The sequence below is a fragment of the Netta rufina genome, assembly GCF_964035555.1.
Source record: "Netta rufina genome assembly, chromosome: 17".
NCBI classification, from domain to species: Eukaryota; Metazoa; Chordata; class Aves; order Anseriformes; family Anatidae; genus Netta; species Netta rufina.
Window position 1 is genome coordinate 7,698,628 of NC_140141.1, and position 122,653 is coordinate 7,821,280.

The window sequence follows — 122,653 nt, forward strand, 5'->3', positions numbered from 1 at the left end:
CTCCCCTTGGGGAACATCCTTATCATCCCCACATTTCCCTTCAGGGACCACCCTTGTCCCCAAGCCCCCTTCCCCTGAGGGACCAGCCTTGTACCCGCCCCCGCCGTCCCCTCAGGGCAGAGCCCGCTCCCCTCACGCTCCCGCCTCAGCCCCGCCCCGCCCCTCCCGCCTCCCTCTCTCCCTCCCTCCCTCCCGCCCGAGACGCCGCAGAGGACGCGGCGGCGGCGCGAGAAGATGGCGGCGGCCTTGGCACGGCGCGGCGCGGCCGCGCTGCAGCGGAGCAGGTACAGGCACGGCACGGCACAGAGGGGCCGGGGATGAAGCTGAAGCAGCTGCTGACAGCCGGGACGCTGGAGGCGTGAACGGGAGGGGGCTGCCCGTTCGCTGCCGTTGCGAGGGGGCTCCGGGCTGCCGAGGAGGAGGAGGCAGAGGCAGGCTTGGCAGGAGCAGAGCGGAGCTGCGCGCCCGTGCCTCCCGGTTTCGGAGCTCTCGGCTTGCAGGCTCCTTGGCCGGCCTTACCCCCGACAGCCTCCGTTCCTCTGCCTCCATGCTCTGGCCTCCTGCTGGGCACCGAAACCGGCCCCGGGGAGAGAGCGGGGCCCGGCGGCTGCCCCTGCCCTGAGCCCGGGGTGCCCGGCCCCGAGCCGTCAGCACGTCTCGGGACACGCCGGTGTTGCAGGCTGGGGCTGGTTTTCATATTTTTACCCCCCGTTTTTTAGTGCTCTGCAAGCTTTCTGCTAGATTTAAGTCCGGTGCCACCTGGATTAGCTTTGTGTAGTTTTGTGACTCCATTATTTGCAGCCCGCAGGCTCCTAGCTTGCTGTCAGGCAGCTGCTCCTTCTCTCCCAGATGTTGGAATATGCTGGAGAGCAGGCCCTGTATTACAGCAAATTAGCGTAGCCTGGGTCAGGCGACTTGGTTATTCACGTTCAAGTTGCATCATGCTGCTGTGTAAAACATACAGGTTCTGCAGCAGCATGGGACGCCTCTGGGTTTGTAAGGAAATAATGTCCTGGGAGATGATGCAGCCGTGTGGCATGTTTGGCACCTGGTTACAGGAATCTGTATTTTGGGAAGGACTGTGCTGTTGTATTTGGGTTAAAGTAATGGTTTTAAGAAGCTGCAGCATAGGGTGAAATACTACTAACGTTGCGTTATGGGGAAAATTTAAAATTATAGATAGTTATCCTTGAGGAGTACACTAAAACATTGCTAGCAAGTACCCTCTGCCATCCTTATGTGACTTCTGGACAACAAATATACTATTTATAACTCTTTTCATAACTAAAGAGAGAAAGTCTGTATGTGACTCAGTAGCCATCTGAAATTCATTCTTAAAAATCTGGGAGAATCATAATCACTTCCTGAAACTGAATCATCTTAATGATGCAGTAGCTTTTAAGCTAATGAAGTGATTTTGTACTCAGCATGTATCTGATCAAGAGCAGATGAAAGGTCTGAGTGCCAAATGAAGACATCCCAATTGTCACATTTACATCTCCAGAATGAGTGCCTGGCAGTCACTTACTTTTCCAGCTATACCAGTTGGTCTAATAATCTAAATTACTTCTCGGAATCCATGACTCTTCTGTGTTCTCCCCCTTTTCACCATTGTGGTGAGGAAGGAGATGCATGAACCCAATTTATGATTGTCTCTTAAAATAGTTGCTGTTCATTTGGAAGTTCCTAAATGACACCTGTGTAGCATACCAGTGGAGGTAGAGTGAGATCGTTTAGCATTTGGGATTATTCCAAAATTTCACCACTACTACAAAGGGAGTGTGGTTTGATCAGCGTGACTGAACTCACCTTTGTCCATTATAAGTATTACCTTTGGATGGCGTTAAATACTTGTCAGCCTTATTGTTGCAGAAGACAATGTTGATGCTTGTGCTGTGTACCTTCCCTGCAAGTAGAGAAATGTTTTAAACATTCTTGTTTTCTTCAGCAAAACACAAGTCACTTATTGAGCTTAAAGTAGTTGTTTGCATGCTGTTGGATAAAATTGGTTTTTATTAGACTGGAAGCATATCTAGAGAGCAGTAGCTCTCACCAATTTTAGTCTTTTTTTTTTTTTTTTAATAACAAATAGATTGTTGATCATGTAGGCTAGGACAGTACATAAAACAGAAGATGACATTAGATAATATTAGCTTGCTCTTTTAAAGACCCAAGTTGTAGTCACTAACAAATATATTAGAACTCCAAGCAGCCCAAGATATGGTACATGACATCATAACCAGTTGCCCAAAAAGCGCTATTGCTAAGATCAGCAAACACAGTACTCAGAAGAGCCATCACCATTATGATAGGATTAAGTTAAAAAAACACATATCAGTGTTCTGGTAGAAAAATGGAAATACAGGAATACGAAGCATCAAGTAGATGCAGCACTAAACAATGAGGTATCTGCAGAAACGGTTGGATTTCTCATGGAGGTGAGGATGTACTTCTGAAGGAGGGAATAGGGTTTGGTAGCAACTTTATAATACTTGAGAGCTTTTCCCTCTTTGTTGTTCAGCTTCTGAATACTCTGTTTACGTTTGCATTGTAAAACGTCTGTACTTGACCAACTGTTCCTTGTGTGTTATTTCACAGTTTGCTGACTAGCTGTAACTTCCTCATACATGAGAACCTGTGCATTAGAACTCGAGTCCTGTGGAAGCAGCCACCTTCTAGGACATTTTTCAGTGGTAAGTGCATCCTTCATCTAACCCAGTGTTAAAAATGGGGTTACTCAGAATTGGGCAAATTCTGCTCACGTAATAGTGAGTATGAAGTTCTTGAGGTTAAAACAGATGGAATGCAAGTCCAGAGTCAGAGAATTACTTGATTCACCAAATTTCCATGGACACATGCTTGCAAATGGTGCTTTATGTCTTTTGGTAGTTTGTTTTACAGACAGTAAAGAAAGGATGTTTATCTATTCCATAGGATTCCTTTATGAGGTATTATTCATTATTTCTCAACTATTTTGGAATACTTGGGTAGCAAATGTTGTGACAATATAATAAATTTAAAAAAATACAGAAATCATTTGCTTTAACAAAGAGGAATATTTTTGACAAATATTCCTTAGCTATGGTTGAAAGCTTCTCCCTTCTTTAGAAGTGCCATCTGTTCCACATTGATTTTATAGATATGAAGAACCTTGCAGAGAAGCAAATTTAGGCAGCAGTTTAGATGTTGTCATAATCCAGAGCAGTACTTGGCTAAAACTGGAATTTGGAGGACTGTCAGCCCCCAAATTAGTAATACCAATGTTGGAGCTTAATAGCCATGGAGTTGTGTATTTTCCATTTGTGGTATATCCCCTCCCCTCCCTCCCATTATCTTTGATCATTCTTATACTGCGTAATTCCTGTGTGTGTTTTTTATCAAGAAATTGCTTTGTCATTGTGACACCAGCTGCCCTAACGGTCTCTTTTAGTGTATCCCCTTTTTTAGTGTATTTGCTTTTTTTTAAGCTTCTTTGATACTTTAGCACTCATCCTTTTCATTGCAATGATCACTTCTGAAGAAACCTGTCTAACAGGGCTAGCAGAAGAGAAGCAAAGATGTTAAAGGGAATGGCAGCTTCCCCCCCTCTTTTTTTTCCCTAAGGGAAATGTATATGTTTATATTGGGATCTGTTTCTGTTGTCTTGGTAATGTTTTTTGCAAAGTTTGCTATTTAATTAACACGTGCAAGCATTGCAATAGTCAGGCAGCTCTGCATCCTGTGTTATGTGCCTCCTTGTGTGTAAATAAAATTTGAATTTCATAAAATTCATCTTGTATTATTTTCATGCTGGCTCACTAATGAAACAACTTTTCCCTCTTAGGCATTTTTGTACAGCTCTTAACATAAAATAAACTAGAGCTTAATCATGTAACATTAGTGTCAATTTCTTTGCTTCATCATGCCAGCTGTATGGAAAATGAGTGACTTCATGCTTTCCTATAGTCACTAGTTTCAACACCTGGAGGGAAGTAGAGTATTTTGTAACCCAAATATAATCAGCCCATGATCTGAGTGCTTAAAGCAATGCTGATAATGTGCTAGAGGAAGGAGGTCTTGAGGAAGAGCGTATGTGATGGAACCTCATTACCTGCAGGTTTAAAACTTTTCTGAATGTTTAAAATTTTCCTAGTGAAGATGATCATAGCAAATTAAAACCAATTGACCACAGGTTTATTTTTCTTAATTACCTTCTGCAGATTACTTAGTTTTGTGAGGAGTCCACAGCTGAAAAATGTGTTTTTAAGAGACACAATACAGTTTAGTGGAGAGATTAATGTTAGTACAGTGTTTTTACATATATTAAAAAAAAAAAAAAAAAAAAAGCTTTAATAGTTGGACTGAGCCAGTATTTTCTGTACTTCACATACCTATGTTCTATCAATCACCCTCATTTAGAAACTTTTTAACATCAATTTAATTGCTTACCGTGTCCTGCAACATTTCCATGAGCTCTGTTGTTTTAGAGTTTTTCTAGCAGGATTGCACAGCCGAGTGCCAAGCCGGGCACCGTGTCTATCTCTTGCAGGGCGGTGTCAGTAGGGGATGCGAAGGCATCTGCATGGGTGCTGGCTGAGGGATCTTTGCAACAGCATAGTCATGAAATGAGCTTGACAGCTAAAATGGCATCTGTTATCAACATGAAATGCAGAGAAATAATGTTAGACCATGAAATGACTGACTCTGAAGGGAGGCATCAAACTTAATCTGTAATGGTTAATAAGAAAGCAACAGCATGTACAAGGTGGGAATTTGCTGAAAGCTGTTCAGCTGTGTTACCCTCTTGTGGTGTAATGCACCTTGAGATGTCTATGGAAATCAGGCTCCAGCAGTTTAATGGGCATGGAAGAAAGAAAATGCCTAAATATCCTTTAACATTTCTATCTGTACTTGTAATTTTAATAAATCAGGAAATTGAAGTAGGATTATATTAAATGTTTAAAGCCTGATTAAAATTAGGTGCTTATGCTTGGAATTACTCTAGCTGGACAGGGCTGTGTAGAGCAAATACTGATTTATTTATTTTTTTTACCAACAATTTGTTTGTAAACTGTAGCCTGTGTGTTGTCATGGTAATGTAACAACTGCATATTACCTTCAGGTTTTCTTTCCTTGCCAGCTCAGGTATTGATCTTGTTTTCTATAGCCACTTCTGTGAGTTAACATGCCTGTCCAAACCCTTTGTCTGTTTTATCATTTATGGATACTTCATTATTGAAAAATGTGCTTACACAGCTTAATGGAAATGGCAGGTTTTTTTTGATCTAGATATCCAAGTTAGATCTTGCAGGAAAAAAAAAAAGAGCTGAAATGCATAATGCAAAATCGTTGCTCACATGAAAGAAAGGGTCTTTTAAAGGTAATTTATTTAAAAAAAAAAAAAATAATCAAAATTAACTTTCTAGCCAACCATTTTCTAACTCGTACATATTTCCAGATTCTGATTTGGATTTAAAACTAGGTGCCTTGCAGATGATGTCATTAGGAAAAGATAACTCTTCTTTATTTCTACCCCTTATAATGGCCTCATTGAAGGAGTTTAATCTTTTCCTAGAAGGAATTCTTAGTTGTAACAAAACAGTATTTATATCATTGAATCTGGTAGTGTAGACTAGAACATGCCTCTGACTATGTGGTTTGCTTTATCATCCTGTGTTTTTTAATGTTTCTGAGGAAATGAGTCTTTATTCATTCCATAGAAGGAACCTTATACTTTATTTTATTCTGGTTTGCTGAATATACTCAATGGTAAAAAGAAATCTAAAACAGGTTACCCTTATCTGAAAGGAGTTCAGACTTAGGGATGGTTTGAAGCATAGAAAGGTAAGTTAATGGTATGTTAAGTCCTAAACTTTTTCCTCCTGTCCTGAACTCGTTTCTGTTGGCTGATTTGCCAAGATGTGAGCTTTCCTCGCATTCTCTTGCTGCTTGTCAGATAGCTGCTGAGATGCTAGTACTGTTAGAGAACATGATGTTCAGCTGAAACTTCTAAACAGCAACTGCCTGAATATGGTATTGTTGCCAGAGTTGGCAAATAATTTTTTTTGTCTTGGAATTTGTAAACTTGTGTGAATTTCATTTATACGTGAAAGGTAGGGGATTTTACTTTATTGGGGGGGGGAATAATAAAAATAATAAGTTTAACAATGACATGTTGAACGTCTTTGCCAATTCTGATTTGGATAGCGATCATGGAAGCACTTTTTGTTAATGCTGGAGATGGGAACAAACAGCTCTTCAAATCTTTCATCAGCAAAGTAGATTGTTTGCTGCGGCTTGTGAAACACCAAATGGTCTCTAGCAGAGGAAGAGAAATGTTCACATAGGTCTATCAGCAGAGACTCCTGAAGTGGAAACAGCATCTGGATACAAACCAGAAAAAGCTGCTCCTGCCAAGGGGTTTTTCTGTTTGCTAGCTGTGGTGAAATTGCTGAGCAGCTTTGCCTACTTAGAACCCAAGGTGTGGTGGGAAGGCAATTAAAGGCTTTAGGGCTAAAGAGCATCATTGGTCTTTGTACAGATATTTCTGTTGAAATGGTGATGCAGCTGTCTAGGCAGACCAAAGTTGAAAGGTTGTAGTCTTTGCAAACTTAAATGTCTACGAAGAAAGACTTTTGCTTAGGTGCTCTACCCAATCCATGTCCTTTTATTGAGTGTTTTCTTCAGGACAGTGTTTTCTAGAATCTAATTAACTGTAGTTGCTGCCTTGTTTTGTTTTGTTTTTCAAATTCGTTTTTTTCTTAGTAAGAATAAAACTGTTTTCATATTATGATGTATTTTCAGACCTATAATTCAAACAATGTTTTAAATCATGTATGTAGGAAAGAAGTGAGCAAAAATATTTTGGTATAACAAAACGTGATTAAGAATTGGGCATGTTCTTGCAGCATCATAGATCCAAAACAGATGAATGCACCTGATCTGTGCTTTGTGTCTATGCATGCCTAGAAATAGAGCTGGTGTTACTGATTATATTTTTTTAGTTGTTAATTTGTTCTTTCAGAGTCAAGCCCTAAGCCTGACTTTGATGGAACAAGATATAGGCCATTGTTTTTGCTTCCTGCTCATCCACGTTAAGGATTGTTGTGGAAATGACACCAAGCAGTGTCTGAGAATGAATTCCTTTGGGCAGCTGTTTCACTGTCTGGCAGTGACTTGTGCTCATTGCTGGGAACCTTCAGACTAACGTGGACAGGAGAATTTGCTTAGCCCATTATGCCTGGAGAACTGTGAGGATTTGGGAAGGGAAATGCTTTCCCCCTCCTGTGATGGCTGTTGCTTAGTGACTGTCCAGCCTACATGTCTCACACAACGGCGTAAGGCTTGGATTATGCAAGAGGAGCTTTGTAGTTCTCGGTAATAACCTCGGAATAGATGTAATACTAGATGTCACTTTTTCCATGTATTATAGCAGAATGTGCCTATTATCCTGTTTACCAAACCTACACTAAAGCAGGTGGTCATTTCCTTCCCTCTTCCAGTTGGGGAATTCCCAAATCGTGTGGCTATCTATAATGAAAGCTCTAATGACTGAGAAACAAGAGGCTCTACAGTGCTGTGTTCCCTGGTCACTGAGTTTTCCATATGGTAACAACACAGAAAATCTCATAGCTGGGAAGTTTGATAGAAATACTGAAGTGAAGTCATGAGAACTGAATCCTAGCTCCTGGCGCTTTCAGGCAGCTCATTTGATACACTTTTTGGGAAGAATGTTGGAGAGATGCAGGGAGAGAGGGCAAGAAGTTAAAAACACTGACCAGTTCGTGCTAATCAGCTGAACTTCAGTAACTTGGTAAGCTGCAGTAACTGGAGCACTTAGGACTGTTTATAAATACCTTCTGTGTCATAGATTTCTGATGACATTTACATCATCTAAGCTGACGTCCCTTGCTGCACATGTTAGTTTTGTTTGCTTTCTAAACAGTGTAATTGTTCTCTTTCCTTAAAGTCTGCTTTTCTTTGTTACAGACAGGAAGAAGTTTCATACTGCTCCGGTAGGACAAGCCTTCCGCCTGCGCCCCTTCCATGTTCTGGTGGCTACAGGTGGGGGATATGCAGGGTACAGAAAATACGAGGATTACAAGGTGGAACAGCTAGAAAAGAAGGGCATAGAGCTGCCTGTGAAGCTTGCGAGCGAGTGGGAGGTAAGAGACTTGTGACAAGTGTTTCTTATGTTTGATGCAAAGCTCTTTCTCCCTTTCCAGCAAGGAAATGTGTAGTTTGTTCTCTGTAGCTGATGCATTTCATGGAATTAAAGTCTCTGTCTATTACATATATATCATTTCTGCTACAGTCGATATAATAATAAATTGGGAACTACTGCCATCTCCTCCATCCTTAAGTATGGCCAGTGCTCTTTTTTTTTTTTTTAAAAAAAAAAAAAAAAAAAAAAACTCAAATCAGAATTACAGGAGGTAGTTAATCAGGTGAATGTATTTTGGAAAGAAAAAAGGAGCTTGGTAAGTACTGAATCGTTCAGAATGGAAGTCAAGTAGTCTAATGTCCTGCTTAAAGTAGGGCTGATCCTGAATTCAAAGCAAGTTACTCATGGCTTTGTCCACTTGGGTATTGAAAATTTCCAGGGACAGAGATTCCCCAGCCTCTCTGGGCAGCCTGTTCCAATGCTTAAGTATCCTCATAATGAAAAATACTTTCCTTTTATCCAGTTGGAACCTTCCAATAAGCTCTTGTCTCTCCATCTCCCTTAGTAAAGAGCTGGTTCCATCTTCTCAAACTTCTCTTAGATGCTGAAAGGCTGCTGCTAGGTCCCTCCTAAGCCTTCTCCAGGCTGAACAAGTCCATAGGCTGTCCTCACAAGCCATGCACTGCAACCCTCTGACCGTCCTGGTGGCCTTTACTGGACATGCTCAAGTCTATCAGCATCGTTCTCAATTCTAAAAAAAAAAACTGGATCCAGTATTCAAAATGTGGTTTAACATGTACAAAGTAAAAGGGAATGACCTTCCTGTGGCTTCTGCTGCTATATGCTGTTGGCCTTTCTCACTGCCAAGGCATGCTGCAGACTGGTCTTCAACCTACTGCCCACCTGTGCTCCTGAGAGAGCATCAGGTGTGCGTCTGCAGCAACTCTGCAGGAGCTGTTGGCTCTGTTTAGTGCAGTGCATTGTCTTACTTTCTCACCTTGAATTGCAAGGTAGCGAATTAAGCACATTTTATAATTTACAGAATGAAACGCAGAAATCAAAATCGACAAGACTGAAACTACATATAATAGGATTCAAAAAACATTTAGTGCTGAGTATGTCCTAGTAGTTTTAGCTAAGGGTACAGCGTGTGCTGTATTTGTGGGGTTTTTAATCTTCTCACTGACTGCTCAATCTGTGCTACTTTTGGCACTTTGCTTACTTCCTATGTGCCTTCATGCCGTATTTACTTTACAAGAAAGCTGAGACCAAATTAATACTTAATTAAAAATTTAACTGTTTTCTTTGTGACTATGTAGCAAGACCTTTTTTTCATTAGTTAACACCTAGACCTTTAATGACACTTGCTGATCCTGAGAAATTTTTGCCTTTTTCTGGATTCCAAGAAGTTTCGAATTTCTTTTTGTGGAATTTCAGTGTTTATATCAGATTCATACGTCAAATAGCCACTGCAGCAGTGAAGAAAGAAATATTTCATAACTTGATGTAACTGCTATATCTCCATCAAACTATTAAGGAGATATTGTACAACACTCTGTTAGGCAGAGTTTAAAGTACATCTGATATTCCAAACGGTGAGGTGAGTGTGTCAGTGCCATTTCTGAAGGCAAAGAGTTAAAAATTCTAGGACTGTAGGATTGTGTAGGAGATGCTTCAGTATGACCTTTAGCATCCCCTTTCTTTGCATTCCTAAGCACACTGCAAGTTTCTGAGTGGTTTTGGCCACGTGCCTTTAGGGGACAAGGCTAGAATTCTTGAATTCATTTTCACTAGTGACCCAAATCAGATATGATCCAGACAGGCCAGATGCTAACAGCTTAGGCTCATAGTTCCTGAGGAATTTGTCTGTAAATCTGTCTTCTGTATATTCTTGTCCTGCTGAAGTGTCTCAAACAGGTTTTATGTTTTGATTAAAGAAGAAATTGCTAAGTGGCCATGGAGTACTTATTTTAAAAGGCACTGTCAATTCAGTTGTGATACTTGAAAACAAATTCAATTTTATACCTAAAAGAAAGAATGATAATTAAAAAAAAAAAAATCCTTTATTAAATTTGCTTTCTCTCGTTATGCTGCTGTGCTGGTTTGTTATTACTGGTGGTTATTTGGTGAAGCTGCAAGTATTGCTTTTGATGAAGAGGCTCCAAAGAAATCACACAAAGCATTTCAAATCAATAAGGACTCCAAATGCAGCAGATACTAGTGGGAGACACTAACAAATTTTCCTGGTCATTCCTGATATGCTTAGGTTTTGCTGACTGCTTCTGTGGGAGGGAAAGGAAGCTTGACAGTTAAGAGGAAAAAGAAACTGTTCAGACATTGAAAGAAGTATTCTAAACAATGAAGAATTCAAGAAAAATAAGACCTACATTGTTCTTCTTTGGAAAGTGGAGGGGTTTTTTTTGCTGAGCTATCACTTTCCATTATTCTTTTTTTTCCATTATTGCATCTGCAGAAGCACACTTAAGAGTGGGGAGAAGAGAGGCGTTGTCTTGTTTTTAGAGCAGAGGTATGAGACTTTGCATAGGTAAAAAGACACCAAGTGTGATTGACAGGGCTTTGAAAGTGGTACAGAACAAGAAATTGCTGCAGGTGATCTTGCTGCTGTGAACATTCAGCTCCCCCGTCCCAACCTTGTGTTGATGGGAGAATACACCACCTTCCACCTGACACGCTGCGTGGAAGGCAGATTTCCTTGCTTCTGAGCAAAAGACAGATGTGAAATAGGTAATCATCATTGTTACACAGGCAGGGAATGTCTTCCTGTTGCAGACGTACACAGCAGGTATCGCTACAGAAGTGTGAATAGTTTCTGATTGAATTAAAGAGTATATTCCTATATGGTTTTGTTTCTTCTAACTTAATAAAAGAGTACAAAAAATAAATTTGTTTTAAACCAAGCATCTCTTCAGTTTTTCCACAGGGAAAAATAGAACGGTTGTTTCTTTAGCACAGATCTTTTCTTCCCATAATTTTCTTAGAGACATTATGTTGCTAATAGCTTGAGCTGATTAACGCCTTAGTGTGTCTCTTACTGTGAATACCAGTGAGGATCAGCTTTCATTTAATTAGATGAGGTAAAGCAGAGGGCTTGGAGGGAGACAGGTATCCATTTATCAGATGGAAGCTTATTGCTTCAAATCCTTGCTCTCACAGAACATTTCCTGTCCGGGATCTCCATGCATAGCATGCCATACATATGCTAACTAAGGCCTCTTGCATATTTTCCCTTAGGCAGGGGGCAGTGTTGCTATAGGGTGGCTGAATTATTCAGGGAAACCTTGGCCAAAGAGTGAGTTAGGATGAACAGAGTGACCAGAGCTTCTTTCTGGAAAGATGAATTTCCTGTAGCTGTCCCTTGCTTTCATAGTTTGTTCTGGTCTGATAAAGTGACGTAAAATACTGGGTTTGTGGAAGGGTCTCTCTTGTTGGAATGACAGCATGAGCAAAAACACTGTCAACCTTTTACAGTTCGGTTCCCTTAGTGGCATCCGGTAAGTCAGATGACAGATAACACACACATTAAAAATGGCTTGATACAGTGAGGAAGTGCTTGAGTATAGATTTAAGATCTTGATTCTCAAAGGTAAGAAGAACCCAATTTTTCCTATTGATGTTAGAAACTCCTGGTAGTTGTGTAATGGGATATAGGATATTTTGGCAGTACAATACAGAAAGCGCTTTTCTTGGCCCAGAGGAGACATTCAGTGCAAAGTTGAAAGGTGTGTATCCAGATCAGGAAAGAACTAATAATGGAAAAAGCCTTTTTCTTTTTTGTATCCAACTTGTTCTGTTTTGGAAGAGTGAAAGGCAATGGGTGGTGAGTTGTTTTCTTATTCTTCATTCTTTGCGTGTTCTGATGTTTTAAATTGTATTTGAGAAAACATGTGATTACCAAGTATTTGTTGTAGAGCTGCCAGATGGCCATGATGAAGATGGGCAGAAACGTGAAAGGGGGGCGATATTTCAACATCAGGAGGAGGGTGTGGTGTGTGTGTGTGTGTTTTTTCTCTGCTCTCCGGAAAACTTAGCTGAGTAAAATTATGTTTTTCTATCCGACCGGTGGGATGGATTTTTGAATCCATGCCTGCCCTGTCTCACACGGCTTCCTGAGCATCCTGCTGGGATTACGGGACAAGTTCTGAGTGTTTCGGGAGCGCTCTGAGAGCAGTGCACCTCCTTGAAACCGCGTGTCGCCTTCAGGGGCGGCCCCAAGGAGGAAAGTGTTGGGGGGCCGGGTGCCGTGCCTTGCTCCCTGACACCGTGCCTTGTCCCGGGGCGGCCAGGCGACGTCGTGGCCGCGTTCGGGGCCCCTCGGCTTTCTCTTCCTCTTCGTTTCTCCTGCTCTGGCTCCTCCTCCTCCTCCCGGGGCTGCGGGAAGGCGGCCGCTTCGGCGCGCCGCTGCCTGGGGGCGAGGCGGGGCCGTGCCGCTTCCTTAAGGCGGGGAGCGCCCAGCCCAGCCGAGCCGTGCTGAGCCGAGCCGAGCCGAGCCGGGAGGTAGGTGGGAGCCGGCCGGGAGAGCCGCCAGCCCGGGGCCGGCTTTGTTCGCGTGTCCGGAGCTGCCTCGGGAGGGCGGAGGGGCCGGGAGGAGGGCAGGCGGCTCGGCCCCGAGGTGCTGCTGCTGCCGGGCAGGGCTGCGGGGGGCACGGGGCAGCCGCTCGGCGGTACGGAAGTTTGGGGGGCGGCGTTGCCAAGTCTGGAGCCCTTCGTGAGTAAGCCCGGAGGCGAGGAGGGACAAAGGCGCCCGGCTCGAGCCGGCTGCGAGGGCAGAGGCTCGGCGGCAGGTGGGGCCGGGGCCGGGGTTGGGGCTGGGGGCGGCTCCGGGGGGCTTCGGGATGCGGGGTGCGAGATGTCCCCGCGGAAAGGGGCGGCAGGGGGCCCGGCTGTGGCAGGCTTTGTGCTGCTGTGGTTTTTCATCTCGCTACAAAAGTAAATACCGCTTTTTTCCTGTTTCAGAGAAGAGCGCTTTGAGGCTATTTAACAGATTTCTTTTTTTTTTTGCACGGCTTTAAGTTCAGAATAACAACAACAAAAAACAAGCCTGCCTTATAGCTTAGTATATCGCTCTTTTCCCCTTCCATTTATAGGATTTAACTAGAACTGCAGTGTAAAAAAAAAAAGTAGGAACAATCAAAAGTTTTTTCTTAATAAATTAAGAAATACTGAAAAGCCATTGGAAAGACATTTTTTAAAGCAGAGAATTTCAGAAGCGAAAGATGGGCAAAGCAGAGCAGGGTGCATCCCGTTACCCAGCACCTCCACGGAGCGCGGTACCCTCGGCCAACTCATCCCCAGGCAAACTGGAAGAAGTGAGCGCACTACTCAAAAATCACGTGGCTGGGGCGAGCTCGAAGCCTGCTCCTGGGCTCCCCCGGCAGCAGGAAAGCAGGCGGCTGTGTCACAGGCACAGAGTTCAGCGGCTCCCGGCTGGGTGTGCAGCACCTTGCGCTCCTCTCACTGGGCTGAGTCCAGAGGAGCGGCTGGGAGCTGTGTCTGAAACTAAACAGAGAGCTGGGGAAGGAGTGGAACCGTTAACAAACCCTGCTGTGTCACTGCGTACCTCTCCCTTGACAGCAAGACCTTGCTTTTGCTGGCAGTTAGGCAGAGTGCAGCGCTGGGAGTGGCTTTGCAGTGAACTTGCTGGGATGTCCACGGTGCATTTTTTTAAACGGCAGTTCTGTTACCAAATGTAGAAAGTGTGACCAGAGGGCTCGAGCCCTCCGACGGGTGCATTCCAAGCCTAATGATTCATGCTTAGGATTCAAAACTGAGACCGCAGGTTTGAAGTACAGTTGCATGTTAATGTTCCTTGCAACTGCCTTTGCTTGCTGTTTATAAAAACTTGAGGGTAAGGCTTGAGGCAGTAATGAGAAGACAAGTAATTAAACAGGGTCACTAGATTTGATGCTTATTTGAGCTGACAGAGCACAATGGTGTTGCATAGCTGGCAGATTAGCAGTTCACTACTAGATAATAATTCTCCAGGGATTTGTACCTCATGGTCACCGCTTCTTTTATTTACTTAAGATGCATTCTGGATGAGTTCAGGCAGGTGAGAGAGCGTGGCACAGGTGTCCAAGCTCCTAGAAACCAGCAATCCTAAGATTCTTTTCCAAGCTAGTAACACAGGTTTTGTGGCATTGCCTGGATCCCATGAAGTCCAGCCGTTTTGAAGCTACTGTGTGAGCTCCTCTGCCAGTTCTTGTTCCTTTCCCCGTGGAAAGCAGGTAAACTCAGGGTGTGTTTTTCATTTCAGCCTCCTCACACTGGAGGAATTGTAAATTGCTGCTGAGACAGCTGCAGTAAGAATGGCAACTTGCCATGTAAGTCAGCACTTAAGCAGGACTCTCAGATTTGCATCTCGGTGCATGTAATGAGGTCAGTAGAACAGAACGTAAGAGAAACATAGGTTGTCATACTCCTCTGAACTGAGTTTTTTGAATAAGTGGATGAAAAACCTTATAATGCCAATATTTGCCCCATCCTGGAGAGGAATCTCTTTTGAACCACACTGTGCTTGTTTTGATTTGAACTGAAGGGTGGTAGTCCCCATTGCACTGGGCAGGAGAACACTTCAGTGTCCGTTCATTTTTAGGGAGCAGATGAGATGTAGAACTTGTTCCACGCTTTCACAGAATCAGGCTTGCTCAATCTAGAATATAATTCCTTGAAAGCATTTGGGAGGATGAAACTGAACTTCTACTGAAAGAGCTCATGGATTTACCTCCCTAGTCCTTGAGAGAAAGCTATACAATGTAGGTAAGGTGGTTTTTGTGCTGTTGGCCTTCTGCAAAGCCATGCACAGCTAAAAGAGGCAGTTACGGGGGAGGTGGAAGGGGGAGCAGGGCACAGCCAGGACGCATGAGCTGCTCAGACAAGGGGCTGTCTGCCTGCTCCTGCCTGGCCTCACCAGTGCCAAACAAAATATCTCGCTTCACGGTTTTGTGAAGATTCATGCTCCGCATGAAAATGATTTTAGTCAGATCTTATGAAATGCCTTTTGAAAAAGCATTGTTGATTTTTCCTCTTCTTCTATTAATATTTTTTTATTGGTGGTTATTCCCAACATTCCTGTGCTCCTTGTTGCCTTTCTTTGAATTTTGATGGGGGATTTTGGGTAACTGCTCGCATCATTTTACTGTACGTATGGCTTTTTTTTGAGTGTAGGTGTTTTTCTGGTGCCAACCAGAGAAAGATTGAATAGTATTTTCAAAATGAAAACAAAAAAGCTGATGCAGGGCTTGGGGAGGAAGGAGTATGTTTTTGAGTACATTCAACTGATCTTAAATTTGCCATCTTCCAATTAACTGTTTTTGTTGTTGTTGTTGTTTATAAATGCAGTTGTTAAAATTCAGCTTGAACAACAGAATAAACACAGGCTTTGGAACTTCCTGTGATTTAGGATATGATGTAACTGTTTTCTTTTTGAAAACAAATACTTTCATACAGGCATTCCAGAGGTGTTTCTTGGGAATATCTGTAATATTTAGAGTTGAAGGCCAATCATAATACGTGATTTGTGTTGGAATATTTTCCTTTCAAGGCCTGGGTGGGAAGCCTTTAGCTAGTTATTTCTAGATTTTCATGCTGTCCCTCCCATTTCTCCTGCCTTATCCCTAATAAAATATATCCCTTTCCCTTACATCAGAGCACCAGTGTTCTTTTTGATCTACTCTCTAAGGCATAGAGCTTTCACTGTGTTTAGAGAACTTTGGAAAGAAGGATATAACAATATATATATGTTTCTTTTTTTAACCCAGTCTTTAACAGGAAGAAAAAAAAAAGAGAGAGAAATTGATAGCCACTACAAAGTTAGCCTCTAAACTATTCTAGGTATTTGGTTTAATCTTGAGGTGAGACGTAGCTAGCTCACTTCCCCTTTCTAAACCAGGGGTCCTGTTTCAATCTGCTTTACCAGTCCAAATCCAGACAAGAGGAGGTGCAGATAGGTTTGAGATGCAGTCTGCAGGGTCAAAGAGGGACATTTTTCTGCTTGTTCAGATTGCTGAGGTAGAAATAGTGTAGCCCTTTGTCTTTATCAAACAAAACAAACGACGACAGCAACAAAATAACTTCCTTTCCACATGTTTTGCATTCTAGTTCTACCGGATGTAAAAACTGTGATGGTAAGACAGGCACATAAAAAACATGTTAACATTTCTTTCATAACTCATTCACAAGCTGGCCCTAGAGCTGGCTTATTTCATTCACTAAGTATCTGTCTGTTAGTAGAAGAATGTCCTTTACCTGTTCCCTAAGTGAGTCTTTTGAGATGGGAAGAGGTTCCAGGAGATGGATGTTGGTGTCTGGCACGAGTTCGTGAAATGGGAAGATGTTCCTTTCCTCTCTGTTTGCTTCCCAAGCTGGACATTAAGAGCAGGAAAGGATTTTTGGTGCCCAGTAGTCTGGAACTGCCTAAGCTGCAGCTGCTGCACTGCAGAATTGAAGCTGGGAATTATCTCCTCCTCTTCTCCGCCCCACTCCTCCTCCCAGCCTCAGATTCAGACTGGCTCTGGGGTTAGCTGTGTGAGGCCGGCTGGCTGCTCGTCTGACTGGTGCATCGGTGCTCAGCAGCCTGAGACTGCAGGGAGTTCTTCGGAGAACTGAGTTTCGATGGCGACCAGGACTAGGGAGAAACAAGGACTGCTTATATGGAGAGCTTGTTTTTGTCTTGTGCAGAGTCGTCTTTGTAGCGGGATGTTGAAATATGACACAATGCCTGTTTGTTTGCAATAGCTGCAAGCCTCGTAGCAGAGATTCAAGTGGGAAACAGAGGGAGACCAGCGGGGGAATTAGAAACTGTGACGTCGTGTCCTCCCTCCTGTGCCGGAGCAAGCAAAGAAAGGAGAGGTAGAGGAAAAAAGACTGAGCCTTGCAACCAACCATCACCTTGGCGATGTGTCAGTCAAACACCCTGCAGGGACCAGATCTGCATACAGGGAAATGGTGAGATGCTATAAAGCTTTATCTAACCCTCCGCCCTCGTGCTACAACCTCCACAAAGTTAAAATTCATGTCCGGAGGCTGCGTTCAGGGAACGGCGGCAGCAGCAGCTGTGCCGGGGACCAGCACTCACAACTGGACAGTCCAGGCCCGGCTGGCTCTGCCGGGGGTACACCAAATAGGAGAACTCGTTTCAGGTACTGTTCGGTGTTTTCTGCTTTGCGAGAATGGTGACTGAACGGAGAAACAAGGGGAGGGAGGACGGGAAGGTTTCTGGGCAGAAGGAGCGACAGCCATCTGCAAAGCTTTTGTTTGGCCTAATTACTATAAAGCTCCTTATGCATTGCATTGGCAGAGAAGGGCATGCTGTTATATGACAAGGGGAACGAGGAGAGGTTTTTTCTTTTCCTTTACCCTGTTCTCCATCAGTAGGAGAACAGAAAAAATAGCGAAGGGACTGCTCTGAAACCAGGCCAGGGCAGTGCGAAGCCTGAGGGCTCTGGAGCGAGCTGCCAGGATGCAGCTCTGCCGGGATTGGTCCAGGAGCGACTGCAGTGAAGGGGGGGAGAGCAGCGGCAGGGGGAGCGGCACCTCGGCGTGGTGCTGCCAACACGGGTCTGGCCCTGCCAGCCCTCGAGCAGACCGCGGGCTCATGGGTGGCGAGGACGGGAGGAAGAACATGAAGTGCCCCTTCCTATTCCCATGTTGAGTCAGCCCCACCTCCTGCTGAGAAAGCCGGCTTTACCTCTGCTGAGACAGCACTTCATCTCCTTAGGTGTTCATTGTTTTGTTTTTTTTTCCTTCTTGCATTGCGATGCGTAGGTAATTCTTTGTTTTTTACATATTAATTTTTGGGGGAGAAAAAAGTTGTGTTTGCTGCAGGGAGAATCCCTGAGCCAAAAGCACTATCTTGTATCCCAAAGTGGTGACAGTTGTACCTGGCTGTGTGTTTTTTTTAATTCTGATTCAAGTTTTGAAAAGAATGTGTTGGCAAGAAAATTTCCCTTTTAGTTTCTCAGAAGACTTGAATATTTTGCCCTCAGGTAGGCAGTGGGGTCCTGGAGAGCCTCTCATGCTTATTAGATTACCTCTGCTAATAAGAGGAACAGTTTTTTTTTTTTCCCCTTGGAGAGTTACAAGTTCAAATACTGCCTACAGCCATTTGTACAAAATGAGTTTGCTTTCAGTCAGGACATCCACATAAACAACTGCACTGATGTTTTTTTGTAATGAGGCAAAGGAATGATTGGGCTACAGAGACTAGATAATCTTGCAGCACTAGCAATATCAGCTTTGTTCCACATGTTCTGTGTTCAGCGCCAAGGGTACCCAGTAAAAGATTTAAGACCTGGAAAGATGTCTTTTGGAATCAGTTACTTAAGCATTGTATTAATTAACACAGGAGTGCCACTTCTGTTGTTTCCCAAGTAAGTGCTTGTTTCTTGAAGTCAGTTAATGGCCAACAGGTCCGTGTAAATTTGACTCCAGTATTTTTTGTGTTACAAAATACAACCTAAGATACAGTCCAGTCAAGATGTCTTCAACACAACAAACCCTCCGAGGGAAGTCGATTGCTTAGATTTCAAGGACTTCTTTAATCAGAGTATCTGCTCATTCCTTAATGTTGCTCATCCATAAAGTTCTGGGATTTAATGTCCCAGCATCAGAAGAGTCCTGGCTTTCAGGGTACTGTTTGCTGTCCGCTTCGACTATCTAAGATCCAGAACAGTCAGAAGCAACATTTTCTGCGGATGTAATCTGACATTTTGGAAGAAAAACCTTTGCTCTCTGTTATTTGCATTGTAAACTATCGTGTTGTGTTGTTAGTTGGATGAAGGATATTGTTGGTTGAGTTTGTTTTTGAGGTAAGCCGGTTTTCTATTTTGGGAAGGGGAAGAACTTGCCAAAATAAAGGAGTAAGGACTTGCAGAATTGATCTTCACTAAAGGATGAGCAGGATTAAATCATCCCCAGCTATCAGAAGCTGGCAGTTCTGAGGCTGAGATGGCTGACCCTCTTATGTTGTGTATGTAATCTTTCAGGTTGCAATTTCCCCAGCTGGCCCTGAGGCGAAGGTTGGGCCAGCTAAGCTGTATGTCTAGGCCTGCTCTGAAACTCCGTTCTTGGCCTCTGACTATTCTCTATTACCTTCTGCCTTTCGGTGCTCTTAAGCCCTTGACCAGAGTGGGATGGAGGCCTGTGAGCAGGGTAAGTGTGAGCAGATCTCTTCTGCTTCATGTATGTTAGCTGTATGATACTGAAAGGCACTGGCAGCAGCTGGGTGGAAAGATATTTAATATAGAACAGGCTGATGATCACTAGCATGAAAGCAGAGAGGTGCAATTCACGTTTCCCTTTATTTTTTACTGTTTATAATTGTTATGTCTAATTGCTTCACGGATAAGTAATTTTTTGGTAGTGGAGAATTTTTATTCTCTAATGGCCAAGGTTTACCCTGAAAAAATTACAGAAATATTTTAGTTTATTCAGTCACCTCAAACTGTCAGGGCTAAGATAAGACAGACCAAACCGCTTGTCCAGTTCCCTTTCCTGGCCACACTGAAATGGTCTCTTGCCTCTTTTGTAAAGAGAGGGTTTGTTCCTCAAGTTCTTCAAGCATTCAGTCCAGCCTGTCCAAATGATAGATTAATACAAATCTCCGCTCTGACACTATTGCGTAGTGTGTAGGAAATCGTGTGAGTGGATATTCTCTTTAACTATCATATGATTGCAGAATGCAACAACCACATTAACGTTTTGATTGAAAACTGTAACAGAATCACAGTTCTCAAGATTATTTCCTTTAAGTAGCTGTTCTGTTTGATCCCGCCAACTTGAAAACCAGATGCTTTTCAAGAGGAGGGCTACTAGGAAATATTGACAGTTTTTGTGACATTACAATTGTACCTGTATATTCTCAGTGTTTTTGTGGAAAACTGTGCAAAACTGATTTTAGAAATTAACACTGTATGTGGCACGTCAAATAAAATGGCAAAGCATTTTTTCTTCAGTACTTCCGATTATAACCAAAGGCACTGTTGATTTAGAAGTTTTTATCTGAATTAAGATTAGGTTGATCATTTCTTCCTGAAATATCACTGTATTTTAATGCAGGATGGTGATTTCTGAGTAAAATCTTAATTCACTGTGTTTGATAGGATGGACGAGCTTTCAGGCAGCATGCGCTTGTTTGTGTTTATGGCTATATTCTGCAAGACCTAACAATGAAGGATATGATTAACACTGAAAATAAACGATGAGCCTTGCTAAGGAAAAAAGAGAAACATATATAAAGAGCTTGGAAGTTAAATGTAGCTGAATTGTACTAGATTCAGCAGATTACTACTTATTCAGAACTGATCGCCGAAGGTTCAGTTCCACTGCTGCCTCCCACATGATCATGCAAGCTTTTGGGCTGATGCTAAGTACCACAGACCTCAGAAATGCTACCTGCTGGAATTACCAACAGGAAAAAGCTGTCCTCTGTCCAATTACATCAGTATTATATATAACTCTTACCAACATTGTTTCATTTGTTTATTCTCGTTACTAAAACATATGCTTTGATTTAAGTCCAAAGGGAAGCATATTTTTGCTGGAATAAACTTTATTCTTGCAATTAGCAACTCCCATTGTTGCAAAAGAATGAGTAAGGCTGGCAAAAGTTTATATCAGGTTAGGAGCATACACATGGGTTGGGTATTTTTCTTCAATTATACAAGTATCATTAGAGATACTGGGTTGCAGAAAATACCTTCATTAGTAGATATATCTGAGAATTGTGTTATCAAATACTGAAAAATTATTTTTCTCTCAGTTTTCATTTTGTGGTTCACAGAGGAATATTGGTAATGTTATGCTCTTCTGATAAGTATTCTACTAGCACATGTATTTTTCTGTAAGCCTCACATTGGGCAGTCTCCAGTAATTTGAATCACAAGCTTCTGCCTGCTAGGGAATAAAATTTCTGGCTTCAACATAAGGTTATAGTAAATTTTATCCTATCCCTTATTTGCTCTCATCACAGTGCAGGGAGTGAGGATGTAAGTGCGATGTTGATTTTTTGCTGACTTAAAAGCTACTTCACGTGTGCTAAGGAAGTGTTTAGCAGAACAGCTTGATCCTTTTTGTTTTATGTGAAGAAGTGAGAGAAAACCATCAATGGGAAGAACTGAAGGACATCCTGTTAATTCTTCCTTCAGGTTGCTCTGTACAAATCGGTACCAACTCGACTGCTCTCACGAGCATGGGGTCGCCTGAACCAGGTGGAGCTGCCTACATGGCTTCGGAAGCCTGTTTACAGCCTGTACATTTGGACATTCGGAGTGAACATGAAGGAGGCAGCTGTTGAAGATCTGCATCACTATAGAAACCTCAGTGAATTCTTTCGCAGGAAGCTGAAACCACAAGCACGGCCAGTCTGCTGTTTGCACAGTGTGGTGAGTGAAGGGAAATGAAGGCTTAACACTACGCTACCAGCTTCCCTGTTTCCACCAGAGAAATATGTCTGCCTGCTCTGATGGATGGAAAGATGAGGAATGCATGAATTCCTAATGCATTTCATTTTTTTTTCTTCTTTTCTGTAGATCAGTCCCTCTGATGGAAAGATCCTTAACTTTGGACAAGTAAAGAACTGTGAAGTGGAGCAAGTAAAAGGGGTTACTTATTCACTGGAATCTTTCTTGGGACCTCGCATCAGCACAGAGGACTTGCATTTTAGGGAGGGTAAGTTTTGATCAGTTGCACCTGTTCTGCTCAGTCTATTACAGTGTTCTCAGAGATGAAGAAAAAATACTTTTCCCCCCCCCCCTCACATTTCCTGGAACAAAAGCAGTTCTCATTTTTGTTCTATTTGGGGATAAACATGACACTGTTACAGTTCTGTTTGTGCATGGGTAGCATTATACTGTCTGTTTTGTTCTGATTCATCCAGTTAGACTGCTTAGTTACTTTGTATCTGGTTATATTAACAATTACAACTGATTCCAAGGTCTGCCGCTGCAGCTTTCCTGCTAACAGACTGAAATGTGCCTGAGCACCTGGTTAGCAAAGATCGTACAAGCTGTTCTGTAACACGTTTTGTGCACGAGCACTATACTCCATTGACTTGTGTTGTCACCACTTCTGCTGCGTCTTGAGCAAGGCTCAAGGCTTTGAGCTTTGATGAGAGAAACATATTTTGCTAAACTGGAGGGGGGAATAGAAAGACCAGGTTCTGCAAACAGTTATTTTCAACATGAGCACAGATGCAACTACTTTGTTTAATAAACCTATGACCTTTACACAAATTCTGTTCTCAAAAGGGTAGCTTTAAGAAAAATTTGGTGTTAAGTGGATTTCAGTTTCTGCTGCTCTATTTAGGGAAAAGTAAACTCCAAACCAAATGAATATCCAAAATGATTGAAAGAGTACAGGCTTCCTTTGTTTTAAAGAGAAAAGAATACTTTGAAATAATGGATTCCTGGGCTTAAGGGTATCTTTTTCTAGTCTTACTGAACTATGTAGACTGCTTTTAGTCGTGTTATTAGCACAGTTTCTAATGTAGAGTGCTCAGCTATGGTAAATAATGGCCATAGAGTATCTTTAACCCCATTTTTTCCATGGTTTCTTTGCAGCCTCACCTGGTAACTCCTTTCAGCAACAGCTAGTCACAAAGGAGGGGAATGAGCTCTATCATTGTGTAATCTACCTTGCACCAGGGGACTACCACTGCTTCCACTCGCCCACTGACTGGAAGGTGTCACACCGACGTCATTTTCCAGGTTGGTTTCTGTTCCTAGAAAATAAAGGGATGGAAGTAATGCTGTAGGCCACTGCTGAATGAGACCTGCTAGCAGAACACTTGTACCTAATGGATAATGGGAGCATAGTGATTTGTCATATGTGTTTATGAATAGGTAATATAGTTTAACAGAACAAATCATATGTGAATGGTGAAAGAAGTAATATTCTATTCAGGCTGTCCTACTTCCTTCAAATAATTGTCGATGGAGGCTGACCTGACTTGTTCCCAGAAAAAAGAAAAAAAAAGTTCAGTTTGCATCTGAAATATAGTTCTGCAAGTTAGAGTAAACAGTAGCCTTAAATATGACCTCTATTCCTGAGCTTTGAAAATCTTTCTGTAATAACTTTTATTTTTCAACTGATTGATGTTAATAGTATTTCCTGGTCAGTTCTAGGTAGCTAAAAGGCTTTCTTCTGCAGTTTTAGTAACTACTTTTGTGCAGTTACCAAAGAGAACTGGAAGGGCCTGCTCTCAGGCACTGGATAGTTAACCAGTGAAAACACATTCCTAAGCTGTAAGAAGTCATTTGGCTTCATTTTAGTAGCCTGTAACCTTTAATGTGACATGTTAGATGTATCTTAAGTGGTTACTTGAAGGCTTCTTTCAGTTCTGCCTGTTAGGGCTGAGACTACGGACTAGTTCTTAAGGTCCTGACTCTGATCTCTCTTTATCAGATGACAATTAGCAGTAGTCATCATTTGTGAATAGATGAAACTGAGATGAAGTTGGCTAGATCTTTGGTAGAGGAATAACATCAGATACTGAGTCCCTTCACCTCCTTTTGGTAACAGAGAAGTAGGTATGCCTGATGCGGGAATAAGCCTCAACAATGGCAGGTATTTTGAAAGGGACTCTTAAGTGCAGCTTTTGCTCCTTACTTTAAAGGCAGGCCTTCACTGTTTGGAAACAGTCAAAGTGAAAGCTGTAGAAGGGAATAAGTGAAAGCCAGGGAGCAGAGGGAACAGGTCAGCCTGAAAAGAACAGTTTCTGGTTATGAAAATTTAAACCCTTTTTTCTCTAATAGGGAAAACTGTCAGTAGTGCTCCAGATTGTATTCGAGCCCTGTAGCAAAGGATAAGAATGGTCTTTGGTTTCCTAGTGACTTTGCTAGGAGAAATATAAAATCATATGAGCCATTCCTGAGCAATGTTGATCTTTCTGCAACCCTTTTATTTTCACTATAGCCTTGTTTTTTAATTGCTGTACCTGAATTTCTCTCTTCCCACAAATACGTGACAGAATTGCTTACTGGATCGTCTACAGTTATGCTGAAAATACCATTCAGATAACATTACAATACTGCTACAAGACAGACAATTGAGTTTGAATGTTTTCTTGCTATTGTAGGCTCTCTGATGTCTGTGAATCCTGGAGTTGCTCGCTGGATCAAGGAACTGTTCTGCCACAATGAACGGGTTGTCCTTACGGGTGACTGGAAACATGGCTTCTTCTCTTTAACGGCTGTAGGGGCAACAAATGTGGGCTCTATCCGCATCTACTTTGACCAGGTGAGTAAAACAATAGTAGACAGCTTTCTGGTTTTGATGTTTGAGGTTTGTGAAGCAGAATGGAAAAATAATAATCTTGTGAGCCTGAAATTAAGATGTTTCACAGCCGTTGATGTTCCATGCTGATGATATGTTTTAAGATTGATTCTCAGGGAATCACGTGCAGTATCAACTTTTTTTTTTTAAATATTACTATTGCACTTTTTGAATGGTAAGGTCCTGCACTGAAAATGCCTGGATAACCAGAATCTGCAGTTGTGCTGATGAATATAGAGTACTGAAATCCTCAACTAACACTTTCTTCCTTGTCTGTACAGGATCTGCATACCAACAGTCCCTTTTATTCAAAAGGTTCCTACAATGACTTCAGCTTCGTATCCAACAACAACAAGGAGGGAATACCCATGAGGAAAGGAGAACATTTAGGGGAATTTAATCTAGGTTCTACTATTGTACTCATCTTTGAGGCACCTAAGGACTTCAAATTCCACCTCAAAGCTGGACAGAAAATCCGCTTTGGAGAAGCCCTCGGCTCTCTATAGAAACTCTCGCAGCAAGAAGGTTTTATATACAAAGGGACTTTTATCACATCACAGAGTTTCACTTAACAAGTGTATATCACTCAGCAGGACCTGGGTGAGGAAAATGGAAGATGTCATTGCTATGTTCAACTTTGAGAGTATTTGGCCTATATTTACCTATCGCTGCTGAATGCAGAAAGAGAATTGAATGAACATGTATGTATCAGGTACAGCTGCCTTTAAAGATCTTGACTATGGAGGTTTCTGTCCTACCCTGTGCCTGTAGTCTGATGTTCTCCCCCTCAATGTGCCACAGGATATCTATGTTCACAGAGCTTAAAACTCCCTTTTTAGCCTTCCTAGACCATGCAGGTGCAATGGGGAAGGGTAGAAGTAGAGATTAGGTTTATTTAAAGGGACATTAAGAAGTTGAGTCAGACCTTAGATCTGCTGTATTTCTTTTTCAGACCTTGAGTAACAAATATATTCTCATCTTTATTCTAAAACACTTCTCTGAAGTCCTTGTATAAAACACATAGAGAGCCATTAACTAGTCCAGTTAAATGGACTATTATGGCTTCACAGTCCAAACTAAGCAAAATGCACAGACTGCATCAGAAAAGTAAGTTATACATCCAATTTATTTCCTAACATTAAACAACTTTAATTCTTTTATTTAACAACATCCCTTGAAAAATGGACTTTGCACTGCATTTTAAACCTGGAACCACTGTGTCTACATTCCATACAATGAAACTGGTGATAGTGGATTTTTTTTAATATTAGCAGACAGGTCCATATGTCCTGTTCCTAATCCATGCTTTTATTTTGCTATTCCAGGCCTTAAAGATCTTGTTTTTATTTAAGAGAGAGTTCACCTCTTGAATTAAGGGTTGGAAGACACAGAGGATGTTTCTCATGTGATGCTGTGTATCTTCAGTGTTGCTTTGTCATTAAATTATTGAAGAATAGTTCCTCTATTTCTAGGGCAGTTTCAGATACTTCAGGACCAATTTTAACGCATGGAGTGCAATACCATACGTACTGACAGTACATTAAAAAGAGCAGCTCTTGGAAGCAATCTCAGGTTGCCTCCCAGGTGCCAACTTGGCCATCCTATAATGCACTGGCACCTATTTTGTCTTATGTAAAATATAAAAAGCCACACCTGCTCTGACTTCTGCCCTCAGACTAATTTTGCTAGGACTGTGCAGGGGCCTGAAAGCTTTATGCTGGAGCTTCATCCTACAGCAGAACTTCAGAGACTCATGGTAACTTAACATCAAGAAGAGTTAACAAAACACCTTGGATCTCCTGAGCATGGCACCAAAAGCCCTGACCCTGGTGCCAAAGTAAAGAAGAACTCTGTTTTAAAGCAATGTATCAATTATTTTTAGAAAATAAACTGTTTCAAGTCCAGCCGCTCAAACATTTTGAGTTGACATTGCTGTCCAGCGCTTGTGGGAGTGGACATGCTTATAAAACTTGCCTTTTTGATCTCTGAAAGATTTCTCATACTACTTTCTTGCTTGAGCCTTGGGTGTTTTTTCTGCTACTTCAAGGAGATAGTAGGCTTTGATCAGCTGTGACTTCTTTAAGAAAAAACTTACCTTCTTTGTATGCACTGCAGAAAATAGAATATAATTTTATTGTACAAATGTCCAGTTTGCCAAGTCCTGTATGCTTAGCTTGTCATCAGGAATGAAAGGATGATGAACTGTATGTAGCAATGTAGTCCAGCCATGACTCTAAGATGATGGTGGCTGTTCAGGTGACAAGCAGGAGAAAATTCATTTGGCTCTGAGAGTCAATGTTTCCTCACTTAACATGGGGAGGAGTTTGAAAGCTTGAAGTGGCTGTTTGCCACCTATCTTATTAAAATTCTTGGCAGTAGCAAGTTTACTCCTGCAGCAGTATATTAACAGATATAGGTTTCTAGGATCGTGCACTTTTAAACCACCGAGAGTAAGAAATACTAAGGCAAACATCAGCCACAGAGGATTCAACTGTGACTAGCCTCAACTTCAAAGACATGTTTATAGCTGACAACAACTTAGTTCCAGTGGATGAGAGAAGAGATAATCTCTTCTCCCTTCTCCACTGGGGCCTATGGCATCCAGATGTAGCCAAAGCAACTTTAAGCTTTAATTTCTTGCTACTCAGCATCATCTGCAGGATCTGAAGGTTACTGTTACTCAGTAATGGAGGATGTATTAAAACAAACATCTGGTAACCTAAGTCTAAGAAGTGGGAGAGGATTCAGCAATGCAAGTAGCTGGTTTTGTGAAGGTCTTAATACTGTGCAGAGCTAGCTGATTAACAAACGTTACTTGTGCAGTGGTCAGCAATTGCTCTGGAGCTGGAAGCAAAGTTCATAGAGGGTACTGATAATGCTGTGAATTTCTCCTGCATGGAGAATCCATTGAATTCTTCAACTGTATCAGTAGCACGGTATTTTTGTATGTCAAAGTGTATGACTTAATGACATTAACTCATTTAATTGCAAACATTTTGAAATAAAGAGTCTTATCTGTGTTGCTTATCTTTCTGAAATGTCAGGGTAACCTAAACTAGGTATTGTGAGTGCAGCATGAGGTATGTTTAGCTTCTGATTTGTTTGTTTTGTTTTTTTTTAAACCAGCTATGGTCAAAATAAAACAAGCAAGAGTATTTAAATGAATTTATAAAATAAAAATACCATAAGTGGACTAAGAGAATGTATACATCTCTTCCATACCCCCCTGCTATGAAAGGGGCAAGAACTGAAGACATTCCTACCCATCAGCTGGAAGATTGGTTCACGTGAATTACATATCCAGGGCAATCTGAATGTCATGCAGGCGGGCAACCAGGTTCTGCACATGACGTCTCTCTTCTTGTTGTGCTTTGGTTAGAGTGTTGATCCTCAACTCCAACTGAATGTAAAGAAAACTGCATAAGGTGTTTGTACAAGATACTGTTTAGTCTCTTTGACTGAGGAAGCCTTTGTTATCCTTATTAAAAACCACCAAGTAACAGGATTGCATCACTCATAACCAGTTAAGTACAGTCACTTTAGAGGTCTAAGTACAGTACACACACAGACAGCTGTATGAACTTGGGACCTGACAGCAGTATGGATGCAGTGTACTTTTGTTACATTGATATGAGAGTCCACAGAAAGGTTTAAGACTAATTAGTTAAGCTGTTTATGTAGCTTGAAGCAAATCTTACATCTACTGGAGCTGCAGCTACATATCTGAACAACTAGGAAGATACATCTACACAGCAGCCTTTGTTCCACTTGACAGCCCACTTCTGATTACAAGTTTCTCTTCTCTTGATTTTGCTAATACCTTACTGCTGATTTCCCACAACTACCACCACAGTTGAGGCTAAGCACATAGCATAGTCATAGTCACTTAAGTAACTTGAATTTGTTTGCTGTTTACCCACCTGATCCAATTCTTCCCGAACTTTTTTTACACTGTCTTGGTCCTCTAGTTGTGTACTCATTTCTAGCCACTTATATAGAATCCGTGCCTGCTGCTGACAGGACCTGATAAGAGGGATTAGAAGGATTCGTATCCCAATTAGGAGCTCAAGTGTAAGTGTAAGCCAACTTAGACATGCTACTGATGCTTGCAATAAGACACTTTTTTTTGTTTGTTTCAAACCAGTGAGTCAAGTCTAAAAAGGGAAAAGGATGCTGAAAGGTGTAAAAATCTGTATGAAAGCCCTTGTCTTCACATCCTACTCTTGAGAGTTAAAACCCTTCAAGCCCCATTCTCTTCCAACCATTTTTGTAAATTTTTTGTTCTACTGGAGAAGTAATCTGTTATCAAACCCTAGCCACATTTTTTTTATTATTATTTTTTTGGAACTGACAGTTTAAAAAGCTAAGTCTTCACACCTCATGGTAAGAGAGCTGAAAGGTAAATTTCAGCTGCTCTGCCAAATTCATTTGCATTGCCTTCAGACTATGCCCAGTGACACTCCTGTCAAGGTTTCTCCAGTAGCTGCCAAAGGTATGATTAAACCAGTTGCTGCTTACACAAGTTCTGCATGTACCCTCTCTCTCACCTGGAGTGAACTATTAAAAGGACAGAATTCTTCTCCATTTAATTCACAGTTCTGCTGTGAAAAAGAACGGTTTTCAAAGTACAAAGAATTCACACAAAAGTGCAATATAGTGTGGACAGCATGAAGAAAGGCTGGCTATAGGGACTTTGTAACATACTTGAGTTCTTGCTTCCTGCTGAAGTAGTACTGCATTTGCTGTTGAATGTGTCGGAGCTCTGCTTCCAGCTTTCTCTGGAATGTTTCTTCTTTGGTACTGTGCTCCCTCCTTTCTTCCCATTCAGCTGAACAGAAGATGAAAAGCACAAGCAAGGAAAGTAAACTTACTCTGTTTCTTCTTATCAGGGAGTCAGATTAGTAGGCAGGAAACATGGAACCCTCTTGATTTTTTTCCCATTCTGTCACCACGTGGTACCTACCTGTTCACACAATAGATCAGGTATAGTGAGAGAGCAGGTGTCCTGACAGCATTGCAGGTTTTCAAGACCAGTTTAAACACACCCAAGATGAGAAATGCACTAGTCAATGGTTTAGACTGCAAATGCTGTTTACAATTTAGTGTTTCACATCTGCTCTATAAGTCTGGCCTCATGAAAAACTTTAATGCCCTTTGCATCCTGAAAGATGCTGCATAAAGGGATGCTTAGACATCATCCACCCCCTGTAAGTTTTCCCAGCAATTACAGCACTGAGTTAATTTTTCCCTCCCCAAGAGAGTTCAGCTCCATATTCTTGCCATGTGTACATGAATGCCCCAGCACTAGAGCATACCATTGTTAAAATCCTGACCCCTACTAGTTCCCATCCCTCAATCCCCAAAACAGGGCTTTAGTCCCCTGCATCAATAGGGTCCACACAACCGTATTGCCAATCCAAATCCAAAATAAATGACTGATTCTTCACCTCCTGATGTAAGCATACAAGAATCCCTTGTCTCCCCTGTGCTTTGGGGAGGTGACTTGCAGCCCTGCGTATACTGGAGGAGGACACATAACTGCTGCAGCTTACAGCTGAGGACCTACCTGCATTTTGGTGACTCTCTTTTCCAACTAAGTCTTCAGGTGACAGCAACTGTGACTTTAAGTTTGATCGCAACTTCTCCAACTCTTCTCTGTGTTGATAGCCTTGGGAATGGGCTCCTGTGTGACCATACGCAGGCTGACCTCTCTGCAAAATCAGAATGATATTTTGTTCCTCAAAGGAGCACCTGACCCAAGCTACTAAGCCCTGCTCACACCAAGACATCACCTGTAGTTGCTGAGCCTCTCTCACAAGCACTGCTGCTTCTGTGATATTTCAAGAAATGAGCTTTCTTTTCTAGCAGGAAGATATTTCATCTAGAATAACACCTCCTTTTCTGCATGGAACAGAGGAGTTCAAAATGCAAGCACCTACGTGCAGGTAAAGTAATTTTCAGTTTTTGAGACTCTCAGATATTGTCAATGCTCCTAAACTGTGTTACTCTTAAATCCCTATAATCTGGTTGATAAACTGTAACTGCTCTGAACTTGTAGAAGGAGCTGCACTCAAGTCATTTTCTAGGAGGAACATCCTACTGGCAAGGACACAAAACCATTAAAAAGGCATGAATTACAGTACAAAACATATGGGTTGGCCAGCAAGTGAAATATTGCTTTAGACTTGGAAAAAAAATTCTTGAGCATGAGGAGACAGTTCATTTAATCAACTTCTAACTGGTACAAGAAAAAAATAGCTCAACAGCTGGGTAAGCAGTTCTGAGGAGTCGTAGGAAGAAATAGCAATAAGCAGCATGTGGGCTGACAGGAGCACAGTAAACACACTAGTTTTTCCTTCACCAATACACTCACCATTTCTGACCCAGCTTTCTCGTGGGGCATAAAAAATGAAGGAGACCGTAGCTTTGGCTTCTGAACAGCACAGTGCACATCACGTGTCCACAACGGTACAGATGGGAGAGCAGTGTGTGTCAGAGATGAGTTGGAATGAGTGGTACTGCCCATCTGAGAAAGCCATTTACAGGTGCTTTCTTCCGTTTCAGTTACTGGCATTAAGTTCCCACTCTGAGAAGAACATTTGTTCCCATCTGTTTGCTGAAAAGGTGTCCCTGATCTGTTAAGGGAAAAGGAATGCACCTGTACATTTCAACTTACTTTTATACTTCACAGTCGGTGAGGGGAAAACAATTAAAAAGGAAGAATCTTGCTGTTCTCTTGCACACTGAAATAAGGTCCTGTCTTGTGGGGGAGCTAGCTGGTTTCCTAAAACCACCAGTACTATTACAAGCAGATTCTCTACCTCAAAAAAGGAGTTCCCAGCAGCTCCTTGTTTTCTAGAGATTCCAGAAGGAAGTTAGGTCTTTGTGGTGGTAATCTTGCCTGTTGTACAGCCTTCCTGAAAAGAACAAACAAAACCAGTGATGACAGATTCATAATTATTTTAAATTGGTATAAGCTGGCACTGCAGCTAAAGAAGCACTTTTATTCTGTCATTCTACCCCACCCTGTAACATTGCCCTTGCATGCAATAACTTTTAAAGATTAGATTTCAACCTGTATCAATGCTGCCAGCTGGTTCACTGTATGCATGACCGTGCATACACAAGGACTGGTGGAAGGGGTAGAACTACTTTTGGCAGCATATGCTGGCTTAAAGAAATGTGAAATTTCTACCTTATAGCCCACAAGTCTCCTGTCCTAGGTTCTGAAGGTTCATGGAAGACTCTTCTTTGCATTTGCCCCATGATCAAGGAGAATTTTGGTGAAAAAATAAGAGTTTCACTGACAGCTCTAAGTCGCTTGGGCAAGACAAGCTCTCATAATGGTATAAAATCCCCCCACCACACATCTTTCAAATGCTTCTCTGTGTAACAGATCCCATGATAAACGACCAATACTCTACAAATTCATAGTTGCATATTGAGAAACTCCTAGAGGAAAGTATAGCTGAGCTGATTCTACTCATCACCAGCATGGAAGTCAAAGTCACAAATTCTTTCATAATTTGATGGCCAATATATACATTATGTGGCAGCTCTTGCATAACTCAGCAAAGCCAGTCATTTGATGAAGCATCAGAGAAAGGCAATATGCATGGAACTAACAATCATCACTGTGAAAACTTGGAAATAAAAAATGAGCCTGAGGTCTATATCTACCTATATATAGTCTCAGCTGAACTAAAGGACAGAGTGATTGGCTCTGAACCATAAACAAAAGCATATGTCAGATCCAAACAGGAGCCGAGACACAGGGCTCCAAGATATGGATATGGACACATAAATGCACAGATCGATGGATACAAAGTGTATGCTATGGACTACATATACATACACCAGAGGAATTCAGGAGAGACTGAAATTTTACACTTACAGCTCACTGAGAATTGAATCACCACCAGCAAAGTGAAATGGTAGATCGTTGCATTTTGAAGGCCACAGCTTTTCCTCTGCTGAACGTCCTTTTGTCTCAAGGCTAACATCAGGTATTTTAAATGTCACTTGCTTTTTCAGAGGTGACCCAAAAGAACAAGGCTTATTTAATTTCTTGTAGAGAGCTTTCTGTCTCCAGAGCATTGCACAACGGTAGACTGTCTGGTGAAGATTGTAGGCTGCCTGTCAACACAAAGAATAGCAGAGCATCTGATGGTTGAGAGCAGACAGTAACACCACACTACCTAGGGTAAACACCACCACAGAAAGGAACTGCAGTTTCTGATGACCTGAGAGCCATACCAGCTCTTCACACTAAATTAGCAGGTCCGTGTTAACATTCAGATAAAGAGAATTAACTGGGTACTTCTGCAACAACTCAGGATGCACACAAACAAACAGAACAAGCAGTGTCTTGTAAATCTGGAAAAGAGCTGGAAAAGCTGACCAGGAACAGGAAGTAATCAATACATGCATCCCTATCCTCCTTTCCACACACAGGGCTGGACAGACATTCAAAAGCACAAGTGACACTACAGTCCACTCTTGCAGGTCAAAGCAGTACTAAAGCTAGGACAGGATGAGATGCAGCTTCTAATGTTTTATGTTAACACAGTCCCAAGTTTAAGAACCCTAGTTAATGGCAAAAGTCTTATCCAGCTACATTGTCTATTGGAGGATTTGACCAGTTTTGAAATAGCTTCATTAAGAAAGGCTCCCAGTTACCAACACAAGTCTCAAGCGCCCTACATTCAGTTCGGAAAAAAAAGGACAAGGTATTTTGCTTTGAACCACAGGTAAAAGCATATGCCAGATCCAAACAACAGCTGAGACACAGGGCTCCAAAGTCTATACATACTCACACACACACACTTCAAATACAGATCAGAGTTTGGTGCCCTGGATGTACCTGAGTGTTCACTTGTCTCTCACCTTTATCTGGTGCTGGGCTTGGAGCTGTCCCCGCAACTGTTTCATGCCAGCAGTGTACCTCAAGATCCAACTTACACCTTCTCTCATGAGAGCAGTACGATAAACTTCGGTGGCTTCTTCAATGCGATCTTTCCTCTCCTGTTGCACTTGGACAAATCTCAGCCAAGCACTGAATACCTACAACACCAAGAGCAGATACCTGGCACTATTACAAAGACAAGTTCTGGGTTAGGGACTCCACTCCCCCTGCAGACAAGAACACTCTCAGTTCCACTGGACAGTAATAAGCAGAGCTACTGCAGGACAAACACCACAAGGACAAAAGAATAGGGGTTTGAGTCAGCTGAGTCAGGATAGGAAAAACAAGCCTTTTTTTTATTATTTGGATTACAAGACATGGGGACAGTTTTCCAGCATCTCAAATCAAAATACAGGACCCCAAAGAGGAAAGGAAAGAGATGAGCACATGCACTCTGCTGATTGCAGTCAGACCTGTGTGTCAAGCCAAATACATTTGTCTGCCCCCAAGCCTTCCACACACTTACCTTCCTCTGCAACGAAAGAGACCAGTACCACAATGCTTGCACTGTCTTCTGCTTTTCCCATTGCTGTTGCAACAGCTATTAGAAAAAATAAATAAATAAATAAATAAAAATATAAATATACATATATATGTATATATACACATATATATATATAGTACAGCAATCAGGTTGGGAGTTTACATATGCCACACCAGAAACACTAGCCAAATCAACCAAAGAAGAAGTGCTGGTGGAGCCTTAGCAGAATAACCTACCCCATCTACCCAGGATATGTAAGGTGTCTCTTGTGCTAGTGGAACAAAAACTTAAATAGTTTTGTTTGGTCCTCATGTGAATGGAATATGAAGGAGAAGAAAGGCTAAGCATCAGCAAGCAGCTATATACTTAACCCAGAGGACAATTCCTTACCCGTGTCTTCCAGCAGGAGAAGGAAGTAGAGCAAAGTCTGTCAGTCATTAGCTGATCTGCCTTTCTCTGTAGCAGCTGTGAAACAAACAAAACAGAGAGGTGCTTACAGTCAAACCCCAATTATGTGAGCCAAATGCTACTAGAGCAGAACAGATACTAAACAGCCTTTACCATCCTTTGTTCTGTTGAGGCCAGCCACTCTCAATATCCAAGTGCTCTATGGTGTAACCCCATCTGCAAATACCCGTGAGCCCACAAGGATTTCATTAACAGTAAATGATCGCACACATGGCAAGCCTGACTTGTCATCTCCTGTTAAGTCTGATAGTTCTAATTGAAACTTCTTCAGGCAAGGCACAAGCATGTTCCTTCTTCCTCAGTTCACAACGCTCTCATGCTCCTCCTCAGCCAAGACTACTATTCCCATCACTAGGAAACATGGCTGGCTCCTCTACACCAGCAACTTCCCACCCTGGGTGACTGGCTGGGGAGGAGGTTGATCCTTCTCACCATTTTCCCAACACACCGCTGATGGTATTTCTTCCATTTTTCCAGGTACTTCTGCAGCAGGTGCTGCTGGTGGTGCTGCACTGCCTTGTGCTGCTGAGCCCTCAGTATCAGAGACTCCCTAGTAGATTCTTTCCAGTGAAGAAACAGGGTCTGTAAACGCACTATCAGGAGAAGAGAAATTAAATACCATACTACCATGAAAAAGACACTATTAGTTTCAGACAGTATCTAGTGATCAGCTGCTCTTCCAGATTGTTTCGGCAAAACCTCACACTGACTGTACTCAGCACTAGGAAGAAGGAAAGTGGAGCATTTCAGGTATCAGACAGTGAGCCTTGACTTGCAAGACTTCCCTGATATCACTGACATTCTTTATAATCTTTCAGAAATCATTTGCCACCTTTGTGCTTCAGAGCCATCAGCCACATCGTTTACATGAACTCATGAAAATGTTGGCAGACTTTGAGGGCCTTTCTATATTAATTACTAGAGAAAGATCGAGGCAATAATTGATAAGATTACTTTCATGACCCTCAGATCATAGATGTCTCAGCTTTTCAATGTTAGTAATGGGAAATTCCCTTGAAAAAAGAAGTGTTATCATCTATTATATAGACAGGGAACCAAAAGAGAGGCAAAAGTCACAGAAGAAGCCTTCAATAGAACACTGTAGTCCCAGGTCATTCGCCGTTCAATGGGACTTGTCCACGTAGGCTTAATATCCAGTCATCTGCACAGACGATACAAAAGACTGCCCTGCTAAGCCACATCTTTCTAAGGTTCTTATGCAGATAGCTAAGTCTTTTGAGAGTTTAATATTCCCATCAGCTCACCCATATCCAAATGTTTTCTGGCCTCCATCACAGCTGTCACCTTCTGCTGACGGTAATGCATTTGTAGTAAGGCAGCGTACCTCCACTGTAGAAACACCTAAAGGTATGATGCAAACAAGAGACAGGATACAAACTGACATTACAACATCCTTTAGAAGTACCACATTCTTGACACCACAATCATTTTCCACATTAGGCTCAGAAAAATGGTGCAAATCTCCTAAATAAAATGAAATACAGCAGTATTTTAGAGGGTCCCCCTGGCATTTTTCAGGCAAAATTCTCTGTCCCACCCATAGATAATACTACTATGCTGTATCAGACTGTTTTCCCCTTTCAAGGGAATACGAAGAAGGAAAATAAGAAGAAAAACCACGAGCTCACTCAGAGACAACTGTTGCAGAGATGTCTGTAGAAATAACCTGTGACTGGGAGTTTGGATCTCCCAATTTTCAGGGCTTTTCTTGATTGTTGCTCTTAAATTAAGTTTTTGATACTTCTAATTGCATTACCTGACCCCTGCCTAAGCTAGCAATCATACAGACCTTGGTATCTGCAATACAGAACATACCTTTGACAGGATTACTCTCCTGTAGTGTACTTCTGCTCGAGCAGTTGCCTTAGCTTCACAGATAAGGGAAAGGGCATTTTCTCTCCATTTACACAGAATCTGTCTGTAGGCAAAATGAAAACAAAACAAAACAAAAAACATTAAGAATTACTCTCACTTGTTCGTCTGGTACCTTCCCACTCACAGGGGAACCAAAACCAGCTGTCTCTATAAACTCAGTCTTGCAAATCAGTTATGGTTTCTGCTGAGAGAAAACAGAAGGCAGTGCAAAAGCAGAATACAACCCTTAAATCTAGCATATTAAGGTAAGTCAGACTCTGCAAGTGGCTCAAGCTGTATAACACACACACAAAAAAAGACATAGTTAAAATTAAAGCAACTACAACCAATATACAGTGACTTAACCTTAATCATCCTCCTTACTGTAATGGAAGAAAGCCTCTACATGTTCCAGGCTGCTTTAATATTACAGCAGTCAGAATCTATGCACTGCAGAAAATGATATAGTTTGCTGTCTTGACTCTCTCATGGGGCTAAACACAGATAAAGTCTGGCATGTGCAATAGTAAAGTCAATGAGACAGTTAAAAAAGAAAAAAAAGTTAAACCAAAACAGATGGTGATCCACTAAGAGGTTGAATTTAGTTAGTTGACCAGCACAGAAATAGCAATGCAGAGTAGACAATTCCCACCACCAAATGCTCAAAATTTTACACAGGTGGCAGCAAAAGCAATAGAGTAATTTGGCTGCAATGTAGTCAATTCTCTCTCATGCTGCTTAAGGAAATACGGCCTTACCGCAGCAGTAGTCTAGTGTGCTGTTTCTCCTTTTCAGCTACTTGGTATAGGATGCACTGAACGTTATGTTGATAACTCTGTAAGAAAAGCAACGAGAGGTGAGATTTCCTAAACTGCCGGGACCTTTGAGGAGAGAAGATATCTGGAAACTCTTAACAGCAGCTTTAGAATTAAGAGAACAACAACGACAAAAAAAAGCTCTAACTACTGGAATCAAATGCAGTTTTTCTGAGATGGGTAGTCATTATATACTCATTAATGCTATTATTTATCATTCACCGACACCACAAGATGACATTGCTTCTTTTGCTTCAAAGAATAATGCTAGCACTCACACTAGTCAGCTACAATAGCTTCCATTCTACTTGCACACTTGGTGCATAAGCACCTGGAGTGAAACAACATAGCAGCTTGTTATTTGCCATTTCAGCACACACAGACAAGTTCCACAAAGTGTCATTCTCTCTTACCTTCCAGGCTGCCAATGTCTTGCTCAGTAGTGTGTGCTGATAGTGCATATCTGCTTGCACCAGCTTTGTCCATTTCTCACACCGATGTCCCACATACTACACAGAGAAAAAAAAGGCAGAGATTGAACAGATATATGATGGAGGGAAATCTAGCAATGGCAAAGAGCAGAGGGAAAAGGATCATTTCTAATCTCTGGTGAAACAGCACTTCTTTTTCTTGCTATGAAAGGTTTTCAAACTAGTCCTGCACTCTGCTATTCCTCTCAAAAAGGCTAGTTGATGCCTTTTTTCCCATCCTTTTTGAGGAACCCTCTCAAAGACGCATTTGCTACACTATGTCATGGCAAGAGATGGCATAAAAATGAAATGCTATCTGATATTGCGTGCTATGACCTGTGCATAACTATAAGCCATACACCACAGACTTACTGCAAATTTCTAACTTAAATAAAGCTTTGCAAAGGACATAATTGGCATTGACTAGGAACAATCTGATCACACTAATGCTGGTTACATTCTCAGATAAATCTCAAAAGCTCTAGTTCCATTCTCACTATCCCTGAACAAGTGAACAGGAAGAACTCCCTTTATTCGCTACACAATTCCTGTTCCAGCCACACTGAACTGATTTTATCCACCTGGCAAGAGAGGAAAACTTAGGAATGACTAGTATTTAAAATCAACCATTTCCTTTAATGGTTACAAGCAATCCAATTTCAAGCATTTAGCCATATGTTAACTCTCTCACCTTTCTCCACTTGTTCCAAGACTGCTGCAGACACTTTGAATGGTGAAATCTTAGGGCTTGGCTCTCCTTGAGCCTCCTATGGGAAAAATGATTGAATTATTTCTCCTCCAGTACAATCCATGTTACTAGACGCCTCTAGCACAGACATGTCCACACTCGCTATTTTCAGTCTACTAAATAAAAGACAAACCAATAGAATCTAAAGCACAAATACGAAGTCAATGACTAAGAATTAAATACTGCTTTGTCAGAAGTGGGCCACCACAAGGCTAATCCAAATAATTCTCTCTTCTAAAAAACTTCTTACTCCATTTTTCTCTCTTGAGTTTTTTGTTTCCACAGACAAAAAGCCTTTAGCAGCAGCAGGTCCCTGTAGTGATCTCTTGCACAAGCCAACCCCTTTTTCTCTTCCAGACGTGCAGCTGTTCTTCTACACCAGAGGCACCAGAAGCAAACCAGCAGTTGCCTTTCAAAATGAAATATAGCCTATAATGGAGAGAAGGTGGCAATAAATTTGTGACACATGCCAGCTGCAAACAACAGAAGACAATTTTTCAAAAGTTGACAGGCATAGAACTGTCCCCCATGTGTTTTCATCTTTTTTATTTTGACCAACAATGGACACATCAAAGTCCCTTTGCTGTGAGCTTGTGTGAACAGTGTTCTACACATTTCTATGTACGTGGACAGAGAAACTGTTACCAGAAAACAGAAGACCAAAAAGGAAACACAGAAGCTGATAACCAGCATGTGAAAGACTCCCAAGAACCGATAAGCTCAAGAAACAAGTCCTGTTGAATATGTATGAGCAGATAAACGCAGAACACCAAGAGCCAGCCCTATCTCCACAAGGCCACCAGCACACACTACCTTTGACAAGGAGTTGTGCAGCTCACCACATAAAATAAGGCAGTGGCTGATATATAAAAAACTGCAGGATTATATTTACACCTTAGGAAACGAAAGACCCCTTGAGGGACTTCCTGGACACCAACCTAGAAGCCACTACTGTGTTTGCACAACCCCGTACTTATAGCTAGGGTGGGGAACTAGCTGGGGTGACTCCTCTTTATTGTTATTGTTTCAACCAGGTAACTACAAAACAGAATGAGAGCATATATATACACTATGTGAGGGAATAAGAGAATGAATAGCATGAATAGTTATCTGTTAACAATAACAGTTTGATTATATTTATTAATAAGCAGCTTAAATTAAAATGGTGATTAGCAAATACTTGTTGCAATGCGTTCCCTGATTTGATTCAATACCACCACCAGAGAGAAAGGTGTTTACAACACAAAGCCCATCTCACATTAACTGATGTTCAAAATAGTGAACAAGAAATCATTCCCTCTATTTCCTGAGCAAGACCAGGCAAAAGAATTACTTTTACCTTTTTCTCTTCCATTCTGTATTCTTGCTCCTTGCACGCCTTCAACAACCACGTGTCAAATATCCGTCTCATCAACATCTTCCTGAAAGCAAAGAGGGAGAATATCAGCACAGAAGATAATTCAGACAACTTATTTTATCAATTTCAAAAGACCAACACATCTACAGCTTAAATAGTTAATTCATTTTTTAATTCATGCTAGCCTTCCCTAGAAATCAGGCAGCTCTGTCTCTCTATAAGTCTCTGGGTTTAAAAAAAAACACCATTTGTCACCTGAAATCCTATGCAAAACACACGGGACAAGACTAAAGCATTTACTGAAGCTATTACAACTCCCTGCTTTCATTCAGATCATTCAAAAGATCATTCCAACTACTGATCAATTAATTTATTTTACTTACAAAAACACAAAAATATATAACAACTTTATACTTCTTCTCCATTACAAATATAGTCTGCTCCCTCCTCCCTTGGAAATATTTTGAAGATATTACTCTTTTTATTATTCTTTTATTATTATTTATTCTTTTTCTTTTATTTATTATTCTATATTCTTTTATTTTTATTATTCTATATTCTATTTTCTTTTATTTATTATTACATCTTTTATTTATTATTTATTATTTTTGTTTTATTTCTTATTATTTATTTCTTATTATTTATTCTTCTTATTTATTCTTTTATTATTTATTTTTTTTTATTACTCTTTTTTATTTTCTTTTTTTTATTATTTTAAATAAAGAAAAACAAACATTGTAATAGGACTTGAAAAATGTTATGACAACAAATAATAAAAGCAGAGTGGTCTAGTGTCAACACTGAATGAATTCTACCAAAGCCTCTTTATAAACAAGGCAAAGTTAGTTGCCATCATTATCAAAGCTTTTTTCTTTGTAGGTGGAGATAAACCTTCCTTTCTAGCCTGCCTCCTCCCAGGGATGCACAAGACTTATTATCAAATAGTATCCCAAAGTTGCAACAAATACATATTTGTGATTAACAACTATATGCTCTCACACAGAACACACATGGTAGAAGTGTCGCAGTCCAGAAGTTTGAGTTAGTCTAGTAGAACTAACACCCACTCAAAACTACATCTGTTATTTCTAAAACTTAATCATGCGGGTATACTAATTAGATTGTCAGCAAGTCCCAGCCCTTCTCCAGTTAGCTCAAAATACACTTCGGACTCTTAGCAGGTGATTTTTAGTAGGTGGCTATTACAAGTCATTTCAAATTTATAGTAAACAACATGAGTTAAGTGAGTCTTTCTGGAGGGTACAGGTAGCTGCCAACAAGAGCATCTTTGATCAGCAGACGGTCACAAATCTCAATTGATGGCTCTTCTGGGGTATCTCCTGATCACCAGATGCAGCAGCTGGGGCACTGACATACGAAACTGCACATATGTGCATCAGAGATCAACAGGGAAGTTGAGTTCTGGCAAACTGTCATGAAAGTTTTACTTAGATCTGGTTGGAAAGCAGCCCCAGACATCTGAACAAGGAACACACTTCTTACAATTGTATGTTCAGGAAATAAGACTTCATTTATACTCTTCTAAAGAGAAAAGATTGCATGCAAAAATATTTCTGGCTTACGGAATCAAGGTACAGCTACAGAATCGATGAAACCTTTGAACCATGTATTTATTCATCCTCTTCCTGATGAGAGGCATAAATTACAGTGAAGTAATTTCATGCTACAACTCATTTTCACAGAGCTTATCCTCCTGGGACTTTCAGCCTTCTCTCTCTCCTTGTCTGCAGAAGATAAGCTAACACACCACTGCTGCACTCTAACACAGGGTGGAAAATTTCCCACTTGCTTGCAGAAATGCACTCCAAACCTACTTGTTACTCTCACAAAAAGCAAGCCGATATCCAATGAAAACCAAGCTTCCTACAGCTTGTTTTTCAGTTGTGAAACCTGACAGAAACACAGCAATCTAAAACAGAGGATGTGACTGTCCTCTGCAAATGAAAGCTGTAAGCTCCCAAGTCTACTAGGAAACAGGATTCAATGCTAAAAGAACATTTTTCCCCTCCCAGTTTATGCAGGAGGTGTCCGAGGAGTAGATTCATTCTAAGACTGTTTCCAAACATAAACCTTCCAAGAGAAGAAAAAAAACTGTTAGTTTTCTAATACAGAAAATGGGAGATAGGGTTTAATAGCACAAGAAGTTGTGACCCTAACTGAAGGGTTAGGGCTGAATCCAAGGCTAAGAATACAAGCCAAGGTAAGGTCTTTAAGGAGTCCCAAAAAAGATTAACATTTCTTTCTCTCCATCAGTATTTCCATCCCCCTCAGATTTCCACAATGAACAAATGCACAATCTTAGAATTGCTGGGCGTGTCTGAGGCTCCATAAAAGTAATCAGTAAGATAAATCATTACCCTGAGACAAAGGCTAATGGCTGAATTTTAAAGAGGTGATGAGAACCTATGGCATCCGTTTACTTCAATAGACAGCAGAATCAACAAGCAACTCTGAAGCTGCAGTGTGAAATTACTGGGAATCTTCCTAACTTAAACTGGAGTAACTCTAGGAATTGTAACTGATTTATTTTGGTGCAAGACCAAACTTGTGAAATAATCAATATCATCATTGTGAGTTTGGGTTCTATTCCTATGAGTATCACACTGGTCTTGGAGCCAAAATTGAAGTTTACAGGTACATCTTGTTTGTTTCATATTGAATCTAACTGCACATACTGCAACTGACTGTAAGGTAGGTAACCAGAGTAATATTTCTTCAGTGACCTCTGAACAAAACCAAAGTGATCCTGAAGTCAAGACATCATGAAATCATTTTTCCACAAATTAAGAACAAGCAGCTAAGACTCCTGAAGAACTCTTTACAAGGAGCATTTCTATTTTCATCAGGCAACCTAAGTGAATCTTACAAAACCTATAGTTTATTAAAGACTCATTGAAGCAGCCCAAAACACCATCCATAACAAACTAATTTCATAAGGACAATCCTAAGTCTGTGTGGAAGAACAGTAACATTTTTTTCATCTCTCTCCAGTGTTGTTCACAGCTCTTAAACTACTTCCATGCCTGAAAGGCTGCCAAGATTTTATTCCCCAAATGTCTATTGGTTTTGACTTACTGTCTCTAAAGAGGTGCAAACCAGCCTGACTCCTTTTCTGAAGATTTCCACAGTCTCTATTTCCTAAGGGATTCAGAACAACACTATCTCAAATAAATAAACCTAGTTAGTTCTGAATAGATTACAGACATTTGCCTTTATGGGTTTGGTTCTAACATTGAAAATGCATTGATGACTTCTCTCACAGACGGAAAGACAAAATAATCTGTCTCATTAATGTATGATGACACAAGTAGCTTGTAATCATTTATTTTGGGTATACTCATGTAATCCAGTGCTATTCATAGGGATTATGAACACTGCTATGTTCATGAACTGTAAGAGAGGTCCTGAAATCAAAACCAAAACTGCATTGGGTAAAAAGACAATGCCTAGTGATCAGTTATTCCAGCAAAGAAGAATTAGAAGAAACCATCCGAGTAGTTGCTGAAGAAAATAAAAATAATAAAAAGCACGAAAAATATAAAAATGCACACAAAAATATAAAAGCTACCCTTCACCAACAACAGACCAGCAGAAAATCATTTTTCTATTTTCTTTAACTGACTGAATTGCAGAACTATTTGTAATTTCAGTCCTTTTAACCTTTCCTGCTCAAAACCAAGCCAAATGATGGGCAACACTGTTATCCGCTCCAAGTTAGACACCAAGCTTCACTCTGAATCTTGCAACTGAAGAGGCTACTTTGAAGCAGTCTAACATAAAAGACAGTACAATCAAATTACAATTATTCCTCTAGATTCAGATGGCATTAGCATCACCTGCCCTGCAGAGCATGATAAAAGCTAGCTGTCAGTAGAGGATTCAGAGAAAGACAGTAGCAGACTGTTTCCAACAACCAATGGTCAGCAAATGGACTCCACAGACAGTAAAAATCTACTGAAACACTAGCGATACCCCACACCTGCCTGAAATTTCTCCACTTGACATTTTCTAGCCACAGCTTGAGAGATTCGTGCAATAACGATGCCCTGGAAATTAAACATGAATCAACTCTAACTCAGAACCAAGTATTTCACTTTTTCTTGTAATATTAGTCTCTCTTAATCAAGGAAGTTTTACAACTCTCAACCAACCCTGCTGGGAGGATTAGAAGAAATGAGATAGAGATTTGATGGTGTGGAAGATTCTGATTAGGCCGCAACGTAGTTCTCTGAACTGTAGAAAAATCATATGTCTTTTTGAACACAAGGTGTGCTAAACAGATAAAAGAACAACAGAGAGAACGTCACCTATAAGCATGCATGGCACAGCAAGGTTTCTCTTCATTCCCTTATTACCCTGCACCTCATTTAAACCAAGCAAATCTATGTGGTTTATTGCACTAACATGCTCACTCGGGGATATCTCAATAGGTTTCATTTGTTTGAGAGCAACACCACAATACTGTGGTTGAAATGTTTTCAGTTTCAGCTCTAGCTTCAGGATCTGTGCACTATACAAGACAGCATGCTGCCCTGAGTAGCACACAGACCTGTCTGGTAAAGATCTTGCTCTCCCCTGCTAAGCTGAATCAAAAATCAGAAAATCTCCCAAAATAAAGTGGCAGCAAGAATTTTGAGCTCTGACTACCTACTGCTCTTAGCAGGACAACTTCCAGTTTTTGTATTCAGTATTAAGAGTCTCATAGCTAGGCTTATTCCATCTCCCCCTCACACTTCACAGAGAGGCAGGAGCTATCAACTGTCTATTATTCACAGAAAACATGAAAGCAATTTGCATCAAGAAGATCATGCTCCTAAAGGTATTAGCAGATTTTAAAACTGAACCAAAGGCTCACAAATCCCACAATTATATAAACTTATATGAATATTTCTCTGCATACCTGTAACGTGCATGAGCCAAGGATGTTAAGGCCTGCTGTTGTTCTTCCTCCTTCTCTTCCAAACGGGACTTCCAGAGGTTCCAGAACTTCTGCAGCACCTGAAACGGAACAACAAAGATATGAAAAACAGAGCCATAAAAGGAAGGAGAAGAATGCAAAGAGAGATTAAGTGTCCTATTAAAACTGCATGCAGTGGGCAACCATTGTTGCAGCAGGCTGCACTGTCCCATAACACAAACTTCGTCTATAACCTGCTATAATTTGTTCTGGCAAAATAAAAAGTCACAATAAACATTAAAATCACAAAACTAAAACAACAGACCAAAGATTGCCAGTTGATTTAGGCAAGAGATTTTCTGTGGCTATTAGCATTTAGAAACAAAGCCACTGATTTAACAAGAAATATTTTGTAGCTGGAAGTAGACACCAATAGGACAGCTCAGGAAAAACTCTGACACAAGAACTGTACAAAGTCAAACTCACTGTAATCTGATACTGACGGTATGACAGATTTTTTCTCATTTGCTGAAGACGAGTGTTCATAACATTCTGCTGAAGACCCTTAAACCCAAGTTTCTGTAATAGAAAGAAATGCACACAACTTTCACAAAATCCAAGTCAGCAAGCACTCATCAGTTTAGAACTGGCTACATATCACAACCTGCATTTGATGCTACTCCTTACAATATCTAAAATTTAGCATCTTGTCATCAAGAAAACCATGCATCTCCTCTCATAAGTCATCAGTTCTCCAAAATTCCCCTCCACATTCCCAGGGTTTTACTGTGAGGCAACTAACTTCCCATCTGGATTCAACTGGCATTCTGTAACATCTGGAATTTGGAAACCTGTTTTGGAAACTCACCATGGCAAAAACATCCCCCACTTAACACCCGTGCACCATTGTTAGTGTTCATGGCACAATGCCAGTCACAAGTATTTGAATTCTCTCCACAACCTCTTCCACGTGATGTAACAGTGCTCTTACCAGCAGATGATGCCTGTGATGTTTTTCAGCCAGCTCCCACTGCTGGGTCTCTTCCACACACAGTACAACATCTGTTACTGAGTTAAAGCATCTTTTACACAAACACCCATCCTGATAAATATACAACCTCCTCCCACAGAAGGGAACTACATTTTCATCTAAATGTACTTCAACATTTGAATTTCCTGCACTGTTATTTGTAGGGAGATATTTTGATTACAGTCAAGTTTTAGATTTTGCAGGCTTAACACAACACATTTCTGATTCACTATTCTGTAGTAGCCAACAGGACAGCTCAAGAAAAATTCTGACACAAGAACAGTATAAAAATCAATCTCATTGTAACTTATGCTGTCAGTATGACAGATTTTTTTCATATGCAGGCAGATTTTTCTCTTGCAGGCACTTAGCTATCAAAAGGCTAACATACTATGATTGCAAGTTTTATTAATTGTTAATAGAGCCTTACATACATCCTTCTAATGATACGTTTGTTACCCGTGCTACTGTATGATATTCCGGCTTATTAACCAGATCCTCCCACTGCAGTAATGCTCTTAACCTGCTCTTAACCTTAGTAACGCTAGCAACTCAATAGAAAATGGATACAATGCTTCCAGTGTGCAAAAGTTCTCCATAAAGCAATCCTCGCTGATAGTTTTTCTATCTCCTTTTGTTGAGCATGTGCTCTTCTCCTGCACTCCCATGAGTGCCGCCAATTTGAGAAACACTGACGGATTATCCTGCCTTGGTGATGCTCTTGAGCTAGCTCTAGAAAACAAACACACAAATTACTCGTGAATTATCCTGTCCTGGACTAATTTATTTCAGGTTCCGAAGCAATAGAAGCTCCTAGCACTGGAAAACAGTGGTAAGAATTCAGTTAACACTCAACTATGGACTACATTCTTCTTTTTGATCACAAAGGCAGTTTTAAAGCAGAAACACACAGTACTGATTCAAGAAGGGAAATGAGTTTCCCTTGATTTAACAAGTGCCACTGTGCAATATACAAGCTCACTTTTCAGCATTCTGCTGTTACTAGTGTCCTGATAGCCAAGCTGAAGTCTTTCTACTACCACCAATCAAAAGGCATTCACGAAAATGTCTGAACTTGTCCCAGTGATTTCAAGGGAGAAACAAAAGAACTGCTGTAATAATCCTTACCATCCTGTAGGAGCTGCGATTTGTCTGATTACTAAAAAAATCTTCACACAGATTAACTGATAATAGCCCCAACAAATACATCCTTCTCACACATCTTAGAACATAATCTGTAATGTGCAAGTTTTCATCAAGGGAACAGTAAAGCATTTTCTTTTAAATCACATGGAAAGGAGGTGATCTTCCTCACAGTTCAGTACAGAACCTCAGCTAGCCAGGCTTGTGGCAACGTACAGCTCAAGTTGGATCTCACCATCTGTTGGGACAGCAGCAACAAGAAGCACCACGGTGTCTCCTAGAATAAACACTGCTGTGCCCTAAGCAAGGGGGCTGAGCTATTCTGCCCTAAATCACCATTTTCACTCACCATTCTGACATTTCTTTGCTCTGTGAAGTTCTAAGTACCCCAGCCATGCTTTCATGCTTTTCTTCAATTCCACGTGCAGATGGTGAGTTACTGCCTTAGTCTCCTTCTGCTTGTCACTCTGGATGTATAAATACAGCTCTCGCCACTGCAACCAAGCCTGACAGGACAATTGAGGGAGGCCAGCAAGGGGGGAGAGGGGAACAGACAACATTAGAGAAGTAGAACAAAGAACTCTCCATAAGTACAAGAGTGGAAGCCGTGAGCAATGAGGTTTCCCAAGTAAACCATTTCCCAAGTAAACCATTCTTTAGGAGGCTGATTTTATATCCTCACGTTCCTCCTACATTTATAGGCTGCTCTCTCACTCCAATCCATTCAAACACCCAAAGCAGCATCAGTGTAGAAAAGGTAGAGACACAAAGAATTTCCATAGCAAACATTTTTCCTTTTTTTTGTTTGATGCTTTCACACTTTTCCCATTAGAAATCCTTTTTCTTTTTTTTTTTTTTTTTTTTTAATTGATCTGCAATGTATTAGTCACATCTGTGTGCAATTTAAACATTAGAAATGGTAGCAGCAGGAGTTACTAGGACTTACGCGAAACTGTAGGCTCTGGGCCCAATGCTGCAGAGCTAAAACATTCATTTTACGTCCAGCATGGTTCTGATAGCATCGTCTTCTCCACACTGCCCATGATATGCTGCCAAAGCAATGTTACAGACATTCAATAGCAGGTTCCATAGTTTTATGCAAGAAAACACCTTCCTCTCACTGGAAAAGGTATGAATAACCACCCTTTAAATTCACAGTTTGTAGGCATACTGGAAGAATTCAAGTAAAAATCAAACATGAAACAAAGCCACTGTAGGAAAAGATCATAGAACACGAGTTAAAAAATACAGCCTTGTGGTCAGTGCCTCCCTGTCTGTTTCCATTCCATTCTTACCGCAAACAGCTTCTTTCCCTGAATGCCAGCGCCACAGTGTGCATACTTTGTTTTGTCCTTTGAACATCAACATAAATCAGCCAATGCTGCCAGGTCCTGAGTAGTTTTTGCTTCTTTGCTGTGCATAACAAAAAATGACAGCATCTTAAGTTCATGCAACAATCTGGCATTTTTAAGCACCCCATCTGCTGCTGAGCTCCAGTCCCCGCAGCCTGCAGTGACACCACGTGGGAAACCCTAAAATGACAGCCACCAGAGCTAGCCACAACCATCCAACCTCGGCAAAGGGAGTCAAATGGACAAGAAAAATCTCTGAAACATCAATAGGATCATGCCACATGTTCAGAGCAGTGTGAATTATCAGAGTACGGCATTGTTTTATCTTTGGTTCTGACAGGATGTATAATTGGATAACAATATTCAGCATAACAATCTTCTTAAATAAGAACTGCAGGTTTCTCTTTGGTTAGTTCAAAAAAAAATTCATCAGTAACTTTTCAAGCTATTCCCACATCACAGAGAACTCAACCAGAAACAAGCCAAGTTTGTTTAGCAAGCCAGTCACACACCTAAATCAGAAGTGTCACGAATTCCAGCTTACGACATCATCCAGTGCACTGCCCTGCCTCATATAAGTCTGGCTTGTCAGAACTGATATCAGTGAAGCAAAGTCATTAGAAATGATCAAAAATGTCACTGATTTTATACTACTTCAAATTTATCCCTCAAAAAATATTTTTATTTGGAAAATTTCTTTGTGATCTGGTAAATCAAGTTTTGACCTGTCTTTAAACAGGTCGCTTTTCAATCATTTTGACTAAGTAACACACAGCTGCTTCTGTAATTACATTAGTCTAGAAAGTCCGTCAGTTTGTTTCCAAAACGCCAGAACACATCATATTCCAATATTAGCATTCATATGCAAAGAGACCAGTTAATTTATTTTGTAAATCAACACAGAACAAAATCATGGTATCATGTTTAAAAGGGAGTCATCTTCCCTTTCATGGAAATTGATATTCCCTGAAACTTAAGGAAGTTGCAACCAGTATAGGCAACTTCACCAGCAAGACAAATCCAACGCAGAAGAAAGGAGCTACATAAGACTATGACCACTTCAAAAGTTTGGGCTTCTTTTCAACTACATGGCAGAAGCTGGAAGGAATAGTGAATACAGGTAAAATACGTGTGGCTAAGTTTATAACATGAGGAATCAGGATCTAATCTCTATAGGCACAGTTGATGGAGAATTCCAATCCAGTTCCAGTTAAATGCACAAACATGTGGAAGGGACAGAGATTCTGTGCAAACATTTCCCTTGGAAACTCCTACCTCAGCATGTCCCCAAATAAAGGTAGTTACCCCCCTTCTACACTTACCATGAGACTCTGCAACATAGTATTTCATCCTCTTTTGCTGTTGCTGGCACACATAAGCTCTCCAAGCTTTGAATATTAAATTGTGGAGTAAGTGCCTGAAAAATAATAAAAAAAAAAGCCATTTGATGTAACAGCTACCAATGCCTAGAAGAAGGATCCTTTTAAGTTCAGCTGCACTCTAAAGATACGCTGGATAAGAAACACGTACTGCATCCTAAGAAAAAAAGGGGGGGGGGGGGGAGAGAGAGAAAAATAAAAAAAAAAAAAAAAAAAAACAGTTAAGACATTGCTCTTGACCTAGAGCTGTCATTTTACTACATTAATTGTTCATCGGTATTAACAACTTCTTTAGAACCTAAGGAAAATTTCTAGTATAGTTAGATACACTCAGTAACAGAAAGCAATTTCACAAACCTGTAGTGGTTGTCAGCTCTGAGGATCAACTTCCTTTCTCTGCAAACAGGCCACCGCTCCTTCCATACTCTGAATGTTTTTTGAAGAATCTTCTGATCATAAAAGCATCTAGGCAGGTGAAAGATTTGGACATGGGAAACTTCAAACACATTTCCAGGTTGACCACAAATAAGTTCAATGCAGATTTTCATTTTGTCTGATTAGCCTAAGAGCATGTAATTGCGTGTTACTCTACTGTTACACCCTATTCCAAGGCTCTTTAAGTATGACAAGAAGCAATCAGTTTATTGGCTCTAAATACTAAACTATGCAAATATTTTCCTTGCCAGTTTTGGTCTCAGTTATTTTAGCATAAAATATTTTACATATCAAAATAAATACAAAAGCTGCTTGCAGATTTTATAATGTTTTAATATTTCCATTGTGTTCTTAGAAGCAGCATACTGATCTCAAGTCATCCCGAATTTAACATCTTCCCAAAGAACACTCAAATAAGCTTAAAAACTACTTCATGAAGTTGCACATTATCCATGCCAAAAATGAAGCTGTTTATCTGTTCGTTTACCTTCTCCTTCTGCATGGAAGCTAACACACAAAATGGATTTACAAGTCACATATGGCCTCCAAATCCTTTGAACCCCAGAAGAACAGCCTCCACTTCTACACCCAAATTTAATTCCCAAACCTGACCAGGTAAGAAGTGATGCTACATTTCAAGTGAACGGTGAACAACTGAAAATTCAGGTAGAAGAGAATCTATATGATGGAATTAGGATTTTGATCACTTATCTCATAGGATAAAATTCTCTTTAACTAAAAATAAGGGTCCTCATCTATTATTCAAGCAATTCACTTTCTTATTTTTAAATATTCTCTGAAACATTTTTCCTTTGGTCAAAACAACCTGACCAACATTTTACAACGTGGAAGTCTCATCAGCTGGAATAGGAATGCTTTCCAAAATTTCCTCAGCTGTTTGTATTTTGGATGGAGCGAAGGAAAATGGAAGAACCCACGAAACACACAAGCTAACAAACAAAAAGCATACAAGAAGCCCAGACTAACTTCATGAAATTGGTTTTGCCTATAATATCAACAGGATTAGGTCCAGAATACCTTGATGTTTGTCAGTGAAACACATACAAATCCTCTCACAAGTTGCAATTCATAGCTACCTACCCCACGTTGCTAAGTCATTCCAAGCACTTAAGCAGGAAAAAAAAAAAAAAAAAAGAAAAAAGAAAAAGAAGACAGAAAAGAAAAGAATGAGCTATACATTTATTTTTTACTCAGTGCACTAATAGAACATTGTAAATAAAAGCTGTGGAGAACTGGCAACTCCTGATTCTAAAAAGGCAATTAATTATCGCTTATATTCCTTTCCGAACTTTAGAAAATATATTTCCACTCACTCTAAAAAAAAAAAAAAAAGTCATGAATTTACACAGCTGAAGCAAGTAATGCAAATTCAGTATAAGGGATACTAACTAAGGCAGACACAGCCAGAATACTTTTAACAGAGTACAATGAAACTGGGCAACAAAGGGTCTGATCTTACTCCGACTGAAACAAATGCAGGTCTTTCCACTGGTAACTGCCTCAGTTCCCAAGGGAGTGGTAAAACAAGAATGAACATGCAAATTAAAACTAAAGCAGAAAAGAGTATCAAAGTGTTGATTTTTAGTAGCTGTACACTAACAACAAAAATGAATCATCTGCCACAGGTATTTTGAAGTCAGATGCAAAGCACGGCAAAACATATACAGATACACACATTAAGAACAACACTGCAAACAGTGAAATGAACTGAAGATCAAGATCTATTTGTGTTCCAGATTATTTATAAATTTGAAAAATCATTACATTCAAAGCATGTGTCACATTCATACCCTATCATTTGTATGCACATACAGTTCAACTTCATCAAGACAACTGCAGGTCCTCTGAAAAGAGTTAATGAAATTTAACCACAATTATTAAAACAAACAAACAAAAACAGGAGCAAGAGGAGTATTCTAAGGAAACCTTCAAATGACACACAAAAGACAGCCAAGGATTTTCTTGACAGCCACTAGTCTCTTAACCCAGTGTTACATTACTAAACCATACCAAAAAAAAAATCTAAATTTCTGGAATTTCATCTACCTTGCATTGGAAGGAAGAACTTGTCCAAATGTCTTTTTTGTCCACAGATAAAAGAACTTCCTTTCTAGGTATCTGGAATATAAGAAAAGTTTAGCATCCTTGGACTCTACCACTGTTAACTCACAGGCAACAGTAAAACCACAAACTTTTATGGTAGTTTCAGTAATAACACTAAGGGTCTGACTTTACAGAGATCAAATGCATATACGAAATATCTACATCATGAAATTAGTACCTTTAACAAACATAATGAGGTCAGTGACACACTTGCCTAGGAAACCTAGGCTGACAAGTTATTTTCAAGCAGCCCAGTTACACTCAGTGATTCTGAATAGCAGCCTGCCGATTAACTGGGGTGCCTTTTTCCTGATTAGGAGAGGTAATGTTACTATTTCTCTGGTTAACCAGCCCTGTCAGACACATTTCCAGAATAGTGGGCAAATCTAATGTTTATCACTGAAACAGGGAGATGTTCCTTCTTTCCACCTCCCCCACAGCAGTTCTGCTTCTCCAGATGCCTATTCAGCTCACTCATCTAGGATTGTGATACTATCACTCTTTTTTTTTTTTTCCTCAAATGGATTTAAGAGTTAATTGCTTCACAGATGGCCCCCATAAGCAGGAAAGCTGACACAGGGATTAAAGCACACAGCCATGAAGAGGGCCTCCCTCTTTCAGCAAGCCTGAGCTGCTACATCAGCTCCATTTGTTCAACAAAGTACTAGGCTTTTGATCTCCAAACAATTACCATCCCATCTGTGTCAAGATTCCTTCAACAAACAAATATAAAGAAACACAAGAGGAGAGCAAGACCAAGTTATTATACCTTGCAGTCCTCTAATAACACACAATGTTAGATGGTCATTGTTTACATTAGAAAATCAAAAATGTAGGAAATCTGAGCTAATACACGTCCTCACATTACCACAAGACATCTTCAAAACTGCCTGACAGACCTGTGAATAAAACCTTTGTCTTAGCATTCGCTTGTACTACTAAACCCATACTTCTTCAGGTGTGACCTCCACCCCTGCTCCGTTCAGTTAAAGGTATGTAATGTACTTATCACCTGATCTGGAATTCTTTTAACCTTCTTCCTCTATTCCAGGTATACCCAGCTTGATGCAGACAGTAATGACCTCTGTCCTCAAACTGTCCAGAATGCTGGGAAGCAACGGATTGCCCAACTGCGTGTATTTCAGGCCTAGGTAGTGGTTGGATTTCATGCACCTCAAAGCATTTTAATCTTAAAGAAAAAGAAGAAATATTTTGTATAAAGCTACATTAACTTAATTATTTCGATATATTAATTTATAAAAATTTCAACAATCGCATATAGAAGTTACACAATGTTAAAATATATTTATTGTCTCTGTCAGGCATTTTTCACTATCTTCATCTGTGGAACGTTAAGGCCACCTCCCCAGGATGAGCAATAAGACAAATCAGTGTAATCAAGATAGAGACAATTCCTTTCTCCTCTGAAATTGAAATGAAAAGGTACTAAAACACATTTGTGCTTTCTCTCCCATGTGTGTATACAATAAAAATTAAGGCCTTTGCAGAAAGTTTTGAATGTGTTTTTCTGCCTTATTCTTGAGCATACGAAGCTTTTCTGTCTACACCAAAAAGAACATCTTGAGGACTTCTCAATGATCGTTTTAACTGAAAATTGACTTATATGCACTGCACTTTTACTAGGAGCTCTTTCGTAGCCTTACTTATATTTGAACTAAAGGTGTTTATTCTTTAAAAAAAAATCCTTCCCATTTTCAGAAATCCATCCTTAAAAAAGCAAAATTAAGCATATTTACCCGTCATAGTTTACTTTCACATGTACTTCTGATCTGAAAAATAACTTATGTTTTTATGAATTCTAAGTATTTTGTCTTCATAAATTCTGAAAACAAGAATAATAAAAAAATCTAACCAGATAAAACTTGCTGGACCAGTTGTATTGAAGCTTCTTTCCCAAAACAAATACTGCCACCACCCTGAAAATTTGCACATTAGAACCACAAACACATTCTTGAATTCCATAACAGGCAACAGAATAGAACAGTCTCAAATCTCACCCTAGTAACTGCCTGAACTGAGCTAGAAAAAACATGGCTACAGTCAGTAAAAAAAAAAAAAAATAAAAAAATCTTGTTTCCGTGAAGTTATTGGAGCAATCTACACTAATAAGTTTCAGGAATTCAACAGAACAACTATTCACAGCATGAAGAATAAATCACTGAAAACAAACAAACAACTCAGTTTCCTACAGTTTACTACTTAAAACCTCCTAGGAGGAAACAATATTTTTGCCTTGTTCCACCCAGCTGCAAGGAGATAAAACAAAACCAACAAAAGAAAGTGACCTATATTTTGCAAGAGACAGAAGTCCTTCTGCTCCTATAAAATATTGTTTGAATATTTTCTGAAAGAGTAGGCCCCATCTAGGAAGACAAAAGAATTCTCTGCACGTAAAGACGCGCAGTAAAGGCAACTGTATGCACCTTGAAGAAAAGGGTTTAAGGCTTTTGTAAAATTATGTTAAGTAGTTTTCAGCCTAAGGTTTTGTACATGTCTGTTAGGTCCAATTACCTCTAAAACCTTCTAAATTGTTCCAAAGGCAAGTAATCAAGTTTTGATAAAACATGTAGAAGTTTTGTATTAAAGTCTAAGGATCAAGGAGATTTTTTTTTATACTACAGTGTTATGATAACATAAACCCCCACAGAGTCATCCTTTTGTTTGTCTTTTGTTGTTGTTGTTGTTTGTTTAATTATTACTTATTTAGAAAAGGAACACGTTCTGGTTAATAACATTCCATGGAGACCATAACTTTCTGCTATCCCATGGAATGCATAGGATGTCATTATTAAAAAAGTAGCCAAGGTCTTTAACAAGACAGCATCCTATTATTACTTACCTGCTTTGGGATTTCTCCATTTTGCTACAGTTCCAAGTCTGCAGTGAATAAATGCACTTGCTGCACTGGAATGTTGTTTATTAGCTTTGGACAGAAAAAAAAAAAAGTTCTTGTTATTTGTGATGAATCCATCAGATGGATTTATGTCAAATGCACTCTGTGAAGGACAGGAATTCATTTCACCCAACCTGCATACAAATAGCATTGTGAATTTCTAGGTGTTTAGTACAAAAAGCATCCATCCACACAGCCTTGCTGACCTGGACGATAGTGTGCTGACACAGTGTTGGTAACAGACAGGCACAATTGTTGGGATCCTAAACCAGCAACTGTGCCTAGCTAGAGCTGTGCTGGAAAGGTGGTAGAAAACGGAGATGACTGCAAGTTACGTTCCCCAGTTTAGAACTAAATCAATTGTCTAGGGGTAGAAAATTGGTACCTGCCCAAACTGATTTCTTGCTTTGTTTTTAAACTACTGGCCCTTGCCTACTGCCTTCAAAAAGATAAAAATTAAGAAAATGACAAATTCCTGCCATTTCCAGCAAAACCTTCTGTACACACAGCGCCTTACACCTGGCCAAAGGCCTCAGAGAAAGGACTGTGAGACCAACTGAATTTATAACCAGCCATCTACTTGCAAACACGAGATCCGCAATGTAAATTTCTACAAGCGAGGCTGGAGTTGTGACAGGAAAAAAAAAAAAAGCACCTCACTGCAGCCGACCTGAGCTCTAATGGACGAACCCCCTTAGAGGCAGCGAGACAGCCCCTAACGGCTCGCTGTGCTTGTGGAGGCACGCTGGAGAAGCAGGGGACCAGACCAAGCTCCCTCAGTGCCCTGCGGGCCGCGCTCTCCCCTCACCACCGCCCTTTCCCCCTCAGGGCCGGGCTCCCCCCTCACGAGGGCCGCCTCAGAGCCCCGGGCGCGAGCCCGCCGAGTGGCGGCGGGGAGGGGCCTCAGGGCTAAGCCCCGCTCCCCGCCACCGACAGGGGCCGCAGCGCCGCCGCCGCAGCGCCCCCCAGCGGCGGAGGAGCGGTGCCCGCCCCGGACCCGCCGCCGCCGCCGGGAGGGCACCGCGGGCAGCAGCCGGTGCCTGGCACACGCTTCCCCGCCCCAGGCGGCGTGCCGGCCCGCGGGGCAGCGCCCGTGGAGGCAGCGGGGGGAAAGTGGAGGCAGCTCGGTGACAGCCCGCCGCTACGAGAGTCCTGGAAGAGCAAAACCGAGGGACGTTTGTTTATTTCACTCCGCTTTGTAGCGCCCATATTCGACCGGAGATCGCAGAGAAGAATAAATAAATAAATAAATACAGAAATAAATAAATACAGAAATAAATAAATAATCCACCGCAGCCCCGCTTTTATTCACCCGGCTCCGCCGGTCTGCGCCCCTCCTCTCGGCGGCCGGGCTGGCAGCGGGGCTGACAGGGACCCGGGGCTGACGGGGACCCGGAGCCGTCTCTGCCTGACCGGCCCCGTCCCCGCTTCCCGCCCTCCCCTCACGCCGCCGCCCCGCAGCCCGGCCGCTGTCCGCCCCCCCCGCCTCCCCGGGGCTGCCCTCCCTCGGCGCCTGCAGGCCCTCGGCGCTCCCCACGGGCTCCCTCACGCACCGCAGCGGCCAAGCGGCGGCTGCTCGGCGGGGCTGGCCGCGAGGCACCGCACCGAGCGGCTCGGCGGCGCGGCCCCGCTCCTTTCAGCGTTTTTTTTTCCAGTCAGGCGCCGCGCGGGGGAGCCCCGCCGCCAGCCCGCGGCTCCGCGCCTGCGCGCCGGGCGTTAAATGGGTGCGGGGCGGGCGGCGGAAGGCCCCGGTTACGGCGGCTGAGGGGAGCCAGAGGCGGGCGAGGAGCTGAGAGGGCGCGCGAGGGGCCGGGGCCGCGTGAGGGGAGCGGAGGCGGGCGGGAGGACGGCGCCGGCCCGGGGCGCCTGAGGCGGCGGTGGTGGAAGAGGAGGAGGAAGGAGGAGGAAGGGGGGTGGGGAGCGAGCACGGCGCCGCCGGGCTGCGTGAGGGGGGGAGCGGAGCCGGTGGCCGGGAGCAGGAAACGCCGCGGGCGGCGCTGAGGCCTGGAGCGGAGGGGAGCTGCCGGCGGGAGGCCCGGCGCGGTGAGGAGCGGGGGGACGGCCCCGGGACGCGGCAGGTGAGGATCCGCTGAGTCACCTGCCCCCGCCGCGCCGCTGTCCCGGGACAGGGCCTGGGCCGCGCTGCCTGCACCGGGGGGCCGCCGTTCGGCTGTCCCGGGTGCTGCTGCGCTGCTTCCCCGGGATCTTCGTGGCGTTAACGCCGTGGGGCTGGGCTGGGCTCCGGGAGCACGGTGAATGTTGTAGGGGTCGCAGCTACAGGTTGGGGGTGGTGGTGTGTTTATTCGGTGCGTTTAAGTGCTTAGAATCTTCCTGAACGGGGAGCAAAGTGTATCCACTAGAAGTGGGTGTCTCAGCCTGATGGTTTGTTTGTTTGTTTTAATTAGGTCCATGGTCAAAGGCTTGGAAGTAGCCATGGATAAAAAAGGAGGCACAACGGAAGCTGAAAATGGTGATGCTTTCCTGGAGTTGAATAGAACTGCAACAAAATACCCGCATCGTTACACAAAAGTAAGCTGTTTCTCTTTTTCTTTTAAGAGATGTACATAGAGCTGTTGGTCTCAGAAATAAAGGGGGAGCAGAGGTTCCTGTGAGGTGGGAGCAGTAGGGTGAATTCTGAGAAGCCTTTGCACGGATTAGGATTTGCCAGATGATATAAAATGAGCAACCTGTTAAATGTGGGGTAGCTGTACAACCCACAACCCTGTCCTTGATATGCTTTTGCTTCCCACCACCTTATTTTAATAGCCAAGCACCTCAGAGCATTTGCTTGGGAGGTTATGATAGCAGCTGAAGTATGTTGTCCTACGAGCTTTCCTGAGCACTTGCATTTCATAGTCTTAGTTGGACTTTCAGCAATGTTCATTTAAGAAGCTGACCAAAATGTTTCCTTAAAGTAGATGCCACTTCCTTGGAACATATAGCACACCAGATCTTATCAGCAGCTTTAGCATGTGTCTGAGATGCTTTTCATACTCTTAAAGTTGTTCATATTTAAGTGGTGGAAGCCTAAACACCTATGAATCCAACCAGTTCTTAATGTTAAAAACTTTAACACAGGTGCTGTAGTTCACCTGTGGTAATTATTGTTTTTCCCTCATGCATATACCTAAGTGAGTAACTTGCAAATAAAGATCCTTTCAGCCCTGAGGAAGTTTGATATACTGTGGCATTTAAGATTCAAATTTTGTTTGCTGAAGCGTGGTTTTAGAAAACTTTTTAATGGTGGTGGACTTTCCTGTTGCTGCAAGCTGTGGGAGCAGGTGGTTATTGCTTTGTGTAGAAATCTATTGAGACACTTTACAACAAATGGCTTGAAGTGCAGAACAGAATGAAACAGTGTGCTGTTGCTGATTGTGTTATCTTGCTTGAGGAATTCTGAACTGTTAGTGTCCTAGTAGGTTGGTTTTTTTAAGAAAAAAATTATCATTGTGACTGCTCTGCTGAGATAGCAGGGCTAACTTGTTTTGACTAGGCATCAACAATAAGCCAAGTACTTTAGAACAGGCAAAACTTACGTGGGAACAGCATGCATCTCCAATTCTCTCCCTCTTAAAAAAGTGTGCATCTTAGCCTTCTAAGATGCCATGCGTAGTATGGTTCTTAACTTTTAGTTAACCCTGAAGTGGAGGAGAGGTGGTGTCTTAATACTTTCACTGTTGGACAAATCAGTATCTGTCTTCACAGATTTTGCTCAGCTCCTTTCAAGAGGAGTGCAGGTTCAAATTCTGACTGCTTTTTGGTCTGTGTTCAGTTAGTGCTGGTCGTAAGTGTACAAAGGAAGTGATGCAGTTGTGGATTCAGTAACTGAACTGTAGTTCTGATCAGGATAAAAGCTGGAGAATTAGTGTCAGAAAGCCCTAATAAAGGTCTCCTTTAGTTATTGGTTTCCAAGGAGTTGCAAATGAATAAACACTAGAAAACAATCTATTAAAGTATCTGAGTCATATTAAGACTTTCTTAAGCATAGCAACTTAAATACACCTGATCATGTAATCAACATCATAAGCCACTTTCACATGATCCAGTTCCATACCATTTAAGGGTGGGAGGAACACTGCTTCAGGACATGTACTGCTGGTTTGGAGTGGGGACTGAGTTCTTTTAACAATTTATATTAGCCTACTACTGGTAGGACAACAATTGGTTCACACCAAATCCTTGTAAATTGCTTGAATAAAACTGTTTAACAGGTAAAAACCCCTTTCTTCCACCTCCTTAAAAGTAGTACTGTGAGAATTTTTTTTTAAAAAAAAAAGCAGAACAGAAGAAACAAAATAAACCATGCTGTGGCAGCAACATTCATTTACTCTTATGAGAAAATGTTATGTATTCCAGGCTGTTTCTTCTAGCTTTTTGGAAGCTGTTGCTCCAAGGGTGCACAGCTCATAAATGAAAGCCAAGAAACAATTCAAACACTCCTCACTTCAATAGAAAAGTTGCAATAAATTCTGATTGGAAGTCTTTGGACTCCCTCTCGTGGCCAACAAAATAGTAAATTTCCAAGTCTGGTAATGGACTGTGCTGTTAATACTTACGTGATAGTGTTACAAGGTTGATTTTCCTTGTATATCAAGGTTTATTTTGGGAGGCTGTGAGCAGGAAGGCCAGTCTTTTTATTTAAACATTTGCTGTCCTGGCTGTCTGATCTTGCTAAGAAAAATAGATTTATTTTTTTTGCTGAAGACCTGGCTGATGCTGAAGGCAGGGAGGAAATTTGTGTGCATGTTAAGGTGTTGTTCAGCTACCAAGTTTCACCTGGAATTTTTCAAGTATCAAGTGCACGTAGCTAGTGAACTGATTTTAGTTGTGGAGGTAGTTGTGTGAAAGCTCTTGTTCAAATACTGTAATCTCAGGAGAATAGTAGAGAGATTCCCTTCTTCTGTTTGGCTGATGTGTTATCTGCTGTTAGGATCTCTTCATCCTTCCTGCTTTCCACCAATTTCTGCACAGCTCTGAATCAGTTCAGTACAGCCAGGAGTGAGGCAGATTGAAGAAAGGTAATGTAAGGAAGATGAGTAAATTTAATTAGAAATGTACATCTTTACTATAACCAAGCTTATAAGTCAAAGAATTGGTAATAACACTGTTATAATGCTTTTTTAAATGTGGCAAACTCTAGTTAAATAGTAAATTGCTAGCCTACATTAAATAATTAGGAATGTGCAGTAGTAAACTAAGGACTAGATTTGGAAGCTAGCAGAAAGTAGAAAACGAAAATAACAATTCAGCACCAATTTGGTGTTGGGTAGAGTGGCTATATGTGATATTTTGGAATTGGGTGATGGTCAGAAATAGCAAGCTTGGCTGGAATTTCCAGATCTACTTCAGTAACTGCTGTTGTGTAATGTTTTTGTTTTTTTTTTTTTACTACCTGAATCTTAGATGGAATGAAGATTGCTGTGTTCAGTGCTGTCTTAAACTGTCTTAAACTTACTAGCTCCAATATCAATGAAGTCTGTCTTGTAAGTTGAACTGTAGAGGGAAATGGGGAAGTAAACATGTATGATGTGAGCAGCCCCTCAGTTGTTAATGAGGATTGAACATCACCTAGTAAGGCTTAATGCTTCAAATAAGTGAATATTAAGAGTTTATGTTCCTTAGATTAAAAGCAGACTTGGTTCTCCATCTAATATGGAGTAGACATGGGAGGAAAATGTGAATCACTTGCTAGGCACTGCCACTACAGTACTGTTCTACTGACTTGTTGCTTAAGACTGATTTTTGGTTTTCAGACTTTCTTCAGAAATTAACTTTCAGAGTCTTTCTGGTGCTAAACTGCTTAGAACTAAGTTTAAGATCTGTTTCTGGAAGTCCTATGCTGACTTGTATAAATGCTTTCACAAAAAATTGAATACTTAAGTTAACTGTTCTAATGTTTCATCAGTAAAATATTCCTTGGACATTTGAATCACTCAGATATTTCTTCTGTGTTGGTATGAGTCAGTCACTTGTTCTATAAAATATCAGTGTTATAGCTTAGTCTCATTCCTGATTCTCAAACAGCCATTACGTTATCTCCAGTTTTGTAGATAGAAGTAATGGGAGGTGGGATCTATAGTTCTGATTAAAGGGTTACTATATCACCTGAGATGGTTTGCTTAGTGGCAAAATAAACTGTCTAATGTCAACTTTTCACTGTAGTATTTAACAGGAAATAAAAACAACATGTTGAGAATCTGGGGTTGTCAAACTAGATTGAACAGGCAGTCTGGAACAGATATTTTGGGTCACTTGAATTTTGTCCAGGTGAGCATTGAAGCTAACTTCTTCCTTTTTCTAGGAGGAACTGCTGGATATTAAAGAGCGTCCCTACTCTAAGCAAAGACCTTCTTGTCTATCTGAAAAATATGACAGGTATTTTCTTGATTATACAAAAAACTATAGGCATCTATTTTAAAACAGAAGTTTAAATAGCAAGAAGTTTTAGCTGAGAAGTTACTGATTTCAATGCAAGTATACTAAAGTATTTTCAGAAGTACTGATCTAGTAAAGAAAAAATGAATGCTTCAGGGAGTGTTGTGCTTTGAAAAAATTCTAACAAGATCCAGCAGAAAATAACTTCACACAATACAAGTCTTGCAAGCATGCAAAATCCATGCTTCAGCATGGTTCTAGTGCTGTCCTCAGTTTTATTAAAATGCTACTAAGAATATAGATGGATGCGTAGCACTAACAGGCTTGTTTTAACAAGCTGGTTTGCTTGATGGATTACTCTTCCATGTTGACTGTTCACCTCATCTAAAAATTAAAATGAGAATGTTCTAGGCTTGTGATTATAAGTAAGTTTGCTAAACAGCAGGATCTATAATATCAGGTTTTATTGTACAAGTAGGAGAATCTTCAGAATGCCTAAGAACAGAGACATTTGATCTACTTGAGTTATTTTTATCAGTGTACCAGGCAAACTTCACTGATACCTAGTGGGACAACATATGTTGTCCCTTCTACAATCCAATATATACTATATACTTCCTTATGCTTCCAAAAATGATCCAGAATACCATATATGAGGTCATAAAGTATAATAAGTCAGACTTAGAAGCTGGATATGGGAGATGCATCTCATTTGTACTGATCACTAGTGAGCAAATTCTGGTTTTCAGCAGCAGTAGTAATAAGATGTATTTCTTACACTACAAGTAGTAGACAATCTTGTAACTTTATTTTTGTAGTGATGGCGTCTGGGATCCAGAGAAGTGGCATGCATCTTTATATCCAACTTCAGGAAGAACTTCACCAGTGGAAAGCTTTAAAAAAGATTTGGATTCAGATCGGACTTCTCTTATGCGTAGGATAGTAGGTAAGTGCATTCTTACAGCACAGGACTCCAAATTGAATGTAAGCTCTTGACAAAACTTTTCCTTGGGAGTAACATAAATAAGACAAAACAGTCTCTGAAAATTAATTACATAAAATAAGGATCAAGGAAATCTTGGTGGTTCTTAGTATAACCTTGTTCTCAGTATTCTGGTAACCTATCTAAGATAAGAAACATAGCAGCCAGTTGTTTTTATCATACTATTCTTGTTATATAATACTAACTACACATAGTTGTGCAATTGCAGGGGGGCTACTTCCCTGTGCTTCAATATTAAGTACTTAGGAGGTCTAGGTGGGAACAAGCATATACTTCATAGGTGACAGAGCAATGGTTCTTTAGTATCCAACTGTAACTTTCATTTTTTCTGTGGTGTCTGGCTTAATTAGCCTCACAGAAGTAAATCATGTGTATTTTTCTTCAAAAACCTCTGGGTTGGCAGCAAGATTGTGGGATGGAAGGCTATTCTACTGATAACTAGCTTTTGTTTACCAAATACATGGTCTTTATGTGATCTTTGATTTGTAGATCCAAGAGAGCGAGTGAAAGAAGATGACTTGGATGTAGTCTTAAGTCCACAAAGACGAAGCTTTGGAGGTGGCTGTCATGTAACTGCAGCTGTTAGCTCACGTCGATCAGGCAGCCCATTAGAAAAAGAAAATGATGGTGTCCGTGTTATTGGTGGCCGGAGGATTGGCAGTGGAAGAATTATCTCTTCTCGCAACTTTGATAAAGACCACCGGGGTGGTGATAAAGACATACGTGATTCTAGAGATGCAAGAGACAGAGATCGTGACAGGGACTACAAAGATAAACGCTTCAGGGTTTGTTCTTTCTTTTCCTGATTACCTATTAAATTAGTTTTTGGACACTCAGCACTAAAAGCAGAGGCAGATTATCTACATTACAGTAAAGTGTTCCCCACAAATAGGCCATTTCTTCTTAGCGGCAGTGTTATGGTCCAAAGGCTGAGCACTGAGAGCTTCAAAAACTGTTCTCAATCCTTCTGACAGATTAACTGTGGTACATCCAATTCTGTGTATTCTGCAAACCTCATGCTAGGTTTATTAGATACTGTGTAGTCTAATAATTCATGGTTCTTGACCTAGCTGTTGTCAGCAAGCACTGTCCTTAGCTTCAGCAGATAGAAGCTTTTCATGATTTAAGCCATTCTTCTTATGAAAACAAATTAAACCTTCAGTTGAATTCCCACTTCATAACACAAAGTTTAAAATTGAAATACTTCCGGAGCATGCTGAATACATGCTCTTTTAAGGTATGCAAGGTGGTGTTTGCTTTGGAGGTCAGGGAAGAATGCTTTGAAACTGTATTCAATGGTTAATATTTTTAATATTCTACTTCAGAGGGAATTTGGTGACAGCAAACGTGTCTTTGGGGAGCGGAGACGGAATGACTCTTATACTGAAGAGGAACCTGAGTGGTTCTCTGCTGGTCCTACAAGTCAGTCTGAAACCATTGAGCTCACAGGCTTTGATGATAAAATTTTGGAGGAAGATCACAAAGGGAGAAAACGTACGAGACGACGCACAGCCTCACTAAAAGAAGGTAATGGCAAACTTAACAGAAGCTTTGCTTCTCTGGTAGTATTGTGTATTGCTGGATATAGAGGTGATTCAACTTCTGTCTTAAACTCACATAGCTTTTGATCATCCTGAAGCAAAAGACGAGGCTTGAGTGATCTTTTTGTTGGGAAATAATATTGTATCACTTAAAGGTATTTGCCATCTGAAAGGCAGAGCTGAAAAGCTGGGGGAGAAAAACATTGTATGGGTATTGAGTCATACCAGGAATTCATAGGCTACTAATAATGTTTTGTCCACTTCTGTATTTGGTTGGCTGCTAAAGACTAAAGAGATGGTTTCTTAATGCTAGAAATTCCACAGGTCGGCAAAATAAACTGTTTGGATTTAAATTGTACTACATTTTACTTAAGTGAATACACAGTTCCACACTAGGTTTGTTTGTAGTCATGTTACAGCTCTCTTGCAGCACCTGTGTGAGCTTGGTAAACCTTTGTATGTGCTCTGCTCCTGCTGGTGGAGTAGGAGTAATACTGGTCATATCTTGACAATATTAAGACAGCTCTTGTCAAGTACCAGCTTCCAGGGAGTCTGGTTTCTGGGGTTTCAAGGAAGAAAGTAGGAGCTGCCAAGGATTCATCAAGAAACATCTGTGGCTATTAACATGCTATATATATGACAGCTGTATCTGTTTGCCTGCTTGATGTGACATAAGGTCTGATGTCTAATCTATGTATCTTCCTTGGTTGCTCAGGATGGTTAATTACTGGTTCAATTGTAATTCTCACTTCCATGTTCTGGAGTAGGTAGTCTTAGTTACAGACTAGAAGCTCTGTACCTGACCTGAAATCCAGTGGATTGTAGTTACTGTTGTAGTAGACTGCAGCCAGTGTTTTACAGAATTCTTCAATTGGAAGGGACCTTCAAAAATCATCTAGTCCAACTGGCTCACAACTTCAGGGCTAACCAAAAGTGAAGCACGTTAATGAGCATTATTGAAACGCCTCAAACACTGACAGGTACAGGGCATCAACCACCTCTGTAGGAAGCTTGTTTCAATGTTTCACCACTCTTGTGGTGAAGCTCTTCTCTAATGTCCAATCTGAACCTCAGCTTTGTGCTATTCCATGCATCTTGTCATTGATTACTAGGGCAAAGACATCAGCACATTCTTCTCATCAGGAAGAAACCTCATAGCTCTCTGTCATATTTCTCAAGATTAGGTGACCTAACTGGTACAGAACTGCTGAGGAAGTATCCCATAGGTGGCTAAACTACTTTAGTCCTATGCTTGTAATTGCTAGGCAAACATATTGCCTGCTAGGCACTTCTCCTACAGGAAATAGGTAAGTTCAGTGACTCAGCAATTATTTGATTTTTCTTTTTAAGGGATTGAATGCAATGGTGGAGTGGCAGAAGAAGATGAAGTGCAAACTGTCATTGCCAATGAAACTCCAGCAGATCAAGAAGTTCCTAGGGAAGCTGTCTTACAAGAACCAGCTCCAGGAGAGTTTGACTTCAATGAGTTTTTTAACTTGGATAAAAGTGTTCCTGGCCTGGCTTCGGTGAGTTTTTTCTTTTAAGTGGATGTACTTGTGAGAAACAGTTCTGACTTCTGCTGTATTCAGTGGTAGCTAAAATTTCTTGCTTTGAAAGTTACTTAAGGCAGTGTGGAAGTCTAAAATCAATTTCCAAAAATTTAGTTCTGAATCATCAGGGTGTTACTTCCAAACAACTTCCAAATGTTATCTCTGAGACTAGCTCCATCTCCAAAGGAAATGTGTGAGGCAAACAAGCTGATTAGTGGTAACCAAAAGAAAGGAGAAATAAAGATCCAAAATAAGCATCTTAGACAGATTTTCTTTCATCAAAATGAAGTGGGTCAATACTACCTTTTTTTTTTTTTTGCTGTTAAACAAGTGGTGCTCAACACCATTTATCAGAGAAAGCAGATTGGAAGAGAAAAACTGTTACTCCTGTGTATAGCTTACAGTAAACATACTGTATGGTAAAATTGCACTTGGGCCCACTTTTAACTGGAGTCTCTTGTGAGGTAAGCCAAGTTCTACTTTAAGTTAAATCTTAGAATGCACTGCTCTTAAAGCACTTGTAGTGACTAGTGAAGAAGCAAGCAGTCACTATGTGTGGTAGTGACTTCTGACAGACCAGCTCAGTTGAGTACTCTTGAGTGAACTTGAGTCAGCCTGAAGGGAGGAGGTGCTGGCTGCCATTAAGCTGGTGGTGCAGGGTTCTTTGACTTGAAGAATGCAACCCCTTTAGTCAGAGTGGTTCAGCATGTGAAGTGCAAGCAGGTAGCTCTTAGCTGCTAGCCTTCCACCTCACCCCTTGGGGGATACTCCCAAGCTGGGGAGAAGTGTCTGCACTGCATTTAAGGCACTGTTCTTTGTGCTGGAACTGAATTCAGTCATGGTTGCAGAAAGCTCAGCTGATTAAGACTCTAGCTTGTGTATAGTGATAGAGACCAAGACTGGTCCTTATCTAGTCATTTGACTTTCAGATTTACTAGGCTGTTATTTTTTCTATTACTTGTGGCAGATGCTCCTCCTGCTTTTCTCACGCATCCACTTTAAAATGTCATAGTTGTAGCTGTTGGATGCTCTGCTGTTTCAGTTATACCAAAGATTTTTTCAGATTAAAACTATAAAAGATATATTATGGGTTTTGCCAGCGCTAATTACACAAGTGTTACTATATTTGGGAAGGAAAAAGCAGGTCAAAGCTTATAAACTGCAAGAGCACAATCTAGTTGTCTATAGCAATAATATCTTGGTTTCACAGTAAAGCTTCTCAAAGATCTTATCTTGCTTCTGTTATTTTTCCCCAATCTAGATGATAGAAGATGTGCTGGGGGAAGGTTCAGTGTCTGCCAGCAGGTTCAGCAGGTGGTTTTCTAATCCTAGTCGTTCTGGAAGTCGGTCAAGCAGCTTGAGATCTACACCACATGAGGAACTGGAGAGGTTGGCAGGTAAGACTGTAGGACAATGCAAGGTCAGATATTCTTCTTCCATCTTCCTTTCTACTTCTTTAATAATATGACAGAGCTTTAGGATAGTAAATTCTCCCACAGTTCAAGCACTTGATATTCTTTTGGAAGCTCTTAGAGTAAGCAGCTGAGTTACTTTTTTGTAAATGTTCTTGTCATGCTCATGATGGCTCTCCAGCTGATCTCGGGCAGCGGATGTAAGGCATAACATCTCATTGACATATTGAACTTGGTTACCAGTATATGTTCATCTTGAGACATTGGGTTGGTAAACTGATGTGGCAGTGCTCCTGGTTTTGCTGTTTCAGGTCTAGAGCAAGCCATTCTCTCCCCTGGCCAGAATTCTGGAAACTACTTTGCTCCCATTCCATTGGAAGACCACTCTGAAAACAAAGTGGACATCTTAGAAATGCTACAGAAAGCCAAAGTGGACTTAAAACCTCTTCTCTCAAGTCTTTCAGCCAACAAGGAAAAGCTTAGAGAGAGCAGTAAGTGCCTCTTCAGATATTGTGGAGTTCTTGTTGTGCAGTATCTCAAACCAAGAGGCTTGGTATTCTGGAAACATCTACTGTTGAGTCCAGAAGTAGGAAGTACTATACGTTTACTGACACTACAGATCAAATACTCAGCAAGTCTCAGTTAAGTCACTGTCATCACTGATTCTTCTCATCCTACTCACAGGATGACATCAGGACTCTTATCAAACCATTTTACTGGCCAGTTACAATACAAGTCTTGAGCTGGGTTTCCAGCTTTGTCTCTGGCCTTTATGTACTTTTTTTCTATTGGAGACTGGTAATATCAGTTCTGAAACTTTGGTATCTAAACTTTGGTTAACCAAAAACTTGCATTTTAAGTCATTCTTGCAAGCATCTATAATGTATCACATTCATTAAGTATCAGTATCTGAAAAGATGAACAATCACTTCATGGTATCAGTATTTAAATGTGCACTGTAAAATTAAACTTCTCAAGACTTTTGCTAGTACTTGAAAAGCAAGAAGATTGCTGATTCAGTGTTCTAATAAATTAACGTAGAGCTGAAACACAAGAACAGATTTGGCTCTGTAATGTTAACTTGGCTGGAATCATGGAATTACAGGGAACTTCTTCTGTTAGAACAGCAAATTGCCAGCAAAAGTGAATTCTAAATTGAGTTCAGGGCTGACTTAAACTTTATTGAAGAGCGCCTCCAAGTCAGGAACTTGCATGTTTGAGACTGTAGCATGCATGGATGGTAAATAGCATGTGTTCTCTTTGAAATCTCAAGGTCTAATTCCATGTTAGTCTCTTTTTTGGCAAGCAGCATGTATTGCCATGTGAAATGGACTGAACAAAATGTAATGTTATTCCATGATTTGTGTGGACTGACAGGGTATAAAATCATCCAAGAACTGCAAATACACCTAAGCATCCATTTTGGGAGTAGGAATTGTTTTAATACATGGAAAAGCTTTTCTTAATTTGACTTAAATCAAGCTACAAGTCTTTTCTATGTTCTGCTTGGTCTGACTTTCCTACTAAAAACTTCCTAAATTTTGATCCTCACAAAACAAGGATGAAAGAACTACGTGGAAGCTTCTATTCATTCTCTAAAAGTACCTGCTATGCGTTAAATATTTCCATAAAATGCTCAACTATTATGGAGTTTCTAGGCCAATTCCTCTCCACCAACATTATGCTTCTCATGTTCCATACTGCATGTCTGAATCATTGTTTCTTTTTTTCTCACCATCTTGACCAAATTTCCAGTAAGTCTTGTTTCTTTGGGTCAGCATCTGCTACAGCATCCCATAGCATGCTTCTATCTCTTTTCTCTTAAGGTGTCATGCCTTGTGCCAAACAAACTGGTCCATAACACTTGTCTAACCTTGATGTCACGCATTGATAGCAATTTGTATGTATGCATACATACACAGGATAAGTACTGCTTATTAATACTTGTACCAATTATGCTGTCATTCTGTAATGGCTCTAACTTCGAAGAAAATGTCTACTTCAAACTTCATGCACACCCAAGTATGTGTGCAACTGATTTTTCCAAAGCATCAAGATTTTTCCAGGTATTTATTCTGTGTACCTATGATGGCTTCAGGCAGCTTGACATCACTTACATTGTGGCTCTAAGACCATCTGGTTTCCTGAACTATAAGATCAATTCAGGAAGTTGTACTTAATTAGGTCACTTTCAGATGAATATATTCTGTTAAAAGGAGATGAAATCCTAATACGCTGTCAAATGTAGTAATGGTGTATATATCTCACAGGATATATGAAAGGTAAGGAAAACTTAATTGGTTGAAATGTAAATGAATTCTTGTGGTCTTGCATGACAATGCTTCTAATGTAAGTATGAGGATGCTTGTCTAAACAGTGGTAAGACATGGTTTGACAGTTGGTGTGAATATCAGAAAACAAGGTTTTGACTGTTACCTTGTTTTCAGACAGCTTGTACTCAGCACCTGTACAAGAACTAAAACTTATTTTTTAAGCAGAGCTGTGGTTTACCAGTATTTCTTCTGTATTTCTCAGCACATTCAGGAGTAGTACTTTCAGTGGAAGAAGTTGAAGCTGGGCTTAAGGGCCTGAAAGTTGATCAGGAAGGAAAAATTGCTACTCCATTTATGGCAGAGCAAGTGGAGGAACCATTGAACATAGCTGGCTCCAGACAGATCAAAAAAGATGGTGATATGACTGCCTTTAACAAACTAGTCAGCAGCATGAAGGCAAGTGGGACTCTACCTTCACAGCCCAAAGTCAATGTAAGTAACAGCTGGCTCTGAACTGTAAATGGATCTGCGCTAAGATACAGGACACAAAGTGAAAACCCCTTACATGATGCTTCTGATAATGTGTCGGGCTTGATTGGATCCAGTGGCATGATTTTAAGTACTAACTTTCATTTAGAATGTTGCTGCTTGGAGGGAGAAGAAAGCAATCACGGAATTGAAGGGGTTGGAAGGTACCTCATATGATCATCGGGTCCAACCCCCCTGCCAAAGCAGGTTCCTTAGAGCTTAGAAAAGCAATGATAAAACAGAAGTGCTTTGGTCACTTTCCCCAGCCAAAGGAAATAAGTTTTCTTCACTTCAGGGTTCATGGGGTTTATTCCATGTTAACGTGGAATACTAACATGGAATATTAAGTTTCTGAAACCCCCACAACTCATCCTATGCAAGAAGTCTAATAATTGGGTTCTTGAGGATTCTTTAAAGTGGACCAATGTGAATATCTAGTTGCTTAATATTTGAAGACTATAAATGCTTGTCCCCCACTTAAAAGATCCTGTATAATGAAAAGATTCCCTGCTGTAGAGGGCTCTTTGATTAGTGTCCAAAATCGCCTACGCTTGAACTCATACTGCCTGAGCCTTTTTTAATAAAAACAAACCTCTGTAGAAGAGGTGCTGTCTACACATAATAGACATTAGTCTGGTCTTTATAGGAGTCTTTATGGAAGACTTGCTGGTGCTGGTTGCCTCTATGCTGGAATTAAAAGGAGTGTCTGTTGAAGTAGATTAGTATAGGTATAACTTACACTTACCTGAAGCTCAGATGTCTTGCTTTAGTGGCTTTTGTTTTAAAAGGTACAAACTTCTTTTGTCTGTACAAACTAATACTCTAAACTGGGTTCTAAAATGTTTAAGAATAAAAATTAAACTGAATACTGAGATTGTTAATTGGAAGATTAATATTAAACAGATGATGCTAAGCTTTAGATTGTGAGATTGCAGCATGAAATTCATCTTGCCACTAGCTGCCTAAACAGCTTGACCCAGAAGCTATTAATAACTTCTTCTGGCACTTTAAAATACTTTTTTTCTAACATACAAGTCTAAAGTCTAAAGCATTTTTTTCTGTTAAACTATATCCAATTGTTAGCTTCATCCCCCTTTACTGAGAGATAGCAAAGAACACATTTCTCAAACAAAACTTGAACAATGCATGTTGAACTACTTACGTGCAGTCTAGCACTCAGCTTTGTCTTGACTAGGGAAGATCAGTGAAGACAGCTCAGCCCTTAACTTTGCTGGGATTTAATTTGGCAGATAAAATGTGACTTGTCTCTTGATTTGTATGATACTTGTCATATTTATAGCTTATAATATTTTCATTTCCTTAGCAGAGCCTTGACAGCCACTTAATGTCACCTCCAGAGATGCCAGGCCAGCCTCTGTCAAAAAATATTCTACAGGTATTTCTCATTGATATGCTTTTAAATAGTTTTCCCTAATAAAAAGATAGTTTGAGATATTGAAGGCAGTTATAACATCAGTAGTCAGACTTCTCTCCCTGTGAGAGGAGAGACCTATTCACAAAGCTAAACTGACGGAATTTCAGTCTTGTGGGAAACGGCATCACAACTACAACCAGAAAACTAAAACCTTGGTTAATGCCTAATTCCAAGGGGAATCCAGAATTTGTCTAGTTGTGTAGGTCAACCTTGTCTGTCTCGAAGTTGCTATTAATAGCATAGCATGTAGTAAAATAACTTTTTTGTAATTGGGTCATATTCTGAACACTTTCATTACATTTTCTTAGGAGCTTCTTGGCCCACCTATTACCAGACCAGCTTCATCAAATGTCTTAAGTGGCCTGATAAGTGGATTGGAACCTGGAGCCTCTTTACTGGGACAAAGAGCACCTTCTCCTCCTATTCCACCAGTGTTTCCAACTCGAGCTGCTTCAGCAGATTACCTGCGTCACAGAATATCTTCTTCACCCATTGGTGAGACTTGTTACAAAAGCTGTTATATTCTTTTAAAGACTTAAGTTTGCTTTAAATACTGCTTCACAGAACAATAAACTTACTGGTAGTTGTTGGGCAGCTAGCTCAGTGTCTGCCTCTTGAGTGTACGTACAATACAACATCTTAATTTTCTCTTATGTTAAACTTATCTCCAAAAAATGTAGAAGTCTCTCAGCTAGACCTCAGTAAATTCTGGTGTGAAGTAACGTGTTCTCTTACTGTGTAAGAAACCAATCTTAAGGATGTAGCAGGTCAGTCTGAGTTGGAGTTAATTTTTTTTGTAGCAGCCAGTATGGTGTTGTGTTGTAGATTGGTGATCAAACCAGTGCTGATATGCATTATTTTAGCTATTGCTGAACAGTGTTAGGTGTCAAGGCCTTGTCTGTTCTCACTTTGCAACCCCAGTGATTGGATGGGAGATGTGTGTGCCCAAGAGAATGGGTGGGGAGGCAACCATGCAGATGATCAGAAGTAACCAGAGATGCTTTGTGGCATATAAAGTTTTATTCAGCAATAAAAAGGGAGAGAGTGAGTTTAGGAAGGATAGCTGTCTTTTGCCTGGGAACTGGCTGGGTATTGGTCAACCTGTAGGAGGTAGATGACTGCCTTTCCATTGTTTTTGTTCTTTCTCTTCTACTTTTACTTACTAAACAGTTTTAATATTGACTCAAATTTTCTCGCTTTTATTCTTCTCTGCCCTGTGGGGGACTTGGAAGGTGGGGAGAGTGCACAAGTAGCTGGTGTTTAGCTACCTGCTGGGGTTAATCCTCAAGAAGAGACAACTTGGCTACTTGTATCACAAAAGGCTGCTACTACCCTCTGGGCTCTCCCTAGTGACAGGGAAGAGACATAGCTCTCTTCCCTGTTAAGTGTTAGGCTGGGGATCTTCGCAAGGAGTCATTAATGTAAAAATGGTTAACTTGCAGATATATCAATACTACGTGTGTGAGGGACAAGGGGGGAGAATCTGTTAGTCCTTTTTGAATGTAACAATGCTTTTTCATTAGGTTTTGGACAAGGTTCTCAGCAATTGCTTGGTGATCCATTTCCAGGTGTAAGGAAGCCCATGAGCCCAGTTGCTGCCCAGGTTAGATTTAAATGCTTCTTGCTTAATGTGTATTCATCTGTTTTTCTTGTATTTCGAAGTCTCAAACAATCTTGTTTCTGCAATATGCAGATATTTGTTACGTTTGTTTGTTCTAGTGAACCCCAAGCATGTGGGTGCAGTCGAACTTAATACTATCTCAAAACCTCATTGCCATTAGACCCATCGTAGAGTACCTTAAGACCTTTTGAAACATCTATCCTCTGTCAGTAAAACAGGGCTGTTGGGGGAAGATGTTTTGTGAAGGCATAATGGTAAACCTTTAAAAGCTTTTTTCAATACATCTCCCTTTCAGATGAGTCCCTTGGAAATACAGCAAGCTGCTTTAGAGGGACTAGCATTACCACATGACTTAGCCATACAGGCCGCAAACTTCTATCAGCATGGCTTTGGTAAACCACAGATGGACAAAAGCAGAGATGGCTACAGAAACAGGTGAGTATCTGCAACATGTAAGGGACGCCTTGTCAACTGATTGAGTATTACCTTTCACAAGATACTCATACTAGTGACTCATTTAAACTTGTATTAGTTCAAGGCAATTCTGCCTTTCATTCTGTGCCAAGAGTAGAACTACCTCTAAACTTCCTGTCTTCTCTTTAACAGGCAGCAGCGCGTGACTAAATCACCGGCACCAGGACATAGAGGGAATGCGTCTTCTCCAGCCCCTACAGCATCCATTACGAGCATGGTCAGTACCTAGTGTGTAATGATTGTAGGAAAAGCTGTAAAGGTGTCTGCAGTAACTAATTGTAGCAACCATGATCAGTAGGATATAAGGAGAAGCTGAATATTCTTATTATCTTAGTGGCCATGCGATACATGAATGGCACTTGATATTTAACTATGTCTTCACTTTGGAAAATAATTTCTTCTGACTAGTCAGTTATCTAGAACTGTAGAAGCCTCACTAATGTTACCTTGATCCAGTCCTCTGAAACCAGAGGAAGGAAACTGGGAAAATTAGGCTCCCATATTTTGGTACCAAAGCCTTCAAAAGATGAGCTGAAAGCTGGAGTGCGTACAGTAGAGAACACTGGTCTTCAGTACAGGTTTGAAATGACTCAACTAAATGTAGGCTGAAATATTACCCAGGAGCTTCAGGATTGCTTTAAAAAAAAAAGCCTCAAAAACAAAATGTTTCCTCAGTGTTTTCAGTGGTATGTAGTGGCATGTTGCTTTGATCTAAGTTTCCCAATTATTTGGTCAAGTGCTTACAACTTATGGCCAACATATACAAACTAAATACTTGCATCTGATTGCCTAACAAATGAGCAGCTTCCATTAAAATTAGGTAGCACTGGTGGGGAAACAATGCAAATTGGGTGGTAGTCTTCTATAGATCTGTCATCACTGAGTTCATATGAATAAGGCATTAGACTTTGGCAAAAATTAGATGGAGAGAATTGCTTAAATGATGGAATAAAGCTATGAAATAAGGTGAACTTATGGATGCACAAAGTAGCCAATTCAAAAGAGCTTTAAATGGAAAAGATGCTAGAATTGGTGTCCCGTAACTAAATAACTAAAAGTGGGGCTTCAGTAATCAGCACTGAATAAGACATGGCTTCTTAACTCTTTCTGCAGTTGTCTCCTTCCTTTACACCTACCTCAGTGATTCGCAAGATGTATGAGAGCAAGGAGAAGAGCAAAGAGGAGCCAGTTTCTGGGAAACTGAAAGTCAGTGATGGCAAAGATGAAAATCAGAGGCCAAATGAAGGTATTGTAATGGCTTTAAAATAACATGCATGAGATTTGGAATAGAATTCAAGAGCTTCAACACATGCCTGCACTAATTTTAAGATGCTTTTGATTTGTGGAGTAGAAACGGGCCTATAACAAGGGTTAGAGCTATGAAGGAGATGTGCTCCACAGGGCAATCTTCCAGCAGTGTTGGGTTTAGATCCATTTTTTCATTTTTCCTCACTTAGGAGCAATAGTAACACTAAGACCTGGGCCAGAACTGTGTTTTTTTTTTTTTTTTGCAACTGGTCTTGATGAACAAGCATATTAACAATAATACTTCCATCTCTCTCTATACCAGTAATTGAATACAAGCAACTCATAGCCCTCTTGAGACATCTTAACTGAACAATCAAAGCTGAGACCAATTAACCTCTTCTAAATGTAGCAGATTAAGGAAGCATTTTGTCACCCTAACTGATGTAAGTGGCTATAAAAAGGAAATGCTCAATACCAATTGCCTGACCCAGTGGGACTAAGGTTCCCAATTGCCATGACATTGTACTTTAGTACTACCAGCAACAGAGAAGAAGCTTGCAGTTCTTATCATAATAACTTTTTTCTTTTAGCGTTCTAGCTATTACTGCTACCTCAACTTGAAGCAGATAGTTCTAAGATATTTTAGGCTTAAGTGATCTAGATAATCTGGAAGTAGATTCTTGAGGTGCTTCAGTGTATGAAATATTACTAAGCAAACGTCAGACATAGAAGGCTGCTGCTAACCCCCAGACACTTCTACACTGAAAAACTGCTTAGGGCTGGATGCCTGGCACAACTCCACCCCCAGGTTATAGCCTCATTTGGGGAGGATCCCTTGTGCCTCCTGTCTGCTTTGAGACTGACTCATCCATGCTGCTGGTTCAAAAATCTCAAAGTGTGAGGGAAGTAAGAAATAAAGGTGGAATTGTTGCTAACTCTGTCATAACTTAAGCTTACAATCTAAGGGTTTCTGTGTGATTTTTTTTCCTTCTCTATTTTTTTGACACAATTTGGCCAAAACATTCCAGGAGACAGAAGTTTCCTGTTGAAAATGGAAATGTGTATAAGTTTAGCTAGTCCTGGAGTCTAGCAAACAAATGCAGGTATTAGCTTTAGTTTTCATTAGATACAATCTCTAGCTGTGGACTATAATAGTTGTATTCAATTCTAGCTACGGATAACCTACTGTCTAGTTCTGTGGAGAATGCAGATCAAGAAACTTTGCCCACCTTAGGTACCAAACTACCTGCACTGCAACGCTCTGCATGTTCCACACCTCTTACTCAAGCAAATCGTTGCACCAAAGAGCAAGACTACAGGCCTAAATCAACTGGCAGAAAGACTCCTACAATGGCCTCCCCAGTACCAGGAGGCCCTTTCCTCCGTCCTGTTCATCAAGTACCCCTTGTTCCCCATGTTCCAATTGTGCGACCTGCTCATCAACTGCATCCAGGATTGGTCCAGAGAATGCTGGCGCAGGGGGTTCATCCGCAACATCTGCCCATACTGCAAGCAGGTAATTCATTATTTCTTTTTAGTATACATGTATATTCCTGACTGGGCTCAAGTTCTGTTAGGAACAGCACAAACAAACGTGGCCAGTAATAAATATCTATTACATCAGAACTCTTAAACAAGTAATAAATTCTGGCCCATCTAAATACATAAATGGTCTGCTTTAAGGTCCGTATGCCTCTTAAGTAAGAAGTTCTCACTGTACAACAGGTATGCTTCCTCCTGGAGTGGACCTGTCTCACTTGCAGGGAATATCTCCTCCAATCCTTGGCCAACCTTTTTATCCATTACCAACAGCCAGCCATCACATCTTAAATCCACGCTCTGGGACACCTTTGCAGCTAGCGATGATGCAACAGCAGCTACAAAGATCAGGTAAGCTAAAACAAAACAGGAGTAACTCTTTTAAAATGCTAAAAAGCCTGTTCCAGTTAGTATACTTGTTGGCCTGTCTCAGTATGCTGGACTAATAGGAGGCTACTTTGATACCTACACAAGAATAGTGATAATGAATATCTAAATTGCCAGAGTAGTTTTGGCCACTGCAGGTTCTCATGCCAGAAGGAAGTCCAACTGAAGCATTCAGTTTCAAGATGTGTTGCTATTGATGGATCTGCGTTTTGCAGCACGTGTGCAGCCTTTCCTTCCTTGCTGGGTGAGAAAGATCACCCACCTACCTCAAGTAAGATGTTCTTTGATACTGGTTTTCCAGTTAATCTACATGATACTGTGCCCAGAACTGGCAGTGTCAGGCAGTTTATGGGAGTACTGATGAGAATAAAGACTTTGGGTCTGGATTTCCCAGGTCTAATAGAATTAGTAAAAGTCCTAGCTTACGTGCTGATTGCTAATATGCATTAGCAGATAGCTGCTCTAGGGCAAGTCTTGGCATTGGGTGAACTCATTACTCCACCTCAAATAGCTTTACGTTCCACAGGCACTGGAGCACAGGGATCACCTGCTGGTGTGCAAACAACCCCTCAGAATGTGCCATCTCGGACTGGATTATCTCACGGGCACACACAGCTTGACCATCGCCCCAGCCAGAGAAGTGGTTCTCCTATTGGCCTTGCAAAATGGTTTGGTTCGGATGTCTTGCAGCAGCCTCTCCCTTCTATGCCATCCAAAGTCATCAGTGTAGATGAACTGGAATATCGGCAGTGAAGTGACCACTGGGTGGGACACTTGTGATTCTTTAGACTGGATAAAAATGTCCATAGTCAGGACTTCACCTCTTTGTTTTTTGGGGCTTTTATTTTTAGCACTCTGTGCAAAATTTCTTTTTGAGAGACTAAAGCACATGGCACCTGTCCTGGTCTCATGTCTGCATCAAGACTAAAGGATCCATTATGGCTTGAATAGTGAAGCCTGAAGAAATTTAGATGCAAGACAAAGCCAGTTTAATTCTGGAAGTGTCTATTTTTTGTTTTTGTAAGATATGTGAATGAAGTGCTGATATTCTCTAGTGTAGAGGTAGCAGCTATGGATTCCTCCTGCAGAAAACTAAATGTATAGACCCTTGTGTACAGACTTATGTATAAACAATCTTTTGTATATATACACATAGAATAGCTTTTTTGAATCTATACAGCTGTACATAAGAGTAGCTGATAACAGTTGAGCTTTAGTTGTGCCTATGGTTTGGATCTTTCTCCATTGTACATGTGGGACTTTCTTTAAGATTAAAGTTGCATATCCTAAGTGTGAGTGAACAGGATAAAGTTGCTTTGCCTTTTCTTGCTGCTCATCTCCTCTAGGTCTCCCTCAAACACATCCTTTTGTCATGTACTGTGCACTCAGTGTAGCTAGTGTCCAAGTAAAAAGCCCACATCTTGCTGTCTGTGTAACAGAGGTCTGATTCCTTGCGTGTATGACTCTTGCCATCACATGAGAGAACTGTTTAGTCTTCAAATGGCCTTGAGGAAGGGACCTGGTACAGTACTGATAAAGCCAGCTCTTCGTGTCTGCCATAAGCAAAGAGACTGTAGGTACCTACAGGGCATAGGTCTTTCAAGAGGGCTGGTGTTGGTCATTGTTTAGCTGCAGTATTTTCCTTGTTTTAATCCTTCAGACAAGTTAGTAAAGGTCATCAAAATGGAGCCTTTGAATCCTCACCCTTCAACTCCTGTCATAGCTGTGGTATGTTCTATACTGCCCTCCCTTCCATGTGTAGAGAGGGGAGATCCAAGAACTGTCCCAAGTCTAGTGTGCATCTACTGATGCAAATACTGTGAAACTTGCCTTTTGGAGTCTTGTTCTGCGGCTTGAAAGGGGGAGGAGGGGGTAGTTTTGTGATCTTACTGTGTATATTTGGTTTTAAAAATACTATGTTCCTTTTAAGCCTGTTCCACTTTCCTGAGCAGTTAAATGTTCTCTTCATCCTTCTACTGCATGGTTCCTCACTTCACTTTCTCACTTGTGTTAAGTCTAGTACTGCTTTCATGTCTTCTATTGAACTTAGGCCATTGTGCTCTTTTTAAAAAGTTGAAAGCAAAACCAGAATTGTCACAGACTTGCTCTTTCTTAAGTCTCACTGAATGCAAAACCAGCAGCAGGAAAAAAAAATCACTTGACTGTATTATAACAATTGCCAGCATGCTGTGGTGGGTTTGGTTCAGTCTAGCAGAGACCATGTTGTACAGAAATAGCAAGCTGCAGCCTCTAATGTGGAATCTGTTGGGGGTCACCTGTACTTCCTAGTAGTTTTTCATAAAACAATCTCTGTAAAACATGCAATCACCAGCTTGTCCTTGTAAGATTGTTTTCATACTTTTTTAACTTGACACTTTCCCAGTAACATTCTGTAAATAAAGTTGATTCTACCAGCTATCTGTATCATCTGCTCTTGAAACTACACTTCTATTGACTAATGTTGAGCATTGTTCTTGTATGTAAGCTAGAACCTTAGCTAGAGCTGGATGTCCATGAGGAAACTTCATCTGCACTAGTTTGGTCTACAGGCATGTGGATGTGTACTTTACCTCACTAAAGCCATGTGTTATCAGCTGGAGAGCTGCACAGTACTCTGCTCTGTAACAGTAGGTGAAAGGCTGATCTTGAACTGCCAGGGTGAAGTGTAAGGAATGAAACTCTCACATACCAGAACTCAGCGTAAAGGCTAAGCCCTGTGGACCCTAACTAAGCAGTCCCTCCAGAAAGAGTGAATGAGCTTCCCCTGCACTCCTCCACTCAACTATTGTTCAGGTTGCATAGGGCTACCTCTTGGCTTTCTGAATACTAGGAAGTAAAGTAGGATCGAGGCTGACTAGCAACCACTGCTGCAAGGCTGTGGTCCCTGAAGAGATGTTTAAAACTGCTGCATTTATTTTTAAATGTGCAGTGAGATCAGCATGTATTCCTCTTGACACTGAAGATACCCTTACTTCATTTCTGTAGAACATAAGCTAGCGACTAACATGTGGTAGGTGTTCTGTGCCACCTAGAGCTCCAACTTTATTAATTTGTCCTAGAAAAAGAAAACGAGAGTCCCTGCTTTAAGAGCAACCTATTATACAACTGAGTTTAGAGAACTCAAAGAAGCAGTAAACTTCAAAGCTTCCAGTCACTGACACAGTAGAATCCAGCCCTCTACTTTATTTTCACTAGTATAAGCAATTGAAAAAGTGACTGCTCATGATCAGAACCCAGCATCTTTTCCATAAATGCAGGACTATTAATAGCCTTGAAGTATTCAAATGGGAACAGCTGAGATTAAGGCAACCAGAGCTAGAACTTTGTCCTCCAGCCCTGTGTTGTAGGATACAGTTTGCCAGCCTGTTTTTCATTTTATGTTCTAATTTTGAACAAAATAATTCTAGCTGAACTTTTTTCCAATTAGGGAGATGTACATGCAGCAGAAAACTCATAACAGGCATCAAAGCTTCCTTGTAACGTTTTGCCCTTGTGCAAATCGAGATCAGCTTCTCATCTGTAAGTTCTGCCAGCATGGGACACTATAATATAAGCTGGCCAGAAACATCACTTTTTCCATGCAATAACCTACTACCATAAAAAACAGTATCCTCTTCTGTAGGGTTGAGGCAAGTGACCTGTTTGCTGCTTGCATTATTAATGAAAGTCAGGCAGGGGCAAGTTATGAGAGCAACTTTATTTCTTCACAATCTGAATGACATCCTCATCTTCAAGAGTGTGGTCTTTGCCAACTTTCTGAGGGTTGTGTTTAACAGATGAACCCCACACCAGTGCACTGAAAGAGGAATAAGAAAAATCCAATTAAGACACAGAAGTATAATATGCAGACAGCAGAGCAACAGCTATTTCTGTCACAAAGCTAATACAGAAAGCAATGCTTAGGAGCTATTTTTATTCTCCTCTAAGTACCTGGATGAGTGGCCCGTGTGAACAAGAGTACAAGCAGATCAAAACAAAGTATGAAGTCATCCAAAATACTCTTGCATATAGGATAGTGGCCTATAATATTGTGCCTAGTGTTACTTTCAAATCCAGGGAAAATGATTTTTGTTATCAAGTTTGTCCAGGAAAGAGCATAGAAATACCAAATATAACTTTGTATTCGGCTTAGTTGTAGGAAGATCTATTACTTTCAAGAGAAACTAAATCCTGTGTTCACTTCTACCTTCCTAAAGACCAGAGGAATATAACATCAGGCAGATTACTTTGTTCTCCAGAAATTACTCTTTTACAATAGTACTTACTATTTAAAGTCTTTAATGAGATTTTTGTGGATCTTCATGCAAAAATCCTCCACCGTTGTCTTGCAGTAAGGTAGTACAACAGGAGAGGTGTAGTCTGGGAGCTGCCCTTTAGGTTTGGTGTAGCTGGAAGACACGGAGCCCTCAGTCAATGCCAAAACCTCCTCTTCTCTTTCAAATCATGAAATTTCATAGCTTATTTGCACCATTGTCCAAGGTGCTTGTACTCAGTTCCACTATTTCAGTGTGGATGACAGATACCCTGTTAATGGGCGTTCATGAGCTGAAAATGCATCTCGGTAGCTAAGGGCTGCAGCAGGTTCTCCCTGGCTAACCGCAAAGGTTTATTACTAGTGAACGTTCTGTTGCTGCTTAAAAGATGAGAAAACAAATAGCTGATGGGAAAGAGTACTTGTGGTTTTTTTGTGAGAAGCTCAACATCTACTAGGAAAAAAGTGACACTGTCTGTAGCCCATATACCAAGTAGAAAATCATTAATCAAGAACTGTCATTCACCCATTAAGTCATTCTTCAGTCTCAGCCTTACACTTAACTGCACAGAATACAGCAACTGGGACTCACATTCGTACTAGCTTCAAGTAGTCCCAAATTTTCTCCAGCAGATCATCAAAGTTCCAGCGATGATGAGCAGATATTGGTACACAGTGGGGTACTTTGTAAATAATATCTAGTTCCTCAATGGAGATTTGGTCAATTTTATTTAGGACATAAATGCATGGGATGTAAACCCTGCAAAGAGAAGGAAATAGTGTCACAGCAGCCTAGCAGCAACACACCGCTGCCATCACTGAAAGAAAAAGCATCATTTTTGAAATGGACAGTAAGGTGCCAAACAGTATCTGTTGCCATCACATTACTAGCTCAGCTTCTGTGGAAAGCAAACCTGGAAGGCAATTCTTCTCTTTGGAATATACATTGCAAATGTGCCAAACCAAGGGTCTTGACAGTACCTGTTTCCTTCAACAACATCAATTAGGTCATCAGCAGTGGCATCGCTGCGCAGCGTGACATCGGCGTTGTGGATTTTATACTCTGCTAAGATGCTCTTCACTGTTTCAGTATCCAGCTCACTCTGAGGACACTGAACATATACAGCATTAAGGAATGGAGAAGTTAATTGTCAGATCGAGTATTACAATTAATAAAGCTGTCAGTAAGTATAAAGGTTACTAGAAATAATAACTGCATTATATATTATTGGACTTAAATGTTTTTTTCCCTGTCTCAAGGCTAACTTTGGCAACATCACACACAGTTAAGCCCTAACAACTTCATTAATGCCACTGATGGCTGCAATCAGACATTTCCCAAGTAACGTTTCCTGACAATTTGGGACCATTTTCAATAGAAACACGCATATCTACTAGTAGGTATAGATACCTACTATAGTTTTAATATCTATGGATATTTCTGTGTTTTTAAAGATTCAGTGTTAAAGGGAAATGACATGTAGTCCAGGCTGCAAGGCCAGCAGACAGCCGTCACCCATTTGTTTGGTTTGGTTAAAAAAAAACTTCCAACTTACTGTGGCTGTAAGGTTAATGCCTCCTTTATCCTTTTTTTTAAAGCCGATATTGGGGGGCTTACTATTCAGACGTATTCCAAATCCCTCCAGTTCATTCTCAATGATTTTCTTGTGACCAAGGGGTTTCAGCACATCCAGAACAATCAGAATGAGATTACAGGTTCGAGCAACTAAAAATCAGAAAAAGCTAACCCTCAAAAAAGTATGCTCACACAGAGACAAAACAGCACAAAAGATGGCTCAGTAGACTGATGACAATATCAAACCCATTAATTCAGCCAGTTCATTTCTGATTTTTAAAGTTCAGTCTAAGACGGAAGTTTGTAATGCTGGTCAAAGAGCACTGACAGAAATACAGATCCTTGCACGGTGCTAGAATCATGGAAAAATCTTCTTTCTAGCTATGTTCAGACTTGGAATTATGCCAAAAAGCTATGTAAAGAAGTCAAGACAGAAGCCTGGTTTAATAAGGGATCATATTTGCCTTTAAAGTTGGTAGTAGTCATTCACCAAAGTGTCAACACAGCACAAATCCATAGTCATTACTGAAAACAGAGCAAAATGACAATGGCTACTGCTTCACATCAGGCAGCTCAACTCTAGCATAAATTACAGCTTTATAAAGATATCAGACAGTGATTCAACCCTTCATTCCCATAAGCCATACCAACTGAACCAGTAGTAGGGTGCTGTCTCCGAGCTCTAACATACTCACCTGCAATGACTTGCCGTCCTCTGCCTTTACCATCCTTGGCACCTTCAATAATTCCTGGGAGATCAAGTAGCTATTTGTTCAGAGAAAGAAAATTAACTCAGAAAAATATTTCTCTTTACAGAGAAAACAAATTGTACTTCTACCTTTCTTCTTAAGCTGCTGAGTCTACTGCAAATCTGAACAGAATAAAGCAAAGTTGTTTCTGCCTAGATTTTTACATATTGTATTATCCCTGTTGCCCTATTTGTAGACTGGAACAGATCATCTTAGAGTATGAGAACTACCCCAGGAACTTTTCTCCAGAGAAAAGTGAAAAACGGGACAAAATTGGTACCTCATGGGAACATTTCCAACACATTCTCCAGCACTTCTACATACCACTTCTAACCTGCTAATGTCAAGCTAGACTGTTCAGCCATAATACCATTACACCTACATACACAATCTTACCTTCACAGACATAAAAAATTCTTACCTGTATCTTTGCTCCTTTGTATCTAATGACTCCAGGCACAGTGGTTAGTGTGGTGAATTCATATGCTGCCACTTCAGAGTACACACCAGCGAGATTACTTAGAAGAGTAGATTTTCCCACTGATGGAAAACCGACAAACCCAATTCGGGCATCACCAGTCTTTGCAACATCAAAACCTACAAATAAAGAAGCAAAATTAAAAAAAAATGATTTAAAGATGGACAGTTTCTATCTTCTAAGCTTCTGGATAGTGAGCGACCCCTCAATTACTTTTAATATTGTCTTAGTGAGACTGGTAAGCTTCCCTGACGGGGATATGAGGAGGGACCAAAGACTTCATGATCTGTACAGCCTTTAGTACCTCATCTGCATGACGCTCCGTAACACGTACCCCTAATAAAGCATGGGCAACAGTGATTCCCAGTAGCCTATACCTGACTTGGGTGCTGATGGAGTGTTCACTTTAACCACTGCAACTTACACCACTCGCACCTTTATATAAAGAGATAACTACTGCAAGGTGCTTCTTCATTGAAAACCCCTAAGACTTCTCCAAATACACGCCTACTCCAGCCAAAACACAGAAGCTCTTCCGTTTACTCTTCAACAAGGGATTCACCCCAAAGCCCCAGCCAGGGCCGCGAACCCCGGCGCTAAGGTCCTGCACCGGGCAGGACGCGACGGAGCGCAGGCGGCTGCTGCGATTAACTCCGCCGACAGCCACAGAGGCGGCCCGAAGCCCTCCGACCGCCTCAGGACGCACCTTCCCCGGGGCCGCCGCCGCCGCCTCCCTTGGGGGTGATGAGCTCCCGGCGCAGCTTAGCCAGGCGGGCCTTCAGCAGCCCCAGGTGGTGCGCCGTGGCCTTGTTCTTCTGTGTCCGGGCCATCTGCAAGAGCAACCGAGCCCTCAGCACCGGGACCGGCCCCGCCGAGCAGGAGCGGCCTCCCCGCGCCTCACGGCCCCGCCGCCCCGGCACGGCACGGCACGGCCCCGCTCCGGCCTCTGGCGTGCCCAGCCCCCGGCGCCGAGCAGACAGAGGCCCGGCGCGTTACCTCCGCCTCGATCTCGGCGATTTTGGCCAGCGTCCCGCTCATGGCGGCGGCGGCGGCGGGTCCCGGTGCGGCCCGGGAGTCACCGCAGCGGCACCGCTCCTCAGGCCCCCGGCGGCAGCGCGCAGGCGCACCGCGACTTCTCGCCCTGAGGGACGGCAACTCTCGCGAGAAGACGGTGGGCGGGAAAGAGCGCGTGCCGGTGGCGCTGAGGCGGCTGCGGGCGATGGGGCGCCCCCTGGCGGCACCGCTGAGGCGGCCCCGGGAGCGGCAGAGGCGGCGGCCGGAGCTGTGTGAGGGCGGGGTCGGGTACCCGGGGTCTGTCACGGCTCCCGTCAGGAGAGCCCTGGCCGGGCTCGTTAAATGCAGAACAGTTTGGTGGTTTGTTTTTAACGGCCTCGTCAAACGCCAGAGCCACACATCTTCAGCTTTGGTCAGTACCACAGGAAGGCGAATAGTTGGATTTGGAATAAAGGGTGATTGTACAATACGAGGAAATACGTTTTAATAAGGTTTGAAGGAATTTAGAGTGCCTGAATGTTTTTTCCCTGACATGTTTTGTCTGCATTGGAATAATCTATGGAAACTTTTTTTTTTTTTTCTCCATAGTCACTAACCTTTCCAGGAAGGCTCTTCCAAATCAATTTATTACAAAACCTGCTTTTATTCAATGCATCTAAATATAAAATTTTACGTGTTTTAACAAAAACACATAAAATAAAATACTCTCCTAATCCCTTACTATTGAAATGTTTATAGTGACACTCTTGCAGAACCACCACATCTTCAGCCTGGATCCTGAGCACTGTAAATTAAAACCTTGCCTCAGTTTTGGTTATACAATTGTTACAGATCATCAGCTCATCTGCAACTTGGAGTAAAAAAAAAAACAAAAAATGAGAGAACTAGTTCAGTGGAAGCGATGTGGCTGTTTGCTATCTTGTTTTTCCTCCTCACATCCCCTGCTTGTCTCCTCTGAATCCAAAAAGACATCTTTCACATCACGAGCTCCGTTATGGTAGGAACTGTCATTAATATAAACTTATATAGAGCTTACTAAAATAGAATCTCAAATAAAATGAGATTACTCTTCCCGGTAATGTTAGCTTAGCTAAGCTAGGGTAAATATAAATGCACCTACCAATGTATATTTGTTCATGGTATTCTAATTATTCCTTGTGAACAATATCAGTTTTCAACATCTGACATAGTAGGTTTGGTCCTGGTGTAAGTCTTTTCCTTCTTACTTCAGATGGAATTAGACTTTTTTAAGCTTCAGCTGAGTTGAGACATAAAATCACTTCACAAGATTGCAGTCCCTTCTAGTAACAGGAAAAACAGTGAGAAAAATGCAAATTCTGAGTGCTTAGTCAGGCCACCTCTATTTTTGCACTATGTGTTGGCTAACTTCAGAACTTGATGCTAGCAACAGTAATAGCTGTTTTTACAAACTAACTCTAAATCCCGTATACTGTGTCAAACTATATTATTTTTCCAAGTGTTTGATGAATGAATAGAGATGTCAGTAAATAGTGTACTTAAGACAATACTGCTTAGTATGCAGTCTTAAATCCTTTTTTTTTTTTTTTCCAGTTACTCAAGCAAAGGTCCTCTAAGGATCTAAAGCACTTAGAAACTTCTTTTAGCGTTGACTATTCTCCTTAATGACTGGATGGGAGTACAAGTTTAATTAATAAAGATAATTTGCCTGATTATTTTTCCAGCTAAATGAACACCTCCTAATTGGTTTGAATATTTGAAGTAGTTCACATTAGTTTATAACATAACCCTCTATTAAACTTCAGAAAGGTTTATCCAGTTGAGGTTGGATCCCAGTTGTGAATAATTATTTTATTTACTGTGATGGCTGGTGTGAATTTTTTATTATAGGGTATTTTATATTCTGTGGCACTCTGGAGAACAGGGTGGTTATGGACATGGGGAGTTAGATGTGACAACTGGAAAAGTGACTGAAACATGTCCTCTGAAAACCACAGTCCAAAAATTGAGTTCAAATTACAAAAGTATATTAAAAATAAAAATAAAATAAAACAAAATTCAGAGAAGGAAAAAAAAATCAAGGAAAATATTTGTGAGAAATGGGATATAATGTCAGAAGATGAAAAAGCTCCCAATGGAACCTGAAAGAAAATGAAAGGAGCTACAAGAGACTGAGATCTACTTGTAAGGTTAATTGAGCTTTATAGTGGGCACTGATGGAAGAAGGAGTGTGTAAATTGCCATTTTTTCTTTTTAATTTACAGAATTTCATTTAGGTTATCTAGATAAAGTGAAAGAGGGTATCTATTTCCAAAGGTTGTACATTGTACTACAGCAAAGGAGTCAAACTCTTAGGTGTTCAGATGCCTACTGTATTAGGCAACATGGGAAAAAGGTTCAAATTTTCAGTGAAAAAAAGCAATGATCAAGTAGTTACATGGATTACTAACAGATAAACTAAAAGTGTATAGCATAAGTAGTTGTCTCTATTACTTTTAATAAAGTAAAGAAAGAAATATACTACATGGTGTTTAGAAATTTCAGGAAAACTACATCTGAAATAAAGTCTGTCTCAAGAAACATGACACTATGGAATCAGCAATTGAGAAAAACTAGGAATTTGTGTTTCATCAAGCTACAATGGCAGGAATGTGACCAAAATGGCACATACCTCGTTAGCAAGATCTGAAAGATGAAGCACTGTAGTAAAAACAGGTTTCAGAGATTCTTATTCAATACACTCAGTCCTGCTGACTCAAGGATTTTGAAAAGTCATTTCCTCTACTTCTGTTTAAGTTTTATTTCTTTGCACAACAGGAATGTGCACTTGCCGCAAAATGATTGAAACTTTAATGTTTCCATAGCGCTACCCTGCAAGTATGGTAACTGTAGATCACTTAAATAGGAGAGCTAAGTAGTAAATATCTTTAGTGTGTTTTCTGTCAAACTACTAATTTTAAATAAGCTTCTTCAGTATGGGTCAAATTCTGACATTCTTTCTGGAGCAGCTATTATCTTAGCTTGGTTAAGAGTTTGACTTATGTGAGATACAAAACACATGTGTTAAGATGTGGCTTGCAGGTCTTTTATTGCAAAATACATGATAAAAACAGAGTATTAAATTGATGTTTATAACTTCCATGTAGTGTATGCTTCATTAAAATAACAGATTTTATTTTGAGTGATAAAGACTACTTTAAAATTAGGTATTTTAGGGTGTTTTTTTTTTTTCTTTTTTCTTATTTCTATTTTGAAAAATAACTTCAGAGTCAAAATACTTGGAGATAGCATGTCTATTCACAGCAAGAAACTCCTTTTAGCTTAAGAGCCACTCTGGTTTTGGTAATTCACCTTGTGACAGAAGCTATAGAATATACTGGGAAACAGCTGCACTAATGCTACATGTGTGTTTGGACCTGTGAGGGACTGCATTTCCAGCTTAGTGCTGGGGATAACACGCATTTTCTGGAGGATTTAAAAACTGGGAGGGAGGTGGCAGGGAGGAAATTTAATCATCATTGCAGGTGAAACAAGGCTCTTGAAATTTCATATCCTTTCAGAAATTATCACCAGTCCAGTGAAAAATAATCTGCATCAAATGATAACCTTGACCTAAAGACTTATGGTTTTAAGAATTATGGGTATAGGACTGTAATCAGCCTGCCAGAGTTCCTTCATGAGAAAGGGTAACCGCCAGGTAAGGCGTATCTATTAATTTTAAGGCTTTTTTTTTTTTTCTTCCATTTTGCAATTTCACTCATTTATGGTGTTGGTGTTTTTTTTTTTTTGTTTGTTTGTTTGTTTTTTTTTCCTTTTTTGTTTGTTTGTTTTTACTGAATTGTACTTTGGCTTGAGAATTGCCCACTGATTAACACTATTATTGTACTTCAGAGAAGATCTGGTGGTGCTGAAAAGAGGAGATGAGCTTTTTCAAGCTGGTGACAATGAACTGGAGGAATGAGATTCTGAGAACCCCCTCCGACAGAAGGTAAGATTTTGAGATCTGAGGGCGGGGGGGCGGGGGGAGGAGGGGGAGGGAGGAAGTCTTGACTGGAGCTATAACATTGCTTGCCTGAGGGGAAGGGTCTTTGAAAGCTGACATGATTTACACTTTAAATGAATCTTGAAATTCAATAGACAAAGTTATTTATATTTTGAGTATAGTAAGAAATACAGATTTATCAGTTCTTAGTTGTTGTCCTGGATTAACTTTTTAATGCCAGTGTACTTGGTATTTCTGTGCTCAGAACAGCACAGTAGTTCAGCTGTTAGTCTGTAAATGCCAAACATTCACTACTTGCATTGCTTATTTAGGATCGTATTGTACTGTATGTTTTACATGAGAAAGTTGTCTACCATGTTTCCTCAACTAGATATGGATGCCTAATTCATGGGCAGTCGATTTGATGGAGCAGGAAGCCAAGATTGTATTCCCATTTTGACCAGATCCTTAGCGTAGCAATCTTGTTTTGAATGGCTCAGGTTGCTTTGGTTCCAGACAGTCTAGAGTAAGTTAAGATGGGCAGAGTGAAGAAACGAGGGGAACAAAAGGGAGATTAAGTAGCAAAGGTTGGCTTCAAAGCCTGCTTTAAATCAGTTTAACAACAAAAAGTTCTGTAGTTTAGCGTCAACTCCCGAGACTTTGTCATGGACCTCCGGGCAACAGATGGACTAAACAACACGAGTGCAGTGAAGAGATTGAGCAAAAAGAAGAAAAGCGAATAGTGTGATTTCCCCTTTTTATAACTCTTACTACATACTTTTCATAGCATCATATACCTCCCTACTAGACGTTGCTGTAGTTTTTGTGAGAATACTAGGTATTTTTAAGCAAGAGAGTTGTTTGCTTTTAAAGGAGAGAGCTGACAAATCACTAACCTGTGTCTGGATTGCAGAGGAAACTGCTGTCTCCAAGTCTCTGAATCCTTGCTGCTAGGGTTAGCATTCTCATGGGATGATTCCCAATAAAAAAATGGAGCGAGTTTCAAAAACTAAATTTAAGTAACAACCAACCTAACAAGTAATGAATGCTGAATTAATTGCTTGTTAGATTGGTCTCAGTTAATTAAAATTCCAGTGAAAGCTCAGAAAAAAATGACAGCTACTCACTGAAATTTGCAAGTATGCCATGAAAAGCCTAATGTTACAGATTTCTGTTCTCTGCTAATATTGTAAATGATGTGAAATGATGACTACCCTTAAAGAATGTCCTAGTACAGACTATTTGGAAAAAAAAATGTAGCTAGATCTACAGATTCATGATCTGAGCATGTTAAAAAAATAAGTACATCTCAAGTCTAATTAACGCATACCCAAGTAGATTCGAATAGATTCAACTGTGACGCAGTCTTTCTGTAGCTCCCTATATTTGCAGTTCCAAATTACTTTAAGGTCTGCGCTTCTGAGTAAGGCCAGTAGCAATTGATCTGCTATGAAATGAGCAATGTACAGTGTACAGTCCCAAATGGCACACACATGTTCAGAGCAAAATAGGGTTTTTACTACTACTGAGATACCAATCAAAGTACTTCAGCAGGGACCAAACAGCTGCAAAACATTTAGGGACAGCTCAGGAATTCCCAAGAGCCGAAGTGAGACAGGAAATAGTGAGAAGCTGAATAAAGTAGCTGAGGAAAATGCCTTTATTTGAAAGAGATTGGAATTCAGGAGAAGTTCAACAGGTCCAAGTGCAGAAGATGTGAGAGCAAATAATTCAGGAATCATCCGAAAAGGGGAGTGAATTCTTTATACTGAAAATGTAAATTTTTATATGCATTTAAGTCTTCCATCTGGACCTTGGTCTTTGAGACATTAACTAGCTAGTTCAGATGATGAATGATTCCAAAGTAAGTCACACTAGTACCCTTCCATAGCTAAGTATGGGGAAATGACACTTGGTCATCACATTACATTTAGGGAATGCAATCCTCCAAATCTCTTTATACAGGTGATCCAAATTTTGTCACAGTTCTGCACAAATTGTATGTTTATTTGTAAATAAAGGGAATCCGGCTATGTTGTAACAAGCACTAATTGAATGACTGCATCAACAGGCTCGTGTCCTGGGACAGGATAAGCTGGGGACCAGATGAAGTTGGCTCAAGCGGGCCTCTAAATGCATTGCTGAAGCAGTGGAGGTGGCGGAGAGCGATGCCACAGGAGCAGAACTGAATTGAGAGATCCAGCCTTACTGTGTGAGGGGACAAGGAGCTAAGGTAAAGGCTGTGCCGGTCACCCTGTGATCTCCCTGGGAGTGCTAAGTGCGGGGGGTCATCTTTACCGAGAGCCCAGCAGCGTGCTCAGGGGACAAGCTCCCGGCGTGCTAATGCGGCATTCCAAGGGGGAGCGGGAATGGAGCGGGAATGGGTTTGCTGAGAAACATGCGTGCCTAGGGGGGGAAGTACGTAGCATTTACCTAAAGAAGCAGGCAGGGCGTGTCAGACGGTGCTTTTTAAACAGGAGGGCTGGGAGCTGAAACCAGAACATTCCCTGGCAACTGGAGAAAGTTCTGAGGAAAGTGCAGTGTGAGCGGCAGGACCCCCTCCCCCTGCCTGGAGAGGAGACAAAGAACAGGCAAGGAGGGAACTGAAATAGGAAGCAGGAACCATGTCAGGAGACTGGGGACTAAAAGAAAGCAAATTAATAAGGCAATACAAACCGCTGGGGGGAAAGGCACGCAACTGACTGAAGCCACTAGGAAAGATAAGCAAATTCCAGATTCTTTAACTGCTGCAAGTGTGCGCACATGCAGCCTGCCTAGTATGTGTAAATATAATCCTTTTCCTCACCACAGCAAGTACAACTCTTGGTTTGTGGCACACTAACAGACTAACAGGATGGGAGCACTGCATTATACATGTAATAGAGTGCGTGTTCATCAACATCGCTACCACTCGAACAACCTCGGATTTCCCAAAATACACGTTCAGATCAGGGCGCGTGCATATGTAATGCAGTAATAAAAAGCTACCGGCAGTATTCTGCCTGCGGTGTAGTCAGCTTCCAGCAGAAGCAAGAGAAACCCAGCATACAGGCTGAGGACAGCGCGTGGCCTTAAGTGTTAATGCAATATCGCATTTTGGAAGTTGGAAGCTTGGTGTGCTCATTTGCACATCAGTACCCAGAATGCTTTCTCGGTTCCACCACTGTTTAATTCAAGTGCTGGGTTCGAGCTCTTGGAACGCTCCACAGTGTGAGATGCCCTTGCATGCGCTGAGTTCAGTATTTTCCACTGAATAGTTTAAGTGACAATACTGGATTGTGAATGGGTCATCCAAGGATTCTGAATTAGCCTTGATGTTCCAAATGCAAAAAACTGCCCTTGAACGCTTTAAAAGCGCATTGTCTTTAACAAAGCAAAGAACCTAGTTTTGCAAGAGCGCGTGTTTGGGGGGAAACATTTCTTCAAAAGTAAGCAACAATTTTTCTGAGACAGAAAGCAAGATTCAGCCGAACGTGACTGCTGCTGCTGTTGCTGCTGTTTAAAGAGGAGCTCTTCGTACCGAGCCCGTGAGCACCCAGGGGAGGTTGAGCACCGGGCCGGTGCAGGCAGCCCCGAGCAGCTGCCCGCAGCCCTGCCTCTCGGGGCGGTTTCCCCGGGGCAGGCTGGCAGCGCGGCCGTGGGAACGGCGGGGCAGCGGAGGCCCCGCGGGGAGGCCGTTCCCCCAACATGGAGGCAGCGCTCGAGGCTGCGCCTCCCGCAGCCCCCTGCCCGCGGGGACCGCTGCTCCCAGCCGCTCCTGCCGGGGGGCATCCCTGCACCGGGGGAGAAGGGGGTGAAGGGAAAGGGGGTACCCCCCAAAAAACGCGCAACGCCTCGCTTTTTTGGCCAGGCTGAGAGTTGCTGGGGAGGGGGTGAAGAATGCAATGAAAGGGCGGGGGGAGGCCGCAGCCCCCGGCCCCTCGGGGATCGGCTCTCCTCGGGCGGGGAGAGGAGGTGGGGGCCGCTCGGCGCCTCTGCAGCTCCGGGAGGGTTTGCATTGGCCGCTCCGCGCCTGGGGAGGGGGGGGGAGGCTGCCTGCAACCCCCCCCCCCTTCTCTCCAGCCCCTCCTCTCCCCGGCGGGAGGGGGGCCCGGGGGGGCGAGCTGCAGCCCGGATATTTGGGGGAGGGGGCGAGCGCGGCCCCCCCACCCCCCTGTGCCGAGGGGGGGGCCCCCGGCTGCCGGCTCGGCATTGGAGGAGCGGTGCTGGGGGAACGGGGGGGCTGCAGCCCCCAGCCCCCGCGGGCGGGCGGGGTGGGGGCCGGCCTGCTGGCTCGGGCTGCTCGAGCATTGGCGGATGCGGGGAGGGAGGGGGGCAGGAAGCGGGGGGGCAGGGGGGAGCCCGAGCGGCTGGAGGGGCGGGGGGGGGGGGGGGGGTCTCTATGAAAAGGGTGGGGGGCTTCTCGAGCAAAAGAAGAGCGGAAAGTTTGCGGCGCCGGCGGTGAGGGTGCGGCGGGGCGGGCGGGGCCCGGGCCGGAGCCGGCGGCGGCGGCGCTCGGCGGGGGAGCAGCAGCCGGGGGGCCCCCGCTGGATTTTTGTAGGGGGGGTGGTATCGCCCCCTCCTTCTCCTCCCCCCAGGGGTGAAAGTGCAAGAGGAAGTGCAGCCGCTGCCATCTTTCCTCCGCTCCAAACACACAGGGACGGACGGGAGCCGGCAGCCCGGAGCCGCAGCCGCCGGAGCCCCGTCCCTCCCGGCTCGCTGCAGCCGCGCCGCGCACGCCCCTTCCCGCGGCGGCCGCAGCGCCTCGTGGCGGCCGGGCCCGGGCGGAGCTCGCAGCGCTCGGCGGCGGCCCCGCGCCCCTCCGCAGCCCGAGCCTTTTGTCTCGCCCCCCCTCTCCTTTCTTCCCCCCCCCCTCTCTTCTCCCTCCGCCCGCCATCCCCTCGCACTGGGCAGGGAGCGCAGCGCGCACCGCCGCCGCCGGCCCGGCCAGGGGCGGGGAGGAGCAGGAGGAGGAGGAGGAGGAGGAGAAGGAGGAGGAGGAGGAGGAGGAGGAGCAGCGCGCCGCCCGGCGGCCCTGAGAGTGCGCGCCCCCTGCGGGCGCCAGCGGGGCGGCGCAAGCCCCATGGAGCGGGTGAGCGAGGCCGCCGCTTGCGGCCCCTCGTCGGGCTGCTACACGTACCAGGTGAGCCGGCACAGCGCCGACATGCTGCACAGCCTCAACCAGCAGCGCAAGAACGGCGGCCGCTTCTGCGACGTGCTCCTGCGCGTGGGCGACGAGAGCTTCCCGGCGCACCGGGCGGTGCTGGCCGCCTGCAGCGAGTACTTCGAGTCGGTGTTCAGCGCGCAGCTGGGCGACGGAGCGGCCGGCGGCGGCGGCGGAGGAGAAGGGGGCACGACGGAGGCGGCGGCGGCCGGTGGTGCCGCGGCGGCGGCCGGCGGTGCCCCCGGGGGCGGGCGGGAGCTGGAGATGCACACCATCAGCTCCAAGGTGTTCGGAGACATCCTGGACTTCGCCTACACGTCGCGCATCGTGGTGCGGCTGGAGAGCTTCCCGGAGCTCATGACGGCTGCCAAGTTCCTGCTGATGCGCTCGGTGATTGACATCTGCCAGGAGGTCATCAAGCAGTCCAATGTGCAGATCCTGGTGCCCCCTGCACGCCCCGACATTATGCTGTTCCGCCCAGGGGCTGCTGACCTCGGTTTCCCTCTTGACATGACCAATGGTGCCGCCTTGGCCCCCAATGGCAACGGCATCGCTGGCATGCCCGAAGACGAGGCCACGCGGGCTGCGCTCACTGCTTCTCAGTCCTCCCTGCCCGTTCTGCAGGGTGTGGACCGCCTGCCCATGGTGGCAGGCCCCCTTTCCCCACCACTGCTGGCCTCACCCTTTCAGAACGTTGCTGCTAGTGTCCCCACCTTGAGTACCAAGAGGGGCAGAGGGCGTCCCCGTAAAGCCAACCTCTTGGACTCCATGATGTTTGGTGCCCCTGGGGGGCTGCGAGAGGCTGGCATCCTGCCTTGTGGCCTCTGCGGGAAAGTGTTTACGGATGCTAACCGTCTTCGTCAGCACGAGGCTCAACACGGGGTGACGAGCTTACAGCTGGGCTACATAGACATCCCACCCCCGAGACTGGGTGAAAATGGTGTCCCTGGTCAGGATGACCCCGATGCCCCCCGAAAGAGAAGCAGGACGAGGAAACAGGTGGCCTGTGAGATCTGTGGCAAGATTTTTCGGGACGTGTACCACCTGAATCGGCACAAGCTGTCGCACTCTGGTGAGAAGCCTTACTCTTGTCCAGTGTGTGGGTTACGGTTCAAGCGGAAAGACAGGATGTCCTATCATGTGCGATCTCACGATGGCTCAGTGGGAAAGCCCTACATCTGCCAGAGCTGTGGAAAAGGCTTTTCCAGGTAAGAGAGAACTTATAAGGATCGTAGACACACACACACAGAGACCTAGGAAGTTGCCTTTCCCATCCCTTGGGAAACAAGAACAATTTGTGTTTAGGATAGTTTCACTGTTCCAGTTTAAAATGCCTTGAGAAATGAGACTTTCATCATTTCCGCTGGGAGGCTGTTCTACAGTCACTTGAGAGGATTTAAAAGTAATTAAGATGTAGAACTGGGAGTCAGTTGGCTTCTGGGTAACATTCCCAGCTTTGTCCCAGACTTGGAGTATGTGTGTCCTTGGGCAAATCAGTTAGTCTCTCCCTCAAACGATGAAATGGGTGTTGAAATAATTACCTACCTCACATAAGTGGCTAGAGACTACTGATTTGTAAGTAGTTTGAAGGTGCTGTTGAAGTGCAAAATATTAATACATCTCAAGTTTATTATTTTTCTCGTATCCATTTTAAATTTTCTTTTTCTTAACTTCCCTTCATTTCTCTTAGTTCGTAATGTTTTTTATCACCCAAATGTGAAGGAAGAGGTGAGATTTCAAAGGCTGCAGCATCAAGTATCTTTTAATACATGATCTTTGTGTCCTTTGGGTTTACATCCTTCTGAAGGGGATCCTGTTTCTGCCCTGCAACATACGTAAGATCTGTGCATTTAATGTTGCTGATTTTTTGTTGTCGCTGTTTGTGGGAGTTAATTTAATATAAGTAGTTTGGTACACGTAGTTATGTTAGTGGTATCTTACAGTCTAAGTTAATGCATTTGCAACTTTTTTTTGTAAGTTTGCTGCTCGCTTTCAGGCTAGAAGTAGTGGGGGGAGGGGGCATGCCTACACTCCGCGTTCCTTTTGTAGCAGCCGCCGATTTTCTGCAGCAGTTGGTTTGCTCCAACAGGAGAGGAGGAATTGAGGCAGAAAAATGAATCAAAAGGCTTCTAGGGCTAGCTAGAATTGTCCCAGCTGTAAAAACGTAGGAATTGTGCTCCTGCTAGTTCTCTTGTGGGTAGAGGAACATTTTGTTACTGAAATAAAGAAAATGCAGATTTTTCTTTAAAAAATGAATAAAAAATCAGCAATAATTAGGGGATGCACCGTCTTCGGGAATGCAAATTTAGTGGTGAAAAGTCATAAAACATGAAATTGCATCTGTTAGCTAAAAGTGAAAGTATGCTTTTTACTCTAGTACTACCTGAGATCATCCGCCAATAGTCACGTTTAAAATTTTCTGTTGCTGTATGAAAGATTTTTGTTAACAATGGGAGGTGAAAGATACGTGTCGAGTTCTCAATTATCCCAGTAATTTAATGTGACCAAGCAGGAATAGCGTTACGAAAATGAACAACAAAAGTGTCGATACATCTTTGTAGAGTCCAAGTAGGCAAAGTAGAGAATCTTTCCTAAGCAGAAGTGTTCAGGTATAGGAGCAGCCAAAGGAAAGCTGGAAGCGCAAAGTCTGATTTTGGTGTCCTTTCCTCCATTCAGTAGCGCGGCACTGAGGTTGCCAGGCTTGAGGCACCTGGAAGGACCCCAGCCAGGCTTTCCGGTTGCACAGCTCCAGCCCCCGTGCTGCAGCATCAGGTTTAACAGCCTGCCTGCAAAGTTCAGTCAATTTTCTGTCTGCCGTGCGTGAATTCCATCCTGCGTCCTCTCATTGGCGCAGCTGGGAAGCTGGGGGAGGAGAGGGTGGAGAACTTGTTTCCAAGCAGTTTGGGCCTCATACAATGAAAAGCTTTCTTCCCCCTAGGAGAAACTCCCACCAGGAAAATCTGCAGCTATTCAGTCTTCTCTTCAAACTAGGCTTTACTGATTGTGAAGAACGGTCTGACTTTTTCAGTAATAATTTGCTCTTCCATTGCACCTTCTAGTTGGGACCTCCAGAGCACTTATTTGTATTAATGCAGTCTCCCCACCAAGTTGTGAGTTAGGACAGTTTTTTTTTGTCTTGCTGACAGAAAACGTGTTGCAGCAACAGAGTTAGTCAGTCTTTTTGCACAAAGGTGCTTAAAGTTGGCTTCTTACATCCATGTTTGGGACATAAATCAAAAGGGACCAACTTTCAAATATTCAGCAATTGTAAATCAAATTTCCCTGATTGTCAAGGTCTGAATAGGATTTTGGAAGAAGACATGGAGGTTTGAAAATCGTTGTAGCTTGCATTTCTGTTTTCTTTGGTTGTTCATTCATAATTTTTTCTTGAGAAAATGCTGCTTTTGTAGCAAGTTGGAGAGAATACTTATCAAGGTAGAGTCCCAGTTATTGGTGATCTGGTTCTTGCAAAGTTAAATGTTGCTATATTTGGAATAGATCCACCACAGGGATTGTCTCTTTTTTTGGTTAAAATTGTAAGTTTATTTTTAGTATTTGTTTTAAGTGTGCGTATGTGTATTTTCTTTTAAGGCCAGACCACTTGAATGGACACATCAAACAGGTGCATACCTCAGAGAGACCTCACAAGTGTCAGGTAGGAGCTGGAGGGGTTTAGACTGATGTATGGGTAATCTTTTTGTTTTAAGGCACTAGATTTATGAGTATGCAGAGAATTATGAAGTATCAATACAAATTTGTGGGTCTACATGTGTGAGGCTGGGACAAATGTTTGTAAATAATGGTGTTCTACAGCAGTAGCTTTACAGTCCTCCTGTCCCCCAGCCCCTTGTAATCTGCTGCTTTGGTCCTCCTGCCTCCCTCCCCATCCCCAGATGTTCTCCCTGCTGCTCTGCCCCAGTCTCCCCCCCTGGATCTCTTACCCAACCACTTTGTCCCTGGGCTTCGAGCCGATGACAAAGGCGATGCCCCCTTTTTTCCACACCCACTTCCACATTCATGGTTGTTACCAGCAGGAGGCTCCAATCCTGACTTTTTTTTTTTAAAAAAAGAATAATTTCAAATAAAATTGGTGAATTAACATCAATTTCTAAGATGCTCTTTTTATCATGTAGCCTTCAGAACATTGCACTGAGCAAAATTGGAAGCTTTTTTCTTTTTCTCCCAGTGAGAGTACAGATAATATTAGCACAATACCATTTGTGATGTAATGTCATAATGCTGTATATAGTTTTTTGTTGTTGTTTTTGTTTTTTTACAGTCAATAAATTATTTGTTGGGGTTTGAAAGAACAAATCCAGAAAGATATTTTGTAATTAATTTGTACAGAGATTTAAGAGGTGCCTGGAAGTGTTAATTAAGTTGAGAACCTGCTTCCGTTATCACCCGCTGTCTTCACATATTTGTTGGGCAAACATCTAAAGCATATGTTGAGTGAACAGTCTCCATGCTTGTTCTCTGAGGAAAGGTTTAGCTATTTATTTATGTTGAGAAAGTTTGAGCAATATAACTTCATTTTCTTTGAAGACAGCGAAGGTTAGAAGTTTTTTTCCTTTTAAAATTTTGACCACATTTTATAAACCAAGTCAATCCTATGTGACTGCTGCCTTCTGATCGGCTTTCCTTTTCCATCTCTTGACACATCTTTGCTACGTTTTCTCAAAATTGTGAAAGTTTTGAAATGTTTTTGCAATTTTATTAATCCAGTGAACAGATTTTCATATAGAGAGAGCTATCTAAAGGTTTCTGCTGACTTAATCTGACAGCAAGATCTTTGGGGAGTTCATCACCTTTGAAAATCAGTCCATAGAGCCTTCATGTTGATTTTACATCTTGCTCTATCAAAAACCTAAGACTCATTTAAACTTCTTAAGATGATTTCGGGCTGCAGATTCATATAAATTGGGAAATTCTGCTCTCAAGAAAGACCTCACAATTTGGAGATAGCAAGGCATCTGTGTGGATACACAGATAACACAGAAGGTGACTGAAAAAAATTATCCATAAAGCATTTGTTTGTGTGCAGATACAAAAATGAATATTTAGGTCCCCACATAACCGGAAAGTCATCAGTCTTTTGCCAGTTCATATCAAGGTTACTGAACGTGTGAAATTTGTGAATAGCACTGATGAGAATAGATTGTCCTTTGCCAACTGATACCTGATAATTTTTTTTAGTTTTCTGATTGAATTAAGAGTGTTAAATATAACCTCTGCAAATGTGAATCAGAGGGTATACACTAAGAGCTAGAAAGTCAAGGAATACAGAAGCTAAGATTGTACAGCCAAGCTTAACTCTGTCTCCTTGCACACATGTATTTTGTGATAGCATTTGCTAAGAATAGTCTTTTTCATTGTGGGTTTGTTTTTTGAAGTACAATAATGTTACAGGCAGTGCTCATTTCAGTTAAAAGATACAGGCTATAGGGTACAAGCATGAGGGCAGAGATGAGGTTGTCATTTCAGGCTTGGTTTGTTGCTGATTTTTGACTGCTTAACCTTGCAAAGTTAATTTGTTATTAATCTTAAACAATGGGTAGACTTTTTTTTTAAAGAGCTGTCATGAGTCTTTGCGAAAAATACTTCACGATATCCTGTCAGATTAAGAAAGTCTTCTTGAGTTTGCACAGATCTGATACGCATGGTACAACCACGGAAGGGATGGTATTACTTAAAATTTGTTTCAAATCTGAAAGCTGATACATAAATTGATAAAGTTCTCTTTCTGCTTATCTCATAACCAATAACACTTCTGTTCCATGACGTGTATCTAGGCACAGAATCTGGCTGTTAGGAAGGAAAATAGCTTAATGTTGACATGTTGCTTCGCCACTTTCCATTCAGTTTGTCATTGATTTCATTTGGCAAACTATCCCCCATGAGAGTAGGCCAAGCAACATTGAACGTCTTTTTTGAATCTGTTGAGTTCCTGTTGAAAATTCCTGTTATTGTCACGCTTTGTTTATATTTACCGCAAAAGAGTATTCTTTAGGTAAACAGAAAACCTTCCGGAATCCTCTGTTCTAGTGGAATTCTTGGAAGTAGTGTGCTGCTATGATCTAAACAAAATCCAGACTGTTTACCTGAGTCCTCATGTTTCTTGACATACCAGTGAATATCTAATGTTTTGTAGGGGTAACAATGTGGCATCAATGTACATTTTGGACTGCCAAAACAAAAGAGGGAGGGTGGCAACCCAACTTCAGAACAATAAAATGAAACCATGAGAATCAAGGCAGTTGTAAGCTGAATGTTACTGCAGTAGTGTAGCTCGGCATGTAGTCCTGTGCTCATCTCCCTAATGTAATGGTTGGGATTCACAGGTCTTTGAAAAATTCTCCCAACCTCCAGCACCTGCAGCACATGATGCCAGACACAGACCTGATTCCAGCTTTTTCATTACTGTTAAAATAGATTCAGAATGGTGAATGCCTCCACAGACCCAAGGCATCTGAGAAATCAGATCCAAGAAATCGCTTTGGTGTCCAGATAATGACACTTTGGCTACATTTCCCCTGGATCGTTGCATTGTTGATATATATTATTATTTTTTTTAAGTCTGACAGTTGAGTTCTGGATAAAGGAGAAGGGGTAAGTTAGTTTTCTGGCCATAATGGGGTAGGTCAATTTGTTGGCTCATGGGAAGGAGCGAGGCTGGATTGTTGGCTTTTGAGTATGAATGGTATAAAAGCTAGGCTGCAGTTTGGGAGGAAACTGATCAGAAAGTCTGTGAATGGGAAAGAAAAAGGGGAGAAAACAGAAGTTTGCGCCTTCTCTGAGAGAAGAGCCAGGTTGTTCCTCTGGCAGTTTAAATAAATAAAATAGAACAAAGTAGGTTAAATTAAAGCATGACAAATTATGACAAATAAAAAGATCTATTTATTTAAATAAACCTGAAATTGGCATCCCAAGTCCAGTGCTTTTCCCATTGATTTCAATGCAGAATGAGTTTCTTCCTGTCCTAATTTCTCTTACTTCCTGCCTATTAGCAGGAAAATGGCAGCCACCATGGAATAAGCTCAGAGACATCCACAGCCATAGAAAAGTTGAAACTTCAAGAGGTATTTCTTCAACAATGTTTTTTAAACTTTATATATATTCTTTTTGAACTATTTATATACCTGTGCAATGTTTGATAGGAAAGCACTGGAGTTTTCTTCTATAATTAACAATTAATGATAAATATTTAGTACTCACTTAGCACTTCACATCTTTTATAAAATAAAACTTTTTACTTTTTTGTTGTTGTTTTTGCTCTATACCTTTTATAAATATTAACTATTTGGATATTAACTTTGGGGTTTTCCTTAAGTATAGTCCTGTCTCCCATTGTTATGATTCAGCTAAACTGATTCTTTCTTTCTCCACTGGACTGATTTTTTTAAGCTTCTTCACAGATATTTGCTATATAGATTATCCAAAGGTGAACTTTGCAAAACTCAGCAGCAACACAGAAATGATTATATTGCCTTTTCCTAAGCTTTCAACTTGATCAGTTCAATATGGGACAGATACGGTTTTACTTCTGGCATCTCTGTATTTGTGTGGTTTGTCTCTGGTCTGCTTTATAAACTAATGCACTCCCAATGCAGTTGTATGGACGCTTACTGTGGCTCAATGTTACTAGGGTAACTGATGATGCATCTTTTGGCTGTCATCCTTGATTGTCTAGTTATATACCTTCAGTTGATATCCAGCAGATTGACTAGTGTCAGTGCTAGAATCCTGACTTAACTGAGCGTTTACCTCTAATAACATTTAAGTAAGTGAAAGCTGCACCTGTTTTGCTCAGCGCTGTGTCCTGAGATTTTGAACGAAGAGAAATCTTTCATGTTCAAGAATTTGCCTCTTGATCTTCACTGCTTGTGATTTATGATTCCTTGTCTGGTGAGCTGAGTCAAATTTCTGTGTGTCATGGAAAACCAGATAAATTTCCTGTTGCCTTCTTAAGTACATTAAATCCTGATCGTGTGAGGTGCTAAGTCTTGTGTTTGCTGCAGGGTAGCCTCAGCTCCACAGGAGTTTACCATACTTAAGCATCTCAAAGGATCAAATCAGTCTAAAGCCTGTTGAAATTGGTAGATACTTTTCAGCTACCTTCAGTGTTTTTTGGATTAAGCTCTTGATTAACTTGCATGGGTTACCCTCTTTCATATTTGTCAATTCCATTTATCCGAAGTTATCACTTTGAAATTTTAGTAGCGTTGTTACTTCTACAAGTCTCTCTCTGGTGAAGATTTGTCTAATTACACACTGATACTTGCAAAGACAGAATGTATCCAGTTCCCATATCACTTAATATTCTCATGTTATCTCATAAGGGACTCTGGTTATACATCTTAAAACTGCATTATTTTATACAGAGGTGTGATATAAACCAAACACTGTACACTCTGGAATGTCACTGTTCCCTGCTTGGTCAGATCATTCTAACATATGCTTGCTTTTGTTTTTGCTCTTCCATTTGTAAGCAATGTTTTTGGAGTATAATAACTCACACAGTGTATTACTGGTAGTTTATTATTTTAATTCACATTAGAGGTACAGCCAGCCTTTCAGAACTGGCAGGCCATTGTAGTGGGCCATATACACAGCCTGTGTGCCTGTCGACTGTTATGATTATAAAATTGTGAGGGAGCCTTCCCTCAGCTGTCATATGGATTGTCTCTGGGAAGTGGGCAAGTAGTACACTAGATCAAGAGCTGGGAAAGAGTAAGAAAATTTTGAAGAAAATAGGGAATCCTGTAGCTTGTGTAGTCTTTTGCTGAAAGTAAGAGACAGGTTGCCTTGAGCTAGCAGAAGCAAGGAAAGTAAGGGATAAAGGTAAAAAACAAGAAGGAGAAAACCAGCTCCAGACTGACCTATAGTAACCTTTTGCTCATTAAGGGTCATTAACATTAAAAATCACACCCATCAAAATGCTAATGTATGCTAATGTAGGATTTGATGTTCCCCTCGCTGTTCCTCTGTAATGCACAACCTCAGCAGAGATAAGTTAGGTGAGCTGTAATAGCCAGTCAAAAGTAGCCCAAGGGAGAGTTTTCACAAGTTTGCTGTGTATAAATGACAGGGATTTGAGTCAGAGGTGTGCGTGCTTTGCGAAAGATCGCCAGGCACCTGACTCTGCAGAGTTATAGAATTAATTCTTTAATTAAAAGACCTCTGTGTGGATTATTGGATTTGTTTGAATTGGATTATTCATGTGGACCCTCTGTGTGCTTATTGGCATGGCATGTTGGGCATGAACCTACAGACAACAGGCCATATAAACAGCCCGTGTGCCTGCTGACTGCTATGATTATGAAACTGGGAGGGAGCCTTCCCTCAGCTGTCATATGGATTGCCTCTGGGAAGTGGGCAAGTGGTACACCATGTCGAGCTTGTTTCACGTTAGTAAGTGGAATATGATAACTTGATCAGGGGTAAGTTGTCACAGATCACAGTGTCATTCAGTTATTTTGGTATCTGCTCATTTCACTCCCACACTTTTTGTCTCTACTGCTACTGTGGATACCAGAATGGCTTTTATTGTCCTTTGTCCTCTCATCCCAGCCAATTCTCTGACGCTTCCTTTTATGTCTGCTTAGCCCAAAGGGTTTGATCCTCTGTACTGAAGTCAGATTGCTCAGATCAAAGAGTAAAATTTAGGAAGGTGACAGAGAGGACATTTTGAGTGGTCTAAAGTGATTGTAATGGCTCAGTGAAATGGTAGACTTCACTGTAACTGGAGTGAATTGGTTTGTGCTATTTCTTTTACTGAATATTACTCAAAGTGTCAGTATCTTCATCCTTAATGAAGGGGCTACGGCCTTAGAATTCTATCTTGATTTAAGTTTTACTGTCTGTAGTATGTTAGAGCTATTTTCTTGCTTCCTTAATTCTTTTAAGTAGTAACATCACACCTTCTGCAGTATGTTGGTGATCTGAATTGTTTATTTGTGGGGAAATGGCTTGTGTATCGTGTCATTTGCTCACACAGGGTCTAAGGTATTTACTCTAAACAATACAAATTTGACAAATATCAGTGCTTTGAGCAGAACTGATGAGTCACATGGTTCTTGTTGTACCTGCAGACTTGTAATGCTTCCTTTGCCACTCGTGACCGACTGCGTTCACACCTAGCATGTCATGAAGACAAAGTTCCATGCCAGGTGTGTGGGAAGTACTTGAGGGCAGCATATATGGCAGATCATTTGAAGAAACATAGTGAAGGACCAAGCAATTTCTGCACTATCTGTAATCGAGGTAATGAGGAAACTATTATTTATTTATTTATTTATTTATTTATTTATTTATTTCAGTGGAATGGGAAAGTGCTTGAGGGAAGCTGTAAGGCTTTGTGACTCTGCAACAGGAGGAGGTTATACCATTTGAGTGTATATATTCCGTTTTCCTTATTGAATGCTTAACCTTGAAACTGATGGAACTATAGGACTCGCCATTTTACGTGGCCAATAGCTACTGAAAAAACTCTAAAAAACTTATAATTTTAAACAAGTTATTTTTATACAATTTTGAGAATTTTATTTGCTAAATAGCCAGATGCCTATTAAATAACCATGATATGTTGCCTTGCCACTGTTCATCATGCCCGTATTTTCCTATACCTGGTTGGAACTGAGTTCCTGCATTCAGTCTGGAAGAAGAATCTCTGAAATAAACATGAAGTTGAAAATTACATACTGTACATAAAAGATCTATTTTATATTATCAGTCTTGCTTAGCCTCCTGGTGCAGTAGTAGAATGAAGCTGCTTCTCTCTCTTCACCCAAGAAATTGGTTTGTGTTAATGTACATTTCCAAAACACGTCTGGTAAAGAGCACTAGAAGTGTGCTTTACTTCTATTTGTGTAAATACAGCTTTGAAGATTTTCCATCTCTTTGTGGTACCATCCAATTGGAGAGAGAGTTGTAGATACAGGTTATGTGGGATGTAAGGCAAGCTGGGCAAATTTCAGAAAGGAGAATAAATCATTTTGACTTACCCATGTCTGTTTTGTTTTATTTTGAATGATTAATAATTAACTTCAAAGTATATTGCTGGCTCACACCCGTGCACGTACCTAGTAAGTGTTTGGTCGGGTTGCTGCTGTGTTTTGTGATCGTGTTTTTTCTGATGAGTTGCTTTTTGTTAATGTGTGTTCACTTCTGTAATTTAAGAGAGGTGATATCTTTTGAGAGAATAAAGCTCTTCTGTATTTAATGATGTGAGGATTTTAGGAGCTTTTAGATGACTAGAAGGTGATGAGTAATGAGAGACATTAAATTGTGAGAGAGGTGTTTCCAGTATTTAAACCGTGTTAGGTCCTGAAAATGATACTATCAGTTTGAGTGCAAATGTCATCCGGGTTGAAAACTTTCAGATTCTGAAGCTCCGGGCAGATGGTTTGAAATGAAGCTTGGCCTCCTCTTCAGGTAAAGGCCTATCTTCTGAAACACCCCTTAGGCTTATCGTGATCCTTTCTGTGGTAACAACATGGAGGACAGTATTCAAGATCCAGGTGCTATCCTGCTCTCTTTCATCTGAACATGGTGCTAAAGAAAAACTCATACGGGATGTGAGAAATTGTCACTTTTCCAGGGCTCATAAGCTTGAGTTTCAACTTAACTACCACTGGATGTCACTACAGCTCTTTAAAAATTTAGCCAGCATGACAAAGACAGATCTGGCATTCAAACAATGAAATGATTAAAAGAATTTTTCATATCTTACAAGTTTAAATATACAGTGGAAATTTAAATAAAATAGGCACTTTGGTGTAGAAGGCTAGGGAACCTGTTGTATAGCAAACTGTAAGCAGCTACTTTATTCTTACAGTTTGTGTATTTCGTATGTGTTGCTGTGAATTTCAGTATACATCAGCACTTACAAGCCATGACTGAACTATTGAATAGTTGTTAAATATTTACCTTCTTTTAAAATTCATAGGAAAGGGAAGTTACAGACTGGCGTTGTCAAAATAATGGTGTTACGAACTCGTTATGTGCCGTGAATTTTGATTACAGATTTATGATCCGTGATACTGGGATTTTTAATCCAAAATGTTCTAGAATCAAATGATAGTGTTCATTATTTGAAAGAGATATCTCTTAGATTGCAGAGGCTGGAGACATGAAACACAGTGGAAAATGTACGAGTTAGAAACCTCTGTTTCATAGGCATTGGTGCCACCAGAAGCTATGTGCTGTCCTCCCAGCTGTGATCATGCCATGGCCACAGTGCTCATGCAATGGGATTTTTGATTTATTCTTTCCCTTGCTGATGTGCTGGTGTGTTGAATATGAAACCAAAAATGTGCATTGTTTGTTTCACAGAAATCAAATGAGTTAGGAGATGAGTGAATATTCCAGTCATAAGTAGGATGCATTTTTTTACAGTAAAATAAGTTCTTGTCTTTTTCATGGTGGATACAGAGTTGATTAAAAGCGGAAGCATTCTCCAGATGTTCTGGCTAAATCCAAACCAGAATTTTTGAAAAACGAGTATTCTGCAGCTATTTCTGTAGTCTGTCTCCTTGTAGATGTTAACTGAGACATCAAGGGAGAGATCCTGTCTATCAAAAGCAGATCATTTCCTTTGTATACATGTTTTTAATGTTTTCACTGGAATGAAGAAATCTGCTCTGCAGAGCTGTGAGATAGATATGGGTAAAGCAATGAATACATTACATTGAAAAATACTGCCGCTTTATCTTCTGCATTAGCCTGATTTTGTTTTTAAAGAGATTTTAAAAAGCAAAGGATTATTGACTGTGAATTCCCCGCGCCCTCCCCCCCCATCTACCTAGGACAGCTATTCATAATTAAGGCCTACTGAAAAAAAAAAAGCCAGTGCTGAGTGCTTTAGGGAAAAAAAAAATAGGATAAAATCAAAAAAATCTCACTTCAAACAGTTTCCTATGAAGCAGTTGGCATTCGTACTGCTTGATGGAAGTTGATGACTCAAGTGTTCATCTGCCAAGTGTGTGAAGGGAGGCTAACACACTTTGCAGGCAGCTTTCATTATACAAAACAATGTATTCTACAAATAGAATTGCAGAGTTCAGAAAAAATATTGTATAGCAGAGATTACAACTCTAGATTTTCCTGTGTCAGTTGTACAGAAAAACACTGAATAACTTTATGCAGTTCTTTTTTTAATCGTTGGCAGTAGGATTCTAATGTGTTGCTAAAACGTGTTAGAAGGAGGCTCATCTCAGCATGCATTTGGGTTTTAGACACATGTAGGAAGCAAGGGAAGTATGTACCTTGTAACTGGAAGCATCGTTGTTCCATCTTTTCTTTACTGGACAAACACCAGTTCTTTCCATATCTGCAGTGGATTTTGGTAGTTCTCTTTTGGTAGTTTGGGAATATATTCTTCTGCAGCCCAGAGACATTCAGTACAGCATTTTGTGTGTGAGGGTAGGTCTTGTCATATTTCAGAGGGGAATAGCCTTAGGTTAATTCCCTGGATGACTTGGCCTCAATAGTTCTGCTCCCTAGTATTTGAGAGTAGTATGTTCTTGGTTTCTTCGCTTGTGCTTTTCTTGCTGTATCTACTTCTCTGTACTTCTGTCTTCAATTCAGGGATCCACAGCAACCATCTCTGTTCATTCTCAGCAGCCTACCCTTTGTCCCCATAAGCAAATTGCTGAGGAGTTTGGTCTTGCTCTGCAGGTCCTGTATATATAATTATTAATAACCCCTGGATAGTCTTTGGTCCTGGCTTCTGAGCTAAGTCTGTGCAGAGGGTTATTTTTTTGGTTAGCCAAAAGGAATTCTAGTGTAAAGCCACATTCATTATTAAATTCAGCACCTGAAACTAACAGCTGCTGTCAGAAAATCCACCCAAGAAGTGTGCCAGCATTGGTTTTGCATCCTTCCTAATATATTATTTTATTTCACTGAGTGTAAAAGCAATTATATCACCATAAAAGTAGGATTGCAGTATAGATGAACAGATTACAGCGTATCTGTTCATTTTTGAAGTGAAGCATTGACCTGATAGTGCTGTTTCAAGGGCTTGTGCTGCAAATGCTGTATTGGTTTAATAAGTCTCAGGTTTTCTCTATCCAGAACAGGAACTGTATCTGTGACTGTGAAACATGTGTTGTGCTTTCTGTTCTTAAAGCAAAATGTTTCCAACATGAAAGTGTGATAATATTCTGTCAAAATTTCATTTTAAAAAATGGTTGTTGAAAGTCTTTAAAACTGTCTTCCGTGTGCCTCATATATGATCCAAATGTTTCTATTATTAACTGCAAAGGTTATTAAAATCTTATTTTAAAAATGTTCCTAAGTATTTGTTAGATAATGTATTACATTAAATGAAAAGTCCTTATTTGTGAGAGTTAATAAATAAATAAGTACATGTACAAATGTAAAAAAAAAAAAAAAAAAAGTTTGAAATATATGTTTTTAATTTCCATGGTTTGGGCTTACAGATCAGAGCTAATAGAAGTACTGAAATCTGATTTTGAAATACTTTTTTGCTAACTGCAGACAAAATATGAGTTTAAGTATGTTATTTAAAACTGGGGGAAAGATTTTTTCAAAAATTATTATTTAATGGCAAACTTGTAATAGGGAATATGAACAAGAGAAAGATATAAAGAACTGGGAAGGCAGATGTGTGTCTTTGCTGGTGGCAGGATCTCATCTCCTTTTATCTTGTTTAGGTTTCTCCTCTGCCTCCTACTTAAAGGTCCATGTTAAAACCCACCACGGTGTTCCCCTTCCCCAGGTCTCCAGGCACCAGGAATCCATCCCGAATGGGGGAGCAGCATTCCACTGCGTCAGGACCTATGGCATCAAAGGCAAGAGACTCCCTGCTCTGCACCTTGCTGCTCTGTGCAGAACTTTGTGTTGTAGGTTGTTGGGCTGGGTGTGAGAAAGGGAAGGGAGGAAGGACAAGGAAAATACTGGAAATAAGCTGAGGGAGATGCAGCGAAATCAGTGTGTGTAATGTTTGCCCTTGAACAGCTGATTTAACAAATCTGGGGGAATGACATAGGCAGGTGAGAGGACTTGAATGTTTGGCAGCTTCTTAAATTTTAGAGACGGGAAAAGCCATGCTCTTTCATCTTGACCTAGGAACAGGCAGTATTATGGGTTAAAGAAAGTCTGTATCAGTGCAAAGCTTCGTTTTTTTTTTTTCCTGTTGGAAGTCCTTATAGAGTTACTACAGAAGCCCTTTGGTTCTGGGTGGTGTGCTGATTTAACAAGAGATTTACTCCAGCTCAGTGCTGTGTTGATTTCATGCATATCCTGTTTGGTTCATAATGCCGAATCCAGAGCAAATCTGTCTTTTGGGTTGTGCCAAGTAGTTCTTTGGTCTTTTAGAGTTAATAGTAGATACAGCTTATTTGTATTCAGAGGCTTGTTTCGGGAGTATGTCTGGGTTTCCCACGCTCATTCATATACACTGAGCAAAAAGTGTGGACAAACTTTCTTGGCATAGTGCCAGAGAAGAATGGGGAATGCTCCAAAAATACCAATGGCTTTGCCAGGATATGTATCCAAATGGCTTAAAATAGTGTCTCAAACTCCTGTTTCACACTACAGTGTTTAAACATGAAATAATTTTAGATTATAAAGATCACTTCTAACAGTGTTGCACTTAGCATTTAAAAACGAGTTCTCCAGGATTAAATGGAATTGCACCTCTGAAACTGCAGTAGCTCTCTACTGCCGTGCTGAGTGAATGAGTAAAATATGTCAATTTTTTTTCACATCTTCCTGTGGTTTATTGTACTTTATTAGGTTTCCAGGCTTACAGTATCTACTGTATTTCAGAAGTGTGGGGAGTGACTTCTACAGTTAAAACTCATAATCGGGTCCATGTATTTGTAGTGCCTGAGGTATAAACTTTGTGAGACACCTTTGGGGATTCAAAAACCAGAGACACGTTATGGATGCGTTCACTATCACAACAAATCCATGATAAAAACCTGGATCTTGCTCTGATAGCAACTCTGTAGTTTGTAAAGAGGATGTGCTCAAGGGCTTCAGAATACATGGGATTGCAGTGCTAAGTGTGTATCATTCTAACATGGCAGGCATTATTGAATTGGGTGGTAAACAGTATCATCTGTCTGAATGCATGTACTTTGGGAGATAAGGTTCTGAAATCTTCTCTCTTTTCTTTTTTCCATAGAAGGACAGAAATGTTCACATTCGGACCCGATTGAGAGTTCTGATTCATACGGAGACCTCTCTGACACCAGTGACCTCAAGACTCCTGAGAAACAGAGCACCAATGGGTCCTTCTCGTGTGACATGGCAGTCAGCAAAAACAAAATGGAGACGGAGGGAGAGAAGAAGTACCCGTGCCCTGAATGTGGCAGCTTTTTCAGATCAAAGTCTTATCTGAACAAACACATACAGAAAGTTCACGTCAGGGCCCTCGGTGGCCCGCTGGGGGACCTTGGTCCTGCTCTGGGATCCCCCTTTTCACCCCAACAGAACATGTCTCTTCTGGAGTCATTTGGGTTTCAGATCGTCCAGTCAGCATTTGCGTCATCCCTAGTGGATCCAGAGGTCGACCAGCAACCAATGGGGCCAGAGGGAAAATGAGATCAGTTTGACCTTAAAGCAAAGCAGCAGTCTGGCTATAATGATAAGATGCTGTGAATGAAAGAGGAAATAATGAAATTTGGTTCTATAGCTGAGAATTTTTTATTAATTTTAGCTTCCCTCTTTGTCTCATGCTCTACCCCACCTTTAAACCTTCTCTGGGGAGAGGGTAAAAATGCTTCTTAGCTGATAAATTACAGAAGACTGTGACCTTGGATAGGAGACATGATTTAAAACACCAAATGGAGCTTTAGAGGCTGCAGTGGGTGTTTTGTCATGATTTTCTAGAATAAAAAAGAAGTTGCCAGCACTGATCTGAGAATTAGAGACAGTCCTAGTGACCAAGGCACACGGGGAGCTACAGCTACATGGAGCTATACTTTGTTCCCTCTCTATTCCCCATCTTCCCTAACCCACCCCAGAAAAACACAGCAAATTTTAAAAACAGACCCCTTATTGACTGAATATAACATTAAGAAAAATGCCCCATGGTTACAATGCAGTTGTCCTTTTAAAAACAAACAAACAAAAATGTGAAGAAGGTGAGAGAATTTGAACCCCTTCTGCCATTTGTGAGGCTGTGAGTGCTTCAGCAGAACTGAACTGCTGAGAAAAATTACCATTCAGAACAGGTTTTGTTATTTTTAACCATTGAACTTGTTGTCAGGTTTTTAATTCTCTATTATTATTATTTTAGGACCTGTCGTAGTGAATTGCTACTAAAAAGCCGGTCTAAGGCGATCACAGAGCACTCTTAAAGCAGCAGTCACATTAGGGTTAGTATTAATTTTTTTTAGATGTACCATGATTAATAACTTGGCTAGTTGATTGTTTTAAGTCTATGAAAGAAATAGTTTTATGGGGAAAAAAAAAAAAGGAAAAAATACCATTGCAGTCTGGTTGACTGGTGCTCATTTTTCTTGTGGGGACCTAGGGTATAAACATGATCAGCTATCGGGTTAACACTATGTACCACTGACTTTGTTTAGTGTGAATAAACCCAGGGGTTCACAGAGTGATTTTGGTTTAATTGGATTGGACTCTATTAAAGAAGTTAGTATGTTACTTTGTATCCCCTCGTTTTGTCTGGTTTTTGAGCAATTTAGCCACCTGTCCAAAAGGTGAGCAAATGAGAACCAGTAAATACGATATTAATCCCTCTCTCCATTGTACTGTACTCTCAGTGACCTGGGCTTTTTGGCTACAGTCATGCTTTCCTGATCTGCCTTTAGTCAGGTTTGCAAAAGCCAGTCTTACTCATTTCTTTTCCAAGAAGGGTTTCTGCTATAAGAGATGGGAACTGTGAACAGTAGATCTCTGAAAAATAATTGATAACAAAAGGCAAAGAAGCAGCACTTCTAGGCTGTTTGAGGTTCCATTTAATCTGAAAAAAAAAAAAAAAAACAAACACTTGTGCAGAAATAGTGTCTTTTCTTGGCCTTCCCTCTCCTCCCATGTAGTTTTTCAAGGTCTTTATGTACCAAATCCAGGTATAAATGTTTGATTAGCTCAACACAGGGTTAGGAGTTAGGAATACTCTGAGTTAAAATTATGGTTCTGCTATTGATGTTCAAAGTCGTGTAGGACAGCTCATTGAATTTATTCCTTGATTTCCTATCTGTGCAGATTTTTCTCTACATCACCAAATAGTTGTTGTGAGGGTTAATGAAAGAAGATTAAAGAAGTGATTTGGTAAACCAAACTGCTATGTAGGTACTGAGTATTTCTAGAAAGGCCACTCTGAAGAGCCCAAGTCCCACACCATTCTCGTATTCTGTGAAACAATAGCATTCATTCCCCATCATTAATGCAATGGCAGGACAGACCACTGCAGACCAGGACCTACATCCTCTGTAAGAGGTATGCCTGCATTAAATGTGAACGTAGCCACAAACTGCTGCTATGGCACTCTGTGTTGTACAGGTGCTCCTAATCCAAACCCTGCAGCTAATCTATAACTGAAATAAGATGTTGTGGGATACATTCCTCTGTTAATTTTGCATTGAAAACATAGAATATTTTGTAAGTATATAGTTTTTGGAATGTCATTCTAAGCTCTACTGATTTAGAAGCACCAGCTTCTCTCATGTAAGAAGCTATATTGTAATGCCTCCTCTTGAATATTTTAAGTGGAGGGTGAATAATCAATGGTTTTCTCTTCACAGAACTAGCACTTTCTAAATTGAAAGCATGTTGCTGCCGTGGACTTGACATTTTGCTATTAGTTTAGGTTGGGAGACTGAAAGACACATTCTTCTCCATTCATCTTCCCCCAGAATCCTGGGAATAGGCATGAGCCTTATTTAAAAGGGAAAGGAAGAAAACAAACAAACAAACAAAAAACAACAACAAGGAGAAAAAACACTCAACCACCCCACCCCCAAACCAAAGCTTCTATTGCTGTTGCTGTACTGATAAGCTTATTTGGCAAGCAGAAACAGGACATTTCAGAAAGGTAACAAAACAGTTTAAAATAATTTACAAATCCAGACCATGGCAAGGCAACCCTATAAACTGCCAAGCAAGTCAAGATAGAGCAGGTTTCCCACTCAGCATAACAATTCATTGGGATTAGCAAATGCAACTGCAGTCATGCTGCTTTATGGGTAGCTGGTATTTAAGCAGTGAGCAGCAAGCCATCAGCAAGCTTTCTGTTGAATTGAGGCTGTATTCTGAAAGATGCAAGAAGTTGGTGTCCCCATTGTTCTATATACACTTGAAGAACATGCAGTAGTCATAAAATTCAAGACCAGAATAAGGTAGTTTTCATCCTAGTTTTAGCTCCCCTGACTTCAGTGTTACTAGTGGGTTGGATTTTGGCCATGTGCAATTTTGAACACTACAGATTTTGACCTGATGAAACAAATAAATGAAAAGCCTTGAACAAAAAAGGAAGCCTTCTAAAACACTAAGTGTGCATTTTGGTTGTCAGAGAAAATGCTTACTAAGTTGTCATGAATAAATTGAATGGAAGCTACATAATTCTCAGTCTAGTGAACAGGAAAACAATTAGGCAGTAAATTAACAATCCTGAAATTACAGTTCTAGATCATCCTAGTGTAAATGGGAGAGATTTGCACCCACACAGAGATTGGTGCAGACTAGTTCCAAAATGAGTTGGGCAGATCTCAGCAGAGGTGGGTTTTCAGAGCTCTTTGCTGCTTTGGAGGAATATTACTCAGTTCTGGATAGGAATTTAATCTATATACAAACTTTTTACCTTCTGTACTTTGGGAAGTGTCTGCTGCTCACAGATCAGAGGACAGATCCAAACAGAAAACAGCCTCACCAGTTCATAGTTCAAATTGAAATACTTAATGTGCCCCAAGCTGCAACCTCACTTAACTTGTTTCTATTATGTTTTTAATTGGCATGTCAGTGTATAGATGGTAACTTTTTTTTTTCTTCTTTGCTAGGACTGCAATCCACTGTTTGAGTCAGTGCACTTCTCTGCAAAGAAAGGAACTTCAGTTCATGCAAATTTTGATAATCAGAGTAGTAGTATTTCTTTGTATTACAGGAGTGCTTAAACCCCTCAACTGTGGCTCAGGCCCTTGTATATTAGGTATGATTAAAATATCTTCAAACATTTATAATTTAAGCATTAATGATAGACAAGAAAGGAATAGATGCCAGCATTTTACAGGTGAATGAATGAAACAGGTGAAGGACTAAAAAATGATTGTATGCATGCTTAAAGGTGTCAAACGTAGGATCTTAGACTTATTGTTAGGCTTTTCTTTTTGCCTAAAGTAATTTATGTCCCCAAGAAATGCAAGGTAAAGCATTTTAATATGAGTTTATTCCATACTGAGTTACGTTAAGTGACATTACCTTGCATTTGCCACCTGCTAGATGTGTGCAGACTTAAAGTGTGGCTTGTTTGATGCATGGTAATGTGATGGTGTGTGAGCTTTCAGTCTTAAGTGGTTTGCCCATGATGTTGTGGGAAATTGATAGCAGAACCAGAAATTGAACACAGAATTTCCTTCTCTCAATCCAGTGCCTTAACTATAATAGGGCAAAGTATTATGTGGTTGGCGGGGAGGGGGGAGGCTGTTTTGTTTGTTTTTTAAAGCCTAGAACCATAAGATTGTGTGGAGTTGGTCTTCATTGCAATCTTTTGAATATTTAATTGCAAATGCCCAGTCACAATTTTAGATCTATTTGAGTGCCAGTGACTTAGGGAATATTTGTGATTTCCCATGTATTCCCCAAAATTGTTGTTCCTTCCTCAACTGCTATCAGCAGTAAGGAATGACTTGAATAGAAGAGCTGTGTAACTGAATGTCTATCTAACTCAACTAATTGAATTGATAGTATGAAAGCTAACCTAGATTTTGTAGGCTCTGTTGTAACTTTAGTGTCTTGTTTTTTCACTAAATCTTTGTTCCTAGAAATCAGTATCTGAATTTATGTCTTGAGTCTGGAGTGGAGTACCACTTTCAGCTTTAATTTTTTTTAAGGTGCTTGCTTGAGGAAGTAGATGCCAAAGTAAATTTGAAAGGAACTCTGGACTTCAGTGTTGGAAGAATGAATGGAGAGCAAGAGCTCTCTCTGGGTTTCATGAGAGATGAATGGACAAAGTAAAAAAAAAAAAAAAAAAAAAAAAATTTAAAAAAAAAGTTAAAAAAAAGGAAAAAAGGAAAAAAAAAGAAAAAACAGCTACTGAAGTTTAAAATAATGAAACAGGAAAGGCTTTTCTGTATCACCAACAAAAATAATCCAATATTTTTGATTGTTCAGGATGGCAGAAACTCTGAGAGCAAGTGCCAAACAAAACCATGGAATGTGTTGGCTTTTTCAACATTATGAGTATACCTTAACAGCATTATGAATATCTTAACACAATTTAAGCCAGCTTTGTACTGTTCACCTTTTGCCTGGGCACAGTACATGAGTTTTAATTGAATAGAACATAAGCTCACATTGAATCCCTGAGTTTATGCTGTAAATTCCAACCCAAGGAACAAAACAAATAAGCAAAGAGGGGAAAAAATAAGAAAATTTGAAAAAGGAAATAGACTGTGGAAGAGTCCCATGTCTCCTGAGAGAGTCCCACTTTTTGTCCTGAACATGCTTTTCAAAACAAGATCCTTTGGCTGTTGTGAATGAGCCTTTGGGAACAGATTTGGCCTTCAGCCCAACCTGCTGCTCCGTGTGCCTTTAAGAAGGCGGTGTGTTTTGGAGCTCTCAGCCTGGGACCCTGGCTGGGATGCAGCCTGAGGCCACCCTTTACTGTTGCAGAATCAGTAGCAGCAGCATTGGCATAATGTCTTTGTGCCTGCTCCCTCGACACCTTCACCCTCCACACATTCCTTTGCCCGAGTGTTTACTTACTCAGATACATACAGCTCTGCAAATAGCTGTTACATGTAAAACAAACCAGAGAACTATTTGGCTAAAGAGAAAAAATAAATTAAAAATAGTTATGTGACATAGCTGCAAAGTGGTGCAGAACAGGAGCAAGAACCCTGGCTGTAAGGGGTTGTGGAGGTGGCTGGAACAGTTAAAGCATGCTAGTGGAAAAAAACCACAGTTGTTTGCTCTGTGGTGGTGGGTAATGACTGCCTGCTTGTAAAGAATTAACACCTTGTGTCATCTCTAGCCTCTTCCTGTGTTTGGTTCTCATGTATAAAATTAGATGATGATAATCCATGAGTGGGAATGATTCAAGATTTGATTGATGTGCCAAATTGTGCTGCACAATCGTGCTGCTGAACTCTGCTACAAACATTTGTCCCTGCTGACTCCAGGCATGACGAAAAGTTAAACATTTGGTTACATTCTTCCTGAAAGGCAAAATATTTAAATTAATTTAAAGACTGCCTGGCATTATTGATCTGCTCTCAGGGTTTATGTGAATGAAGCTGTTCCTGGGTGGCTTCTCTACTTGTACTGCGGTTTTGGAGACCTGGAAGTGTTCTGAGCTGAGAAGTGCTGAAGGAAGGAGGCAACTGGTGTCTCTCTGATCCAGTGACTCCCTCCCAACTCCTGGGTTCTATGTGGACCACGGGGTCACTTCATACAGCCACCGGCAGCTATAAATGCTCTTGAGCTTCCTGCAGTCACATAGTGAGCTTGGGTAAGTGCTTTTGTAATAAATTGGTCTCATTCTTGCTGATAGCTTTTTGGCTCCTGTGTCTACAAACTGGTGCCTTCTCCAGGCAGTTTTTATGTGCCCTTTGCAAAGTTGTCAGACTGACTGCTGGCTCTTAAAAAATCAACCAAGCCTTGCTCTTGGACTCAGAATTTCTCTTTGGTACTTTTGTAACCTGAAAGTTTGCTGCAATTAGTGCTGATACACATTGTAAGAGAAAATAAAAGGCTGTTCTCAGATGTCCTGTAGAGTGAACAACTGAAACATGAGTGTGGGATGAGCCAGGAAGACTGGCATTTTTTCCTGGCTGCATGCTATATGGAAGAGACAGTGCCTTGGAAGGGAAGGAGCAGAAAAGTTTGCCGTTGACTCTGATGAATCCTAATCCTGCTTCTACTGAAGTTGTTGGGAATCCTCCAATTGTCTTCAGTGTGAGCAAGAAGGGATCTTAGGTGAGAATGGATGACTCTTTCCCTACTTGAATGAAGTCTCTTGCCTATTTACGGGCCTGCTTCTATTGAAACCGAGCCTGTTTTAGCCTTTTTGGGTTCTTAGGGACCTGTTTGTATAAAGCAACTTACCTACCTATCTTTTTTTTTTTTTTTCTATTGTGTGTATTTTTTGTATGTTCTGTTGAAAGGTGAAGCCTCTGTAGAAGGGGATGCAAAAACTGATTTTTAAATAGTAATAAACCAAAAGAGAATTAAACTCTGCAGGCTGCATGCATTCTTTTTATGGAGACAGAGAACAGAGACCATGAGTGCCCAGAGACAGCCTGTATTTCTCATATCTACAGATCTTCCTCTTCAGAGGTGGTTTCTGCCTTTGCTCATCTCCACAGCACTGTATGAGAACCCATGGGCAGGTTGCAACATTGTGTATCAGGATGGTCTTCTTTTGATCAGCAAATCCTTTCTCTGGGGCAGTGCGATGAGATTTCTTACATCCTTTTAGTGTAAGTGATGGAGTGGCAAGTATCTATGTGAAATTTGGTATTGTCCTTATTGAATATGTGGAAGACAGTGAAAATAAAAATCAGATAGAATGTATAAATATATTTTTGCGATGCTCCTGGCCTGCCTACCTCAGGTGTTGGGTCATAAGTCAAATGTACAGTGTTCCAACTCAACGCCATTGTATTTTAAAGAATTAAGTGAAGTATGAGGTGAAGCTACCAATCCTTTGTTCCTTCCAGCTCTTTTTGCCTCCTTATGGTTTTAACACTTTGAGCCCTAACTTTCTAAGAGAATGGCAAACTCAAGACCAAAACAACAACAACAAAGATTTGCCCTATTCTGTAAATATATTTAAGGAATAGGGTCTTTGCTTTTGCAAATAGACATTAAAAGTCCATGTGCATTTATAAAAGTCATGAAAGAGGCTATCCCTGCATGCCTATGGTATGTGTGCAACCCACAGAGAAAATAAAGAGGTTTGCCTTTCTACACAGGAAAGAAAGGGCAACTTCCCAAAATAAACACAGCCCCTCCCACAGCCTTCAGGCAAACACCTGTGGAGAGAGAGGTCTTTCACAGTACCTGTGTGCCAATGGTTTTATCTGCTTTCAGGTCAGCTAAGGAAGTAAAATCCGGAGGTGAGAGCTCTGCATTTTAAATGTCTGTGAATCCTGCGCTTTTATGAGGAAACACTAGTAGCTCTGCTGAAAGGTTTGGTATTTGCTCCCATGTTGAATCACAAAGACAGCTTGGATCTGAGTCCTAAAACCCTAGGTAGATAAGAAAATCTCTCTATATGTATGTATTTTTTTTCTCCAATGTGTACAAGTTAATAATCTCATTGCCTTTATGTTGGCATGGGATATGGGAGTTGCTTGCTAATAATGAGTGTTTTTGCTTTTTAGAGGTGGTGCACTTTCCAAAGGAACTGGAAGTCTTGTATATTTAAGTGCAACTCTGTAACCTCATTCTTTCCACAGTGGCAGCTAACTCTTACTTTGACAATATTCCATGATTACTGAAATTTAAGCAGCAATGTTTTGGGCTATCACTTCTGTTGGCTTGTGAAATCAGTTCCCATGGTGAGTAAAGGATTGGTAGAAGGACGTTTAAATAGTTCTCTCCAATTCACTGGAAGTTTTTCTGTTACCCAAACAGAAATCTTTATTCCCTCTGATTCAAATCTCCAGATATCTCCAGGTGCTGCCTTTTTCATGCATTTCATCTGTAGATTTACATCAGCATTTTCTAACGAGTAAGGATATTTGTTTAGCTGACTATTTAGCTTTGCTAGTTACTGCTGTGCACCACGCGGAATGAAGAAAGAGGAAAGCTAAAAAGGTACTTCTATACCTAAAACAAACAAATAACAACAACAAAAAACACAAAACACATCCTCATATTTTTCTTCTTGCATTAATGTTTGTTTGTGCTAAGTCAGCACTATACACATAGATAACATGGGAACATCTTAGACTTTCTGTGCATATCCCTCTTCATGATTCCTTCCCCTTGAATACCATTTGATAAGGTATAACATATTTGAAGTTTTCAAAGCACTTTGCAGACATATAATCCTTTCTCCCTTCTGTGATTTAAGTAGTATTAATATGACAAACAGAGGCAGAAGCTTGCCTAAGGTCAAACAGCAAATCAGTAGAAGAATTTAGAGCAAGGCCTTTTTTCCTCACTCATAAACCTATATATTCTCTGACTCCCTCCACACTTAAACATACACGTTCTGTTTTTTTGTCAGCAGCAACCTGTGCTTGTAGAGGAGAAAAAAAAAAAAAAAAAAAAAAAAAAAAAAGTAAGTGGAGGCTGAAACCTCTTCAGCTCTACCTTATTCCTAGCAGTTTTGGGACAGTTTTATGTTATCTTGCTTGGAGACACACCCACTGGAAAGCAGGTAAAAACAGCATCTGTGATCTGTATGCTGATTTTAGAATGCTCTGGAAAGGGGAAAGAGTTATGGGCCATGATCCAGTCTGAGTCTTTTACAACAGTTGCAATGGACCACTGTGAACACACATGTCTATGGGCAGTTGGGCCTGTCAAAACCACTCAGGGAACTGTGGTAAGGCAGTATGTAGTTTGTCACAAAATGGACAAAGGGGTGTTGCTGCTAGAGAGGACTCAGTGTGAAATTTCCTAAATCAGGGATTGCTGAGAGAATTTAGTGCTAATCTCAGTGCTAGGAAAGTGTAGCTGCACTGCTTCTCCCCCAGTAAACAATAGGACCCAGATTGCCCTCCTGAGGCCCCTTTCCTTTTATTACAGCCCACACAGAAAGCTCATCTGAGAAGGCACTTTGAGTAAGTAGAGCAAACTCTGAACCAGTCTGAACCAGTTCAAATATCACATATGGTTGTTTTGCTTCTGCAGACTTCCTTGTTAGTCCTTGGAGGCTGTGGCTGGCATTTACTTAGCAATAGCTCATGCTGTCAGATCGAAGGGGGAGGGGAAGCCTCTCCTTGAACATGTCAGCAGGGGGATGCAACAGAGCAATCAGATATTTCTATCGCTCCACACTGACTCCTTTGTAGTGACTGTCTCTGTCTTGAGTCGCAGTTATACTTAGCTCACAATTTCATAGATTCAACATCTGATCTGCTTGTTCCAACCCTGATGTTTTTTTCTTCTATGCAGATTATTTCTAGGTTAGGAATAAAATGTATTTATTTCTGACTCCTACATCATTGCTTACGGAAGGCTTTTCACAATTGAGAATCACAGTTCTTATGATCCGGACAGAGGCAACAAAGGAGTAAAACCCAGTTTTGTTGGAGTTGTAAGTACTTAACAGTGTTTGGTAGCATTTGATACTTAGTATTTCAAGCTTTAAACACAAATTGCTCTAATACTCTGTTCATTATGGATGAGACCTCAGTTTACTATCCTTGGCATCACAGTTTATAAAGTAAGCAGAGAAATTGGAGAAATGGTAAACTGGAATGAAGAGAACTTCCGAAAAACCAGTTTTGAGGGAAACATTTGGAAAAAAAAAAAACTAGTTTTGAGGGAAACATTTGAAAAATTATTTTGATTTGCCTATAAAGAAATTAGAAGTGATAGGAACGTGGACAGTTTTCTCCATATTAAGCAGTCCATGTTAATTTGTCTAGGAAAGAATACTTAGATTGTGAAGGTGATTTTGCTTACTCCCCCCAGTATCTTATTTAGTAAGATTAAGTAATAAGCATGCTAGTTCTTTCAGTAGGAAATTAGATGAACTTTTGGCTGGGAAGATCTGAACGTACTTTGCTGTGGCCAGAGAAAGAGGGTGGGTTTGATGACTTCTTGTAAAGTTCTTCCAGAACTGTGTATTTTTAGTTGCCTCCCTTTGTGTAACGTGCTGTGCTACATGCTAGCTTCCTTGTAGTTTTCTTCTTAAAGAAAGTTCTCCATATACTTTGAATTTTTCCACAGGTAGGGGGGAAAAAAAAAAAAAAAAGCCCAACTGAGAGGCAGGAGAGAGAAAGCAGACATTTTCATTCTCGAACTTGCATAAGGTGAACAGCAGAAAGGTACCAGCTCACAGTTGAAACTGGTTCATGGCTGAGTTTAGGGAGGATGCTTGACCTTCCTCATTCCTAAAGATGGCTTATGTATTCTGTGAAGTGTTTGTCAGTGTGTGTATGCATTATGGTGCACATATGTGTATGTACATACTGACTTTTACACTATGTGAGGGTACAGTTATAGAGCTATTTGTTTAGTTAAAGTTTGAGTAGTAATGTCAGGTTTAATCTCTGAAGAGTGTAGCAAGAAGAGCAAAGCCATTCCCAAAGAGCAGAAAGAACAATTGACTCTGCCCTTGACAGCTGCTACTGGCATCCTATTAAACTTAACTCCATGAAACTGCCAGGCATAAATCATCCCTTATCCTGGGGAAAGCTAGAGATGAAAGAGAAAAAATGATGCTTAGAAGTCAGTTGTGGAAAAGACTTTGATCTTTACCGTTAATGTGATGGTTTTTGCATTTCTCCCAGATTCCCCGTTGTCCTTCTATGGACTAAAAGCTCAAATTGTTTGCTGGAACTTGGCCGCGTGTAATGAGAAGTGCAAATTTATCTTGTTACATAATAGGAGAGAGAACTGAGGAAGGTCTGAAAACTGGGAAGGTCTGAGGTTTGTTTCCACAGAGATTACTGCCTGGCCTGCAGTTCTTGGGTCAGGATGTACAGGGAGAGATGCTTTCTGTGCGAGATGGCACAGAAGCTTTAGTTTCATGAAATGAGCTAAAAGAAATTAATTGTACAGGTTGGCAGCCCTCTGCAAACAGTTTTGGACAGACTGTGCCTCTGGATGCATGTGTGGCCCTGCAGTTTCTGGCTGAATGGATTTTGTCCCATAAAATCTCTTATGAATAGCTATTACAAACAGAAGGTCTGATTCAGCAGCCCTTAGTCAAAAATCTCTCTTCAGTTAGTGTTGCCTTCACAGAGGGTAAGTGGAGAGCATAACGAATGCAGGAACTGAGTGTCTGCATACAATGAGCATACTGACATGAAGCAGACATTTTAGTTGGTGATGTCAGTCAGTACAGATACACAAAGGATTTTTCCAACCTAGCAAATCTGGCTGGAGTTGTTTGTTTTTTTTTTTTTTTTTATTTTTAATTTGATGTTATTAAACTAAACTTAATGTAGTGTTAAATTGTATTGTTAAAGCACGAATCACACACAAGTGCTAAGGTTACAGTTTCATGTTCAGTGGTAGTGCAGCTTAATTGACCTGTTTCTGTCATTCCCCCTCTGTCATGCTGGTACATCTGCTTTTTGGCGGTTGCACTGTGGACTGGATCCAGCAGGCAATCTGTCTGTAATGGGTTAAAGTGTGTGTGACCTGGTAAGAAAAGGCTGAGAGCTGGGTTGGATCAGTTCTTTGAGCCTGCTTGTCACACCTGTAGCAGCCTGACAGAAAGCACTGCCAGGATGGAAACATCTGGGAGTGGAGGGAAGGACTGCTGCTCCGGCCAGCACTGCCCTGCAAAGTGATTCATCAAACGCTGAGTACAACACGCAGCTTCCCGGCATAGAAATACTTTCTGTGCGTTCAGTAGTTCCCATGTGATTTCAAAGCACCTTAAAAGAAGGGAACTTCCATGTCCTTTTCGGGGGAGGAAGCTTTGATTACCCCTTATTTAACAGAAAGGAAGGGAAAGAGCAAAGAAGTGAAGCAGGCAGACTGGCCAAGGTCAGAAGGAACGCTGTGGGAAAGCCAGAAATAGCACCTTGTGCTGCAGGCCGGGGCCTTGGCTGCAGCCCTGTCTGTTGGCCCAGGCCATCCGTGTGAGCTCTGTGGGCAGGTCTGTGGGTTCAGCTGCTTGTTTGTCTCTTGTGTCAGCCTGAAACCTTGCTGGTGACTCCAGGTGCTTTGGTGCTCTCGCTGGCATCGCAGTATCTGAATACCTCTGCCTGTTTGGAAGATGGGCATTTATTGTAACCCATCTGAACTGTCTGCAGAAAGGCATTATTTATCACTGTGGCTGGATGCCTGCACTATAATTAACGTAAAGCATTTGGGGGCTGTTTATCTTGTTGTTCTGTA

At 41.3% G+C, this 122,653-nt stretch overlaps 5 protein-coding genes across 13 annotated transcripts; 3 read left to right on the forward strand and 2 right to left on the reverse strand.

Annotated features, from left to right (window-relative positions):
• The first annotated feature begins 210 nt into the window (after positions 1–210).
• On the forward strand, positions 211–27,626 carry PISD (phosphatidylserine decarboxylase). 4 transcript variants are annotated; one of them, XM_084297243.1, is made up of 8 exons: positions 211–284; positions 2,599–2,693; positions 7,969–8,144; positions 21,307–21,543; positions 21,691–21,829; positions 22,720–22,866; positions 24,237–24,397; positions 24,715–27,626. In XM_084297243.1, exons 1-8 carry the CDS (start codon positions 235–237, stop codon positions 24,937–24,939), a joined length of 1,230 nt encoding a protein of 409 aa, XP_084153369.1. In that variant the 5' UTR covers positions 211–234; the 3' UTR covers positions 24,940–27,626. The 4 variants fall into 4 exon arrangements, with proteins under 4 accessions (XP_084153369.1, XP_084153368.1, XP_084153367.1 ...); XM_084297242.1 differs by lacking the exons at positions 211–284; positions 2,599–2,693; positions 7,969–8,144 and adding exons at positions 12,637–12,658; positions 16,898–17,301; positions 19,147–19,312; XM_084297241.1 differs by lacking the exons at positions 211–284; positions 2,599–2,693; positions 7,969–8,144 and adding exons at positions 12,643–12,658; positions 16,391–17,301; positions 19,147–19,312.
• Positions 22,802–54,918, reverse strand: SFI1 (SFI1 centrin binding protein). Its single transcript, XM_084297240.1, has 31 exons — positions 54,857–54,918; positions 53,009–53,185; positions 51,940–52,011; positions 49,795–49,902; positions 49,381–49,475; positions 48,002–48,119; positions 47,653–47,755; positions 47,056–47,212; positions 46,134–46,295; positions 45,525–45,595; positions 45,020–45,112; positions 44,537–44,634; positions 39,598–39,679; positions 38,509–38,687; positions 38,202–38,277; positions 37,454–37,549; positions 36,984–37,060; positions 36,187–36,289; positions 35,616–35,712; positions 34,783–34,943; positions 34,273–34,347; positions 33,865–33,939; positions 33,320–33,496; positions 32,328–32,569; positions 31,255–31,350; positions 30,807–31,068; positions 30,000–30,144; positions 29,138–29,261; positions 28,354–28,456; positions 27,697–27,833; positions 22,802–22,880 (listed from the first exon to the last, which is right to left on the reverse strand). The coding sequence occupies exons 1-30, from the start codon at positions 54,874–54,876 to the stop codon at positions 27,726–27,728; spliced, it is 3,552 nt and encodes a 1,183-aa protein (XP_084153366.1). The 5' UTR covers positions 54,877–54,918; the 3' UTR covers positions 22,802–22,880; positions 27,697–27,725.
• A 1,934-nt stretch (positions 54,919–56,852) lies between these two features.
• EIF4ENIF1 (eukaryotic translation initiation factor 4E nuclear import factor 1) lies at positions 56,853–78,712 on the forward strand. 4 transcript variants are annotated; one of them, XM_084297158.1, is made up of 19 exons: positions 56,853–56,988; positions 57,316–57,439; positions 61,212–61,285; positions 62,104–62,231; positions 62,778–63,073; positions 63,614–63,815; positions 65,180–65,355; positions 66,641–66,776; positions 67,103–67,282; positions 69,327–69,556; positions 70,917–70,988; positions 71,336–71,522; positions 72,551–72,630; positions 72,944–73,083; positions 73,255–73,339; positions 74,236–74,368; positions 75,542–75,886; positions 76,096–76,260; positions 76,823–78,712. In XM_084297158.1, exons 2-19 carry the CDS (start codon positions 57,320–57,322, stop codon positions 77,047–77,049), a joined length of 2,976 nt encoding a protein of 991 aa, XP_084153284.1. In that variant the 5' UTR covers positions 56,853–56,988; positions 57,316–57,319; the 3' UTR covers positions 77,050–78,712. The 4 variants fall into 4 exon arrangements, with proteins under 4 accessions (XP_084153284.1, XP_084153287.1, XP_084153285.1 ...); XM_084297161.1 differs by having other exon boundaries at positions 75,605–75,886; XM_084297159.1 differs by having other exon boundaries at positions 70,920–70,988.
• Positions 78,713–79,974: 1,262 nt separating this feature from the next.
• DRG1 (developmentally regulated GTP binding protein 1) lies at positions 79,975–84,476 on the reverse strand. Its single transcript, XM_084297057.1, has 9 exons — positions 84,348–84,476; positions 84,058–84,181; positions 83,295–83,470; positions 82,820–82,889; positions 82,105–82,274; positions 81,530–81,660; positions 81,141–81,308; positions 80,562–80,684; positions 79,975–80,092 (listed from the first exon to the last, which is right to left on the reverse strand). Exons 1-9 carry the CDS (start codon positions 84,387–84,389, stop codon positions 79,993–79,995), a joined length of 1,104 nt encoding a protein of 367 aa, XP_084153183.1. The 5' UTR covers positions 84,390–84,476; the 3' UTR covers positions 79,975–79,992.
• Positions 84,477–93,388: 8,912 nt separating this feature from the next.
• Positions 93,389–110,735, forward strand: PATZ1 (POZ/BTB and AT hook containing zinc finger 1; the record flags this gene model as incomplete). Of its 3 annotated transcripts, XM_084297066.1 has the most annotated exons (6): positions 93,389–94,677; positions 97,061–97,124; positions 100,477–100,548; positions 103,561–103,732; positions 108,148–108,285; positions 109,626–110,735. In XM_084297066.1, the coding sequence occupies 6 exons, from the start codon at positions 93,389–93,391 to the stop codon at positions 110,042–110,044; spliced, it is 2,154 nt and encodes a 717-aa protein (XP_084153192.1). In that variant the 3' UTR covers positions 110,045–110,735. The 3 variants fall into 3 exon arrangements, with proteins under 3 accessions (XP_084153192.1, XP_084153193.1, XP_084153194.1); XM_084297067.1 differs by lacking the exon at positions 100,477–100,548; XM_084297068.1 differs by lacking the exons at positions 100,477–100,548; positions 108,148–108,285.
• Positions 110,736–122,653: the final 11,918 nt, after the last annotated feature.

Excerpts from the sequence above, each read along its gene's own strand:
- PISD (XM_084297242.1), top strand. The coding sequence starts at position 17,105 with ATGGTGAGATGCTATAAAGCTTTATCTAACCCTCCGCCCTCGTGCTAC. Across the intron at positions 21,830-22,719 it reads GGACTTGCATTTTAGGGAGG|CCTCACCTGGTAACTCCTTT; the intron begins GTAAGTTTTGAT and ends GTTTCTTTGCAG. Across the intron at positions 22,867-24,236 it reads ACACCGACGTCATTTTCCAG|GCTCTCTGATGTCTGTGAAT; the intron begins GTTGGTTTCTGT and ends TTGCTATTGTAG.
- SFI1 (XM_084297240.1), bottom strand. The coding sequence starts at position 54,876 with ATGGAGAAATCCCAAAGCAG. Across the intron at positions 52,012-53,008 it reads TTAAAAGAATTCCAGATCAG|ATACCTAGAAAGGAAGTTCT; the intron begins GTGATAAGTACA and ends CTTATATTCCAG. Across the intron at positions 49,476-49,794 it reads AGAGCTGACAACCACTACAG|GCACTTACTCCACAATTTAA; the intron begins GTTTGTGAAATT and ends ATTATTTTTCAG.
- EIF4ENIF1 (XM_084297158.1), top strand. The coding sequence starts at position 57,320 with ATGGTCAAAGGCTTGGAAGTAGCCATGGATAAAAAAGGAGGCACAACG. Across the intron at positions 71,523-72,550 it reads AATATCTTCTTCACCCATTG|GTTTTGGACAAGGTTCTCAG; the intron begins GTGAGACTTGTT and ends CTTTTTCATTAG. Across the intron at positions 73,340-74,235 it reads CAGCATCCATTACGAGCATG|TTGTCTCCTTCCTTTACACC; the intron begins GTCAGTACCTAG and ends CTCTTTCTGCAG.
- DRG1 (XM_084297057.1), bottom strand. The coding sequence starts at position 84,389 with ATGAGCGGGACGCTGGCCAAAATCGCCGAGATCGAGGCGGAG. Across the intron at positions 84,182-84,347 it reads TCGCCGAGATCGAGGCGGAG|ATGGCCCGGACACAGAAGAA; the intron begins GTAACGCGCCGG and ends TTGCTCTTGCAG. Across the intron at positions 82,275-82,819 it reads AGGACGGCAAGTCATTGCAG|TTGCTCGAACCTGTAATCTC; the intron begins GTGAGTATGTTA and ends TCTGATTTTTAG.